The sequence below is a fragment of the Gossypium hirsutum genome, chromosome A10, assembly GCF_007990345.1.
Source record: "Gossypium hirsutum isolate 1008001.06 chromosome A10, Gossypium_hirsutum_v2.1, whole genome shotgun sequence".
Taxonomy (NCBI): Eukaryota; Viridiplantae; Streptophyta; class Magnoliopsida; order Malvales; family Malvaceae; genus Gossypium; species Gossypium hirsutum.
In genome coordinates this window covers 93,432,999-93,577,177 of record NC_053433.1, presented here as the reverse complement: position 1 = coordinate 93,577,177, position 144,179 = coordinate 93,432,999, and the positions used below count along the sequence as shown (strand labels likewise).

The window sequence follows — 144,179 nt, the reverse complement described above, 5'->3', positions numbered from 1 at the left end:
ACAAAGAGGCATGCCATTGTTTCCATGAAAGAAGGTGACAAATGCTTTGGACTGTACACAACAGATGAATGCTTTCCCAAGATACCATGTGCAGCATCCATACCAGCCTGAGAAGAAGAGCACCTTATAAGAAAATTTCTTGAAATAGGACAATGATTCTTAAATTCAAATTACATAAATCATTGGCTTCAAAGTATAATATAAATAAGATTTACATAAGCATTTCATGTGCTATTACTGAACTTGTAATTTCGTTGTAGCCTAAACTAAAGGCATTTATCTTACTGAAATAAAATTGAACCATGGTTTAGAAATAAGCAAGAAATAACTAGATCAGTTACCTTTAATTCATCCTCATGGGAGTCATAGCCTGAAAGAATTGTAAATAGATGCTTAGATTGGAGGCCGTTGACATGATTCATTGTCATCTTATAATGAAAACACTAATAAAAGTCATCTGTCAAGCTAATGAGGGTTTTAGAATACAAGGAATATAAAAGTACAGCACAATGACAGTAGCAAAAATATTTCACTGACAATCTACATGAACTAGAACTAGAACTAGAAGAATACTTGTTGGAGTTTCAACACACTTTAACCGGGTAAAATAAGAATTTCAAACAGAGCACCAGCAGCAACGTATTATACCCGGATAATATATGAAGGAAAAATGCTTGAAGTTCAAGCTTTTAGCTACTGTCAAGAATGGAGAACAGAACTTAGAATTTTTAGAAGGTAAAGGAAGAATGGAGCATATGGAAGAAAATCTGATGATTTCATTCAAAATAAACTTTAGCTCAAAGCCATTACATATACCAGTCATTGGCTGGTCAAAAGATCAACAAATTCATCACCTAAACACTACCTAACTCCACTTATTACATTGGAACTTACAAAACTAAACTTGTACACTTAAGTAAAGTTGGTCATCAGCTCCTACATCATCAAACTACATCAAATGTAGGCTTAAACTAAGTTCAAAACGAACTAGAACACATTTCATAGACTTGGTTACAAAAGAAACAAAATAAACAGATTCAGTTACACGTACTTTACCCGGGTAACTTATGTGTATGAATCCTTGCACATACTTTACCTGGGTAACTTATGTGTAAAAAATTCTTACGTGCATGAACTGCATGAAGGCCAACTTTTCTGGTTCAAGATGCATACTTCACCCTGTAATAGTACAATAATTTGATATCTTTTCTTTTCTTTACAGCTGCATGCATGGCTTGAGCTGCTTCTTGAAACTTTGGCTTCTTCACATGCTGCATGCAGGCCAATTTCCAACACTCCTTCTTGGCTTGCATGCTGCAAACTCTTGTTCTTTAAGCATTCTCTGATGATTTGGTTCACTAAATCATTTTTCTCATCTCCTTTTGCTTCTAAATCTCTTTGAAGGTCCTCAACCATTTGCTTCAACTCTGATTTTTTATTCTCCATTTCATTCAGTTTTTCGGATGACTTTTGTTTCTTTCTCTCAAACTGCAATTCCAGTTTTGCTTTCTGGATATGAAGAGATTCCAACTGCTGCTGCAATGTGTTTGCCTCATCTATTAACCTCTGTACTTGATTTGATGCTTCATCATCTTCAAATGCCAAATTTTCTTTCAACAGAGCCTTCTCAGCTTGCAAAGTCTCCTTCTCTGATAGCAGATTAATTTCCTGAGCAGTCAAGTTCTTCATACCAGACAATGATTCACTGTTATCATCCTCAAGTTTCTTCGTAAGAATAAAAATTTCTTTTTCTGTCTTTTCCAACATTATTTCGAGTTCTGAAATGCGGGATTGGAGTCCTATATTTTGTTCTCCTAGTTTTTCTGCTTTACTTGCTTTGTTCTCTAATTGCTCCGCCATATCTCTGTTAGTTGCTTGCAATGATTTCAACTCAAGTTCCAAGCTAGTTACATGTGCTTCTAATTCTTTTATCTGAGCAGATGTTTGGTTCCCATGCATATCATGCACCTCTTTGAGTGTCAAAAATTTCCTTTCTTTCTCAACTGAATTAGTGAAATTTTCAACCGAATCTTCTTTGGTTAGCTAAGCCATTGACATGTAGTTGGCATGGCTAAGCCTCTTGTGACACAACTTGGATTCATCTGCAGCAGCTGTGTAGGCACTATCTGGACTCTTATTCCAGTCCACAATAAAACTTTTTTCTGTCATAGCTACTGTCATGAGCTTGGATCCACTAGGATCACTAATCAGGCATTCTTTACCTTTGAATACAACTGAATAGCCCTTCTCAAGTATTTGAGCAATGCTAAGCAAATTTCTATCAATTTCAGGCACTAACAAGACATTTTTAACAAGTTTGGTACCTGTAGGAGTGCTTATTAGCACATCTCCTTTGCCTTCAACTTGATGAAGTGTCCATTTCCGACCTTCACATTTGTTTTGAAGCTTCTGTCAATTGACTTAAAAATGCTAGCATCAGGGGTCATGTGGTTTGTGCAACCACTGTCTATCAACCATCCATCTGTAGCTTTTCCTTTAACAGCTGAACAAGAAATTGCAAAAACTTGTTCTTCTTGGTCATTGTCTTCTTCTACTACTTGAGCTTCAGCTCTTGGCTGCTGGGGTTGGTTGTATCTTGGTCTACCTTTGTTTTTGCAAACCCTTTCTACATGACCCATCTTTTTGCAAAATCTGCACTGCACATCAGGCCTGAACCAACATACTTTACTCGGGTGACTTGCCCTTCTGCAGTGTGGACAGGGTGGATATCTTTCTGCACCATCTGCTTTAGGCTTGTTTGACCAGGTATTCTTGCCTTCGTAGGCAGAGGTGCTCGAGGCAGACTTGGCTTCGGCTTGAAAGGCACCTTCTTGGTGCTCCTCCGATCTGCTGGCCCTCCTTTGCTCTTGTGCATACAGAGCATTGATCAGCTCTGTTAAAGAGATGCTGGTCAGGTCCCTTGAATCTTCTAAGGAGGATATTTTTGCTTCATACCTTTCTGGTAAGGTAGAGAGCACTTTCTCCACAATCCTTGCCTCACTAAAATGCTCACCAATGAGCCTTATGCTGTTTACTACAGCCATAATTCTGTCTGAATACTTCTTGACAGTTTCCTCTTCCTTCATCTTTAAGTTCTCGAACTCCCTTCTCAAGTTCAACAACTGCTGCTGTCTTGTCCTCTCAGTACCTTGGAACTCCTCCTTAAGCTTGTCCCAGGCCTGCTTTGGAGACTCACAAGCCATGATCCTGGTGAAAATAACATCAGAAACACAGTTCTGAATGCATGACATAGCCTTGTGCTTTTTACTTTTTTCTTCAGAGTACTGCTTCATTTGAGCCACTGTTGGATTTGCTCTCAATGGTTCTGGTTCAACATCTGAGTTAACTACCTCCCATAGATCAAATGCCTGGAGGTAGGTTCTCATCTTGACTACCCAAATGTGATATCCTTCTCCATTGAAAACTGGAGGTGCAGCTGGTGAGAAGCCTGATGAAGCCATCGTTTTTTTTTTTAAAGTTTGCTAGAACAGGTCCCTTAAGAATGCAGCTCTAGATACCAATTGTTGGAGTTTCAACACACTTTAACCGGTAAAGTAAGAATTTCAAACAGAGCACCAGCAGCAACGTATTATACCCGGGTAATATATGAAGGAAAAATGCTTGAAGTTCAAGCTTTTAGCTACTGTCAAGAATGGAGAACAGAACTTAGAATTTTTAGAAGGTAAAGGAAGAATGGAGCATATGGAAGAAAATCTGATGATTTCATTCAAAATAAACTTTGGCTCAATGCCATTACATATACCAGTCATTGGCTGGTCAAAAGATCAACAAATTCATCACCTAAACACTACCTAACTCCACTTACTACATTGGAACTTACAAAACTAAACTTGTACACTTAAGTAAAGTTGGTCATCAGCTCCTACATCATCAAACTACATCAAATGTAGGCTTAAACTAAGTTCAAAATGAACTAGAACACATTTCATAGACTTGGTTACAAAAGAAACAAAATAAACAGATTCAGTTACACGTACTTTACCCGGGTAACTTATGTGTATGAATCCTTGCACATACTTTACCTGGGTAACTTATGTGTAAAAAATTCTTGCGTGCATGAACTGCATGGAGGCCTTTTCTGGTTCAAGATGCATACTTCACCCTGTAATAGTACAACAATTTGATCTCTTTTCTTTTCTTTACAGCTGCATGCATGGCTTGGGCTGCTTCTTGAAACTTTGGCTTCTTCACATGCTGCATGCAGGCCAATTTCCAACAATACTAAAAAAGCCAATTTCCTCCGCTGATAAATTACTTCTCCCCTAATGGTTGAACCTCATAAAATTATGGCCAAAATGTCAGGCAATAAAAGTAATAAGGTCATCTAATTTCATTAGAAAGATCTCACCACAGAACCAGATTCCTCTCTTCCCCTGAATCTGACCAAGCTCAAGTGAACCTTTTGATGCAGCAACAGAGGGAATTGCACAGCTAGTCGACCACTTAAGCATGGTATCATTTGGGGTATGGTGTGGGTTAACAGTCAGAAAAAATGGCTGACTTGTTTTCCCAACATTCTGAAAGATGTAACAGCAACAAGGTAGCATTATTTCAGTTATAACTTGATAAACAACCGAGTATTTTAGTAATTCTGATGAGATACATGGTATCTTACAAGATTCTTTTGCGCTTCCCTAGATGTTAGGCATAACAAACTATTTTTTTCATTTCTGATTCCGAACTAGTTATGAAAATCGTTAGCTTAATATCTAGTTTTGTCAGAGAAGTTGCCACATACCTGTAGCGCATTGAGCCAGTATGTTAAGCATGCTTTATTTTCTCTACCATTGAGAAAATTCAGTGCACTTCAAGCTGATCTGTTCTTAGGCATTAAATTACTATCACGGTGAAGGTCGATATCACTGACAATGGAAACAACTTTATGTAGTAAGCTTTGGAAGAAAGAAGGTCCTGCCTTCTAATGAACTACGACATTTTAAAGCATATCAAATTCCTTATGCTTTTGTAAGAGAGACTCTTACATCTGATCTTAATGTGTTGTGTCAGTGAAAGTATATGAACCATGCTATAAAGGGAGCAAAATTAGATATAATGGCATCAATGTCATGAGAAGCATCAAGAAAACAATGGAGAGTTCCAAATAAAAGGGACTTTAGGTATTCAAAAAATTCATTTCAATGATGACATTGAAAATTTCACATGTTAAAATGATTATATATGCACACTAACGTTAAGCATATAGATCAAAGAGGTAGTGTAAATTCTAGTACCTAGAAGCATATTGGAATGCACCCAACACTCTCTTTTCTTCAAATGTTGGGTTTTCTAAGAGTCCTAAGGCTTTGGAAGCAGAAACAGCCAATATGCATCCATTGTAAGTTTCACTGAAACCATCTCCACGGACCACAGTGGTACCTGTTAATCCATTTATACAAAAAAATTTCAGAGGTCTGTAAACCTATGATGGGAAAAATGTCTTGCATCTAAATTGGAATTTGCAAGAAAATGGTGCTCAAAGAAAGTACTCACCATTATCAGCAGGCAAAACACTTTGTACTTGACAAGCAAGTTTAAATGGACAACCTCTACTCTCCAGCATATCTCTGACCTGATTTTATTGAATTGGAACATAGTTTTAATTAGTTTCATCAATAGAACCTTAAGTTTTACACTTTTGAACAACCTATTTCACAAAAAAGATGAAAATATAAGGGAGTCAGAGAGTTTGAAATACTAGAAATATGCACCCTTTTAACAAAATATGAGTGCCTTCTGATAGTCAACCACTGCGGCTGTCCAAATAGCTGCAGATGGAAGTGAAAAAGGAAAAAAAAAATCGCATAACGGTTAGTGATCGGGAGTCGGGACAATGATTGTGATAGCCATAGGTAGAGCTTGCATGAATTGTATAATCACTAAGTAGCATCCGTTTTGGAAACTAATCAGACACCTGGTATAAGTGGTGAGTACGCCAAAATGAAAGAACGGAGAAGGCTGAAAAGCTCATAACATCTTCCCTGGAGCTGGACCACATTGCACCACATATGGGAGCCTGTAAAATTTCAATATTGTTATTAATTAATCCCTATACGTTGGTATAAATAAATATATATAAATCCTTCAGCAACTCACCAGATAATTGTTCTGGAAATTTTCCGAGTAACCCCTTGACTTTAAAAACTGTCCCAAGGTTTCATTACGATCAATGTCTGGGTTGTTCTCAAGCAATTCAAGGTAGCTGCAACACAAGTCCAAAAGTAAAGAAAAACATAAGCGGTAACCAAAAGAAGTCCAATGACCGGCAAGAGAAATGGCAAACCTCTCGACATCATTCCCGAACTTGATAATCTCTCTGAGGTTTCGCCAGTTGAAAGGATTCAACAGTTTCTTCTTTTGAGCAAAGTAGTTTGAAAAACCATATTGGCTGCACCATTCATAGCCATTGCCTTTGTCATGGCTGACAGAGAATGAAACATCAGATGTCTCCACATCAACTCCAAGGCTATCAAACATCTCCAACATTGTTGCATAACTTGCCTGTCAAGTTATCCACATGTTTATTCCTTGTTTTGTACCCAACTTGTGAAAAAGCTTCACAAAAGCATAAAAACCGGTTCCATCATCTAAACTTTTTTTTGCTTGATCACCATTTCTTTTTATTATAATACTATAAGAATTGTCCTCTGCTTTGCTCAAACCTAGTAACTTTTAAGAGCTATAACTAATTCACTACCCTTTTACATAGGCGAAAACTTATGCAGGCAGCCTTCTCCATGCAGTCGAATTTTGGTTAAAATGTGCTCTAAATTCCTATGATTTTCATACATTTGGAATTTAGTCCCTCTAGTTTTCAAATTTAAAAATGCAATTTCACTTGTTGATACGGTTAAAATTCTTTCAAGTACATTACAATGTCATTTTTTTTATTTCATGGCTACCAAATTAGTATTTTTATTTTCAAAATATCAAATCAAACATGTGAATTTAATTAAGAATTTTAACTATATTAACAATTAGCTCCGAACTTTGAAATCTTAAATTTCTAAAAATAAAAATAAAAATAAATTAACTAAATTTCAAATGTAAAAAAATAAAGAAAATTTGAATATATTTTAACATTGAATTTTCATAAGATACCTTTCGTTTTGTTAATGGTAGAGGAATTTAGTAGCTCATAATTTAGCCGGTTTAAGTTTAGATACTTTTATCTTTTTATTTTTCTATTTTGATTCCATAAGGTTATCTTGACCGAGCTATTACTTTTGCTATTTAATTTTTTTTTCCAAAATAATAGAGTAATTGTACTCTACATTCTTAAATTATGATTCCCATTTTAAATTGATCTTTGAATTTCAAAATGTTATCGCATAACTTTTAAAATTAAAAATTAGAAATAAAGTAAAACTAAAATGAAAGAGTGCAAATAATTTATATAAAAGTTTTAAAAACCTCAAAACCAAGATTTTACAACATTCATTTGTATGATATTAATTTTTTTAAAATTCATTTTAAATTATGTCACATAAGATTGATCTCTCATTAAACGATTAAATTAATGATTTTAATAACAGAAGATCCTATGTAATGACCCAAAATTTACGAGTATCGGAAAAGTACATTTTTGGGTCTCCGTTTTCGTGAAACGGATTCGTAAATATTTATTAAAAATATTTACGAAGTTAGTTGTGTGGTTAAATAGGTTTTGGCTTGGTGAATTAGCTTAAACTATGGATAATTAGGTATAAGGACTAGATTGAATATAGGGAAAAAGTTAAATTATAGAATGGAGAAGAGTCAAGGGACTAAATAAAAAATTAAACCTAAATTTTTACAAGTGTATGGTATAGGCAATCACATGTGTGGTATTTATGTACATATACTTGTACAAATTATATACATTACTTATTATTTAAGAATTATTATTATGTTAATATATTATATTATATTATATTATATTATATTATATTATATTATATTATATTATATTATATTATATTATATTATATTAAAACATAAAGTAAATAAACAAAAGAATAAAAGAAATAAAAAAGAAAAGAATGAACAGAGAATAAAAGGAAACAGGGGAGAAAGAAAGGAGAAAGAAAAAGAAAAATTAGGGTTTAAGGTTTGAAGTTTAATTGGCAAGTCAATTTAGTCTCTTTTCTTGTAATTTTGATGTTTTTAGAATTCCTCGAACATAATACTACTTGATTTATGTTGAAATTTTAGAAGTTAGTGAATTTTTAGATGTTGTTCATGTTGAATAAATTGAAGAATTAGGGGTTAAATTGATAGAATCTTAAGTTAGAAATGAGAAAATGATTGAGTTGTAAAATAAATCTTAAGTTTTGAGTAATAGGGACTAAATTGAGAGAATTTTGAAATTAGGAATTTATGGTGAAATTAGAGAGTTAAATTTAGTCTTAAGTAGTTGTTGAATGAAAATAAAGAAAAAAATTTTGAAGAAAATAAGGATAAATTTTATTTAGGATTAAATTGGAATTTAGGCAAAAGTTGTGTATAAATTGAAATATTCAATGAGAAATTGTGTGTATTGATGATTTTTAATTGTTTTAATTCTGTAGCTAACGTTGAGTCAGAGACCTCAGCTAAGAAAGGAAAAGACAAGATTAACGAGGAATAACTCGAGAATTACGATTTATATTTCTAAAATCTGAATCTAATAATTAATTGTTATAATTATTATTTAATGTGTATTAAGTGAATTGAGGTAAGTACTTGATATTATGGTATTGAATTGAGTTGAATTAAATTTATGAGTATATGTGATTATTTGATATTGAATTGAATGTATGTGAATTTATGATTGGTGTGGATTTTGATTGAAATTGAATTGAGAAATTGACATTGAAAACCCTATTAACTGTATCAGGCTGAGTCGGATATAGTTGGCATACCATAGGATTAGAAGAGTTTAGGGATACTTCAACCACGAGTCAATGAGACACTAGGTTTCAAATTAATACTTCGAATAAATTCAATGAGGTATTGGGTGCCACCTTACTTCGGCATGGCAGATAAGACACTGGGTGTCAACTTATTACTACGAATTATCCAATGAGGCACTAAGTGTCATACTGGTGTGTTTTGGTTGGATCCGTGTATCTGTCAAAGTCCAAGTCATGTTAATAGGGGTAAATAAATGAATTGGCAAAAAGATTGATATTGAATGGTATTGAATGTGAATTTTGAAATTGAACATTGAATTGAATTGTACAAATGAAATGCATAAACCAAGGGTTCATAAAAGGAGTATTATTATTGCAAAATGATATGTGAATTAAAGTGAGAAAAAGCTATTTGAATTAACCATTGATGTGAAATGAAGGTTAAATGTATAAAATGAATTATTTATTGGCTAATGTTTATATTTGATTAAAAGTATATGTTTTATAATGTTATTTCCTTTGAAGTAATTGGATTATTTCCTTTGAAGTATTCGGATTATAGAAATACCATTGAGTTTATACTCAGCGTACAGTTTGTTTCCATGCGCAGTTTAGGTTAAAGTTCGATCGTTGAATCAGCATTCAAGGTCGATCCCGAACTCATTGTGGTGAAGTACATTTCTTTTTTGGTAAATGGCATCTACCTAGGATGTTGTGTTTGTCATTTCGAGAAATGTTTGTAAATAATGTTGCAATATGATAATGGTTAGTTATATAAATATATATATATGAAATGTTAAAGTTATCAAATGATAAGTTTTAGTAGTAAATTTGTATGAAATTAGAATTGGTTTGAATGAGTTTTAATTAGATTGATTTGGTTAGTATATGTGAAATACCTATAAGAGTACATTGGTTAGGTATTCAGTATGATTAATTAAACATATTTTAAATGTTTGGATTGGTTGAATGTTTGGTTTTAGTGTTGCTTGAGGTTCAAGATTTGCAGGGTTGGTAAACTTGATGTATAAGGCTCATTTTGAGTCCATACAGCTTGGCTTACGGGTGTGTGACCAGATCGTGTGAGACACACAGCTTATACATGAACGTGAGGCTAGGCCGCATGTCTCTTGCAATTTAAAATTTTCAAAACAGAATGCCCAGAAATCTCCGCACGGGTAGAGACAAGGGTGTGTGTCTCAGCCGTGTGAGGTACACAGCCCAGAACATGGGCATGTGTTTCGACTGTGTGAAAACTGCACTTAATTTTTGTTTAAGTCAGAAAGTTACACGGGGTTAGACACGACCTAAAGCACGGGTGTGTCTAGGGTCACACAGGCGTGTCCCTAGACCACACGGGCATGTGAGCCCTGTACTTAGAAATTTTTTTGAAATTTCAGGGAAATTTTCTGAACTTCCGATTAAGTCCCCATTTGTTTGTAACACGTGATTTAGGTCTTGGGGGCTTATTAAAATGACATTATGATTAAAATTTTATGATGTGTATATTATATTATTATATAATTGTTTGTATTTGTTCTGAAATGTTTGGTAATGCTTTGTAATCATATTTCGGCGATGGATAAGGTTAAGGGGTATTACATCTTATTGATATAATACCAGGGGATATAATTAAAAGAATGTTTTAAAATTTGAGGACCAATTTAGAACGAATGTCATAGCTTAAGGATGTTTGGTACAAGTAACACAAAATAATAATATATTATAATAGCCCTGTTTGGTAAAACTTAGAGCACGTTTGGTTCGCTGTATTGGATTAGAGGTGTATTGGATTAGAGGTGTAATAGCAAATCAACTGTTTGGTTGAATGTAATGGAATAGAGGCGTAATAGTAAAACTGTATTTGGTTGAATGTAATAAAGGTGTAATAGCATAATGGAGAAAACTAAAATGACCAGAATACCCTTAGCATAAATTTGTTTTGGTAAATGATTATTGTTATTGTTATTTAAATTTTAATAAGATTATTTATTATCAAAAATAAATAATTTAATCATATTTAAACATAATTATTATTAAATATATTAAATATATTATAATTAAAATATATAATTTAATAAAATTCTTAATAATTAATATTCTTATATGAATTTACTCAAATCATAATATATGATACTATAAAAGATAATTTGAAATGATTAATATTAAATATATTTTAATTAAAATATATGATTTAATAAAATTTAAAATAATTATAACTAATAAATTATCTTATATGAATTTGTATAATTTAAAATAATTATTATTACATATAATTTAATAAGATATAATTTCATAAAATTATTGATAATAAATTTTCTTATATGAATTTATATAATTTAAAATAATTTAAGAAATGACACCTTTTTCCCTTGAACTAAAAGTAGCTGCTAATGCTCAAGCACACAAGAATACACAAGCTATTACTTCAGTGCATGCGCACAGTCACACCCCTTGGGTACATTCACATTTAAGAGGATAATATATACTAATAAACCAATAACAAATAAAAATTTACAATAAATTCATGCCAATTTCCCCTTCAAGAACTTAACAACGGTAAAACACAATAGCTCTAACAAACAAGTTCCAAGCAGAACACAATATTTATCTCATCAAATATACCTCTAAATTGGAGATATACTCTCTAATAATATACCAAAGCTGAGTATTTGTATCCATCAACTGTAAATTACACAGATGAGAAGTAATTTTAGGTGACAGACAACTAGAAAAGAGGCAAAAGGGCCATGAGTTTCATGATGCACACCAAGAATTGGAAACCACTCTCAGTTAATCTTGGAGCTTCTTTATCTCTGTAGAAATAGACATAAATACATCATGACACCAATCGTGAGATATAGAACCCTCAATATCTATTGCATAAAAGAAATGAAGCTAAAGTTCATGGCATGATATAACACCTCTGACGCAAAAGACCACGCTGAAAAATTCTCATCATGGAAGAGCTGAAGCTCGTTGATTTTTCAGCTTGTCCTGAACTTATAAGTTGCAGCAAGAAACACTGCTTAACAAAGCTGAAGTAAGAAGCAGCTCAAACATAAAAACTAAACAGTTGAGCAAATTCAAAACTAATTGCATAATTCCGCATCACATACACTACCATTAAGAACATAAATTATGCCAATGACAGTTCTAACTTTTTCCCTATAAACATACTCATGCATATACAGTATCTCACAAAGGTTCTCTAAAAAATATTTATTGGATGGGCAAAAGCGGATAATAAGTTCTAATCCTTCCGATTAAATTTAGAAAACTTAGCAAAGAAAAAGCCTTTTGACTGATATTTATTTGACCAAGGGCAATCAATACCATTAAACCATTTATGTTTAATATATTGCAATGTAAGAAAATCTATACCCCAGCATGAAAGGCTGCATAAAATTTAAATATTTGATAAGTGAATGGCCAGTAAGACCAAATTTGAGAGGTATGTCCCCAGAACAGAAGGTGAAAAAAGAGAGAAAAAACTGACAAAACATAAGGTAACCTATTAATCGTATTGCAAGGCAACCTGGAAAACCAATGGTATGAGATGAATGAAGAAACAAAACAGAAAATACTATATGGTTTGTACTCACTCTCAAATTTGATTAGAACAGCCATTATCCACCAGTGATATCTTGAACTAAAGTAGCTCAGAAGACTACCAAACGAAGATGACAATGACAATAGAAACAAAGAATATAAAGGTAATAAAAGACATTCATGCTCGACACATTGTAACGCTGGAAAACCAAATACAGCACAAAGAAGCACTAATCAGGAAATGGAATCGCATTCCCCCTTTTTTAGAAAAGAAAAATGAATAAGATTCCTTAAACTCGTTTACAGTACAGAAACAAATTGAAGAAACAGATCTTCAACCCACAAGCATTATATTTTCTTAAAAGCACAAACATAATTTTCCATTCTTCTTTAACAGAATCATTTCTGCAATTCCAAACATTACAACCACAAATTTATATCACATGCACAAAATCATTAAATTGTACCTGGTGCAACATTTTTATACTTGCTGCTCCACATGTATACATTAGAAATGTTCGACAACCTCCACATATGAGTTGAGCCATTTCCATCCCTGCATGCTTATTTACAAACTTGGTGATCAAGCCATAATAATTTGATTCAACTTATTTACATATCGAAACACAAGGAATATTACTGACCACCCCATGTTTAATTTTTCTTTCACTTAAATTTTCTTATTTCTCTAATAAATTCTAGATAACAACACCATAATTAGCATTAACAGATGGTTTCGAACTATCTATCAACAAAGGAAACCGACATGAAAAAGGAAAAAGAAGATTCATCAATTGAATGCCGAAATAAGAGAACTTCCCAACCAAATAAAAAGAAAAGAAAAATACCTGCGTGAGTGATTTGGTGTTAGAAAATTGATGGAGGTGAGAGAAGAAGAGAGTCGTGGTGAGGCTCTCACAATTGCAACAATCCTTCCAGTCGTTGCATAATTACTGTCCAAATCAAATACCCAGAATCAATACTTTATCACTCTATCCTTAACATTAACAAAATATAAACAGATAAAAGAGTACTGAAAAAGAGAGAAAGAGGTGAAAGTAGCCATAGATTTGAGCGAAACAAAACAGTAGCCTTGAGAAGAAAAGATATGCGACGGACAAAGCTAAGGAAAATTGGAAATAAAAGATGAAGAACGGAAGAAGTAGAAGGAGGAAAGTTACCTGGATGAAGAAGGAGAAGAAGATGAAGAACGCAATAAGGAGAATGAGGAAAAAATAAAAATTACCTTAAATATCTAGGTCTCCTCTGCAATCAATGGAAAAAAAGGGAAACGTAGAGATGATTGGAAAGAAAGTTACAGAAGCAGAAGATGAAGCTGAGGGCAAAAATTGAAAAAGAAAATCAAAACAGAGACGTAATAGCTAATCTTTGTTTTTGGAAGGGATTAGAAATCGGCGCTGAAGCAGAGAAAATGCCGAATCCGTCCGCAACGTAATAAGCCTGTATTACGACAATACAGCGAACCAAACGCTGTATTCAGTGGGGCCACCGATTCGGGGTGTAATGGATTAGCCATTACACCCAACCAAACAAACCCTTAACTAATAGCTGAAAGTTGATATGTATAAAATGACAAATAAGAGCGTGGCAAAAAATGAAATACAGAGATAATTAGAGGATTTGACTATCTAATCCTCCATTTATACCCAAATAAATTAAAAAAGACTCAAAATTTTATTTACCAAACATTCCGATATATGTGTATATATGGATTATTACCTAACTTCTACACAATAATCTTTGTATATTTCCCTTAAATTATAAGTTAAAAAATTATTCCATTAATAATTACCGAAGAAGTTACTTTTTCATGTAAATGGAAAGGAAAAAAATTGTTAAAATAATTAATTATTTTGCAAATTATTATAAAAATTCAATCATTTAATATAAATATAAATATAAATATAAATAATATAAATATTTTAATAATTTATTATATATATATATATTCCCGTTTTAGTATAACATTTTAAATATTTTTTCTATTATCATCATGGTTCTAAAATAATAATAATAATAATAAACACATCTTATTTTATCAATTGGTCATTAATGTAGTAACAAATGATTTAACTTGCTTAAATTAAGGGTTTTCAAGAGATCAATTTATTAAGCTTAACAAATTTATTAATTTAAAAGTTAATATAATTTTTAGTCTCTAAATTTATTAGTTAGATATAGTAGCAATATTAAAAAAGAATCATTTTTTTAAAACATCAATGATCGATTAATGATGAAGGTGCCGTTGATGCGTCTAACGATACCGATAAATACAGTAAAAAACAGGTATAAATTTTTGCTCTGAGTAAATTTCATAATTATTTATTTATTTTTAGGTAAGTTTCCAAAAAAAAAGCCACAAAAATCTAAAGGGAAAGAAAGAAAACGATAAAAGCTTACTGGATTTAGAAATAAGAGGCGGTGGTCTAACTCAGTGGCATCAAAGTTGACAGTGATTGCATGGCCACCTAGCTGTTCCTCTTTCTCATAAACCACCACGTCAACGCCGCCTTTGGCCACAACATAGGCCGACACCAGCCCTCTTATCCCTCCTCCGATGACCGCCACCACTCCCATCACTCTCTACAACGTAACGTTATGCCTGCAATATCTTTACTTCCATATATAAAAAGAATGCGAAAAGCATTGTTTGATCGCCACCTGTCCAAGATTTACGCTGCCTGGTCTTCTTCTTCCGCAAGATCTCATACGATTCAGTTTAGGTTCCTTTCGTAAGTATAGATACGATGTCATGTGGGAACCATTCAAAACCTGAAGGCTGAAAGATAAAATATCTATCAGTTACAAAAGAATATATTAAGAAAATCCCATAAGATAATTGTCCAGGGTTTAAAGCGTAATTTACAAAGCAGTAAAATAGATTAATAAAAAGATAATAAAAAAAGACCTGTGGTTAAGTATGAGTCAAATTGTTTAATGTGAAGTCAACAAATGTCTTACATGCCTAATGCCTTTTATTCTTCCATTTACCATTTAATATTTAAATATGAGTTATATTAATATTTTTCAGGATTTTTTAAATTAATTCGGTAAAATATAAGTTTAAAATTTATCTATATTTATAAATATTTAATTTAAATTTTAAAAGTATATTATGTTTTAAAAAATTAGTAACTTTATAAATACATTCTTGTTTTCTTATTAATTTTTTTATGTAAATAAAAGGGATAAGGTCATCCGAAATTAGAAGTTGTGAGTAACATTATATAAATAATTCAATATTTTTTTATATTTATATAATTAATTTCTATATGACATGAATTACCTACCAAATAAAATACAGGATAATGTGATAGTTGGCCCTTAAACTTTTTAACGTGATACATTTACTTTGAAAATTTTAATATAATATTTTTTTATTAAAAATGTTAAATTTTAATTTTATTTATCATATCTTTCAATCATAAATTGCCACGTAACATTATGTTTCAGCAAAAGAATCCAACTAATTAAATAGGACTTAAAAATAATTATATATTGTATTGGGCCAAATCCATCCAGGCCCAACAACCTAAACCCTAGCCCAAACACAAAAAAAAAACCAAAGAAAGAAAATCAAATTTTTCTAAAACCCTAGCCCCCGTACCAGCATGCCTATCCTGCTGCCACCCCTGCAAAACAGACCAAGAAGAGCAGATAAACACAACATGCAAACAATAGCAGAAACATTTTTTATATTTGTAATCGGCTTTAAAAGGCCGAATGATGAATGTAAAAAATGGGGGAAAGAATCGATTGTATTTTAGGGGGGATTTTTCTAACAAAAATTGTATTGAACACGAAAAAGAAATTAAAAAAAAAAGAAAGTCAGTTTCAAAACTTAAATTTTCTGTAGTTTTGAGTTTTCTTGAGTTTTATTTTCCTTTTGGACTTTCGTTTTCGCATTTAAAAGTAGAAAAAGACAAGGAGAACGAAGTTTTACCTTGTAAATATGCCGTGAAACCTCTTCTGCTTCGCCGAGATCGAAGTATAAAGAGGATCTCAAGGCTGAAAGAGAAGAACCCCGAGGCTTAAGCATGTTGGTCGCCGTTCACGGTAGCAGATCGGCACTCAAGAGGGAAGCATAGGGTTCGGCTGAAGGAAATGAAATGAGAAAGTTAGGGTTCTATTTTTGGTTCAGCCAAATAAAGCAAGGGAAAGACTTGAGGATTTTTTTTTTCTTTGATTTGTTCTTAAGTGGCTGAATGTATTTTAGGGTTTTAGGCTTGATTTTGTTCAGCTAATGAAACGACACCGTTTGGTGATAGGGTATAATTCCAAATGGGTCCCTATGATGTGGTGTGTACTTTAATTTGGTCCTTTTACGTTTATTTCTTAGTCTTTTTACCTTTGATTTTATTTTTGTTTTGATTGAGTCCCTATTTCATCCAATTTTAACCCTTTTTTATTTATTTATTCGTTTATTTTATTATTCTATATTAAATTATTTCTTATTTATATTAAGTTATTTTATTATATATTTTTAATATATATATTATCTTTTATGTATTATTTATTTTAAACCCTTTTTAAATAAGATTTAAAATTTGTTGTGCCTTTTATTTTTATTTTATTTTATTTATGCTAAAAAGGGGTCATTTTATTTTCTAAGATTATTATTTATTTAAAAGGTATGATTTATTTTATACTAATATATATATACATATTATCAATCTTAAAATTGGCCATAAATCGTTTTGTTATTTATTTTCATATCATTTTTTATATATATTCTTAGTTTACTTTTACATCCGATTTTTTTCCCTTATATAAGGTTTTATTTGATTTCTTATTTTTATCTTATTTATGTATATATTTTTAATATCACATTATTCATATATTTTTATATTATTCCATGAAAATACTTTCAATACTACATTATGCATATATTTTTGTCTATATTATGTATATACTTTTAATACTCAATACTAATTATTATGAATATGTTCTTGGTATATGTATGTATATATATATTTCTTTATTCATATATTATTATCATTATTTTCCACTTTATATTACACTATTTTTATTTTTGTACATACTTTTAATATCATTATTACATATAAATTTTCAATATATATGTGTATATTTGTGTAATATTTTTTTTCAATATTATTATTTCTAGTATGTATATATTATGTATATATTTTTAATACTACTTATACATTTTTATTTCTATTATTACGTATATATTTTAATACATATATGTATATATTTATATATCGTTATTATTAGTTATTTTTTATTATTACTATTTTCAATAAATATTGTACATATATTTTTAATCTAGTATTATATGTTTTATATATATATATATATATATATATGTTCCCTACTATTTCATATTTACATTATTACTATCATGTTTAATACCATATGTTATTATCGTTTTATACTATTATTATTTATATTATTATTATTATCATTCTCGTTATCATTGCCATTTTTGTTGTTCCATGTTTTATTCATTTTTATTTATTCGTTAATTTACTTATGTATTCGATCATTTCATTTTCCTCATGTATTTGTTTATATTTACATATTACTAGCCTTGCTATTATTTCACCTCTTATAATTGCTCATATTATTGTTATTGACACTATCGCACTTATTATTACGTATTAGCACCATAATTTGCTTTTATGTTTTACTATAAATCACGTTATATTTTTACTCAATACATTAAAATATTCTTTCATAAAAGTAATATTCCGTATTTGGTAATTCGAAACAATCGTGCCCTAACTCACTGGGTTTCGATTTCTTCTCATTTTACCTAAATAACGGAATATTATTTTTAATCAATACGAGTTTTAAAAAAATACTTATTTTCGGAGATACGAGGTGTGGTGCCCTAACTTACCGGGTATGACATTTTGTTACCTCAAAATAAGGTCTTTTGCAAATAAAGGCAATATTCGGTGTTCGAAAATTCGAGGAAACGTGCCCTAACTTACTGGGTTTCGATTTTCCTCGTTCACCCTAGCTAACCGAATATCCTTTTCAAAAAAATTAAAATACATGAATTTTAAATAAAGGCAAGCTCATTCTAAAAGTTCGATATGACGTGTCCTAACATACTGGGCGTGACATTTTATTACTTCGAGATGAGAGAGTCCTTAACATCCGTTTTAATTTATTCGATCATTTTTAAATCAGCATTAATACAAAGAGGGATCGTATTTTAAATTCTTTCAAGTTTTCAAATCTTCGACACTAAGACGCTAATTAATCAACTAGGTACCAATTATGGGCGTATAGAGGGTGCTAATCCTTCCTTGTGCGTAACCGACTCCCGAACCTATTTTCTTGATTTGCGTGAACCAAAACCGTTATTTAAATAAATCAAACCATTTATTAAAAACAACCACTTTTATGAGGTGACCTGATCACACCTCATCAAAAAAGATTGGTGGCGACTCATCTACTTATTTTCATTTTCAAAATTTAAGTCGATTCTAGTTTTTCAAAAAATGGTTACGACAGCTTGGTGACTCCACTGGGGACACCAAATAAGAGAGTCAAGCCACAAGTTGATTAACTTTTGTCTTTTTGTCGAAAATTGAAAATTTGGTTTTGATATACGATCCCTTCATTGCATTTCACTCGTTTTTCGTACGGTTTTCATCATTTTATTCTTATTTTCTTTAATCGCTTCAATTTTTTATGCATATATCCTCTCACATTGCATTGCATGACCGTTGTGGTCACACCCTTTAGGTGGGAGTGAGAAACTATTCCTTCGTGAGGTTTTCACCTCCGCACAGGATAGCGGATCACTTTCGGAATATATCCGTACCTATGTCTTCGTGAGATTTTCATCTCCGTGCAGCCATAGGGAAATGTATTCCCCTGAACTGAACTCGGTCTGTATGAGTCTATAATAGGTGAAGATCGAGGAATCTGCTGGTTCAGGTACCCTTACTCTAGAACCAAACCACATATAAAGAGACCTAGGAGCCCACCCTAGGTAGAGCCACTCCGAACCCCTAGTGGTCACCCAAATTGCTTTATTTGTTATTTATTTATCTTGTACTAACGTGTTTTATTTTTGTTTTGTTTATAATTACATTGCATTACATCATCATAGGAAGGAGGTGTTGATTCATATTTGATTGCTAAATAGAACAGTTTGTCATAAGAAAACGAATTTTTTGATAAAGTGGATTATAACACGGTTGTCTAAATATGGTCCAAGTAAACACAATGAAATAAGGCTGATAGTCCGTGAAGAAATACAAGACTTTGCTTCATTGCCTGAGGATGCAAGCCGACAAAGATTATTCAAGAGTCGTCACGTCTTAAAAAAACTGACGAGTATCGCAGGGACAAGTTATCAATGAGTCGCGGCCTCGATCAAGCAAAAAGGAGTTAATATAGACATCTCTTGGGGAATTTGCAAGACTCGACCATAAGATCCGGATATGAAGAGGAAGTTAGGTGTCTTCACTTGGAATATAGGAGAAAGGCTGTATATGTAGTCCGTTTTATGTAAAAGAATTTGTTTTCTAGAAAAGTTGTTCTAATGAAATTGAATTCAAAATCAATGTCTTCCTTTCTTTTGCATTCATTTCATGCATTTGCATTGCATTGCATTATTTGCATTAGACTTTCCCTAAAAGAACCCTAATTAGGTGAAATTATTTCAGTTAACCTGGGAACCAACAAAAGTCAAGCGAATAGGCATCTTTACGGTATAAGGAAAAGGATAAAAGATATGGATCGAAGATTGGAAAGACTGGAACAACTTCAAAAAGAGATGCAAGAGCAACTGGTGAAGATCCAGCAAGATATAAGGGACCAAATGCTAGAGTCCCAAAGGAATATGATGAATCAGTTGTCCCAATTACTGACTAAGGGGCTAGGAAAAGGAAAAAAACTCCATGATCAATGTTGGGGAGGACAATGAGGAGCCTCTGTACCCTTCGGGTTTCACCCCGATAAAAGATCAAACATGTCCGCAAGATGTACCAATTGCTATCAGATCACAACAACATCAGGCCGGTACCTCGGCACCCATGAACTACCCGACGAGCTCAGGTTCCAATCCAAGGATCAGTCCAACCAATCATGAAGTTCCTGATCTAGACGAAATGGAAGGAATAGAAAAAGCAAAGGTTGAACTGGAAAGACAACTCAAAGATCGATACAAGTGGTTGGAAGAAAAACTTAGAGTTATGGAGAATGCTAATTACCATCGCAGGGTTGACGCTAAAGATCTCAGCTTGGTCCCAGATTTGGTACTCCCACCGAAATTCAAGACTCCAAAATTTGAAAAGTATAATGGGACTAGTTGTCCTGAAGCTCACATCATGATGTTCTGCCGAAAAATGACAGGTTACGTTGATAACAATCAACTGTTAATTCATTGCTTCCAAGATAGTCTGATTGGGTCAGCTGCCAAATGGTACAACCAATTAAGCCGTTCCAAAATTCATTCATGGAAGGACTTGGCACAGGTTTTCATGAAGCAATATGGCCACGTGACAAACATGGCGCCCGACAGAATTACATTACAGAATATGAAAAAGAAGCAAAGTGAAAGCTTTAGGCAATATGACCAAAGATGGAGAGAGGTAGCGACGCAAGTCCAGCCACCTCTTCTAGAGAAAGAAACTACGTTGCTTTTCATTAACACTCTGAAAGCCCCGTTTATTACCCATATGTTAGGAAGCGCTACCCTGAGCTTCTCAGACATAGTAATGTCTGACGATATGATTGAAAACACAATCAAAAGCAAGAAGATAGACGCAAAAGAAAACGCTAAGAGGTCAACCCCAAATAGAAATAAAAATGAAGTGAATCATATGAGCAAAGGGTACCCCAAATTGGTCAACATAAGCCAGCCGAGGCAGGAATCCAACTCGAGGCCAAATACAGAAAGGCTCCAGTTTACACCCATCCCAATGTCATTTAAGAAATTGTATCAGAATCTTTTCGATGTGCATGTAGTGTCTCCGTTCTACTCGGAACCAGTGCAACCTCCGTTCCCAAAATGGTATAATGAGAATGCTCAATGCGAGTACCATGCGGGAATAAAGGGACACTCAATCGAAAACTGCATTACATTTAAAAAGTTGGTCGAAAGGTTTATTGAAATGGGAATTGTAAAGTTCGATGATTCCTCAAAGCCTAATCGCTCTGACAATACAATAAATGCGACATTTGGAAGTGAGGGCAAAAGAGTTGCGATGCCTTGAACAAAGCCTGGAAAGAATATTGGGGAATCTGAATGACTTATCCGAAGAGGGAACTGAAGAATAAAAGTCTCCAAACTTTTGCATGCTTGAGAGTGTTTTGAGCAATAACACTGTGGAAGAGATCCCTTTATTTTTAGAGCTAATCTAGAGTAATATTCAAAACACGCTTGTTGCTTTAAGCCTAAAAGCGATAAAAATCCTTTTGTGAAATAGGCTTGTGTCCTAAGTCTTTATTTCAATAAAATGCATCTTTTTCAGTAAATATTCTTTTATTTCATTTCATACTATATAAATAATTGTTCATAGATTCTTTTTTTATTTGGATTTCTTTCAAGTATTCATTAATTATTCATTCATGATCATACCATACAAATAAACATCCTTAGAATCATTTATTCTTTAGCATTTGCCTTCAATAGGTCCTCAAATATCAATGACGTGAGCAACGTTGCTACTGACCCAGAATCTCCTTTCGAGCGAGATATGAGTCTTGAGGGATCTCAGAACTTGAAAGATGATAGAGATAGTTACATATCTCCTGATGTGTTAAGGATGGTGGAGTAAGATGAAAACAGATCCTACCTTACAAAAGTCGATAGACAGTAAGCTTAAGATAAGAGAAAGAGGCAAAACATTGGAGTCTGCATCACTACAAAGACAAAGTGAGACATCATTGAATCGTTCCAAGAATTCAAAGATGTTTTCACATGATCGCATTAAGATATGCCTGGGCTACTAAGGCCTATGGATGCTAAAAAGGGTCTATACGAGTATCAGAAGGACACATGTTTATGGTCTTGCATTAGCCAGACTAATCATAAGGTTCGGGTACTGCTAATCCACTATGGAAAGGGATTGTATCAGTCAAGCCATGAATGCCAAATGGAGGAAGACAAGACTTTTATGCCTCCTCAATTTCTTCACAAAATTTTCTATATGTAGGGCACAGATATTATGGGGTTGATCTCGTCAAAAGCTTTTAACCGGTACTGATTCATCTTTGGGGTCGTCGATTACTTTGTGAAAAGGGTGAAAGTCATTTCATATGCCAATATTACTAAGTCGACTGTCATAAAAAAAGGTACCAACAAAGAATATCAGAAAAGACCATGTCTAACACAACTGTACAATGTCAAAAGTTCGCAGTTTGTGCAAAGATTAGGCGCTATATTGCAGTGCAACAAAGGGAGCCTTGAAAAAATCATGGAAGATAACCGAGACTTGTAGAGATTGGCATAAGGAAGTGACCTTTTTACCCTTTATCCTTATCGAACGTCGGCCAGGACCTTAGCTGGGGCAACACATTGCTCATTGGTTTATGGGATAGAATCGGTTTTGAAGATGAAATTCCTTTTCTCTGGGTCTTGTCAGAGCTGAAGTTGGATAAGGCAAAATGGATCCAATCCTGATATGATCAGTTGAAATTGAAGAAAAGAGGTTGAAAGCCATCAGTCATGATCCAATGAACGATGCGAGTTTACGATGAAGAGGTTCATCCTAGAGAATTTCACTAGGGGTAATTGATATTAAAGAAGATCCTTCATATACAAAAGGACTTCAAAGAAAAGTGGATGCCAAACTGGGAAGGACTTTATGTAGTAAAAAAGGCCCATTCTGGAGGAGCGTTGATGGCAAAGATTTTCCCAATCCAGTGAATTCAAATCCAGTCAAGGAATATTCTACCTAAAAGGAAAGAGGCCAAGGTGAAAACCCAAAAAGGGTGCCTTGAAAAAAAAAGGGAGAGGCCATGGCGAAAACCCGCAAAGGGCGCCTTGAGACCAAAGTGGATTTAAGTTGAAAACCCGAAAGGGGCGGCTCAAATTTGGATCAAAGTGGGGCATATATTAGTCTTGCTATGCCTGAATTAACAATAAAGAAGTATGCTACGTCTTGGGGCGTCAACAAAATACTCCGGATCCCTTAAACACATATTGAGCTCAGAAAGGTCCTCAAGAAGTTGGTACAGAGAAGCTCAAGCTGTGATATCTGGGGCATCTAGCTTCCATTTTGCCCATTTTGAATTTATTATCTTTGATTTTTTTCAAGATATGTCCGAATAAATTTTCTTCTTATTGCATTGCTATCTTTGATTAACTTATTCATTTTGAGTTAATTTCCTTCTTATTGCGTTTGTAATCTTTGATTAATTTATTCATTTCGAGCTATGCTCCCAATCAATTTCCTTCTTGTCCATCGTTTTGATATTTTTCAAGCATTTTGTATTGAAATAACGATTAATGGACCAATAATACTTTCACAAAAGAAGTTCTGTATATTACTTTGGGAGCTTCTAAATAGTACAGGAGCCTGAAACAGGACCATTATTTAGAACTCACCAAGCCTAAGGGTTGGAAATATTTGAGCCCAAGTTGAAATTATCTTATTGGGTTTTCTATCAAAGATATTGGTTGAGCGAAAAAATTACATTGGTGTTATAATCCCGGCAAAGAACGAGCAATGGGATTATTCTCGGGAAAAGAAAAATGATGCTTTGCATTTATGCAAATATCAGGCATATACATCTAGTCATTACACCCAGGGAATAGTGTAACAAATCAAACTGATTGAAGATGATACAAATCCTATACCTTTGAGTTGCAGTAGGATGGATGGAAGAAACCAAATGTTATTCCTCTGAAATTGCAGTGGGAGACACAAACTTTATGTCCCATAAGGTACAGTGGAAGGGACTCTAAAATTACAGCGGGGCAAGCTTGCTGAACAAAATGTGATTATTTTTCTGACTTTTCTATCAAGAATACCAGTCAAACAAGATGGCAGCGTAATACGTCAGTGATAATGTCCTGATGAACAACGAGCGATGATACCTTAAACCTTTTTAAAAAAAAAGCTCATGGCATTTCTACACATCTAGTTAGGAGCATTTGACTCATTTCGATCATAGCATCCTAATTATTTGACATAAGCATTACATTTAGTTAGGAGCATTTGATCCATTTCAATCATAGCATCCTAATTATTTGGCATAAACATAGATACATGAAACTGATTTTACAAATCATGTTCCTCAGAGGATAGTGCAGTGGAATTGGTGAATTCAAAGCCTTATCTCCCTAAGCAGTAGGGTAACAGGCTAAATTTACAAATCTTAACCCCTTAAGCAGTAGGGAAACAGATCAAAGACGAAGGTCCTTAACCCTCTAAGCAGTAAGGTAACAGGCTAAATTTACAGATCTTGTCTCCCTAAGTAATAGGGAAACAGATCGAAGGTGACAGACCTTAAACCCCTAAGTATTAGGGTAACAGGCTGAATTACAGATCTTGTCTCCCTAAGTAGTAGTGGAGTAGATCGAAGACGAAGGGCCTTAACCCCGTAAGTAGTACGATAACAGGCTAAATTTACAGATCTTGTCTCCCTAAGCAGTAGTGGAGCAAATCGAAAATAAAGGGCCTTAAACTCCTAAGCAGTAGGGTAACAGGCTAAATTTACAGATTTTGTCTCCCTAAGCAGTGGTGGAACAGATCAAAGGTTAAGAGCCTTAAACCCCTACGCAGTAGGGTAACAGGCTAAATTTACAGATCTTAACCCCCTAAATAGTAGGGAAACAGATCGAAGATGATAGATCTTAACCCCCTAAGCAGTAAGGAAACAGATCGAAGGTGATGGATCTTAACCCTTAAGCAGTAGGGAAGCAGATCAAAGGCGATGAGCCTTAAACCCTTAAGCAGTAGGGTAACAGGCTGAATTATAGATCTTAACCCCCTAAGCAGTAGGGAAACAGATCAAAGACAATGGGCCTTAAACCCCTAAGCAGTAGGGTAACAAGCTGAATTTACAGATCTTAAACCCCTAAGTAGTAGGGAAACAGATCGAAGATGATGGGCTTTAACCCCCTAAGCAGTAGGGTAACAGACTGAAAATTACAGATCTTGCCTCCCTGAAGTTACAGTAGAGCAGATCGAATACGGCAAATCTTGCCTTCCTGAAGTTACAGTGAAGCAGATTTTAGCCACCCTCCTATCTCCCTAAGCAGTAGTGGAGTAGGCTGAAGATTGCAGATCTTGCCTCCCTGAAATTGTAGTGGAGCAGATCGAAGACGGTGAATCTTGCCTTCCTGAAGTTACAATGAAGTAAATTTAAGCCATCATCATATCTCCCTAAGCAGTAGTGGAGTAGGCTGAAGATTGCAGATCTTGCCTCCCTGAAGTTGTAGTGGAGCAGATTGAAGAAGGCGAATATTGCCTTCCTGAAGTTGCAGTGAAGCAGATTTAAGCCACCATCCTATCTCTCTAAGTAGTAGCGAAGTAGGCTAAAGATTGTAGATCTTGTCTCCCTGAATTTGCAATAGAAGACGATGAGCCTTAACCCCCTAAGCAGTAGGGTAATAGGCTAGAAATTGTAGATCTTATCTCCCTAAGCAGTAGTGGAGCTGATTGATCTTATTTCTCTAAAGTTGCAGTGGAACATATCAAAGCTACGAGTTACAAGTCCTATACCTCTGAAGTTGCAGTAGGGTCGAATCAAATTCTCTATATTGCGGCAAAGCAGATGAAAGGTACAAATCTATACCTCTGAAGTTGCAGTGGGTTAGAACGAGGCTACTTGAAGAAGAGAAGTACCGAAGAAGTCAAGATCCTGCAAGACCAGATAGATTTGGCCCATTTTAAAGTCTTTGCTCCATTATCATTACACGATAATGAGCAAAGAGGGGCAGCTGTATTGGGCCAAATCCGTCCAGGCCCAACAACCTAAACCCTAGCCCAAACATAAAAAAAAAAGTAAAGAAAGACAATCAGATTTTTCTAAAACCCTAGCCGCCGTACCAGCATGCCCATCTTGCTACCACCACCAACTCTTTGCCATCCCTGCAAAATAGACCAAGAAGAGCAGATAAACACAACACGTAAATAGTAGCAGAAACATTTTTTATATTTGTAATCGACTTTAAAAGGCCGAATGATGAATGTAAAAAATGGGGGAAAGAATCGATTGTATTTTAGGGGGGATTTTTCTAAAAAAAATTGTATTGAACACGAAAAAGAAATAAAAAAGAAAGAAAGTCAGTTTCAAAAAGGTGATTTCCAACTTAAATTTTCTGTAGTTTTGAGTTTTCTTGAGTTTTATTTTCCTTTTGGACTTTCGTTTTCGCATTTAAAAGTAGAAAAGACAATGAGAACCCTCATACTCTCTAATCTCTCACTCTCCCATTGCTTTCTCGCCGAAATACTAGCACTCCGGCCCTCCGTTCGAGCCCAGCGAAGGCCCTCCGATAGTGACTCCGGTAAGCTTTTCCTCCTTTCTCTTATTATTTACGTACAATAGATAAAAAAATCAAAGAAAAGGAAAATAAAATCGAAAGAAAAATGAGGCTTTTAATCACCTTCAACAAATATGGTTGCTATCTCTCTGTGTGTGTTGATATTGTTTCTATCTTCTATTTTTCTAAATAAAAAAAACCACAAACACTTAAAAACGAAGGCTTTTATAACCAAAATACAAGTGGTTTTTGGCTATTTTTGCTCAACTTGCAGGTCATGAAGATGTGGATGCGAACGTGGAGCAGGGCGTGCGTGCGTGACGGGAGTGATCGTGGCTGAAGGCTATGGTGCTACTGAAACTTTTAGGGATTTAGGATTTGAGTTTTCTGATTGTTTAGGTTAGAGCATGAGTATTGGGCTTATGTAAACGGGCCAAAATTATTTGGGTTATTTTATGCAATTGGGCTGGTTAAAAAATTAAGATTGTTGTTTTTTGTTTTATTTTTTGTATATGTATGGGCCGGGGTTAAAAATTGGGTCTACAGTTGCCCCTCTTTACGCGTTGTTGTGTAACGGGAACAGAGCAAAGACCCTAAAAGGACCAATTTTGCCCGGTCTATCTGAATCTTTGACTTCTTTGGTGCTCCTCTTCTTCAAGTAGTCTTATAGCAACTTCAAGAAGATAAAGTTTGTGACTTCAACCTGCTCCACTGCAACTTCAGGAAGACAAAGCCGGTGGCTAAAATCCACTCAATAGCCAATATATGGAGATAAGACTCGCCATCTTCGATCTGTTCCATAGCCGATACATGGAGATAAGATCTGTAACTTTCAATCTGCTTCCTGCAACTTCAGGAAGATAAGACCTATATCTTCAACCTGCTCTCTTGCTACCTCAAAGAGATAAGGCTGGTGGCTAAAATCTACTCCATAGCCGATACATGGAGATAAGACTCGCCATTTCTGATCTGCTCCATAGCCGATACATGGAGATAAGATCTGTAACTTTTAGTCTGCTTCCTGCAACTTCAAGAAGATAAGACCTGTATCTTCAACCTGCTCTCTGCAAACTCAAAGAGATAAGGTTAGTGGCTAAAATTTGCTCCATAGCCGATACATGGAGATAAGACTCGCCATCTTTGATCTGCTCCATAACCGATACATGGAGATAAGATCTGTAACTTTTAGTCTGCTTCCTGTAACTTCAGGAAGATAAGACCTGTATCTTCAACCTGCTCTCTACAAACTCAGAGAGATAAGGTTAGTGGCTAAAATCTGCTCTATAGCCGATACATGGAGATAAGACTCGCCATTTCTGATTTGCTCCATAGCCGATACATGGAGATAAGATCTGTAATTTTCAGTCTGCTTCTTGCAACTTCAGGAAGATAAGACTTGTATCTTCAACGATGTCGCTACATTGTCCTCTGGGGCATATGCCATGTAGACTCGGTTCTATATGCCTATGTTTATGCCAAATGATTAAGATGCCATGATCAAAATGAATCAGATGCCCCTAATCAAATGCGCTATGAATGATATGAAAGTAAAAATGTCATGAGAATGATTCTTTTTTTAAAAGCTTAAAGTATTATCATTCGTTATTCATCAGAGTTTTATTACTGTCGTATTACGCTGCCTTTTTGCTCAACTAGCATTTCCAACGAAAACCCACAGAACCAACCCATTTTGCTCAACTGACTTGCCCCACTGTAGTTTCAAAATCTCTTCCACTGTACCTTTTGGGACATAAAGTTTATACTTCCCACTGCAACTTCAGGGGAGTAATTATTTGATTTTTCCTATCCATCCTGCTGCAACTTAGAGGTATAGGATTTTCATTATCTTCAATCAATTTGACTTGTTACACCACTCCCTGGGTGTAATGAACAGATACATATACCTGATATCTACATGAATACAGAATACCATTTTCTTTTTCTCGAGAATAATTCCATTACTCGTTCTTTGCCAAGATTGTAACACTAATGTAATTTTCTTTTTGCTCAACCAATATCTTTGAGAGAAAACTCAATGAGATAATTTCAATTTGGGCTTAAATATTTCCAATGCCTAAGCTTGGTGAGTTTTAAACAATAGGCCTATTTCAGGTTCTTATACCATTTAGAAACTTCCAGAGTAATATTCAAAACCTCTTTTGCAAAAGTATTATTAGTCCATTAATCGTTATTTCAATACAAGTACATGAACATAAAGATAAAGATGGTCAAAACTGAAGTTTATTAGGAACAAAATTCAAGAAAATGGATTAATTACAGGAAGCAAATATTGCCAGAGTATAAAAATAGGTAAAGGGGAACAAAAATAAACGCCCAAGTTATCGTAGCCTAAGCTACTCCGTATGAACTCCACGCGGACCATTTTGAGCTTATCATGTGCCTAGGAGATCTAACGTATTCTGTCGATGCCCCAAGACATGCATACTTCCTCTTCATTAATTCCAGCATAGCAAGACTACCTCATACCCCATCTTTGGTAAAAATTTGAAATGCCCTTTTCGGGTTTTCAATTCAAAACCCCTTTGGTCTCAAGACGCCTTTTGCGGGTTTTCACATTGGCCTCTCCTTTTCATTTTTTTTTTAGGCGCCCTTTGCAGGTTTTCACCTCTTAAGCGAAGTACTTCTTGACTGAATCTGAATTTACTGGGTTAGGCAAGCTCCTACCATCCATCTCAGTTAATATCAGCGCTCCTCCAGAAAAAGCCTTCTTTACCATATAAGGTCCTTCCCAGTTTGGCATTCATTTCCCTCTGAAATCTTTTTGCATAGGGAGAATTTGTCTCAATACCAAGTCCTCCTCATGGAATACTCTAGGGCGAACTATTTTATTGTAAGCTCGTATCATCCGCCTCTAGTATATTTGACCATGACGGATAACCTTCAGTCTCTTTCCTTAAATCAAGTTCAGCTGATCATATCGGGACTGAATCTATTCTGCTTCATCTAGCTTCAACTCTAATAAAACCTAGAGAGAAGGAATTTCGACTTCAATGGGTAAAACTGTCTCCATCCCATAAACCAATGAGTAAGGTGTTGCCCCGGTAGAAGTTCTGACAGACGTTCGATAGGCATAAAGAGCAAATGGTAACTTTTCATGCCAATCCTTATAGGTCTCAGTTATTTTCCCCACGATCTTTTTGATATTCTTATTGGCTGCCTCAACCGCACCATTCAATTTTGGGCGATAAGGTGACGAGTTGTGGTGCTTAATCTTGAATTGCCTGTAGACCTCTACTATCACGCTGTTATTCAAATTCAATGCATTATCATATATGATCTTTTCTGGCATTCCATATCTACATATGATTTCTTTTTTCAAGAACTTGTCGACCGCTGACTTTGTGATGTTAGCGTATGAAGCAGCCTCTACCCACTTGGTGAAGTAATCGATGACCACAAAGATGAATCGATACCCATTAGAAGCCTTCGGTGAAATCGGCTCTATAACGTCCATGCCCCACATTGAAAAAGGCCATAAAGAAATCATAACATGAAGGGGTGAAGCAGGTACGTGGATCTTGTCACCATAAATTTGGCACTTATGACATTTCCTGGCATAGCTGATGCAATCTCCTTCCATTGTGGACCAGTAGTACCCGAATCTCATAATCTGCCTGGCCATTATGAACCCATTGGCATGTGTCCCGCAGACACCCTCATAGACCTCTTCTAGGATTTTCTTAGCTTCAACAGCATCAACACATTTTAATAGTACCTAATCTTTCCTCCTTTTATACAGGATTTCTTCATCCAAGACATAGTCACTGGCTAACCTTCTCAACGTTCTTTTATTATTTTCCGTTGCCTAGTCAGGGTATTCACGATTCTTCACATATCATAAAATATCATGATACCAAGGATAATCATCTCTTTCCTCTTCGTCGTCTATATTGCAACAATGAGCTGGAGCCTTATAAATACTCATCTAGATCGGCTTCATATTCTTTCGTCCATTTACTCTAATCATAGAAGCTAACGTAGCCAAGGCATCTGCCATCTGGTTTTCGTCTCGCGGGAGATAAAAGAAAGTGATAAAATCAAACACCTTAATTAAATCTCGAACTAGCTCTCGATAGTTGATCAACTTTGGGTCTCTTGTCTCCCACTCACCTTTGAGCTGATAGATCACCAGTGCAGAATCCTCATACACCTCTAATACCCTAATTTTACGTTTGATGGCTGCACGAATTCTCATGATACATGTTTCGTACTCTGCCATATTATTTGTGCAATCAAAATCCAATTTGCAAGTGAACGGATAATAATCTCCAGTTGGGGATATCAAGACTGCCCCAATTCCATTACCAACGGCATTTGATGCTCCATCAAAATTCAGTTTCCACTGATGATCTTTTAAGGTGTCCTCTTCAGTAGTTGCCACATACATTAGATCTTCATTTGGGAAATCAAAGTTCAAAGGCTCATAATCTTCCAAAGCTCTACTGGCTAGAAAATCTGCTATTGCACTCCCTTTCACAGCCTTTTGACTCACATAAACTATGTCGAATTCGGAAAGAAGAGTTTTGCCATCGGGCCATCCTTCCACTCAAAGCAACTGACTCCATTATGTACTTCAAAAGGTCTAATTTTGAGATTAACCAAGTCGTATGGTATAACATGTACTGCTTCAATCTTCGAGTGGTCCAAACCAAGGCACAACATAATTTCTCAATTGATGAGTATCTCATTTCACACTTAGTGAATTTTTTATTGAGGTAATATATCGCTTTTTCTTTCTTTCCCATCTCATCGTGTTGGCCGAGCACACATCCTATTGAATTGTCAAATACTGTCAAATACAATATCAATGGCTTACCAAGGCTAGGTGGCATTAGCACTGGGGATTAGACAAATACTGTTTAACCTTGTCAAAGGTTTTCTGGCACTCAACATCCCACACGCATGGGTTGTGTTTCCAGAGAAGGCGAAATATAGGGTCACATTTCTCAGTCAGCTGTGAAATGAATCAGGCGATATAATTTAATCTTCCTAGGAAACCTCGAACCTCCTTCTGAGTGCGCGGCAGAGGTAATTTTTGTATAGCCTTGACTTTGTTCGGGTCGACCTCAATTCCCTTTTCGCTGACTATGAAACCAAGCAGCTTCCCTGACCTAGCTCCAAAAGTACATTTTATTGGATTGAGCTTTAGCTGAAACTTCCTCAATCTCAGGAACAATTTCCTCAAAACCTGTATGTGCTCCTTTTCTGTTTGGGATTTTTCGATCATATCGTCGACGTAGACCTCAATTTCTTTATGCATCATGTCATGAAACAAAGTTACTATGGCTCTTTGATACGTTGCTCCCGCATTCTTCAACCTGAATGGCATCTCCTTATAGCAAAAAGTCCCCCATAAGGTTATGAATGTGGTCTTTTCCATATCTTTAGGATGCATCTTTATTTGATTGTACCCAAAGAAACCATCCATAAAAGAGAACAGTGAGTAACCTACCGTGTTGTCCACCAAAGTGTCGACGTGAGGCAAGGGGAAGTTGTCCTTTGGGCTGGCCTTGTTTAAGTCCTTGTTATCTACACACATCTTCATCCTTCCATCTTTCTTAAGGATAGAGACAACGTTAGCTACCCATTCTGAATAATTAACAACTTGCAAGAATCCAGCATCAAATTACTTCCGGACCTCTTCTCTTATTTTTATTGCAACATCGGGTCTCATCCTTCGAAGCTTCTGTTGAACAGACTTGCACTCTTCTTTTATAGGGACGCGATACACCGCAATATCAGCGCTTAACCCAAGCATGTCCTGATACAACCACGCGAAGATATCTTTGAACTCTTGCAGTAAATCAAGGAGGTCCCGTCTTGTTTTCTTAGTTATGCAAGTTCCAATGTTCACCTCTTTCCCCTCTTCCAAGGTCACACTCTCGATTGTCTCTTTATGGGGTAGAATCTGTTTCTCCTCCTATTCTACCATCCTTAACAAATCTAAAGATAAGTTACAGTCTTCATCATCTCTAAAATCCTGAGATCCCTCTAGACACACGCCTCGCTCAAAAAGGAATTCCGAGTTTGTAACAACATCACTCATACCATTGATATCTAAAGACCTATTGTAGGCACGAAAGAATATCCAAAAAATAAATGAACCTAAGTATAGCGTTATTTCTATGGTATGATTATAAATGAAATGCAAGAAAAGGAAATCTTCTCAAGATAAAAGAATATTTGCTCAGAATAAGACATGAAAGTGTATTTATATTAAAATAAACGTTTTGAACATGGGCCTATTTCTCAAAAGATTCTTATTGCTTCTAAGCTTTTAAAACAACAAGTGTGTTTTGAACATTACTCTATATTAGCATTAAAAATTACAGGAATTTTCTCCGCAGTCCAGTTGTTCAGAATATTTCCAGGCTCATAAGGGCGAATGCTTGCTAAGTCATGTTTCATCACTTTCTCTTCAGATATGACATTGATATTCAAATTTTCCATTGCGTCTTCAACTGTTCCCTCTCTTGTCATCTTCAATTCAGGATAAATAACTCCACCTGACACAAATGTATAGGATATATGGGGAAAATTCATTGATTCCCACTCGACTTCTGCCCCATTCAGTCACGCTCTTCATCTTTTCTGCCTTCTTTCCATCTCCTTTCTTTTCTGCTTTGCATCTGGCCTATACCCTAAGCCAAAGGGATCTTGGTTGTCAACCAAAATCGGCACCTCAACTCGTCCATGAAGATACTTTCCAAGTCCTCTTCCGGACAATGCTCATTTTCCCACTGTTAATTGCAAGCTCATCCTCGTAGCCTCATATATTCTTGGCATTGGGACCCTGCCCCTTTCAATGATGAAAGTTGCATTTACAAAATCCAATGACCAAAAGGAACACTCAATTGCTTTATTATCATTTTCTATATATGGTGCACTACTAGTAACAGATGCAATAATATCCTCCTCAGCATTTATCGTTATCAAGCGCCCTCCGTCACCAGCTTTAACTTTTGGTGTAACGATGACAGTACTACCCCTGCCGAGTGAATCTAAGGCCTCTCCAACAAGCAATTATAATAAGGCGTAATATCCATCACAAGAAAATCTACCTCATATGTGTTTGGTCCGATCAGCAGAGGTACCTCAATTCTTCCCATCACTTTCCTCTCAGTGCCATCAAATGCCCTTACTATATTCTGGCATGTCTTCACATGAGAGCTGTCAATTGGTAACCTATTTAATGTGGACAAGGGCAAAACATTCAGTGCTGACCCATTATCAATTAATACCCCCGACAGTGTATACCCTTTACAACGAGTGGTGATGTGCAAAGCCTTGGTGGATCCCATGCCCTCTGGTGGTATTTCATCATTACTAAAAGAGATGAAGTTATCGGCACTTATGTTACTGACAAGGCGGTTTAGCTTGTTCACTGAAATATCTTCAGCGACATAGGTCTCGTTCAACACCTTCATCAATACATTTTGGTAAACCTCCGAGTTTTAAAGCAAAGCTAGTATCGATGTGCGTGTCGGATGCTTGTGCAATTGTTCCACAACACTATACTCACTGTGCTTTAGGAACTTCAGAAATTCCTTAGCTTCATCTTTAGTTACTGGTTCATTAACTAGTGGTCTCTCTTTCCCTTGTTCAATCATCATGGACTTCCCTTTTCCAGGATCGACCTTTGTACTTGGCGTGCTGACCAGACTCTCCTCCCCTGGATATGTCATATTACAGTTGTAATTCCAATGCACCCTTTTGTTATCCTTATACGGAAAAGCCGCGGGTCTCTGGATTATAACTCTCGGTGTAAGTTTTACTCCAACTTCATTAATTTTCGGTCGTGAAATGATCACTGCTGGGTGATTGACCTCAGAAACCTTCTCTATCAACCCCTCTTTCGAGGAGCATACATCTTCTTTCTCAGTAAACTCAAAGAACTCCATTTCTTTGTTGCCCATTAGAGCCTGAACCAAAGCCCTAAATTCATTACATGTTTCTATCTCATGGTCCTCCTCTCCATGGAACTCACAATAGTTCACTGCTTCTTGGGATTTGCTCCAAAGTCTTGCATGACTAGACCTCTCTCTACCATCTTTGTCAAAACCTCCCTCATCGGGGTTCTCACTTCTGCCACATCCAACTTAATTCTCTTCTCCATATTTTTGACTATAGCGTTTTCCCCTTTATCAGTATGATTGGGTAACGGACTTCCTACACCAGTTGCATCATCGAATTTCACAATACCCATGTTGATAAGTCTTTCGACTACCCTTTTAAAAGAGATGCAGTTCTCTATCGAATGTCCCGCGATTCCAGCATGATATTCACATTGAGCACTTGCATCATACCACTTGGGGTATGGAGGTTGCAGTGGTTTTAAATAAAAAGGAGATACGACTTGTGCATCAAACAAACTTTTGTACAGGTCCCGATACGTTACTGGAATGGGAGTAAACTGGGGCTACTCCATGTTCTGCTTTGTATTGGGCTCCTGTCTTGGTGAAGCTTGTTGGCCCGTATCTACCACTTTCGGTTGATTTACCATGATTGGTTTTGCATAACCCATATTCACATTGCTGACTTCATTTTCTTTCTTTTTCGGGGCTGACCTCCTGGTACATTCCCCTGCCTTTATCTTTCCGCACCTTATTGCATTCTCAATCATTTCACTAAACATAACTATATCCGTAAAACTCTTAGTTGCGCTTCCCAACATGTGATTAATAAAAGATGTCTTCAAGGTATTAATAAAAAGCATGGTTGTTTCCTTTTCCAACAGTGGGGGTTGGACTTGTGTAGCAATCTCCCTCCATCTCTGAGCGTATTGCCTGAAACTTTCATTCGACTTCTTCTCCATGTTTTGTAATGTGATCCTATCAGGCGCTATGTCAGTCACATGGCCATATTATTTTATGAAGGCCTGCGCTAAGTCTTTCCATGATTTGACTTGGGTACGAATTAATTGATTGTACCACTTAGCCGCAGCCCCAGCCAAACTGTCTTGGAAACAGTGGATCAATAACTGATCATTATTGATATGACCAGTTATTCTCCGACAAAACATCGTGATATGAGCCTCAGGACAACTAGTTCCATTGTATTTTTCAAACTCTGGCATTTTGAACTTCGGAGGGAGTACTAGATCTAGGACCAGGCTCAACTCCTTGGCATCCATTCCGCAATGATAATCAGCGCTTTCCAACACCCTGAATTTTTCCTCCAACCACTTGTATCGGTCTTCTAGCCGCTTTGGAAATTCTGCTCCTGCCTTTCCTACTTCCGCGACCTCATCAAAGTCAAGGATTGTAGGATTTGAACGATTATCTTTGGGGTTAGAACACAAGCCCATTGGAAAATTTACCGGTGCCGAAGTACTAGTCTGATATTGGGGTTTGATACTGACAGACACCTTTTGCGGAGGCATTGGGGTGTTTGTTGGGGTGAAATCCGGAAGGTAAGTAAGAATCCCGCTATCATCTTCAGCATTGACCATGGGACTCTTCCCCTTTTCTAGCTTTCCAACTAGTAGCTGAGTCAATTCGCTCATCATACTTCTCTGAGATTCCAGCATTTGATCATTCATATCTTTCTGGATCTTAGCTAATTGCTCTTGCATTTGCGCTTGTATCTGTTCCTACATTTCTTTCTGCATTTGCTCCAACTTTCCAACCTTTGATCCATAGCTTTAGTCTTTTTCTGTGTGTAGTATTGATGTTCCAGGGTAACTATAATACAATTTTTAATCAGGATTCTTTTGTGAAATTTAATGCACATGATGCGATGAAATGCAAATACATGAAATGAATGCAAAACTAAAGAGACGTCGATTCTGATTCAATTCCATTTAAAAAACTTTATTAAAAAGGCAAAATCCTTTACATAAAATAGATCACATATACAGCTTAGCCCTAATGCTCAAAGTTTTAACTTTCTTAAGAAAGGAAGCTAGCTCACGACCCCAGTCCGACTCTAACTCATACTTCACACTTAGGACATCAGCCTGAACCGCTAAGGTCTGTAAATAATCAGCCACTTCTCGAATCTGAGCCACAGCTTCACCCATGATGTGATCTCTATCTCTGACCTGGTCTTGCGATTGACGGAGCTGTTCCTTCCACTGCTCATTGTTCGACTCAAGTAATTCAATTCGAAGCTCACAGTTTTGTAGTGCAGTCTCGAGCTCTTCTACCTTCCCTTTCAAATCTTCAATTCTATTCAGGCTGGCCTTTAATTCAATATCAGGGTTACGACTACGGTGCTGATGCAGGGCCTTTTCTAGCTCCGCTACCCGAGCTTCCAACTTCTCTTTCTCACCTTGGCCTTCAAGCAAACTCTTCTTTAAAGCGCTTTCACGTGCTCGAGCATCATGGAACCTCTTCTCCCACTGATCAGCTCTAGCCTTTTCCTCTTGAACTTCTTGTCGCCACTGCTCTGACGTCTTTCCCAATCCAATAGTTCTCATCGACATACGCAGCTTCTTGTAATCGGTCTTCAAACTATCCAAGTCTTCCTCAACCCTTCTTTTTCCTTTTCTCAACTTCTCGGCCTCGAGTTTCTGAACGTCAGCATCCAATCTCAAATGCATCTTTTCCTCCTCTAATTGTTCTATCTTTTTCCCCAACTCAGTATTTCTCTCTTTGAAGTCCCGTTTTATGATTTCAAGCTCGGAGGGGATTACTTGCAAATATTCTTCCATCGTACGAACATCCTCCAAACTCGGCTCAGGGATATTATCATTAACTTTTTTACTCAACCAGCCCTTGTATTCAGGAGCCGTCATTGATCCAACAGCCAATCTCTTCATCCGGCGCGTCTGTTTCCTAGCATCAGAAATCTCTTGAACCTTCATCTTATAATTCTTCTCCCTATACGCGAACTCACTTTGGGCTAATCCATGTGTCATCGGTATAAACTGCCTTGACCTGTATTGTCTTAAAATGAGCAAAGAGGCATATCCAATAGCTCCCAAAATTCTAAGTAGAGGTACCCAATCAAAACTCCCACACCGATAGAGGATCTTATCAGGAACAAACCAAGGAGCTCTCCACTCAACATCATCTTCTTGAAGATTTCGGAGGAGTGCGATCCAATTTTCTTCTGATATGTCATCTCTCCTAGACATGGCTGCTATCTCCTTTAACGGGGAGTAACTCTCAGAAAAACCCGATAGAAAACCTTATCTACCTTCCAGAAATGGCTGTGGAACCAAGCCAACAATAACTGCACACACCCTAAAAATCTACCTTCATTTGCCCTCCGACATGCACTCAAGGATCTGAATGTCTCAGCAAGAATTGCCGGCACCGGTGTGACCCCTTTATCAAGTCGATCAAAAAATTCAACAACTGCTTCATCTATATGTCTTAAAGCCTTGGGGAAAATCACTAAACCATAGATACTTAGGGCGAAGACGTCAACTTTCCTCTTTGTATCCGGATGTGCTACGATCAGGTCCCTCAAACTTACCCAAAGAATGTACCTACCATCACCCTTTTGCTGAATTCGAGCTGTAACCCATTGTTCACTCATCCCAGTGATACTCATTAACTTCTTTACAAAAGCTGGGGCACTAGCAGCCTTACAATAAACTTTGTCGACTTGAACCTTTAGACAACGAAGCAAAACCGTATACTCCTCCACAGTAGGCACCAAGTCTACCTTCCCGAAGGTGAAACAGCTATACGCCGGGTTCCAAAATTGAGCCATAGCCCGGAACAATTACTTGTCCACCTTGATATCGAGCAGGTATGGTAAGTCACCATAACTTTGATAAAATAGCTGCTTGGTCTCATCATCCCAACGAGCCCATATATCCCTCAATTCCTGAAACTCGTTTTGGGTCACGCTGATGCAAGTGAAACCCGACAACCCCGATGTATACCCCTCAGCTAGGCTATCCCCTTTCTCAAGTTGCATATTCTCTGACCACATACGGACAGCCGCATTATCCTCTACTTTATCAAGGAATTCACCCTCCATAACAAGCTTTCTAATTTAGCAACCGAGCAGAAATCGACACCTCTTTAATATGAAATGACATGCAAAACATAATCACAACAAAACACAACAAGTTAGAATCGATGAAATAAAAATTTAAGCAAATAGAAAATAATTAAACACCTAACTGGGTAATCACTAGAGTTCAACATAGCTCTACCTAGGGCGGGCTCCTAGAGTTCACTATATGTGGCTCGGTTCTAAGGAAATGGTACCTGAACCAGCAGATTCCTCAACCTTCACCCATTATAGGCTCATGCGGATCGAGTTCAGTTTAGGGGAATACATTTCCCTATGGCCATACGGAGGTGAAAACCTCACGAAGGCGTAGTTTCTCACTCTCACTTAAAAAGGTGCGACCACAACGGTCATGCAAGATGATGCGAAGGAATATAAAAAAAAACTCAAAATGTAAAACACGAATAAAATGACCAAAAACCATAAAACCCATGCAATGCGATCGTATGTTAAAGTCTAAATTTTAAATTTTCGACAAAAGGACAGAAAATAATCAATTTTACGGCTTGACTCTCTTATTTTCCCCAGCGGAGTCGCCAAGCTGTCGAAACCATTATTTTTTTAAAACGGGATCGACTTTTAACATGAAAGTTTGGAGTCGCCACCGATCCTTTTTTTGTTTAGGTGTGATCGGATCACATAATAAATCATTTTATGAAAATATGGATTTTGGCCCAACGAAAATCAAGAGATGGGTTCGGGAGTCGGTTACGTACGAGAAAGGATTAGCACCCTCGTAACACCCAAAATTGGTACCTAACTGATTAATTTATGTCCTAATATTGAAAATTAAAAAAAAAACATTGAAATACGATCCCCTTAAAAGTGTGTGCACAACTCAAACTAGATTTCAAGATTCACTCGTTTCAAAGAAATAAAATACCACATCAAACACGTTAGGACACGATATTTTAAGCCTCCAAAAACTGAGATCACTTTATGATTGCCAAAACACCGCGAAAAGGGTACTCCATTATTTGGTCGAACGAAAAAAACGAAACTCAGCACGTTAGGTACGATTTCTCGAATTTCCAAACATAGAACATTGCCTTTATTTTAAAATTTAGAAAAACATAAATGAAATTTTAAAGGAATATTTGACTATTTTGGGCAAGCGAAAAATTGAAGCCCAATACGTTAGGGCACGATTTTCCAAATTTCTAAAACGCCAAACATTGCCTTTGTTTTAGAAGTTTTTTACAATTGATAGTTACAAAAAACAAATTTAAAGACAACATGACATGCAAGACAACACAAGAACTAAGAATCAATGATATAGACAATTTAAAAACTATTAAATATATACAAAGAAATAACCCAAGCAGAAATTCGAAATAACTTATATGCATATAAAAACTGACAATATATGAATAACTATTAAAATATATATCTTACGTAAGGGAAAAACTAAAAATAAATAAATAATATAAAATATAGACAAGTTAATTTAACTAAACATGTATATATGAAAACGGGAAAAACATAAAAAAGTGCGAATGATATATACCAAGATGCTAAAATATTTTAAATTAATAAAATATACAATGATCTTTTAAAGATAATCGAATTATACATAAAAAAATTTTAAAAAATATATATAAAAATTTAAAAGAGAATATTTACGTAACAGATTTGAAAAAAAATATATATATTAAATAGATTTAAAAGTAACTATAAAAATAAAATAGAATTAACAATGTATATAAAATAGAACTAATTTCATCATAATTATATATGTACAATAATAATAAATAAAATTATTTTAATTAAATATTATACAATAATTTAGAATAATACTACATAAAATAGAATTTTAAAATTATACTTTACAATTGAAACAAATAAATAATAATAAATAAATAATAATAATAATAAAGTAATCCAAAACGTATGTTTAAATAATTTTTTTAAAAGTTAAATGCTAAATAAATTAAAGAAATAATGAATTATACATATAATAATAATAATAAATAATTAAAATAAAAATGAAATAAAAGGGACAATTTATAAACAAAATAAGCGGTTGAAACCAAAATTAGGATCCAAATGTAGCGTGAGTAAATTCGCGAGGACTGAAAAAGCAAATAAACCATGCCCCAAAACACTTCACCCATGCGCGGGCCAAATTTAAACAGTATGCAAACTTCAGGGAAAATTTTAAAAGACAATAAAATGTGAATTGGGTCAATTTAGAAGTGGACTCGAAGGAGAGGGATTAAAAATGCAAATCCCCCATTTAAAAAACAAATGCACGTGGACCAAGTCATCTACTGCCTTTTTCCCTTCCCAATGCTACTGCTTAAAACTTATTACTCAAATTTAAAAAACTATTTTGAAAACCATTTGATTTTTGTTTAAAAAAATAACCCTCATACTCTCCAATCTCTCACTCTCTCCTTGCTTCCTCGCCGAAATACTAGCACCCCGGCCCTCCGTTCGCGCCCAGGGAAGGCCCTCCGACAGTGACTCCGGTAAGCTTTTCCTCCTTTCTCTTATTATTTACGTACAATAGATAAAAAAAAATCAAAGAAAAGGAAAATAAAATCGAAAGAAAAATGAGGCTTTTAATCACCTTCAACAAATATGGTTGCTATCTCTCTGTGTGTGTTGATATCGTTTCTATCTTCTATTTTTCCAAAAAAAAAACCCCACAAACACTTAAAAACGAAGGCTTTTATAACCAAAATAGAAGCGGTTTTTGGCTATTTTTGCTCAACTTGCAGGTCATGAAGATGTGGATACGAACGTGGAGCAGGGCGTGCGTACGTGACGGGAGTGATCGTGGCTGAAGGCTATGGTGCTACTGAAGCTTTTAGGGATTTAGGATTTCAGTTTTCTGATTGTTTAGGTTAGAGCATGAGTATTGGGCTTATGTAAACGGGCCAAAATTATTTGGGTTATTTTATGCAATTGGGCTGGTTAAAAAATTAGGATTGCTGTTTTTTGTTTTATTTTTTGTATATGTATGGGCCCGGGCTAAAAATTGGGTCTACAGGTATATTTTCCTGTAAAGGCGAATTACATATCTTCTGGATATGTTGGGTTAATAACCTTAGCCAAACACACTCTTGGCTTGCCTCATGTATTGCAATTATTTCAGCATGATTTGAAGAGGCAGCAGCTAATGTTTGCTTTGTCGAATGTCATGATATGGCAGTACCTCCACATGTAAATAAATATCCCGTTTGAGATCGACCTTTATATGGATTCGATAAATATCCAGCATCAGCTTAACCAACTAATACGGATTTTGAATCATTTGAATAAAATAACCTCATATCAATGGTCCCTCTAAGATATCTAAATACATGTTTAATTTCATTCCAATGTCTACGTGTTGGAGAAGAACTAAATCTTACTAACAAGTTTATAGCAAAAGCTATATCAGGTCTTGTATTATTGACAAGATATATCAGGACCAAGAAACTCTTCATCATTTTCACAAAGACGAAATTGATCTTTATTCACATCTAACGATCGTACAACCATCGAAGAACTCAATGATTGTGCTTTATCCATATAAAATTTATTTAAGATCTTTTTCGTATAAGTTGACTGATGGACATGAATTCCATCTTTTAAATGCTCGATCCACAGGCTAAGATAAAATTTTATTTTTTCTAGATCTTTCATCTCAAATTCTTTCTTTAAATAATTGACTGCGTTTTGAAGCTCTTCAGGAGTTCTAATAATATTTAGATCATCAACATAAATAGCAATTATCACAAAGTTTGATCAGACCTTTTTATAAAAACGCATGGGCAGATTGGATCGTTTTTATAACCTTCTTTTAACAAATATTCACTAAGACGATTGTACCACATACGTCCAGATTGTTTTGATCCAAATAAACTTTTTTTTAATCTGATTGAGCAATTTTTCCGGAAACTCTATATCCTTCAGGGATTTTAAATCCTTTTGGGATTTTCATATAAATTTTACTATCAAGTGTACCATATAAATAGGATGTAACAACATCCATTAGACGCATGTCAAGATTTTCACATACTGCTAGACTAATAAGGTATCTAAATGTGATTGCATCCACCACAGGAGAATATGTCTCTTCATAATCAATGTCAAGCCTTTGCGAAAATCCTTGTGCTACAAGTCGTGATTTATATGTTACGACTTCATTTTTCTCATTTCGTTTTCGCACAAATATCCATTTATATCCTACCGGCTTTACATATTTAGGTGTTTGGACTATAGATCCAAAAACCTCACTTTAGAAAGTGAATTTAATTCTGCTTGAATTGCTTCTTTCTATTTTGGCCAATCTTTTCTATTTCTACATTCCTCAATAGATTTAGGCTCAGGATCCTCATTTTCTTTTGCTATTTCAATAGCAACACTATAAGCAAAATTGTTGTCGGCAACTATATTTTTTCGGTTTCATCTTTTTCCTGAAGTAACATAACTTATTGAGATTTCTTCGTTATCACGATTTTCAGGTACCTGAACCTCTTCTGGGGTTTTTTGATTAGTTATATCTTTGGCCTCTTCTGGGGCACTTGCCTTCACAATATTACCATCTTGAATAATTGCTCCTTTCCTTTTATGAGGATTTTTATCTTTAGAATCGATTGACCTTCCACACTTCAGGCTTGGATTACTTTCTTTTGCATTAACAATTTGCCTTATTGGGATATCAATTCGTATTGGAGCATTTTCAGCTGGTATGTGAGATTTTGTAATTCTCTTTAGGTCAGTAAATGAATCTGGCAGTTGGTTGGCAATGTTTTGCAAATGTATAATCCTTTGAACTTCTTGTTCACATTGACTTGTACGAGGATCTAATTGAGATAATGATGATCCATTCCATATAATTTCTTTGACCAGTTGTATTTTCTCTCCTCCTAATGTTGGGAATGTTGTTTCATTAAAATGACAATCAATAAATTGTGCAGTAAATAAATCTCCAGTTAATGGTTCAACATATTTAATTATAGAAGGAGATTCATAACCAACATATATTCCCAACCTCCTTTGAGGACTCATCTTTGTGCGTTGTGGTGGAGCAATTGGAACATATACTACACATCCAAAAATTCTAAGATGAGAAATATTTAGCTCCTGACCAAAAGCCAATTGTAATGGGGAGTACTTATTATAACTTGTTGGCCTTATGCGCACAAGTGCTGCTGCATGCAAAATAGCATATCCCCAAGCTGTAACAGGGAGTTTTGTTCTCATGAGTAATGGTCGAGCTATTAGTTAGAGGCGTTTGATAAACGATTCAACTAAACCGTTTTGTGTATGAACATGAGCTACAGGAGGTTCAACTTTTATCCCAATTGACATACAATAATCATTAAAAGCTTGGGATGTAAACTCACCAGCATTATCAAGACGAATAGTTTTGATTGCATAATCTGGAAATTGTGCTCTTATTCGAATTATTTGAGCAAGTAGTCTTGCAAACACTAGGTTGCGAGTCGATAATAAGCACACATGTGACCACCTACTAGATGCATCTATTAATACCATAAAATATCTGAATGGTCCACATGGTGGATGAATGGGCCTACATATATCACCTTGAATACGTTCCAGAAATGCTGGAGATTCAATCCCAACTTTAGCTGGTGATGGTCTAATAATCAATTTTCCTTGAAAACAAGCGACACAAGATAAATCCTTGAATTCAAGAATCTTTTGGTTCTTTAATGGGTGTCCAATTGAATTTTGGGTGATTCTTCGCATCATAATAGATCCGGGATGGCCTAATCGGTCATGCCAAATAATAAAAGTATGTGGTTCTACAAAATTCTGGTTTGTAGTAACATGTGACTTAATTGCACTAATATGTGTACAATATAAACCTGATGAAAAAGCAGGTAGCCTTTCCAAAACATATTTCTTTCCACATTCAACATTTGTAATATATAGATATTCAACATTTTTCTCATTCATAGTCTCAATATGATATCCATTAAGACGAATATCTTTAAAACTCAATAAATTTCTTTGAGACTTAATGGAATATAAAGCATCATCAATGATAAATTTTGTACCTTTAGTTAGTACTATAATAGCTCTTCCAGAGCCTTCAACAAGTTTTGAACTACTTGATATTGTATTAACATGGGCATTACTCATTGTCAAATGAGAAAAAATATTTTTTATCTTTGAGTATCGTATGTGTTGTAGCACTATCTGCAAGACACATGTCTTCATTGATTTTGGGTCCATCGAAATTTTGTTGAATATTCATATTCTTCATAAAAACAAATAAAATATAATATGAGAAACATTGCAAATATTTATTAAATATATAAATTATTCTTTACGCAAGAAAATAAAATATACTTAAAACAACATAAAAATGTCAAAATAACATCAATTTTTCTAATGATTCTCAAAGAAATCTACCACATCTAGGTGAGTTATATTATTAAGGTCATTAAATTTATTACCCTCGTAGGCATGGTCAGTTTTAGTATTATAGTGAATATCTTCATCTTTTGCCTTCATTTCATCATTTTGGGATATAAAATTTGTTTCCATATGCTTTCCCTTCCTTTTAATGGATGCTTGATAAAGTTTCACTAAATGCTCAGACGTACGACAGGTACGTGACCAATGCCCCTTCATACCACATCGGTAGCATGTATTCTCAACAATCTTTGAAGGATTATTTTGACCACTTCTTTCTTGTCTTTCATTGTTATTCTTTTTCTGGTGGTTAGAAGTATCATTGTTATGACCATGATAACGATTACTAATACGTCCTCGACCACGTCTCCCACTACGTCCACGACCACGGCCGCGACTTTTTTATTTTCTATTTTCATAATTATTGTGTACTGCTACATTCACTTCAGGGAATAGTGCAGAACCAGTGGGACAAATTCCATGATTTTTCATCAATAGCTCATTATTTTGTTCAGCCACCAAAAGGCATGAAATCAATTCAGAATACCTTTTAAAACCTTTTTCACGGTATTGCTGTTGCAGGAGCTCATTAGTTTTCTCTAACAAGTTGAAAATGTTGAAAATTAGTAGCGTGAAAGGTTGAAAATGTTTTCTCTAACAAGTCCTCATCAGTTATGTTTTCTCCACATAATTTTAGTTGAGAACTAATTTTAAAAAGTTTTGAATTGCATTCACTTATAGTTTTAAAATCTTGCAACCGTAAGTGCATCCAATCATAACGAGCTTTAGGGAGTATCACAGTTTTCTGATGGTCAAATCGTTTTTTTTAAATTTTTCCACAACTCAAGAGGGTCTTTCACAGTGAAATATTCCACTTTTAATCCTTCATGTAGATGATGACGGATGAGAATCATTGTTGTTGCCTTGTCTTGAATAGACGCTTCTTTATTTGTTAATATAGTATTTCTGAGACCTTTAGCATCTAGGTGAATTTCAGTATCTAACACCTATGACAAATAATTCTTGCCTGAGATGTCTAAAGCCGCAAATTCAAGTTTGGCAAGATTTGACATTATAATCACTTGAATCAAAATAAAAAAAATTAGTAAAATAATAAGTATTCTCAATCGTAAAATAATTCAATTATATATACCAAATTTGCTAAATAATAATATCTATGTCAAATATTGGCATAAAGAGGGATAGTCATAATAATAACTTAACACAAATTAAATTAATTGAAATTTCTTTTAATAAAAAAAACATGTATATATAATTATCATTATTAGATTTTAGTTGTAAAAATAAATGTGCAAATGTTACCCAAAGCAGATATTTCATCTAGAAAATAAAATAAAAAAATTATGAAAATACGTATACCGTATATAGTTTAACGGGAGTTATATGGACAAATTATATAAAGTCGAAATGACGTGAACTTCACTATGAACTCGTAGAAATTCGTGCTGATAACGTGTTATAGAAAAATTAATAAAACAATAAATAAAAGTAGATGAAAATACAAGAGAATTTTTCTCGTCTTCTTTTATTTTACTCAGGTAAGGATTCTATTTATAATTTATAATTAGCATTCAATGCAATAAATGAAGCTTACTTAATTGCTTCATTAACTCATATTAAAGATTGTATAATGAATGAGAGGTTTTACCTCATAAATGAGGGGTTAGAAAATGGACATTCATATCTATTTATAATAGTTTATTTATTTTCAACTCATTCACCCACAATTTTCTTTGTTTGGCTTATTTTATTTGAAATTTGTCAATTAATTTATATCTTAAATATAAGTTATAAAAAACATTTTATTTATTTATTTATTTATTTTTTATTTATAAATAGTTTTCTTTCATTTGAATTTATTATCATAGCAGATTTTTCTTTTGTGCAGCGTATAATTAATTTAGTATGAGTTATTATACTTTTATTTTGAATTTTTATGTATTCTTTTTTTTTAAATACAACTTACGTATTATTGACAATAACATATCACTGTTACACACGTACACACTAGGGCCCATCCTGGAGGCTGTTTTGAGGTGCAATTGTCCATGTAACAGCTTGTTTTTTAGTGGTGTCGGAAATAGTAGTTTCGGGATCAAAACTTCAATGTGTCGATCCATATTTCTAATATTTCTAAGTAATTAGTATTAATTATTTATAAAATTTAATTAGAATATATAAACTATATTTTAAATATTTAAATATAATCATTAAATGGAAGATCTTGAAGAAAATGTAAGAAAATGGAAGGAAAATAAAAAAGGAACCATAGAGAAGAAGAAATGAAGAAGAAATTGTTATCATGAAAAACGATGAGGAAAAAAAAGGTAATTAATTAGCCAAAAGCACTTTTGGCTTAGAAAAAGTTAAAAATTTTAACTTTTTCAACTAAAGAAAAAAGACTTTTTAAACGGATTTTTTAAGTTGAACCGGAGTTTATTCAATAAATAATTTAAGGGAAAAACACTTTTTGAATGAAAAGTACTTTTTAAAAATATAAGTAAATAAGAACCGACAATCATGACAAACAACTATATTTATCAAATTTTAAATCACAAAAACCGCTATGCTTAGACTTGAATGTACAATCTATGTGGCAAAAACATTTTCTGTCTTAAGCCTCGACCGGTGGGTTGCTAAATTCTAGCTTTGGCAAACAATTACATTTACCAATTTTTATATCACAAAAACCGTCATACTTACACTTGAATGCACATTCTATGTCATGGAAACTTTCTCTGTCTTGCGCTAGTGAATTGGATACGCCTGCAAAATTTAAATAGCATTTTTTTCTTTTAACTATTTCTTTTAGCTAATTTATTAAAGTGATTTTTTAATACACAACATTAAAAAATATATATTTCTATAACTAAATCTAAATAAAATAATGATTAAAAATATTTAAAAAGAAAAGAAAAGAAATTCTTACAAAAAGCTAAGAATAGAAGCTACTGTGGAAGAAGACATCTTTCGAGAGATTTAAATTTAATTCTTTGTACTTTTAGTATTTGAGATGAAGATTCACAAAGTAATTTGGGTGGGTATTTTATAGAAAATTATTTTAGGTAACGAAAAAAAAAAAGAAATTGAATAATTTAGTACACTTAATGGTATTCAGATAACAACACATTAAAATTTAAATGATAGTTAAGGGTGTTCATCGCCCCATATGTGACATAAAATCAATTCACGCTAATTACATTTATTATTTAGACTTTACCCTATTATTATAATTTACTGAAAAAATATTTAACTACATTATAATACGTGTGCATGAAAAGTGACATTGATAAATCAAACATTTTAAATATGTATTTTTTTCCCCACAAAGTGCATTAAAGAATAAAGTTAATTTCCCAAATGTATTTCCACTCTTAACTCTATTTACAATCTTCCTTTCAATAATTTTACATTTCTTCCAAAAATTGTACTCTTTCATATTTTATTTTGTTATTCTCTTTAAGTTAAATTAATTTCATAATTCTTTTAAGTATTGTCACTTAAGGCAGAGATCTTGAGTTCTTAAATACTTAGTTTTAAGTCTCAGTATTTGCGATTGTAATGTGTGAGTTTTTAGTCTTATATTGAGCATATGATATGCCGTGCATGGGCTTTGTCCAAATTCTTTTCAGTTTCCAATTCATCATCTATTTTATTTTTTACTTGTTTGATTTTACGTTGCAGTTGTTCAAACATTTATTTATACTTGTATTGTACTTGTGAATAGACGTAGCAATCAAGCAAGCTTGAGCCTTTTCAGGTTTGAGTTTTATTTGGTATAAGTCTTTCTAGGTTAGAGCATTTTTTAGTTTGAGCTTTTTCGAGTGTATTTTTTTCTTTAAAACATCTATTTAGACTAATTAATGATATTATAAAAGTAGAGCAACCAAATTATGTAAAAAGTTAATGTATATGGATTTAATCCAAATTTTAACATTATATAGGAGCCAAAATTGAAATTCAAAATTTTGTCTCATACTATAAAAAAGAAAAGAACAAAGCAAACCCAAAAATACGTGTCGGTCTCTAATGCACTTAAGATGTTCAAATTATATTTAACTATATAACATTTTAATTGAAAATATAGCTATATTAATTATCTGGATTAATTAATCGCATTATGAAAATATAATGACTAAATTATATTAGAAATTAAAGTATAGAGATTAAATCTCAAATTCAAGTATGATAGAAGGGTTAAAATTAAAATTTAACATTTTCTTGTAATGTAAAGAAAAAGAGATAATCATAAATGTGTCAACAAAAGGTAGGTCCTATGTAAATCCAAAAGTCGAGGACCAAATTTAATGAAATTAATATATAAGGATTACATCCCAAATAGGATTATACTAGAGGGGTTAAAACTGAAATTTGACCATTTATTTTTGAAGGACAAAAGAAGAATAATGGAGTGTGCATCTGTCTTCTTTTACATAATTATATAGATTAGTATGTTTCTTACCTCATCGTGTTGATTATTTATTTGTTTCAAATTTTAGAATAAATATTTGAAGGTAAAAAATATGTTTATGTCCTATATATTTTGTACATTTAGAATTTAGTCCTTTATTTTTATTTTGAGGAATATAATTTTTTACTTTTTTTTATTTAAAAACTTAGGTCCAATTGTTATTAATGTTAAAATTCTTGTATTAAATTCTCTAGTGTGACATTTTAAAATTAAAAAAAAGTTACTTTATAATTATGTAGCAAGAAAAATAATGCTGAAAATACTTATTAGATTTATTCTTAGAAACACTCATTGAAACAATTAATCGTTTAATCTTACTAATGACATTATAAAAGTAGATGTACTGAATTATGTAAAAAATTTAAAGTATATGGATTAAATCTCAAGTTTCAGTATAGTCTAGGGGCCAAAATTAAAATTTAACAATTGTCTTAGATATCAAAATGGAAAGCCATGTATCAACCTCTAAGACTCTTAAGATATTCAAATTATATTTAACCACGTAATGTTTTAATCTAAAAGTTAACGCTATTGATTATTCAAACTAACTAATGACATTATAAAAATAAAGAATCAACTTATGTTAGAAATTAAAGAATAAAAATTAGACCTCAAATTTAAGCGTATTAGAAGGATTAAAACTAAAATTTAACTATTTTTTTCTAAAATATAAAAAAAGGCTTAATGATATTGTAAGTCCTCAAACTTTTTTAAAAAAATCAACTAAGTTCTTCCAAATTTTTTACACTCAATTATGTCATTGAACTAACAACACTAGTCAAATAAAGGAAACACTAGCGTGGTCTTCAAAACATCGATTGCTGATGTGATAGTGACATGCTGTCACTGAATTTTAATGTGGTAGTGCCACATCATCATCAAATGTTGACGTGGCAATGCTACGTTAGTAAAAATAAAAAAATATTTTAAATTTATTTTTTAAAAATAAATACACAATAAGGCACCAATTTATCGAGAATCATTCTAAAATCATAAAAAAAAAATTACACCAATAATTATTTAACTTTGACAAAATAATCATTATAGTTTCAATTCAATCTCTCAACTTTCGAAAAATAATAAATTAATCCTCCATACCATTTTTCCTTACAGATTTAAAGAAAGTTGACCTGTCATTTAACTAGCCATGTTGGCATCCTAGCTGTGGTTTGAAGGGCTCCAATTTAAGGACCTTAATTGGGCAGTAGAAGAAGAAGAGGAAAAGAAGAAGAAGAAGAAGAAAAAGAATAGGAGAAGGAGAAGAAGAAGAAGAATAGGAGAAGAAAAAGAAGAAGAAGAAGAAGAGAAAAAAAAATATACAATATGAATAATGTGTTTTATCCATGTCTTTCTTCCTTTGTTGTTTCAAAAGCTGGAAAAAAAAATCTCCCAAGCTTTCTTCACCCTCTGCACATTTTCACTACTACCCGCTTTCGCAGCCGGTCTCCAGCGTTGCCTCCAACTAATACCATCACCAAAATGAAGCTCCCCTCACCCTTTGGACATCTAATGGTTTAGATTTCTCCAAGGAACAACCAAAATTTTCAAAAATTCAAGCACAATTTCGAGACTAGCAACCCTGATTTGCCGCAATCCACCGCCAGATGGACTTTAGTTTCGTACTATATTGATCCTCTCGTCGGCGGCCACCTTCTCAACGTCCGGATTTGTGAAAAGATGCCTAAAACTCGGGTTTGATTTTGTTTTTATCTAGAAAACTTTTTTTAAGATTTACTCCCAATTTACACCCACATTTCATATAGAACCTCATAAAAGTCTATCTTAGTTCGATTTTTCAGTGAAATGGTTAGTTTTGCAAAACAAACTTTAGGAATTTAAGTGTTATCCATTGGAATATCACTGGCATTAGGGTTCCCTAGGCTCTTGGACATACTTCTTTAAGTTTGACCGGCACCAAATGTGAACCCATGTGGAGGAACTTCTAAGGGCGGATGCGGAAAAATAGAAGTAGCACCAAGATTATTAAAGGCAAGGATAGGAACGGGAGCAGGAACTACATCGTTTACCTTTGAGAAACCAAAGTTGAATGGAGCTCCAGTAGGTGGTGGGAATGAAGGCAAAGAAGGATTGATTCTTTCAGATGATTTAGTTGATTCTGATTGAACTAAATTCACTTTAAGATCCTCCTCCTCCTCCTTCTTTTACTGCCCAACTCATCTAAAATTTCAAATCTTCCCTTTCTATTTGCCCGTCCCTTGCCCCCCCCCCCCCCCCAAAAAAAATTTTTTATTTTTCTCATGTTTGTTAAATTATTTTACTAATATAACTTACGATTATAAAAATAATTTATTTTTTAAAAATTTATAATTTTTAATTAATGCAAAAGCGATGACAGTTGACATTAGATACGGGGATTTTTTTTTAATAGATAGTATGGACTAGTATGATTTTTTAACCTACTCTTTGTGCTGAGTTAATTTTTTTTTGTGCTAAATTTTAAATATTACAATACGCTTCAAGTTTCCATATATTCCTTATTGGAATTTTACAAAGAATTTTAGTCCTTATATTTTTATTTTAAAGAATTTAATTCTTTTATTTTTTTTCAAATTTAAAAATTTAACTTCAATTGTTAACATCACTAAATTTTTTTGTTAAATTGATTGATGTGACATTTTATTTTTTTTAAGAAAAATTTAGTAGCATGTGATAAAAAATAACATTATAATGAACTTAAATCTAAAAAAATTAACAGTGAAGTATCAAATTTTGTAAACAAATTAAAGTATAAAGATTAAATTTGAAATTAAAAATGGACAATTTAAAAAATAAAAGAATGAATTGAAGTTTAACCATTACAGCAATAACGTCAAAGAAAAATAAAAGGCCATAGACGCTCTAAAAATTAAAATATAAGGAAGGCCATTATGAAAAAAATGCATTTTATATATAATAATACTAATCCAGGTGTCTAAATGTGCCTCTAGACCTATAAAGTGAGTGTCCCAATTGGTACACTTAGAAGTCTCATTGTAGACAGATATGCTAATTTGACTCTTCATTTTTTCCCTAAAGCATTTGTGTCCAGTACTGGTATTTCACACATACTCAGATATCTCAACAAAAATCCTCATAATACATAAAAATGTTTTTAAAACATTTAAACACAACTGTATTCAACACATTTCGATATCTAACACTTATTAAACTCGAATTCAATCTCCAATGAATATACTAGTTCCTAATACATACACCTTAACCGTTCATATCAAAAGATAAAATTGCGTTCATTTTATTGAATTTCAAAACTTATTATGTGAGACCAATCTATCATACAATGTGTAATGATTTGGTAAATTAAAAACAAATATGCTTTGATCTTGGCTGTAAGAATGACGTCAACATTTCTCCTGATTTTCCAAAACACAGCTTCGCATATGGAATATAACTGTACCTGGCTCCGCCGCTCCGAATATTGAACTCCCTGCAACAATGCAATTTGCTCCTGCTGAAGCAGCCATCTCAATTGTTGATGGCCCTAACCCACCATCCACCTGCAAATTAAACCCACAATTTCTTCAGCAGACAGCTATGGCCGTGTATGTTGCTCCAACACTTCATTTTTCTTGCAATATCTGATATTTGTATCGACACATTCTGGACATGCGTACAAGGGACTTTCAAGTATGAGAAAAAGCTTTTTTTTTTTAAAAAAAACAACATACCCATATTTGATACTCATACTCGAGTCCAAATAACGTGGGACATGGCAGTAATGCATGAAAAATATGATCCCAAGGATACGGTCTCTCATAGAAGGAATCATAGCAAGTTTGAGTAATGAAAAGGGTACAGAATCTCTTCAATTTTGTTTCAAGTACCTTGTACCCAATACATACTAAAACATGGGTACAAAGATATGATCCTTGAAGGAGTTTCCAAATACAAGGAAACCTTTAAAAAAATTGAACATATCATACCCATGTCCAACACTTAATCATAGTCATAGTAACATGTATAGAATTTTGAAAGGTAAGAAGTTTATTTACCTCTATATCAAGTGCTGGGTACTTCTTCCTTAGAACACGAACCTCCAAAAGAAAGTAAGAGAAATGTCATTCACATAAAAGATAGGAACTCTGAAATAAAATTGAAAGTAAGAAATGAAGTGGCACCTTATCCACCATTTCAGGCATGAACTTTTGACCACCAAATCCAGGTTCTACAGTCATTACAAGAACCATTTCCACCAGATTTTCACTGTCAACCTATTAAAAAAATCACCCAAACAAGAGATAAAAAAAAGATCAAATAAAAATTTTAAAAAATGTTATGTGATAGACATGGATGAATTAGCTACAGCCTTATTCAAGTCCAAGAACAAGCAGATTTGAAACCTCAAAAATTAGAGAAGGAAGGAAATCCATACCAGAGGATAAACCTCCTCAATTGGTGTTCCAGGCTTTAATGCCACACCGGGCCTCATGGCTTTTGACTTAATTTTTTGGATAAGTTCTTGCCAGTTTTCTGCAAAAGGTAACACGGTATCTTTACATAAGGAAACAAGGAATAGAAAACTACATTGAGAATCTTTGAGGATCTACTACAATACATATGCAGAAACTTTGGCTATGGCATCTTTTGTGGAACAAAACCATGAGGCTTTCAGACCGAAGCAGACAATACCTTGCAGGTTGGTTGCGTGTCTCCACAATAAGATGGCAGTGAGTAAAACAAAAACGAAAAAGACAATCAAAACCCACCTTTGGATACTTCAACATGAAAAGTAAAACCGGAAGCACCGGCTTTACCCAAAGGTTCAACATAATCAATAGGATTAGTGACCATAAGGTGGCAATCAAGAAATGCCCTGTAAGAGAAGAAGAATACTTGATCTATTTAGAATTGCAAACTTGCAGCTAATATTGAAAAGCCAAAATAGTGCAAGTGCACAAAGAATGTTACTTTGTCTGCTTTCTTAAACTCTCAATGACTGGAGCGCCAATGGTTAAGTTGGGGACAAAATGCCTACATAAAAAATTTAACAATGAACATGTAAGCATATATACAAGTACCCAATAATGTAAACATGAAGGACTAAGTAAATAATACGTAATGCAGGTCAAAAGCTCTAGTGTTAACCAGAACATAAGAAATCATCATTAAAAAACTATAGCAAGATAACAAACAAAGCTTAAGAACCTAAATAAATTGCACTCTGCATAAACCAATCCAATTTCAAAAGTTCATTTAACAGTAAGATTAGTCATTGAAAGCACAGAAGATTGTATTCAATTTAAACAGTTAATTAAGGTCCTTTACATTCCATCAACAAAAACTTCCAAAATCCCAAAGTTTCTAAAAGTAACTTTTCAAGCTATAAACATGCAAGATCATTGAGTCTTTCAATTTCCTAACACATAATCATATCCTCACCCAAAGTAGAAAACTCTTAAAACGTTTTTTTCATACCATAAATCATGATTTCATGGATGACAGAAACATAGGGCTTAAGTATAAGTTAATAATCTTGACTAAAAAGATTAGCAAATATAAAATAGCTGAAAAAAAATCAAACCTATGAAAATGAGAAAAACAGGAAGTAGAGAAGAAATAGAAAGATAAAGAAGCAAAATCCTTGAGAAGAGAAGTCCACGAAAGCAATGAAACATACCCATCCTGCAGAAAGATGCCCAGAAAGCCGAAAAAGTTAGAACTTTGGATGGAGCAATTTTCGGTGTTACACCCATCTTTGGGACTCGGGTGTTCCGGGATTTGCAGTTGTTTCTTTGTTGAAGAGCTGGCGGAAGGTTCAAACCAAAGGGAGATAACAGTTGGATTCAATGGAATTCTGAGTTGAGCTTAGGAATTCTAATAACAATATTTATTTTTTAAGTTCAAAATTCAATTTAAAATAAAAACTAAATTGTTGAAATCATTCGATTAAGATCTTTTAGAAGAATCTCTTGAATTTTATTTCTTTTGGCATCTATTACAAGAGGTGGGTTGGTATTCTATTAACTTAATTATCCTTATAATAAACAACTTTTCTCATTAACTACCAATTTTTTTTTCTAAATTTTGACAGAAAAAGTACAATTCTATCACACTAATTACCCCCGTTACTTTTGTTAATAAAATATTTTAGCCGATTACATGGGACAAGTGATACTTTTTATTTAAAATAAATAAAAGTTAGATTAAATTAAAAATAATAAGTAATGACTGATAATGGAAGATTATAAGCGGGCAGGAAAAAATATACAAAATAATGTATGCCTATATTTATATTAAAATAATACATCAAACACGAAAATACATAAATAATAATAATACAAACACGATTCACAATGCATATTGGAGACGAAGGATGAGGAGTTTGTTCCCCCAAACACAAAGTTGACAGCAGCAGTGCAAAAACTTCCGCAGGACAAGAATTTTATGACGTCGGTTAAACTTTCATTTTCCCTGGAAAGTTGTCAATGATGGTTGCATATAAGAGATCAAAGCCACAGTCAAAGCGGACAAAATCCAATGCCACTGTTCCTCAACCCTGTTTCTTCTTTTTCTTTCCTGTTTTCTTTTTCTTGAGGCTCCTTTTGAACACAGCTAATACCTCAATGCTGCAATAAACATCCCCACAATCACTCGAAAGGAGATCAAAAGGTTTACTTCTTTTATATGTGCGTGTGCGCGTGCGTGTGCATTTGAGGTTGCCGAGGTTTTGAATGTTTGATTCCTCATCACTCAAACTGAGAGCGTATTCGGTAGAGTTAAAAAGAGGGGAAGGATAGAAAGAGGGAGAATTCTACCATGAGTTCCTCTAAGAAAAAGCTTTGGTATTACCAATATTTTTAAGGATTTATCAATATTGGCGGAGTTCATGGTAGAATTTCCCAAGAAAGAGGAAAGTGAAAAAATAAAAAGAATTATGACAAACGACAAATTTATCGTTTATGCTTAATGCATAAAAGGAAATCATTTCAATTTAGAATGATTAGAGTGAAAATGAAGGAGATATAAGTGTGCATATTTACAAGACTATGCATTTAAAAAAAAATCATTTTCTTTCCTATCATTTTTCAAGTCTAACAAAAAGAAAATTATATTTTCCATCTTTCCAGTCCACTTTTCTCCTTCAGGTTTTTTTCTTTCCAATTTTCTTTATAGTTTCCACCCTACCAAACAAAGCCTAGTGTCCAACACTCTACATGCATAAATGTAGGCTTATTTGGCAATGAAACATAAGTTTGAAGGAGCAATACCTCTGAGTGCCTGGAAAGAAATTAAAACCATGGGCTTTTTCCAACTGCCAAGACTTACTATTCAACAAGGACTTGCAATCCTGATATATAATCCAACAATAATTAGTTTGTGAAAACTTAAACAAGTTAAAAACCAGAACATAATTTCCAACTACAAGTACCTCTTTGAAGCTTTCCCATCCACAGCTTATATAAATGAGAGTTTCTGGAAGTGATTGAGGATCTTCTGAAATTGTTTCTCTTCCAACTTGAACTGAAAATTCTTTCACGCGTTCTCTTTCGCGTAAAACCCATGGTCTCTTTTCTTCTTTTATAATTGAAGATGAACTGGTGTTCAGATAAAGGAGTTAATGAAAAAAGAAATGTATTTAAGTGCTGCAAATTCCAAATAACAATTGAGAAGTGTTCAAGATAGAACCGCCATCATATACTCTACAGATGGCTAGAAATATACAGAATCATCCTACCCTTTCAAAGATGGTTTAACTTTATGTGAAGATATGGTCCGTAATGCATCAATCAAAGTTGTATCTAATCCCTTCCGAGGAGGATCAACGACAATCACATCTGATCCCACAAGCCAAGAAAGAGGATCCTGCAAATTCAGTGAATTATTCATACAGATAGTTTGGAATTATTCAACAGTCACATTGCATATCAAACTTCCAAGGAAGCTCAAGGCATATAAACATCATTATCTGGATAACAAATCATTTGTGAATCCTAAATGACATGGAAGACCATAAAGTTGCAAGAGCTTGATACTAACAATGGAAGTGTCAGCATTGTGCCAGCTAATGCTGCCCTCAATAGACTTCGGTAAGCGGTCAACTGTCTTCTCAAATGATGGCTTAGATTCTTTGTTAATCTCAATGCATTTTACAGACCTGGTAACAAAAGAAATAAAATCAGAATAAAAGCTTAGTCTCGTTGAATGCAAGAATCAGAGAGAAATCTGAAGTGCTAGGGACATTCCATTCTTGCCTGCATTTTTTAGTGGCAGCTAATGATACTCCAATGACACCAGCTCCTGCATACAAATCAGCCACAGATGCTCCAAAAGGCACATATTTGTGTAACTTCCGAAGCAAACTATCAAAAGCCTGAAAAAGAAGCAATAAGAAAATATGCACTAAGCACTTCGAACAAACAATACACAATTAAGCTACACATGTCCTGCAGATATTTAAGTTATATTATGCATCATATGCTGATCTAAAGCTCCAGGCAGGGAAAAAAAAATTGGAAAAGGGATCTACACTACACATGTCCTGCATCATGCAGTAACACAAAAAATGGACCAAGATCAATGTTACTCGAACTTGAGTATAAGTGTCAGGTACGGGAATATGCCCGAAACAGGCATAACCAATTTTTTAAAAGTTTTTATTAATTAATTGGAGGGCCATATTTTCATTTCCATGTCCAAATATGTGTTGAACACAGATGTCAGGCACTAGGACTTGAAGAAAACCAAAACGTTGGAGCAATATAGGCCAAGATAACGCACAAACAGCTATGACAAGAAAAATCCACTGAAGGATATAAATAGCATTTAGAAACAGGCACCTCGAAACCCTGACTCTATGTACTCAGTTCCTCAGTAAATAATATTTAGCGAAGTTTGCCTTTACTTTGCTTTGTATTGTTCATTTCTCTCTCATGGAAAATATAAGTGATGGCATGTAAAAACTCCCAGTCCAATGAGACCTGCTAAATTTACAGCTTCACTTACCCGTGTGTTTGCTTGGCCGAAACTGGAGGGATCCAAGGATATATCAATCCCCCCAACATGCTCCCAGAAATCCCTTTCCCCCAAAAGATGTCTCCATCTATTCCCAAAAATTATCTGCAACATCAGTTGAGCATTCTAAGTTTCAAATGTCCAAAGAATTCAAAGAAGGGGAAAAAGAAAAGAAAAAATAAGCTAACTCACATTGTTAGTAGATGTCTGAAAATTAGCCCACACAGAATGGACCAAATGGAGTTTACTCCTTGACCCACCATTTCTCCACAAAAACTGAACATCATTAAACAGAAGTAAGCATCAAAGAACAGAACTTTGACATCAAACAATAGAAGCGTATAAAAGTTAGGAAGTTGAACTCACGTTAGCCAAGGCATTTAATTTGTCCGAATTTGAGGACTTCTCATTTCTTGAATTCCAAACTAAAGCAACCTGTACTCTACCTGGAATCATAATTTATTCAACTGTCACTCTTATTTGCCTTAAATCATTAGGAAAACAGAATTTTCCAGAAGAAAAAAGCCATACAAATTGCTTAATACTACCATTTCTATATCTTTCAACAGCTGGAAGTGCAGTATTGTGTGTTGTAACAGCCATCTGCATCAAAATAAATCCAAAAATACAGATTCCAATAATACTCTATTTCATTTTCTTGTTAATTAATATTTAATATCATCTGAATAAATCACCTGAACGTATCGCAAATCCCCTGTCCCTTGATCCTCATCATATGGTTCAATATTTAATTCTCTAACACCTAACATGGATAAGGGATTTAAGTAAATTTACTCAAATTTAAACCTTTAAAAGAAAGAAAAAGAAATCAACCTTTTCTTAGTAGCTCAACAGCAGCATTAATGTTGGGGTGATGAGCTGAAATTGCAAGATTAACATTAAAGAAATTCAGACTAAGAACTTAAAAAGAAACAGTGATTTAGACACAAAAATGTGTTTAAAAATACTAATTCAATTTTCCGATTTTTAAGACCTTTGCATTGAGGAATATCCACAACGTTATGAGTACCCTCCTGATAGAGTCCAATCAGAGGGTTCTCCGATGATCCACGAACGGCTAACTTTGCTCGACACCTCCATCCCCACTGGAAAGCAAAGCAGAGAATCAAAGCCCATTCCCAAAAATATTAAGAATTTCAAGGGAAAAAGAAAAAAGAGGAAATTTGTAATTGGGAACTAAATAATATGAAATTGCCGGGAAAATACCAATCTACAGCTATCGAAAGTAAAATCTGACACTCCAAGACCCTTGAAGAAATTAGATGCTTCGTCTACGATGACCGGACGGTGTAGATTGAACTCGTGCGTGCATCCAGAGCACCTGAAAATTACATTTTCCTTTCTTAAGAAAATGAAAATTTATTGCAACTAAAAAGTTGAGTAGAAAAGTAAAAGTTTCTTCGTTCTTTTCGAACGCGAGAAGGGTGCATACGATTCAAAGTGAGGACACTGTAAGGCGCAAGTTAGCGAGGGGACAGTAGCTGCGGAAGTAGCTGGCGGGAGTAAGGAGGGAGGAATTGGAGGAGAAGCGACGGTTGGCGCTGTGGCGGGGGATACGCGGCAGGTGATGATTGGATAAGTGGGACGTATTGGGAGGGTGTAGAGTGACATCTCTGTCGCGCGCGGTGGCCGTGTGGAGAATTTTTCGGGGCTCCTTGGCGGGAACGGATAATGTATATCATCATTAAGAAGGATAAATATCTCAATGGTACAACTCGGTCGGACCATCTATCCTAAACCCGAGCTGAAGCCCATATTTCCTTTTTATATTTTGGACCGGCTTAAGCTTTTGAATAAGAAAGCTTAAATTTATGCATTGGCCTAAATTTGTACTGTCTTTGATAGGTTAAATGGAATTACTAATTAAACTCCAACTTTAGGTATTTGTTAGAGTGTTATTGAATACTTAATCAAATAAATTAATTTACGTTTGTAGTGTATGGAGGGAGTTGAATTGAATTATAACTTGAAAGAACTTCAAATTTTTTTTTATTTAAATCTGAAATAAAGTCAGATTTAAATCAGCAATGTTTGCTCATTCTATTATTAAAATAATAAAAAAATTTATCATATTTAATTATTTTTCAAGTTTTTTCATTTATTTGGAAAGTGCATGGGTCATTATCACGATATACCCATATGTAAAGAATTAGAGCAACATAACATGGCAGCATCAAGTGGGTTTGAAGTTCCAACTGTGCCAAAAAGCGAAAAGCAAAGTTCAAGAAAATCACAGCAACACCTTTGATTATCATTATGCCATGCCCCATCAAATTTAACAAGAGGCATAGAACAGTCAGCAGGAATTGTCTTACATCAATTTGCATTTAATCAGTTGGCTGATCAGGCGTATATGTAGTTGAGGATATCACCGTTTCTAGCTACTGGTCCATTTGATACTGGTTATAGTTGCAACTTTCCAACTATAGTTGATCAATCATCGGTACCAAAATATCGATCTCCAAACTCACCCATACCAGGTATGACACGGAACTCCCCGTTTAGTGCAACGTCAATTTCCGAAGTGACAATTTTCAAGGATGGGAACCGTTTGCAAACACAATGGATTCCTTCAGGTGCCTGAATAAAAGAAAATGAGGGATAAGTATATAGGAGGAGAGGAAACAAGAAAAGGTGGAAGTAAGGGTTGCAAGATAGTAGATGCATCAGCAGCCAACAATATGGAAAAAGCTCACAGAGATGAGGTTCAGGAATATAATGTGCGATTCTGGAACTCCTTTCTGTATGAGTAGTTCAATGGCATGGTTGGCAGAGTTCCCTACAAGAAAAGTCATCAAGGCAGGTTCTCATCGGAAGGCACATTAATAATCGAAGAATACAAAATAACATATATTTTCAGGGATCATAACATGAGTTGACAACAGATGTGTTCCTGGATTCTTAAATTTGATAGCCAGAAGAATTTCTAATTGATGATTTCTCTGTAGACTTCCTATGTTGTTCCAACTTTTCATTTTCTTCTAACCCAGCTCAGACACTTTTTCAGTCACAAGTATGGTGATATAACCATCCAGAGACCCTCCAAATTCAAGGAAAAACCCAATAGAAAATTGAACATAACAGTGTTGGATACATACCGGTATCCGATACTTACAACCAAGTCCAAGTAACATAGTGTGCAAATGCTTCAGGATAGCTTTATTTCGCTTAATCTACTTTTGCATTAGTGTAGTGACAGCAAGTACAATAAATGGGGAAGAACTATGTTGCAGAGACTTCATTTTGGAAGATGAACAAGCTTACCTGTAGCAAGAACAGGATCCAGAAGGAGGACATGCCGTTCTGAAATATCCTTAGGAAGCTTTTCATATATAAGCTAAAATATCCGAGAAAAACAATTAACAGTTAAGATTATAAGTAATACCTAACAGCATAAAGATGTCAAAAATGTTACTAACATGTTTTCCATTATCTCCATCACGGTGAATCAGAATTTTTCCAATTTTTATTCCTTTGCAACATGCACGCAAGGCATTTTCCATGCTTTCACCACTGTAATAAATAAATAAGAGAAAAACTGGTTAGTCAAACAAAAGAGAATAGCATAGAAAATCGCAACCAACCTAATTAAAACGAAATTCTAGAATCAATGCAGTATTTATGATGTACCAAATATCCAGAACAAGACAATAGAAGGAAATTCATCTTAACTTTCATCATATAGAGCAAAAGATCACTCAACACCCCATATTTTGATTAAACAAGGTCTGCTGTCAAATAACAAAAAAGGTGACCAAATCAACACCTGATCAAAAGCTAACCTTCGAACAATGGAAACACCACACAACTTTTTGCAAAAGTCAACCCCAGTGTATACGGATGCTGAAAAGAAATAGCAGCAAATTACAAATGTAAGCAGAATATTAATTGCTTTCATGATAAGACATCTTAAGAACAGCCCAAAGAAGAAAAAACCGACATAATTGTTTAACCAAACATACCTGTAGGTGTTATTACTTGCTTCTCAGTGAATGGCAAATGCCCAAGACCATGCTCCACCACCTAAATCAAATGCAAAAAAAATCCAGTTACATTTTCAGAACATTTAACAGAAACAAAGCATGTTTTATACACAATATACAAAACAGAAGGTACCAGACGAATAAGCCGATCTGAATAAAAGACAAAGTCATGCTTAGAAATCTCCTGGTCTCTAATCAGAGTATGCATTCCTCTAATCTGAACCATAAATATTACTTATGATTTCATTAAAAAATTTAAAATAAATAATAATAATAATAATAATTAAAGACCATATAAAGACCAGAGACATAAACGCAACAAATAATTACAGATTAACAGAAAATAGTTGGAAATAACTTAAAGCATACAAGTGGCATTATAAGTCTAATGGGAAAAAAGTATATGTACTTCAACAAGTTGTAATTGAAATAAGTTAAGAGATAAAACACCAGATAACCTGAAATGTTGACTGAATTACATATGCATTGGGATATATTTTGCAGAGATCATGCTGACCAAGCTTAGTGCGGAGATGTTGCACAATCAAATCAATGGCAACATGATTTTCACCTCCTCGGGGGATGATGACATCAGCATACTTCTTTGATGGCAGAACAAAACCATCAAATGCAGGCTTGACAAACTTTGCATACTGCAAAAATAACACATCACAATGTAATTATCAAAATGTTTGAAGAATTAATGCAAGGACTAAGGAGGCACATTAACCAAAAGTTCACATAAATATTTTAATGGAATAGAACGTTAAGAGAACAAGTACATATTCTGTTTCAAATCTACAAACAACACTGTTTATGTTTCCAGATTTTTATTTCAGGGCTTCAATACAACTGACATGCCATTCCAAACAAGAAAAATTAAAAGATGCAGAATGTATTCCAGGTTTTCAAGTATGAAATTACAAAGAGAATTTTGGTATGAACCAGCTTACTTGTTCAAGAACAGAGCTTACATCCCTACCCCTCTCAACTGTGTCTCGTCTTATTCTGCGAGCAAGCCTCACATCAGCATCTACAAGTAATAAATTTCCAAATAAAATAGAGAACCATTAGAAACCATAAGAGTAAGAAAGAGATACATGGTCAGAGGAAAAACAACAGATGCACCATTGTAAATATAAGTTCAAGCCACAAAACAAATGCATGCAAATTCATTCAACTAAGTGAAGCAATGGAATTCTAAGGGTAATTTATCAATGAAAACCCGTGCGGATCTAAGAACCCAAATTTAAGATTCTTTGAATATTGTATTGGCTTCTGGAAATAACCACTGATAAAATTTAATCTGCTACTAGTAGGAGCGCCTCAAGCTATTACAGCTCAGAACAGTCAGTAGTTAGCAATTAAATTCAAATGTTAATTGTAGCTTTGTTTTATACATGAGTTTCTAGATCAGCTAGGACTTCAATCACCTTTCTCTTGGTAGACATTAGATTTCTATTTTGTTTGTACCGATCTTATGTTTCCTGTTATTAAAACCTATTTTGGTTTGAGTGGTTGGCAACAGCTATAAGTTGTTTAACCTTTATAGCTATGCATGATGTTAAGTAAAGAAAGGATCTAGCAACTTAAATAAATTATAAGTATAAACATCTCTAAAACAATCATCAGAGGATACAAAGATGGTAAGGAACTAGATAAAAGAGGTCAAACCTGTGTCAACAAAGATCTTCATATTCATAAGGTTCCTAACACACTGGTCATGGAAAACAAGAATTCCTTCCAAAATTATGACATCAGAAGCATTCACCTGGCAATGGTTAAACAAAGAACAAACCCATATAAGCTTGCCAACTTATTGCATTATCATCAATGGATTTAGATATTTTACAAAGCCATAGAGAACTCAATAATTAAAAGGACAAAGAAAAGGAAAATTCAAGTGTAAGCATTAGTGCATTACTTAAAAATTGAAACAGACATGGCCAAAACAACTATTACAAGTTCTCAACTGAATACACGTAAATTTTTGAATCATCATCATGCAAATTTCAACAACAAACTAACTAACTACCTGTCGAAAACTATTTGAAGATCGTTGATGACGTTTAAAATCATAGATTGGGACCTGAACAGATTGACCATCTTTGAGCTTCTCAATACAATCCAGAAGCTGCTCGGTATCAAAAGCATCTATAAAAACCAAAAAAACCAATGCATGATAAAAAACAATAGCATCCAATATAAAAAGGAGACAACAAAATTCAGCGAACAATATTAATATACCAGGATGATCAAAATTATACTCGTGCACGCGTTTTAACTCTTCAGTAGTTAAACCACGGTAAAATGAATCCTTCATCCATAAAGAATAGAAATATGAGCAAACAGTTTGGTAAATTTCAGTTATAAGATGAACAAATTAACTTGAATTTGAACCTGATTGACAAGAACAACACGGTGATCGTGAAGCTGTTGGATAATCATATCGCAGACTGTCGTCTTACCAGAAGCAGTACCTCCTGATACCCCTGCACAATTACAATATAAAAAATAAAAAGCTTCCTGTAATTTAATTTTAACTAATCATATTTTCAGAGCAAAAACAGCGAAAACAGCTAATTACAGCAAAAAGAAAAAACAGTTCAAAGAGAAATGTTCTATTTTCTTTGTTTGTGTAGAAGAGAAGTGAGGAATACCGATGACGAAGGGCTGACGAGGAGCATTGGCATCAGAAAATGCGGTGGAGGTGGCGGTGGCGGTTGGGCTACGGAGGCCAGAGAAATGAGGCCCCGATGCCTTCTCCATAACGTAATCTATGGAGGTCTTCTCTTTTGGCATCGTTAAAATGGGGGGAAATTTCGAACCTGAAAATATCGAAAAATAATAAAGAAATAACTAGAAATTCCAACTCAACAGTTGAATCAGATATACGAAGTAAAGAGAGAATGTGCCAATGCTGTCTTCTCTATCTATCTCTCTCACTCAAAAAGTTTAAAACCCAAACTAAACTATTAGTTAGTTCAAGTTTGGTGATTCAGCTTTATATGATCAACAAACTTCCGATTCGGGAGAGGTTTAAATAAAAATTTTAGATTAGTTTTGTGATTATTATCTAGTGTTTTAAAGTTAACTGAGTAAAATATAAAGTTATTAATAATTTAATATCTTAAATGTAATTTATCCTAATTATTAAAAGCTAAAAGAAAAAGAACAAAAAAAATTTGGTTAAAAGTAGGAAAAGGAATATTAAACAATAAGAAAATAAAAATAAAAATTTGGTTAAAATAGTTTGCGGTAACGTACAACTAATGTTATTAAATTGGTCATTTTAACTTCAAAAAATTATAAAATAATTATTAAGTTATTTGAAAATTTTTATTTAAATTACTAAATTATTCGAAAGTTTTAATTTAAACTATTGGGCTGTTAAATTTTTTTTTAAGTTCAACTAGCGAGCTTCAGCAACAATTCAATGATTAATATGGTGGATCAATATCTATTGGCGAATATAATAACATATCTTAGATTCAAGTCGATCTGATGATTAATGTTCGAGATCAGAGAAGAAAGCTTTCAATTGCTACAAGTAATGCAAACAGAGAAGACTATACAAAACAATTTTAAAAGCCTAGTGACACAACTATATATTATATTTCAAATAATTTATACATATAGTAGATTCGTATATGACACAGGTAAGAAAACTATGTAATAACATAGTAATCTTCGCGCGGATATTTTAAAAATATTTACCTCGTACAATATAAGTTTGAATTTAAGTAAAAACATCTCCTTGGAATGTTCCTACAAAATAATTTAAAAAATTTTCTTTTGACAAAATATTGTTATTGTTTACAACAATAGTCATTTATATTTTAATTTTATGTATAATATTATATGTATATATTTTTTAGGACTATTTTTATATTTTAATTTTAAGTCATTTATAACTTGTAAGTTTAATAAATTTTTTATAAGTATTTTATTAAAGATAATTTATAACTTGTAAAATCTTCCTTGTATGATAGTGAGTAATAATATTATCAGTGTCTTTCACATATAAAACTTTAAAATTAAAAGTACATAATTCATTGTAACATCTAATTCTCCTAGGTACCGATTCTAAACTTTTATTAGTAAGAAATTGTTTAACTGCCTAATTATCAGTTTTTATGATAAAATTTTCAGGGCTAAATATATAAGAAAAGTCTTTATTCCTTCTTTAATAGCTAATAATTCTTTTTCATATATAGCATAATTAATTTCATTTGGTTTAAATTTACCTGAACTATATCCACATATTAATTTTTTATTATTAGCTGTCTTAGCTTTTAAAATACATCCCCAATAATTTGTGATGCATTTTTTTTAGAATTAATTTATCACCTTTTTTAGATAAATAAACTTTTGGAATATAATTTATTTCTGATTTTAAATTTTTTATAATTTCTGAATCTTTTTTAGACCAGATAAAAGATTTATCATTTTTTAATTTTTCATATAACTTACCTATTTTTTCAGATAAGTTAATAAAAAAATTTCTTCCATAATTAACTATTCCTAATAATATGTCATTACACAACCCAAATGGCATTACTCTCTATTGATAATAACCATTAGGTGCACTAAAAGCTGTTAAAGATTTAGATTCATCGATTAGCATGATTTGCCAAAATTCTGATTTACAATCAAATTTACTAAAACATTTTGCTTGTTTAGTCTGATTAATTAAAACATCCTTTATTGGAATAAAATATCCATAAAAAATAATATTTTGATTTAATTTTTTATAATTAATTATCATCTTAACTTTTCCTCTTTTTATTTCAACATGGTTCCTTACCATAAAAGCAGAACTAGAATGTGGACTATTAGTTGTTTCTATTAATCCTTTGTCTAATAATTCTTTGATTTGTATATCAAATTCATCTATATCCTGTTTAGTATAGATCATAGGTTTTACTCTAATAATTTTATTGAAATTTTCCAATTTAATTTCACAATATCTAGGGCTATTTTGCCATAATTTCAGTGGTTCTTCACTGAAATTATTTTCTAATATTTTAAACAACCAATGAACTGTTTCTAGTTGTTTAATCTGTTCTTTTCTTGGTGGTATAAAATTTTTATCACACACAAATTTATGATTATCTACTAAAGATATTTCTACAGAAGTCTTTTCTGCAGATAATATTATTAAATTTTTATCTATAGAAAATGGTAAATGTTGATATATAAAATTATTTCCTAATAATATGTCTCCATGCATTTCAGGAAAACATAATATTTTAGGAATAATAAATCTGACATTATTTGTGTAAATTGAATAAAATATTAATATGTTATTTATTTATAGATATTTTTTATAAAATTATTATAATTTATCAAAATTATTTATTAATAAAATTATATAATCTATTTTATAATATTTAATTAATAGTGTTAAGATATTTTCTGTAGAATAAAATTATAATGATATATTTTAATAAAATTATTTATCTAATTAATTAGATAGGAACTCCTAAAATCTTAAGGACTAACTTTTACTCTAAAAATAGAATTTTGTGGCTATTTTGATAAAAAAAAAGAGACCAAGATAGTGTATCTAGTTATATATTGTCAAAAATTAAATTATGTGATATTAGATATTTAGAAGAATTTTCTAAAAAATTTCCTCATGAATATCAAAAATAAAAAAATGAAAATATAAGATTTTGAAAAAACCAATATTTTTATAAATTATCACCACCATGGGATGAAATTTGCATACAAAAATATACAAATTATCTAGAAAAACATAGTAAAAAAGCTGGAGTAGAACCAAAAAAATATAAACTCTATAGGTAATAGAATAAATTTTACAAAAGAAAGAATAATTTTACATTGCTTATAAACTTAAGCTTCTAAACAGGTTAAAAACAAATTAAGTGCTAGACATTGTACTAAAATTTTAGAAAATGAGTGGGAATTTGGATGTAAACCAATTCGTCATAATACTTATAAAAAACATAGAAAAAATAAATAGAAGATATAAGTTAGTTAGATGGAAATTAGGAAATAAAAAATATACTAGTTATAATAAAAAGGAAAAAATTGTTAGAAGAAAAACTTCTAAAAAATTTAAAAAACAAATATGTAAATGTTTTATATGTGATGAAGAAGGTCATATAGCACCAAATTGTCTTAACAAAAGAAAAAATGTAAAAAAAAAAAAAGATTAGAACTCTTGAAGAACAAGATTTAGAAATATGCTTAGAAAAGAAATAAATCTTAAAGAAATATTATATGAATTAATATCAGAAACAGACTCTGATTTAGATAATGAAGAATATATATTTATGTTTAATGTAGGAAGTAGTTCTAAAAACCAGTTAGAATAAATTCCTAAATCTGAACAATAGGATATAAAATTAGAAATTTTAATTGGAGAAAAAAAAAGACTTTTCTGATGAAATGATAGAAAAAATAAATAAAAATCATATTTCTAAAGAAGAAAAATATAAAATATCTAAATTCAAAATATGGAGTCAAAGACACATAGAAAAAATTAGTGGCAATACAGTCGCTAAAAATACTAGAGGAGGAGGATTAACAGAAATTCCATTATTTACTAAAGATAAAATAAAAAGATTTAGAAAGAAATATCCTCAAGTTAGATATATACATTTAGGTATAATTATGATAACAATTAGAGCTTTATTTAGAAAAGGTCATGATATACCTATAATAGCAGTTTTATTAGATAAAAGATTTAAAAATCTAATAAAAGCACTTATTGGAGGTATTCAATCTAGTTTACATACGAGAGTAATAGGATTTAAAGTTAAACCAAATTACTTTATATCTATTACAGACCCTCTAATAGAAGAGTGTTTATTTTTAAAAATTCAAACAAAAATTTTTGAAATAAATGACTTAGCAGAAGATCTAGCAATAAGTTGGACTTCTATTAATGAATATACTAATACGGCAGAAGTAAAAATTAAAGAAATTAATAATAAAATTATTGGACTTTTTGAGCCTAATAAATTTACTACAGAAATACAACAAAAATTATTACATTTAAGATGTTGTAGGCCAATTTTGGGCCTGTTTACATTACAAAAGCCCACTTATAACCTTTAACCCAAAACAAAATAAAACCTAAAATACCAGCCCAAAATAAACAAACCCTAACCCACTAACATCAGCCCAAAAACATTAACAAAAAAAGAGAACCCTAGCCTCCTAACACCTAGGTGCGTCGCACCTAGGTCTGCCACCACCATGTCAGCCACCTGCTCCACCGTTCACCGGCCTGCAAAGATCAAAAAGGAGAAGGGACAGATAATAATAAAAAATGGCATGTAACTTGGCTTTAAAAAGCCAAAACCGAAACTAAAAAGGGGACTTTTTTGTTTTTCATCAATACTAGCAGATTAAAACCAAAAACAGTGGTCTCAATAAGATCAAAGTAAGCAGATAGCATTGAATACAAACCCAAAATCTCAGAAATCGAAACTGAAAGCTAAAGGTAACTTTTTTCTCTTTTTCTTTTTTAGCCGAATCCTCCATCTATATTCGTATACACATAAATATATAATATAAATAAAAAAAGGAACACTTCTTAAAGCATATAAAAAAAGGGAAAAAATATATACCTCTTCGGATTTCTGGCCACCGCGCGCAGTGGCCAGCAACGGTGACATATGGCGGTTTGTTCGCCGGACTTTGAGTCCAATCAAAGGGCGAGAGAGAGGGATTGAGAGAGCAACTGAGTTTTTTTTTAGAAGGATAGCATGAATGAAATTTTATCAAAAATTTTTGGCTTTTATAGCCTTTTAAAACGGCAGCGTTTTGGGTACCCTCCCCAGACGCAAAATGACGTCGTTTTGGAGCTAACCCGCATGTTGATCCAACTCACTTCAAGGATCCGCGTGTTTTTCATTGGAGGGGCTAATTGCACTTTTAGCCCTTCCGCTTTTTCATGCTTCTACAATCAATTTTTTTTACTTTTAATTCGGCCCCAAAATTTATCGCGCCTTTCAATTTGACCCTAGATGATGCTGTACGTTTTAAAAAGGGGGGTTATTGCACTTTAGGCCCTCCGTTGTTCCACGCGCGTTCAAATAAGTCCATTCTTTCTATTTTTATTTCGAATTTGCCTCAAAAATTTCAATTTTAATTCAATTTCGTCCTTTTTTTTCACTTTTTCTCATTATTTTATTCTAATTTTAATATTATTTATACTATTATATTTTATTACTATTATTATTATTATTATTATATTTTTATTTATTAGCATTTCATTACTATTATTTTTACTTAATACTTATGTATATATATTGTATATAGTATTATTAATAGTTTTTTTTTAACATTATTGTTTTTTGTTAATATATTAGTATGTCATATATATTCTTTTAATATATATATTATACTCTATATTATGCATATATATTAATATTATATTATGTATTTTTTATATTATATTTTTTATATTATGTATATTTTTTAAAATATCATATTATTCATATATTTTATTATATTATGTATATATTTTTAATAACTATATTATGTATTTATTTTTAACACTATATTACGTACATACTTTTATTATTATTATTATTATTATTTTATATTTAATTATATTTTTAAATATCTCGTTTTTTTACTATTATATGTATATATATATTTATTATCATTATTATTATATTCATTATCACTATTATTAGTACTAGTATCGATATTCACTCAATATTTATATATGTATATACATGTACATATTTTTGTAGTGTGTTAATAGTTTTTTTATATTATTATCATTTCTAATATATATATATATGTTTTTATATATATTACGTATATATTTTTAATATCTTCCCGTGTAAATACTTTCAATATTATATTATGCATATATTTTTGTCTATATATATACTTTTAATACTCAATACTATTATTATGAAAATATTTCTGGTATATGTATATATATATTTTTCTTTTATTATATTATCATTATTTTTTCCTCTTTATATTATATTATTTTTACGTACATATTTTTAATCAAGTATTATATATATATATATGTTCACTACCATTTCATGGTTACATTATTACTATCACTACGTCAAAAATGCCGTAATACGACAGTTATGGAGCAACACTTTCCTAAGTGTTGGGATAGACTGGCCAAAATACGCTTTAGGCAACTCTTTCATAAGTGTTGGGATATGCAAGCCTAAAGCAACGCTTTTATAGGAGTTGGCAAAAGTCTAGTCCTAAGACGACACTTTTGGGGCAAGTGTTGGTATAGATTGGACTTTAGCAACTCTTTGTATAAGGGTTGGTATATGCATGCCTAAAGCAACGCTTAAATAAGAGTTGGCTTTGTCTAGTCCTAAGACGACACTTTTGGGGCAACACTTTCCTAAGGGTTGGGATATGTATGCCTAAAGCAACGCTTGAATAAGAGTTGGTTTTTATCTAGTCCTAAGACGACACTTTTGTGGCAACATTTCCTAAGTGTTGGGATAGACTATGTTTTGGCCAACTCTTTGTATAAGGGTTGGTATATGTATGCCTAAGGCAACGCTTGAATAAAAGTTGGCTTTTGTATAGTCCTAAGACGACACTTTTGTGGCGACATTTTACTAAGTGTTGGGATAGACTATGCTTTGGCCAACTCTTTGTATAAAGGTTGGGATATGTATGTCTAAGGCAACGCTTGAATAAAAGTTAGCTTTTGTATAGTCCTAAGACGACACTTTTTTGGTGACACTTTCCTAAGTGTTGGGATAGACTATGCTTTGGCCAACTCTTTGTATAAGGGTTGGGATATGTATGCCTAAGGCAACGCTTGAATAAGAGTTGGCTTTTGTCTCGTTCTAAGACGACAGTTTTGTGCGACACTTTCTGAAGTGTTGGGATAGACTGGCCAACATATGCTTTAGCCAACTCTTTGTATAAGGGTTGGGATATGCATGCCAAAGGCAACGCTTAAATAAGAGTTGGCTTTGTCCAGTCCTAAGACGATATATATTTTCCTAAGTGTTGGGATAGACTTGCCGACATACGCTTAGGTTAACTTTTTATATAAGGGTTGTGATATGCATGCTTAATGCAACGCTTAAATAAGAGTCAGCTTTGTCCAACACTATGCCTACACTTTTGGGCCGACACTTTCTTAAATGTTGGGATAGACTAGCCAACATACACTTTGGCCAAATCTTTGTATAAAGGTTGGTATATGCATGCCTAATGGGTTTAGGGTGTTTAGGGTTTAAGGTTTAGGGTTTATGATTTAGGGTTTAGGGTTTAGGGTTTAAGATTTAAGAGTTGGCCTAAATCCCCCAAATCATTCATCTTCTATTTATTAAAAATTAATAAATTTTATACTGATATAAGCGATTAATCTCAGATTTTTTTAATATGAACTGTATTGAGATATAAGTTTAACTTAAAGGTTTCGTTGTTAGCTTCTATATTTAGGTTTTAGGGTTTAGGGTTTAAGGTTTAGGGTTTAGGATTTATGGTTTAGGAGTTTAGGGTTTAAGGTTTGTGGTTTAAGGCTTAGGATTTTGATAAAAACGTCACAGAAAATCATTTTATTTTAAATTAAACGGCGTCGTTTTGCTCTCGGTATTCTCACCCATCATCCAATTGTCTATCATGTATTCTTTTCGGCACGTAGACAAAATTTGAAAGTAAAAATATAAAAAAATATATGTTAAAAATAAAAAATATTAAAATACTATTATTTAAAATAATTTTAAATTTTTTTAGCATATGATTGATTGTTTTTTAATTTATATATTAAATAATTTCTTATATAATTGTAAAAGAGATAATATTAATTTTAATATATTAAAATTATGATTATAGTTTAAATTATTTAAGAGATAATAGATAAACTTTATATATATTAAAATTAAAAAAATTGCTAACCCATGTATCTCTAGAGAAACAAAATTAATTAGTAAATTGAAAATTTTAGTGAATTTGTTTGATGTGATGCATATCTAATTTATTTCTTTAATTTTTTAGTGTTGTAAATATTACGGGTTTATCTTTCTTTTTTTGGGGGATTATTTAATTAATAAACATAATATTTATAGTGTTTTATATTCCAATATTAATGACTTAAAATAAATGGATAAAATGAAATGATATGTGAAATACACCAAAGAGGTATGAGTTTGAGAAAAAAAAAAGAGATACAGATAATGTGATAGTGTTATTTGAGTAACAATTAAGTTTTTTTTCAATAACATTACTTTTCTGAAATTTGCCACTCACTATTTCTAAAATAGGTTGGCTAAATGAAAATTATAAAAAAAAATTGAAACAAGTAAATTTAAAATACAACTTTGAAAGTATTGAGTGTAATAGTAAAATATATTATATTTTATAAAGTGAATAAATTCAAATTTTAAAAATAAAATTTTTGAAGTCTTGAGTTTCGAAACATACATAAAGATTATTTTAGTTACGTAAATTCAATGTTATTTTAGTTACGGTACAAGTAAATATAATGAGAATAATAATTAGGATCAAGAATGTAATTAAAACTAAAGTAATAATAAAGTAAAGTTTAATTTATAAGCAAAATCAAAATTAAAGACATGGTTGTGTTTGTGGAGACTTGATTTGTCTGGAAATACAAAGAAAACACTTCAAACAAAATAGTGTTTCAGAGTCAAACATTCCAAAGCACTCTCAAACAACTAAGTTAAGCTTCTATCTCTCTCACACAGTTTACTCCGCTCCTCTTCTCCTTTTCATGGTCTTCGCCTTTCCTAACAGGTATTTCTTCCTTCCTTTTGGTTTTTCTTTTTCCTTTTCTTTATATTTAAGACAAAACCCCAGATCTATTTGTTTTTATTATTTTCCGTTTCTCATGTTGATTCATTCGTCTTTATTTTTTTTAAAATTTTGCATAACAAAGTCAAAGATTGTGAGAAATGAAATGGGTATCCCTAAAAAGCTTGATTTCTGTGTTATTTTTGTTTCACATAGGACATTGTTGTTATGCATGAATAAGGATGGAGTAGAATGTTATGGGTATTTGCTGGTTGTGGTGGTCTTTTGAGATGGGATTTGTTATTTGATTTTCAATAGACAAATGCAAATTAAAAATTATAAACATCTTTTAGTTCTATTGTGGCGTGTTTGTGTTGATGATTGATTGAAAATTATAAACAGTAATAATCTGATTGAAATTACCTTTGTTCTGTCTGATTTCAGCATGATATATAGTTTTCATACATTTGCATCCCCTTATATATAGTTTCCAAATACTAAACAAACTGAACTAAACTTCAGGCTAGTGTAAAGGAACTAGATATTGTGATTACTGAATTTTAATTATGACCATATTTAAGAATGCAAATCAAAACTATATATATTGTGTATATGGCCCAAATGGAGCCACTGATGTTCAACTTCAGGAGGCATCATCGACAGTAAGCATTAATATTTTTCCGAAAAGAGTACAGACACCATTAACCGAACAAATACCATTGCCTAAACTGTAGAGTCCAAACAAAAACCTTAAAATGCCCCACATTTTAAATTTGTTTTGCAACACCTTGGTGAATGTTTGCAAGACTTTATTGGGACCTTCCAAAATAGTTGATTGCTTTATAATTTCAGGGAGGGAAATAGTCTCATTGATGTACTGGCTAGAAAGGGCAGCACTCTTAGTTTGCTTTGTAAGAGACTTTTCTAAAGACTATGTTTATCTATGTCGAGCTTTATGCTCCAGTTTGTTAAAGCTGATATGGGTGGTAGTGTTATGTTTAGAGCTGCTTTTTAATTTATTAATGAAGTACCAAAAAAAGTGAAATCATTGATTAATTCATTAATTTGCATGTTTTAAATTAAAATTTTATCAACTTATAATTAAATTTCAACTTATATAAATAATAATATTTTATAATCAATTAATAGCATAAACATAAAAGTAGTAATAAATCATTTATAATACAAGATAAAAATATTATGCATAAAATAATAAATGATAAAACATATTTGCCCTTCTTAATTGAGCTTGCCTCATATGAAGGTTTTTTGAGCTACGTTGTTGATGGTATTATTTTTTTGAATTTTTCAGGCTAAATTAAAGATCCCGAAGCATGAATAATGGCATATACTTTTTACAATAATTGAGATATAGTTTGATATAACCAAAAGGTTAGTTAACCTTTTCTTTTCTTTTCTTTTTCTTTCTGTTTTTTAGATTTAGGTTTAAAATTTTTCTATCTTTGTAGTTTGGACTATTTTATTTAGGAATTTAGATATTATTTGTCATAAATTTTAATATTATTTAATTATCATAAAGATAAATTTTATTTATTTTAATATTTAAATTTGTTATTTTATTTCTGGATTAGGTAGTTCTAGTTTAGGTTAGTTTACCAGAAAGCCCATCTCTTTTCACACATGAACCTTATAGTTAGGCATTCATAGATACTCTATTTTAATATTAATTACTTTAACAGATGGTGGATAAAAGTTGGATAGATGCTCCAAGATTTAGCACCAATCACCTAGCTGGAATAGAAAGATTTCTATCATTTACAATTGGAAAATCACTTTCTAACAGAAAAATATATTGTCCGTGCCATCGTTGCAATAATAGGATATTGCACGAACCACATATTGTGGGTCAGCATCTTCGTCTTTATGGTATAATAAAAGAATACAAGCATTGGATTTTTCATGGAAAATCCATTGAAAGAACATCGGTGCAAATCGACCAAACCATGAGAACTTCTCCGTCAATTTGTACGTTGTCACAAGATAACGAAGCCGATTTAAGAGATCTCATAACGGATGCTCTAGGTATCAACATCCCAACTCTTAATGAGAGTTTTGACGGAGTTTCAAGCGAGTTTTAGAATAATGGTCGGGAGTATGATGTTAATAAGTCCCAAAGGACTGCGGAAAGAGCAAATACTCTTCTAGATGATTGTGATATTCCACTGTATCCCGGTTGTGTCAAGTTCTCATGCGTCTCATTCCTACTTCGGCTTTACCACTTCAAATCACTTTTTGGATGGTCAGAAAAATCTTTGACATGTTTATTAGAGTTTTTAAATGAGGCATTTCCAGATGGAAACACAACCCCGACTACATACTATGAAGCAAAGAATAAGAATTCTGCACCAAATCTTATGTACGTGAAGATTGATGCATGCCCAAATGATTGTATGTTATATTGGGGCGATGCTAGTAAAAAGATCAGTTGTGATGTTTGTAAAAGCTCAATGTGGCAATCTTCTAATAAGTTGGATGCAGATGAACAAGTTGATGGTAGTTGTCGCCGTCCTAAGCCTGCCAAGGTATTACGGTACTTTCCTTTGATTCCTAGACTTAAAAGATTATTTCAATCTTCCAAGACATCACAATCCATGAGATGGCATAAAGAAGGACAAACCAAAGATGGTATATTGAGACATCCAGCAGACGATTCTGCTTGGGATGCGTTTGATAAGAGGTTTCCTGATTTTGCATCTAATCCTCGCAATGTTAGGCTAGGTTTGGCTAGTGACGAATTCAATCCATTTCGAACAATGAGTACAAGTCACAGTACATGGCCCGTACTTCTTATTCCTTATAATTTGGAACCTTGGGCATGCATGAAACAATCATCACTGATACTCTCAATGGTTATCCCTGGTGAAAAAGGACCTGGCAACGACATTGATGTCTACATGCAGCCTCTAATTAAAGAGTTGAAGCAACTGTGGACAGGAGTTGATGCTTTTGATTCATCAGCTTCCAAATCTTTCACTTTACGGGCTTGTCTTCTTTGGACAATCAATGATTTCCCAGCTTACGCCAATCTTGCAGGGTGGAGTACAAAAGGTCAGGTTGCTTGCCCAATATGTGCTGAAAAAACTGAATCTCGATGGCTACAGTATGGTCGGAAGTTCTGTTATATGGGTCATCATTGATGGTTATCAGCTGAACACCCATTTCGAAAACAGAGTCGTGAATTTGATGGAACTATAGAGTTTGGGGTAGCTCTTATACCACAATCTGGGGAAGATATCTTAAGGGAAGTTGAATGTGTAAATTTTATTTACGGAAAAGCTCGAAAGAGGGATAAAGAAGAACTAGATGAAGGGTTGATAGAACTTGATGTAGACGAGGGGTGTAATTTGGTTAACAACTTTGAAGAATTGGTAGAGGGAGGTGAAACAAATCTTATAAATCAAGACAGGACTTTATGGAAGAAAATGAGTATATTTTTTGACTTGCCTTATTAGCGTTACAATCTACTTCGGCATAACTTGGATGTCATGCACATCGAGAAGAACGTATGTGACAATATCGTTGGCACCCTTCTTAATCTATCACGCGGTGGTAAAGATAATATATCAAGGCACGCAAGGACCTACAAGATATGGGCATCAGAAGTTATCTTCATCCAAAAACGAGAAACGGGAAATAGTATCTTCCGCAAGCATGTTACACTCTTGCATCAAAGGAAAGAGATATTTTTCTTTCCATTTTGAAGAACTTGAAGGTACTAGATGGTTATGCATCAAACATATCTCGATGCGTGAATTTGAAAGAGCACAAGTTGAGCAACCTTAAAAGTCATGACGGTCACATTCTTATGCAAGATTTGCTTCCTATATGCTTAAGAGGAGTTGTAGAAAAGAAGGTGCTAAGTGTTATTACAAATCTATCAGATTTCTTTAAGAGATTATGTGCAAAAAGTCTTGATCCACAAGAAGTTGATCAACTTCAAGTACAAGTCGTATTAACACTTTGTGAAACGGAGAAAATATTTCCTCCAAGTTTTTTCACAATTATGACTCATTTAATTATTCATTTGCCGATGGAGGCTAAGCTTGGTGGACCTGTTCAATACAGGTGAATGTACCTGATTGAAAGGTATATGAAATATATCAATAAAATTTCACAATACTTTATTTTTATTATTTTAATATAGAATATAATAAGTATGTAAAAATAAATGTATGTGATGTAGGTATCTTATGGGATTGAAAGCTTTGGTGCAAAATAGAGCTTATCCCAAAGGTTCTATTGCTGAAGGGTACATAGTTTCAGAATGTCTTACATTTTACTCCCGTTATTTTTCTGATGTTGAAACTATATTTTCCCGTCCTCCAAGGAATGATGGATATATTCAAAAATGGTACATTTTCTCTTCTAGAAGACGTCCAATTGACACCATGAACACAAAGATATTGGACATGCGATCTCTTGCACAAGCAAACCGCTATGTTTTATTGTATAGCGATAAGTTATCACCATATCGTCAGTGAGTTTCCTGAAGAAAATCTTGTCATTCGATTCTTTTTTTTAACCAATAGACAAATAAAGTTATCACAAAATTTGTATACATTTTGACAACATTTTTTCGCAAATTACTGAATATATTATAGGGAACTTTTGGAGTCTGAGCGAGCTATTTATGGTGGCATTCAAATTAGTAAACGCACAGAGGACAAATGGTTGGTTGAAAAGTTCCCAATATGGCTTGCGAAATAAGTAAACTGTCACTATTAAAATAATTTAGTCAAATATCTATATAATGAGAAAACATTGTAGAAATTTGATCATAGAATAATAGTTAATTGATTTCCTACTATATGGTTAGATTCCAAAGATGGAAGTTGAACAAGTTGATGCTGATGTAATTGCTCTTGCTTGAGGACCACATAAGGTGGTTTCCACATATGATGGACTTATAATTAATGGTTTTAAGGTCCATACTAAAAAAATTGAGCAACATCGTAAGACTCAAAACAGTGGCATGATGGTTTTTGCTGACGGGAGAAACTATTATGGCAATTGCATTGAAATTATCGAGCTAAACTATTATGAAAGGTTTTGGGTTATTATGCTTAGATGTGATTGGGTGAATATTAAATCTCCTAGAAGTATGAAGAAGGATGCTAATGGTTTTATTATGGTGAAATTTTCTAAGCTTATCCATACAGGGAATCGTGATTCGGACGATCCGTACATACTGGCTTCTCAAGCGAAACAAGTATTTTATGTTGAGGATGGCAAGAGTGAAGGATGGCTCCATGTTATCAGAGTAACGCCAAGAGATTTGTTCAATCTAGGCGTTGAAACCCCTGTAGAAGATGATGAATATCCGCAGTGTAATAATCATATTGTAACTTAATAATTTTAGTTTTAATTTGAACAAGAATGATGTTTTGAAGTGCAAAGATTTAGTATAATTGACATTTTTAATGCAGTATAGCAGAATGAATTTCCCCTGTTTCTCCTTTTTCTATTTTTCTTTATTTATAAATTTTTAGAGTTCAATTTGCTGTTTTATTCAACCTGTTAATTCTCAAAAATAGTTGACTTTTAAAGTTTCATTCTTCTTTCATCTTGGTTCTGGTTAATCTGCTTTGCTCCATCTTACTCATAGGGGTAATGTCTATAATGATTTAGCAAGTCTGCATAATTTTTTTGATTGTTCTTGACGCAATTGAATCAATCGATTCCTCATTGTATGCATGGTGGATTGGTATATATATTAACTGAGTTAGATTTTTTACAAATTCACAAGCATGTTTTTCCTCCTTGTGTTACATTTTAATGGTTAATACTTGAACTGTGCCATAAGAAATATCAGGTGGTAGAAGGGAGGCACTTGAATCTGGAAGAACTCATGTGGTTAGGCCCAAAGGTAGGCACCAAGCAACCGTAATTTGGTTACATGGCCTTCGTGATAATGCTTCAAAGTATTGCTTTTTAAAATTCCTACTTTTAGTTTTTGGGAAATAAATTTAACTTTACTTTCTTAACATCAGTAATTTAACTTAGTTTCTCTTAGGAAAATAAAACAATTTAATTTTCAAATTTCGCATTTCTCCTAAAGTGTCAAATACAAAAGGAAGAAATATTATATATGTATATTCTATTTGGTAGGTGTATGCATGTCTAGCTCTTCCCTTCCCTGAGCAGATTTAGCTTGCCTTTGATTCTTTTTAAAACTCAAGTATAGATTTTGATAAGACTCCATTATTCCGGCCATAACCCACCTAAAAGTTTCTAACGATTAAAGCTTCAATGAGATAGAGAATGACAGTATGTATTATATAATATTATAAACTGAATTAGCAATGGATTTTGATGTGTTATTTATCTAATTTATTTATTTAATTTTGGTTCACATCCCATTGATGTGCATCAAATGTTGTTGATGTAAAAAAACGGAGAAATCAAATATCTTAAAGCCATCTTCTTCCCTGTAAGAAAGAAACATTAAAGAAATCAAATACTTCACAACTAGGGTACATAGTAAATTTTGTTATGGTATTTCATTTTTTAAGTATAAATTTAATTTATTTATGTGAGGTACATATTACTAATCATATTATAATTTGTTTAAGTTTGATGTGTTATTTGTTAATTTTAATTTATTTATAAAAAATAATTTTTTGGTTATTATTTTGAAAATTGAATAGAATATAAATTTATGTAAATATTCAAATATTTGCTTCTCTTTTGTTGTTTTGTTGGATATTTCCTTGGGCTGTTTTATTTTTGGGTTGTTTTTATTCAAATATGCAAATTTATTTACCCTTTTTGCTTTTTTTTGTTTTGTTTTAATAGAATGCAGTACAGATTCTCCATCTTTTGACAAACCCTAAAATCTAAAATAAAAAGTAAGTCTTGCTCAGTTTACAGTAGGTTTCAAGTTTCCTGGGAGTAGAAAGTTTAAAATTCATATTTTCCCGGTTTTTCCTCCTCCTCAAAACTTATGATTTTCTTTTCAATGCTGTGCTGGGTGCTTCGTCGTTAATCATCAACTGTTTGTTTTCTAGGAAAATGATTGGCAAAAGGCGAACATTAAAAGGTGTACGATTCTCTTCGAGGGGCTCTTCGACAGGTTCGAACGCCTTGGGAAGTGTTGCTACCGATAGTCAAAGCACGGGAGATGAAACTCCAACTCAATCAGTAGAGGGAGTACCTGCAACTCTGGATGGTACATCCATTGGCTTCTGTTTGTTTTCTAGTTTTCATTTTGTTCACAATATACAGAGAAACAGGTAAATTTCGGCTTTAACTTTGTGTTTGGTTTTTTGCCCCACTGATCTTTCTATTTGTTTTTTGTTTTCTAGTTTACTTGCAATTACTGTTTTATTCAAATATCTAATGAAATTTGAGCTTTACTAATTTTATTTGATTATGATATATATTTTCCCTAGGTATAACAAAAGTGCAAAACTGTTATAAATTTTGAAAATTTCAATCTTTAAACTAAAAGTGTTTTTTTGTTTTTCTTCATTTATCTTCCTAGAAATTGCAAAATTTTAAAACATAATAATTTAAGTCGGTAATTTTACTTATTAAAGTGTTTTTAAAGCATTTGCTATTTAGAATAAGATAGTATTACAAATATTTGATACTTTGATGTCTATGCATTAGTTAATATTTGATGTATGAATTATATATAAAGCAGAGTGAGTTCAATTTTTGCATGTTCTAATCCGTTCAATACTTTATCCTTGTCTTTTGAACCGATTCACTCTCAAGTTTTATTGCTTTAAAGTAATCTGTTGAAATGGATTTATTTTATACACAAAGAAAGGATAGAAGTAAATAAAATGTAGTTGATCTTGCAAACATACATATGCGTATATAATTTTCCAGTTTGCAATTAAAACTATATGTTTGATCTTACAATTGAATGTTTTGCTCTGTGCTTCACGTTCGACCAGTTAGTGTTGCATTTTTAACTTCCAAAAACTCCGTTTCATCTTTTCTCTAATTGAAATGTAATTGATAATACTGTAAAAGTAATTCCATTGCATTAAAATAAAAAATGTGACTTATAGTGTCGAAGAATTTTACATTCTCGAATATAGAGTTAGAAACCTTATAGTCTAATGCTAACATTTTTATTTGTTAGTTTGGCCTCATCGTAATATCAGCTACGTGAGTAATTTTGTATCTTAAAATACTACATTGGTGGTGGAATTAATGAAATTTCTTTGAACTAAAATAATAGAGGAATGGTGAATGGTGAGAGCATAAGTATAAGATATAATTTACAAGCAGTGGTAAAATAAGAAAAGAAAAGGTATAGCTGTTTCAATGTAGATAAAGAGAATAATAAATAAAGAAAAGGTATAGCTGTTTAAATGGTGAGAGCATAATTATAACATGAACGTATTATGTGTTTTTTATGATAAATAAAATCTTTTATTATGCTTTTATATAATTAAGAGTGGTTTTTTTTCTTTTTTACATATACACAATTTGCTTCTGTATTGTATTTATTTTTTCACATTGATACATAATTTTTTTCAATTTTCATATCTAAAATATAATTGTTACTTTTGACAGAGACTACTAAGGGTACTAAGAGAAAGTGAGGGCCTACAAACATGAAAGACATATGGAATCTTCAACCTGGAACTCGTATAGTAGTAGATGCCAACCAATATGGCCAGCCTATTGGGAAGGAAGCGTCCAAATTGGCTGAATTTCTCGGTACAATTGCAAGGGCTGGTTCTATATGTCCTTTAAATACAAAACATTGGAAACATCTTCCTAAATATGTGTTGGAAAACATATTGGCAATCGTTCATGTATGTAGTACATAACCATTTTCTAATTTAATGTATTGCAATAATTTTGCATTATTTGAAATTGTATGTAATGAGTACTTGTTACATTATTTTGTTATACGTGTAGGAAAAGTTTGATCTCTAAGGTAAGGTGGAGGACTCAGACATCCTCTCACATGTTGGAAAACTTTAGAAGGAGTTTAAATCGACTTTGAAAACTAGATACTAAAAAAAGATGGTCCAAGAAGGTCGACCGATTCAAGAAATATACGAAAACAATCCTCCTGGTGTGCATGATGATCAATGGAACTGGCTAGTGGAGCGATGGGGAACACCACAAGCTGCGGTATGCACTTTTATTAGATTAAATGTCCCATTTTTCCTACTTCCACTTACGATATGATCAAAGTAGTGCATAAATGCATGATTTGTTGAATGAGGCATAATAAACTTAGTTTTCCTATTACTCTCATATTTTTTCTTATTAATTTAAACAATAGGCACAATCAGAAAAGATGAAAGAATCCCGAACAAAGGTGCGTTATGCACATACTGCTGGTCGTACGGGATATGCAACCGTCAATGCACAGTTTGTAAGTATTACATATTAATAAATATGTAACTTATATTAATTATTCTGTGCTCGTTGGTGAATAATGTTAACAACTATTGTTTTGTTGTATAATAGGCTAAGAATGAAGGCCGTGAACCCTCGCATTTAGAGCAGTTTAGATTTCAACATTTGCGCAAAGATGGGAGTGACAAATTGAGTAGTGAGGCAGCACAACAAGTTTATGTAAGAAATAAATGGGTATTATTTATTTATTTATATTTATTTTTTTTTCAAAATAGATTTTTTTAATTAAAGATAACTGTAGGATGAAGCATGCAAGATGGTTAAAGACTCTATGCCAACACCTGAGAGTTCTTTCACACCTCAAGATAATACTGAATTAGAAAACGAGGTCTATACACAAGTGTTTGGCCCTGAAAATGATGGAAAAATGTTGGGATATGGATGTGGGATGACCAAATCCAGGTTGTTTGGCTATGGGTCAGTTACCCGAGGAAGCCAATCTACATCGTCCATCAGTACAATGATTGAAGAGATGAGAGCTAAACATGTCCAGCAAATACAAATAATTCAAGTCGAACAAGCAGTTCGAGAGAAAACTCTACTCGAGGAAGCAGAATCTCAATTTCGTATGGAGGCTGCAGAGCGAGAAGCTCATTTGATAGCTGAGGCAGAAGAAAGATTTATGAAATTAACTGAAATTCGAGAGGCAAAGTTCATGGAAATGTTGGATGCTCATGATAAAAAGTATAAGGCTCTCATCGATGAGTGCATGGCAAAGGGAATGTCAAGTAAGTACAAGGTTTTTCATAATAAGCATAGTAATTAAGGTGACTATTTTATAACTAGATTGCCAATAAGTTTGTTAATGGTTTAATAGACATTGATTGTTGTAATTGAATGCTATGTTCTTATTTGATGTCTTCATTGCTTGCTCAACTAATAGTTAGTGGATGTACTGATGAAAACTCTTTATTTAGCTTCAATTTATGGTTCTTTGGTTAATATTAAAATATTATTCTCATGTATTTATCTAACTTGTATAAATAGAAAATGTACATTGCTATTTTTTCAATTGAATTTCAAAGTAGCGGAGTTGATGATAAAGCCTTCAGTTCGGATGATGATGAATGAGGCTTATTGCATATTATGTATTATATATATATGTTATAGTGGTTGATGAATCCAATTGTCTCATAATTTTTTGGTGTCATCGGAATCAAGTTGACAACATGTTGCAGCCTATTGACTGCTTTTATTAGGATTTTGTATAATTTTTTATGTATGTTCGCAACATGTTGACAACTTCTATTAGAATTTGTATATAAATTACTAACTGCATTATTCAATGATAATTTGTATTTATATGATCATTTTATATTAATTAATTGTTCAATTAATATTGACTCAAACTTTTCCACACCCAATACATACAAATTTGCTCATATTTCACCAAAATAGGCTCTTAAAAATCGGGGAAAACGTCGTAAAAAATAATCATACATGAGGCAAAGATCTATTCCAACATTTTCAAGTTGCATTGGAAAAGGTCTATCCTAACTTTTTTAGGGTTGCTGTAAACAGGTCTATTTCAACATTTTTAACGTTATCTTAGACAGGTCAATCTCAACCTTTGCTAAAAGTCGCCTTAGATAAGATATATACTAATGTTTTTAAGGTTACCTTAGAAGAATCTATCGCAACCTTTTTAACGTTGCTTTAAACAAGTCTATCCCAACCTTATTTTAAGGTTGCCTTAGACAATGTCTATTCTAACATTTTTAAAAGGTTGCCTTAAACATGCCTATCCCAACCTTTCCTAAAGGTTGCCTTAGACAAGATCTATCTCAACTTTTTTAAAAAGTTGCTTTAGATAAGGTTTATACCAATTTTTTTTAAGGGTTGCTTTAGACAAGGCATATCCCAACCTTTTTACGGTTGCCTTAAATGAGTCAATCCCAACCTTTTAAAGGTTGCCATAGACGGATCTATCCCAACTATTCTTAAAAGTTGCCTTAGACAAGAACTATACAAACCTTTTTATAGTTGCCTTATACAGGTTTATAACAACATTTTTCAAAGGTTGGTCTTAACTAGGTCTATACCAACCCATTTTAAAGGTCGGCATTGACTAAGACTTTCGCAACTTTTCAATAAGCGTCGGCTTATGTTGACTTATACCGACGTTTTTTCAAAAGTGTTGCGAAGCCTGTACCAACTGCACTATATACAACCTTTTTGGAAGCGTCGGGAGAAGCGTCGCGAAGCCTATGCCAACCTTTTTTACGTCGTCTTAGGTCAAAAAAAGTGTCGCATTAGGGCATTTTTTACATAGTGTATTGTTATCATGTTTAAATACCATATGCATTATTATTGCTTTATACTATATTATTGCATGAATATTGTTAATGTTTTATATATTATCTGTTTCGTATATTCTTAACTTTTCATTATTTGTCTGTCCCGAATTTAGCATAGTATTTCATACCATAGTGCAACATCAATTTTAGTTTTCTTTTACTTTTATTTGTTCTATCTAGAAATATTTTTGTTCATGTCTTTAAATTAATTTCAATAAATAAGGCAACGTGCCGACTTAACATTAAGTCGTTGATTTCATCGCTATGTTGGGTGGATTTCGTCGGCTCATGTTAAAAAATGAACGCCCTTCTCAAAAGAAATTGAAATTTTAAAAATTCTCGTGTGTTGATCGGATCACGATTAAAATTTAAACTGAACTCGTATTTTAGAAAATTAAGACAATACATGTTTAATAAAGATACCAATTTTGGGCGTCGCGAGGGTGCTAATACCTTCCTCGTGCGTAACCGACTCCTGAACCCTATTTTCTCTAGATTTTCGCGTAGACCCAAATTCGGCCTTCATTTTTGTTCAAGAATAAGTGTTCTTCACTAAAAAAAATGATTTATTAGGTGTCCGATCACACCTAGAAAAAAGATCGGTGGCGACTCCTTTTCTCTTTAAAACCGAAATTCCATTTTCAAAATTTCAAATAATCACCTCAATTAGTGACCCAAAGCAAAAATTGTTACGTCGCTACATAAGAGATTCATCGATACCAAGAGACTGAATGATAGATAGAATAAGTAGTGCTAGTACTTCAAAACGTCTAAGTACTATAGAATATATGTCATCAGAAGATAGATTATATTTTAAAAATAATGCTATAACAAATACAAATGATAATTTAGTTTTACCCTCAAATACTCAAATAGAGGAAGATGAAGATAATATTAGTATAAGTTCAACACCAATAGGACTGAAAACAGTTCATATACCTGTCTTTCCAACTGAACCTAATAGTAATTCTAGAAACACTAGAATGGAAGAAATTCAAACTTCAACAATTATTCAACAAATGAAAATTGGAAATAGAGATGTTATTATATTTTCAAATTTCCAACCCAGAAAATATTATACATATATTGATTATATAATTATAATAAATTTTTTTTAGAATACTACTTTATATTAATGTTGTAGCAATATTTTTTAAATTTTATTTGTCGATTAGACTAAAGGAAACAAAAATTCTTCACTATATTTTATTGAAATTTTCAACTAAAATTATTTGCATGCATTTAATTTTTTGTTTTAATTATTATTTTATACTTTAAATTTAAGTATATTTTTTAAGTTGTTTATATCTCTTAAACATTATATATTAATATTTTTAATTAATACATTCTTATTTAAATAATAATAGTTTTATAAAATACAATATTAACCCGCGCATCACACGGGTAGAAAACTAGTTAAATAATTAGAAAAAGAACTAAAACTAGTTAACATTTATCTAAAATAGTTATCAATATAATTAGGATAAACTATTAAAATAGTCAATTTTGTTTGTTATTTTTGTTTGTTTCTAGTTACAATTTAGTCACTTATGTTTGAAATGTTACGTTTTAGTCACTTACGTTATTGTGTTGTAATATTCTAGTTATTTAGCCGTTAATTACCGTTAATGATGTAATAGTAAGTTGACCTGATATGTTATATCGTCATTTCAAACGAAAATTTTAGGTTAAATTCTAAAATTTGTCCCTATATTTTTTTTTGAGCAATTTAATTTTTTTCTTTTATATTCTTTTAACTTTTTTTTCATTTTCTTCTGCTTCTCCCAATTCAAAAAAAAAAGTATAAGGACTAGTTTTAACAAATGACAAACATAAAAAAATTATGTTAAAAGAAACGGGGGAGGGAAGAAAACAGAGGGAGAAATAGAAGATAATGAAAAATAAAAAAAATAAAAAAATTAAATTGTTTAAAATAAAAAAATATGGGGACCAATTGTATGAATTAACCTAAAATTCTTATTTAAAATAATGATTTAACGTGCAATGTCAACTTACAATTACACCGTTAACGGTAATTAACGACTCAGTGACTAAAATGTTACAACGCGATAACGTAAGTAACTAAAACGTAATATTTCAAACATAAGTGACTAAAATGTAATCTGAAATAAACAAAAGTGACTATTTTAATAATTTACTCATATAACTATTTGGATTATTTAATAATATTATAAAATTATAGAAATTAAATAATATGAAATTAAAATAGAAGAATTAAATAAAAAAAATTAAAATCATAATTTAATTTTTGATTTTAATTTTTGACCGATGCCTGTTTACTACAGTGACAAGCAGTTAAATACGTTTGAATAAAGTTTCGAGTTTGAGTATTGTTAAATGTAGCCAATGTCCAGGTTTGTCCATAATGGGGTCCAATATGACAACCAATTCACGGAATGGCTAGAAAAGAGAGGGAGAAAAACGTGAAATAGTGTAGACAGACTGATACATAGAAACTGCTTGGTTTTATTACCAAACAGATAATTGAAGCAGCTGGTTCAGAAAATCCGATCAGATTAGATTGTGCAAAACGTATCATTGTTGATTTTTGAAGAACCGAAGGACTTGATTGTATACAATATCCTTGGCGTTGGTTCCCATGATGAAATCGGCATGGGCGTAATCTTTGATGAACTGAACCATGAGCTTGTCCTCATCATGGAACTTGAGGCTGTCCAGCAATAGTAGAACATCTTTAACATCTGAAAGAGCGTCTTGGCCGCCGTAGCTGATGAAGATGGGAAGGTTTCGTGGGATTGCAGAGATGTTGTAAACTGGTGGCTTGGCTTCTCCGTAGTGCATCCGGTTATAGTCCGGTCTGCCGTAGTTGTATTTCGCTATAACTCCGTCTCGGACAGCTGTAATTTTCATCACCTACTCTTTAGTCATTTACAAGTCTCGTTTATGACAATTCTGAAAGGCTAGAACACATATCTAACATCATCATATAGATGATGGAAAAACCGGGTTCCAGGACATTACGTATCGGGATTTGATCGTTACCCTAGCGTACGCTTATTAAGCTCTTTAGTAAGAGTCTGAAACTATACGTACATGAGGACGACAGCAAATCCCGAAGAAATGTTATTACGTTCTAGAACCCGATTTTTACGTGTGCAAACAACATGGAGGAAATGCTACAAGGAGATTTGGGTTTCATAGACTTACTCTGTGCCAAGTGAACCATGTTTTTGGTTGCTGTGGATTGAGGCTCATTCTTTATGAAAAGATCAACGGTTGAAAAATTGAGACAGCAATTTTTTCCTCGAATTTACAATAACAAAATGAATTCAGCATTTTTTCTCACAACTAATTCTATTCCAATGCATTGATTTGATTGTATTCAAATAATGAATCTCATAATCTACAAATATATTAGTTACATCCGAGTTCGAGTAACATAGGAAAGCTGTGTATGGTGTATTGCAAGCATTAAGATTGAAGAAGTTGAGCATGGATTTAGTACCAGTAATAGCAGTTAATAGGTCATAGCAGTCAACTCCAGGGTAATTGCATAAACGCTTGAGAAAAGCTGATGCCTTCTGTCTGTCAAGAGCAGAGAAAAACAGGATCTAAGCTCTTGATTCACATGAAATCGTTTTCGGTTGGCTTGTGTTTGTGAACATATCTGATGCTATTGCAGCCGTAATCTTATGTTCCCACCGTTATTTTAAATGGTTAAACATAGTTAAAATTAGGAGTAAGTATTCGATCGAGTCGAGTAAAATTTTTTGACTTACTCGAGTTAACGAATTCTATTTTAACAATCAAATTCAATTTGAATTTTTTTTGAATCGAGTTAAATCAAGTAAAAGAATTTCAAATTGAGTCGAGTTAATAAATCCTATTATTTATACTCAATGTTGTGTTTATATGGACTGATTATTTAACTAGTAGATGAAGTATAAGCTTTTAGGTTAATTTTGAGTAAAGGAAAGAAAAAAGGAAAGTAGGAGGATTCGGAAAAGAAAGTAAGACTAATGGATAAACATTTATGAAAACGACGGTAATTTTGATTTTTAACTTAATAATTTTGACTTTTAATTTTAGAAAACATTTATTAAAATGATGTAGTTTTTCTTTTCTTATTCAAATTTCCAGATAACTCGAATTAAGAGTGAGTTTTCGAGTTAAATTAAAAATATTAAACATGTTAAATTAAAATCTTGTTACAATGTAACTATTTCTATGTTAGAACATATAAATTTGAAGCTAAATATATTTGAAAACTTTTTTAAAACAAAATAATAAAAAAATAAAATATTTTAGTATGATAGAGTTGAATCATTAATTAACTTATTTATATTCCAAAATTATTATTTTATAAAATTTTTAAAATTTAACTTTTTTATATAAACTTTAGATTTTTTAAAAAATTTACAATTTTTTTATAAAGTCCAAATTTTTAGAATTTTTATAAATATTTTGAACTTTAAAAATTATTTTCAATTTTTGAAAATTATTTTTATTTTTTTAATTTTTGTTAAGAGAGACTAATTTGTTAATTTTTAAAATTGACAGGGACAAAAAGTATATTTACACTAATCTGTTATTTGAATTATTCAAGCTATTCGAATGCTAAAATTCAGATTGAAATTCAAAATTTATTATTGAGTTGACTCGAATAATTTGAATAACTTAATTCGATTAACTCGAAATTCAAATTTTTTTATTTTTTCAAATCGAATTGAGTTTTGGTTAGCTAGGGTTTATTCTATTCTATAAGAAAAACAACAGGTTTTGAGCTATTGATTCTCACCCTTTTGGATTGAATTCGGCTACTCCGAACCAAGTAGTGATCTGCTTGCCAAAACCAATGAAATGTTTAAAACATTAGTATAGTGTTGTTAAAAGTTGAATGAAGAGAGTATTCCTTACTTACGGACCTCACCAACAAAGGCTTTAGCAGCAACCATGCCAAGTGCAGTATTCATGTGGCTCAAGTATGCAATCGGGCTTAGAAACGCTGCGGATTTCAGCGTGTCTGCCTGATGCCCCTCTGAGAATGATGCCAGACCTATAAGAGTTCCCTGTCAATCACAATGTCCCCATTATATTCGTATTGTTGCTCATGTTGAATGATGTATTTTGAAGACAAATAACAAAGAGTGGGACATCTCACCAGGGAATGACCAATGTAATGAATCTTCTGCTGCGTCTGGTTGAAGACAAAATCAAAAACAGCTGGTAGATCGAAACTCACCAGTTCATCCCACGACCAATTCCAGAACTCCTGCCACTTTCAACAATCAGTTTTAAGTTTTTTCTGACATTTTTATTACAGATGAAAAAAACAGGAAAGGAAAGAAGAAAACCGCCTGGGCGGAATCAAGGGAAACATGTTTCCTGCAGAATCTGGTGCCTCTGGTGTTGGCAATCCAGACATCGAATCCATTATCGGCCAAAATCATTGGTAGATTTTGTTGTGGTGAATTCAGGAGCCATGTCATTCCATCCTGACAAACCAACCCAAATAACACAATAATCATGCATCTAAACGTGGCCTGTTTCATGCCATAATCAGTTTCGGTGCGTAAATCAAGCCTAATCTTTTCTTTAAATTTTAAAAAAGTTATCCTTGAATGGGGTGAATTAAAGTGTCGTCTTGGGTCGACAAATTGAGTGCACGGCACATGTTCTTCTTTATTTGAGCCTTTTAACTTTTTAATTTACTCATCCATTTTTCCCTTCCCACCCAAAGACTACCTTTGTTTTAAGATTAAACTCAATTCAAGGTACTCGAATATTGGGTGGAGGACTCACCACAAGGACACCATGTTGTATGAGTATAGGCTGCTTCTTGATTCCAGCATTACTGTTCCCTTCAAAACGTCGCTCTGGAATTCTTTGCATGCTAAGGATATATCCATCTTTTGTTTTCACCTGCAAAAACAGTTAATTAATTAATCTAAAAGTAACACCAACCGAAAACTTTGTATCAATGTTGTTCATACTTCATGTTCTTGGCATTTGTAACCATGGATAGTCACCGAGGTGGCGCATATCCCATTGACTGCTGCTGAACCATCATTGCTGAGGAACGAACCACGGGTCGAGCCATATGCTTCATGAGGCTGGACCACCAAGGCCAGTAATAAGCTCAAGGAGGCCAAACTTAAGAGCTCACTAGGAGCCATAACTTGCTAGTTTTTTTTTTGTTTTTTTTTGGGTATTTCTTTGAGGCTAAAATCAATGGCTATACAATTATATATAAAGACAAAGGAAGAAGATAAAGAAGCAGAAGGAGTGGGAAAAAGGTTACTGGTTTTCTTTTATGTATATAATTCCTTGCACTTAGAACTGTCAACTAAGATTTCCAGGCTTAAAATATGGGGGCTTTTTACAATATTTCCTGTGAGAAGGGAAGCGAAAGTGGGACCAGAGATGAAGCTTTTCTTTTAAAAAGAAAATTTATCATTTAGATTTATAAGTGAATTATTCATTTTGTGAAACTGAGCTGAATCGGTGAATTATTACATTCGGTTTATCATTTAGATTTATAAGTGAATTATTCATTTTGTGAAACTGACCTGAATCGGTGAATTATTATATTCGGTAGCCGTTCCATGCATCTATCAAAGAAATCATCTCCCTCTCCCCTCTCTTTCGCTCTTTCTTACACACCCATTAGGGATTTTTTCAACTTATAAACTTGAATGAATGCATGTGCAACGTGACTGGTTAGGATAATTTTTTGTCAACCCTAATCCAAATTTTCAATAAATTTCCAAACTTACCTCATCCCAAACCTTATTTAATATATTACCACTAACTCCCATTCAAATCCCGAAATCATTTTCTCAATCCTGCCTCGTTGGTGTGAAACCCAAATTTTACAAAAAGAAAAAGTTTTATGTTATGTTAAATTTTATAAAATTAAGATGTAATAAAAAATAAAAATATTTATAAAATTATATGTGTTGTAAAATCTTATAAAATTAAAAGATTATAATTTTGAAATTCGTGTGTTGGCCCCTACTTAGAAGTCTACTAGAGATCAGAAATTGTTGAATAAAGAATAAGATATTTCTTTTTTCCCTTTCAAGTGATCGAAAAATAAAGAAATAGTTAATATATTCAAGAAAATTACTTATTTACAAAATACCATCTCAACGTATCCTATTTCATTAGATTCGGGATGTGAGATGGTTCCGAATTGGATGAATTGGGCCGTTCCAATAAGATTTCATTCTTGAACAAAAATCCATTTTTTGATTCATTTCATCTATTCCATGACCAGAACAGGAGGGAATACATGTTGTACCACGATTTTGAATCAATGCCAGATTTAATCACTCTATTAATAACCGAGTCAGATCTAGTGTATTATAAAGGATTTGCCTTTTCTATTGATTCTTATGGATTGGATAAAAAACATTGACCTGATAGTCAAAGTGTTCATTGTTTCAAGTGTGGGCCTTTTTATTAAAATAACCCCTTAATTTTAATTAAGTACCAAAATGACCCACTTTTTTAATTAAACACCAAAATGACCTGAAATCTACAGTAAAAGTTGGTGGAGCCAAATTATATGGCGCCACCAACTTGCCACGTCAGCAGGGAGCATAAAAAATTAATTTTTGGTTGGAGCCATGTAGAATGGTGCCACATGTATAAATACCAGAAAAATACTGAAATTTTTGAAAACATGGGAGGATTTCAAAAAAATTAACCATTTTTTTGGTGGAGCTGGCGCCACCTGATTCTGCCATGTCAGTCCTTGTTTTTTTTTTTACTTTTTGACTTTTACTTTTTTTATCTTTTATTTATTTATTTATTTTATTATTATTATTTTTAAAAATTTTAAAATATATATTTGAAATATTTTATTAATATATATTTTTTACATTTTAAATATATATTTTTAAATTAATTTTTTAAATTTTAAATATTATTTTTTAAATATTTAAATATTTTAAACTTTCAAATTTGTTATTAGTTTTTATAATAATTTAAATATTATTTAATTTGTTTTATAATATTTTAAATTATGATTTTTAAATTATTTTTAAAGATATTCAAACCATTTTTAAATTCTATTTAAAAGTTAAAAATAATATTTTATTTAAAAAGTGAAATTTAAATTAATAAAAAAATTAAAAAATATTTTTCAATTTCTAAAAATACTGCAAGTTTTGGAAAAATAGGAGACTTAAAAATATTTTTTTAACTCTCCTGCTGAAAAATATTTTTTAATTTTTTTATTAATTCAAATTTCACTTTTTAAAATAAAATATTATTTTTAACTTTTAAATAGAATTTAAAAAATGGTTTGAATATCTTTAAAAATAATTTAAAAATTATAATTTAAAATATTATAAAATAAATTAAATAATATTTAAATTATTATAAAACTAATAACAACTTTGAAAGTTTAAAATATTTAAATATTTTAAAAATAATATTTAAATTTTAAAAAATTAATTTCAAAATATATATGTAAAATTTAAAAAATATATATTAATAAAATATTTCAAATATATATTTCAAAATTTTTAAAGTTAATAATAATAAATAAAGACAAAAAGACAAAAGAAAAGTCAAAAAGTCAAAAAGTAAAAAGTAAAAAGTAAAAAAAATAAGGACTTACATGGTCTGGCGGCGCCATTTAAGTTGGCTCCATCAGAAAAATGGTTAATTTTTTTGAAGTCCTCTCATGTTTTCAAAAATTTCAGTATTTCTTTGGTATTTATACAGGTGGAGCCATTCTATATGGCTCCACCCAAAAATTAATTTTTTATACTCCCTGCTGATGTGGCAAGTTGGTGGCACCATATAATTTGGTTCCACCAACTTTTACTGTAGATTTCAAGTCATTTTAGTGTTTAATTAAAAAAGTGAATTATTTTTATACTTAATTAAAATTGAGGAGTTATTTTAATAAAAAGACCTTCAAGTATGACTTGGATTTGAATCGTGTTAGTCGCATTGTTGTTTTTCCTCTAAAAAAAAGTTATAATTTTAAAATATTAGAAGAGGAGCATTTTAGTAATATATAATAATAGATTGGAGAATTTTTCTTAAATTCGACCCTAACTAAATGTCAAAAATTTGATTAAAGAATATAGTATTATATATTAGTATAGTTTAGTGTTTAAATTTGAGCTTTGTATTTTTCAAGTATAATAATTTTATTTAAATCCTTTTTAAGTTTTGAAAAGAATATTCGAGCTTATACAAATACCCGATAATTTAAGAAGTTTACTATTAAAAGGTAACTAACCCGATCCATAATAATGAAGAAGCCCGGTCCTTTTGCGTCGGATACGGGTCGGTCGGGGCTTTGTTGCTGGTAAATGGCATAGAGAGAGAGAGAAGAGTAGCAAACGAGGCAGCGATAGCGAAGTCTGTTTTTCGTTTTCTCTCTCTATAGCTCAAAGTCTTGGTTTGCTGGAAGAGAAGCCAAAACCGCAAAAGCTTATACCTTCCAAATCTCTTCAATCTTTCGTAAGACTATTGCAGAAGGTTTTTTTTTTCCCTTTTTATTTGTTACGTTGTTCGTTCCCTCTTAATTCCTCTCTTTTACTTTCACCTTTCTCCCCTTTATCTAATTTTGTCAAATTGGAGTTCTTTGTTTCTTGCACTTTTTATCTTTATTTTCCCTTCATTTCCTCAATTTTTTTGGTAAAATTTGGTTTGAATTCTATGTCTTTGTGGCTTTTGCAAAAATTAGGGCCCTTTTGGGGGTGTAGGTACCCTTTAGGGTTCAACTTCTAAAGGTTCGATTTTGAAGGAAAATTTTGCTTATTTTGGTGCTTTTTATTTTTGGGAATTTGCTGAGGTAGCTCGGGATTTACTTTGTTCTGAATGCTTTAGGCTTGATAGGTGTTTGATATTTCGCCTAAGTGAACTAGATTTGTGATGTCCATGAACAACAATAATCCCCCCAAGAGCCTTGGGGCGTCTTCGTCTCCCTTCAGTAGTGCGGGGATGCCTGCAAACCCTGTATTCTCGCAAGTACAAGTACAAGCACAAGCACAAGCACAAGTACAAGCACAACTTAGTGCTGGTTTTCAAGCTCAGTTTCAGCTATCCCAAGCTCAGGCCCTTGCATTGGCTCAGTCAAAAGCTCAGGCCCTTGCTCGAGCTCAAGGGCAGGCAGCTCATGCCCAGTTCCAAGCACAACTTCAAGCTCAAAGTTTGTCTCTTAACCAAGCTCAAAATGCTGGTATTGGTAATTTAGGTTCGACTTCGCCATCCTTTTCTACTCCTGGCAGTGCAAGTGTGAAGAGGATCTTTCAAAGGCCCCCTATGCGTCCTCCTGGTGTTCCGATGACAAACACAATGTCCCCTTTGAGAATGATGGAACTTACACCTGCCGCACGAAGAAAGAAGCAGAAGCTTCCTGACAAACAGTTACAAGAAAGAGTGGCTGCAATTCTTCCCGAATCTGCTTTGTATACCCAGCTTCTTGACCTTGAGACACGTGTTGACGCTGCGGTTGCTCGGAAAAAAGTTGACATCCAAGAAGCACTTAAAAACCCTCCTAGTGTTCAGAAAACTCTTCGAATATATGTTTTCAATACATTTGCTAATCAGGTTCAGACAATTCCAAAGAAGCCTAACGCAGAGCCCCCTATGTGGACCCTTAAAATTATTGGGAGGATCTTGGAAGAGGGGATAGATCCAGATCAGCCTGGGTTTGTTAATAAAACAAACCCCTTGTACCCGAAATTTTCTTCTTTCTTCAAAAGAGTGACTATCTCTTTGGACCAGAGATTATATCCAGATAATCATATCATTATATGGGAACATGCTCGATCTCCCACACCACAAGAAGGTTTTGAGGTGAAGAGAAAAGGGGAAAAGGAATTCACTGTGAATATAAGGTTGGAAATGAATTATGTACCTGAAAAGTTTAAGCTTTCTTCAGCTTTAATGGAAGTCCTTGGCATTGAGGTTGATACGCGCCCCAGAATTTTAGCTGCAATTTGGCATTATGTGAAGGCTAGAAAACTTCAGAACCCATATGATCCGTCCTTTTTTAATTGTGATGCACAGCTTCAGAAAGTTTTTGGGGAAGACAGAGTGAAATTTACCATGGTTTCACAGAAGATATCGCAGCATTTGTCTCCACCACCACCCATACATTTGGAGCATAAAATCAAGCTTTCCGGGAACAGTCCTGCTGGAAATGCATGCTACGATGTGTTAGTTGACGTGCCCTTTCCTATACAGAGGGAATTGTCTGCTCTGTTGGCAAATGGAGAGAAGAGCAAAGAGATTGATGCTTGTGATGAAGCAATATGTGCTACCATAAGGAAAATTCATGACCACTGTAGAAGACGTGCATTTTTCCTAGGATTCAGTCAATCTCCAGTAGAATTTATAAATGCTTTAGTTCAGTCTCAGAGCCAGGATCTGAAAATGGTAGCTGGAGAACCTAGTCGAAGTGCTGAAAAAGAGCGGCGATCAGATTTCTTTAACCAATCTTGGTAAGCTCATTGTTTTTTTCTGTTTTGTTACTGACTTGCAGGTACTGTTGTTATGTATCATTTAGCTCTAGTTAGGAACTGTAGCGGCCTAGCCTATCACTTCAGACATGCAGCCATTCCTACTGATACTATCTTGATTCTTGAATTCTAATTGATTTGGTAGAAACCTGAGTCTTTGATTGACCCTTCTATCATATTTGCTTGTGCCTTGTCTAAACTGTTTACCAATTCTTCCCTCTCATCACCAAGTGGTGAGTACTGTTATTTCTTGAGACTTTTTGTTCTTTGCAAAAGAGCTCATATCTGAACACTAGACAAGCGGGTGGCAGATCATCAAGTTTTACTTCATTCACGCCTGCATCTTGTTTAAGCTTCGAGACTTAATCTTAAAATCTTTTGATTGACACGTGACAACTCTTGCAGTATTTGAGAAAGATAAATCTGTTTGCAGTCTAAGAACCTAATGATAACAATAAAGGTGATAATAGAATTTCCGAAAAACTATGAAAGACATAATTAAGTTCTTTTTTGGTGGTTCTAACAGGGTTGAAGATGCTGTGATCCGTTACCTGAATCGCAAGCCACCTGCTGGAAGTGATGCTCCAGGAAGCATATGAATCATGCAAAGCCACCTAGTGGAAAGTGATGCCCTGGAGAAGCCAGCTACTGGAAGTAAGGCTCCAGGAAGAACATGAATCACGGTTCCGAAGGTATCGATGGCTTGCTAGGTTTTTCATTGATTTGAATCATGTATCAACTGAACTGTAGACCAGTCCTTTAGTGGAAGTAGAATTACAATGTTGTTGGATGAGGATTTAGAGAGGGATGTAGAACAGGAAGTAGCTTGTTTAGGCATGGTTATCATCAAACTTTTTTAAACGAAAAAAAAAAAGAAATTAGCATATGATAGTTTTATTTAGTTCAATTTGTAATTTATATATGGTACACTCCAGGATAATCATACCTTCATTTAGGATACGAGTGTCAGATATTGTCATGTGTCTCAAATGTGGGTGTGTCCAAATTTCTAAAAGCTCTTTCATGTATTTTAAGGGTCCTTAAGTCAGAGATCCTTACATCAGTGTCCGAAAAAAATGTTGGGTACTAGCAAATCAAGAAAAATCCTCATGAAGAGTTTGGACCAGCATGCCTTGGTCTCCCTTTCATCAGTGCATGATAATTTTGGATATGATATATATAAATAATAATAATAAAAAACACAATTGAGTACGACAGGTAAACTTTTTTAGGTTAAATTGTGCTGTTAGTTTAGTTTTATTTTTTGAATTAGTTAATTTTAGTTTTGTACTTTTTCTGATAGCAGTTATAATATGTGCAAAGTTATAGATTTAGTATGTGTTTTTAATTGGATCATTTTTAGTTTCTATGTATTTTTGAATTTTGATTATTTCAATTTTAACATAAATGATAGTAGTTGAATTTATTAATTGTTTTTTTAGTAATATATGGAAATAACAAGTGATTCAACATTACTCATATAATAATATGTTTGTGGTGTTAGATTTTGGAAATAGCAAAATTAAATGAACTTAAAGAGGTTGCCATTTAGAAAGGGTTACAATTTTAAATCTTAAAAGTTGGATGGTCTAAAGCTTATTACTTCAATCTGACTATTTTAAAGCTCTTACAAAGAATAAATCATTGAAGGATTCATCAGAAAAAAATTTTACTTGTAGCTAATCTTGTCAAATTGGTGCGTGATAACTTTATGAAGACCTTGTTTTGAAAGAATTAACTTAATTTTGTTCTATGTATTTATTTTCACAAAGAAGAAATTTAACGTTTTAATATTGTCAAAAGGACAAAGCTTTTGTCACTGGTTTAATCGAGCGTATTGTTTTTGGTATTATAGATTTTTGACATGTTTAATAAATATGATTACATATATAATTTGAATGTGAATACGTACGCGAGTGGTGTATCCTTTTATGACTGCTTTGGTAATATTGTTAGGGTTTAGAAAGTGTTTTTGAAAATTATTTTATAAAATTGGGTTTGGTAAACTTTAACATTTAATATGGTTGTTAAAATTTTAGATGATATTTAAAATATAATGATGAATATTATTTAAATAATTTGATATAATGATATATGAAATATAAATCAATTTAAAATCTTAAATACCTTTTAAATAATTAAATTCTATAAAGACATTATTATCTTTCTCATCATATTATCTCCAAAATTTGAATCTAAGTTTTTTTTTTTATTAAGAGTGTTATGTGTTTTACTGTTACACCCAATATTTGTTGGTAGTCAAATAACGTTTTTAATTATTATTTATAATTCAATGTATTTTATGTAATATTTATATTGATATACAATTTTTTTATTGAAATTTATTTCAATATAAAACCTTGTCTATTTGAATTTGTAATAGTTATATTTTAATATTTTAAAATATAATTTTTATATTCAAATAGAATTTTACAAATAATTAATTTCTTAAAAATATTTAAAATTTATATTTCATATATCAAAATATTATAATGATTTACAATAATTTCTTTTATTATTTATTGAAATGTTATAATATTAACGAAACTTAAGTATCATTTAAATTCATAATTTTTATTTTGCAACTTTATGTCTAAAGTGAATGTTTTATTTTTTAAAAACACTATTAAAAATAGTAATAAACATTTAAATTTTAAACAAAAATTTTTAAAAACACTTTTTTTTTTAAATTTTAAAAACAATACCGAACTAATTCGAAAATATCTGAATACGGAACGTTCCTTTTTCGTGGAAAAACACTTTTAATTTCAAAATCCAACTGTTTACCCTTTCTTTTTTGGTTGAAAATACTTTTGGCCCAAAAGCATTAAGCTTAATTAAAAAATTACCCCATAAATTATATATGAATTTTCAAAATGGTACTTTGTTCAAAAAAATAATAATTTCAAAATGGTACTTAAATAAATTTTTTTTGTGAATACTTAAATTTTATTATTGAATTCCAAACATTAGCTCCGTTAGGGAAAATATTTTGACCAATTAGGAGCTTTCACATCAATATTATTTTATTTTACCCATTTTCTTTTTGGAATTTGAAAGAAAAAAAATTTAATTTTAATTTTAAAAAAAAATTATTTCCTTCCCTGTCCTCCTCTCGGCTCCTTCTCACTCTCCCTACACTGTCCCTCCCCCCTCCCCCCCACCACCCCTTTCATGTAAGTCCCCTATATGCTTGCATAAAAATAATCAAATTTGCAAAAATAAGTGTATAATTGAGAAAAAAACAGTTCACATAGCAAACAAGAAGATGTAGTGGACTGTCTTCCAACACCATTAGTTGCCTGAATGGATTTAACAAGTCTACAAGACATAAGCATCACATGGATCGTTAAATTAAGCAAATAAATCTCCAACATATGTCCAAAATAAATCTACAGGCGAGAGAAAATGTGAAAAGATAACAAGCTGCATTGTAAAATTACAGAAAGCTTGGGAAGGAAGAGGGATGGTGGGTGGAGGAAGCCGATAGGTCTTCTTTGAAGGGTGGATATCACGATACTCAAAGTGGATATCATGAAACCACTGAGGGTGGTCTCCAATCTTCCATATTGTTGGGGGTATTGCAATTCCAACGTGTGGATATTGTGATACCCTTTCTTTTGGTGTTGTTCTCGCTCGTTTTCAACCTCCAACACGTCCCTACATCACTCAATCACATGTTAGACCCCTCAATGCCACTATTGGCCAAATCAAGTCACAAAATAAGCAAAAACGAGACATTTTCACTTATTAACTTAAAATCTAAAAATTATGAAAATCTATGCAAAAGACACTACTTTGCTCAGGAAGAAGCTCCTTAAGTATATTGAGAAAGCCTAATTTATCATATCAAATTATGGCAAATCAAACTCCCTCACACTTAACTCTTTTCTTGTCCTCAAGTAAACACATCAAACATGTCAAAAAAAAAAGACAACCCTTGGACCAAATCAGACAATTGAGTCACATAACAGTAAAACATAAAACTCGTACAAGAACTACCTCACATGCAAGTTAAGAGTGATACCTAGCTAATTGTTTATTCCTAATGTAAACATAATTAGTTCACTAAGTTAAAATGTCAATAAATGTAAAGACAATGGCAATGAACATATGCATAAGTGTTATCTATTAAAATAAATTATGTGGATCGCTCATAAATATTTTAAAAAAATTGATCATGTTCGTTCAAACAAATGCAAGTTATTTACAAATTATTGTGTTGGTGACTTATTCGGGTCCTAAAGGTCTTTTAGGCTTGTAGTGTTTTGAGGTTTAAGATATTCAAACAATAGATATTCAAAATGGGTTCAAGCAGTGGCCTCAGCTGCAAAGGCATAAGGTATGTGCTTACAGACCACCATGTGCGATCCTAGAATTGTACCATGACTATTTCTAATAAAAATACCCGCACAGGACGTGCTGGAAAGGGATGGAAGGCTGCATCAAAGTTAATTTCTACACAGCGATCCCAGAATTGTACCATGACTATTTCTGATAACAATAACCGTTCAGCACCAATCCAGCGGTCGGGAAGCTTCACCTGTGCTACATCTAGTTCTAGAAAGTAAGAATCAACCTTCTAAATTAGAACATGCATCTGTATGATTATACTGTCATGGACACGACGATTCTGAACATTCCATATAAATCATAAGCCACACACAACCCTCCTGCAATTTGCAATTGTGTAAACATGAAAAATATAATACTGCCAATCTTGTAAGCATGTTTCTGAAAGCTCACTAGGCCAGGAAACGTGTAGGTCCATCCAAATGCTAGCAACAGAGGGGCAGTATCGAAAGATGTGCTCCAAGGTCTCAGCACCCGCCAAGCACCAATGGCAACAAGCATTAGAATGCAATCATTTGTTATACAGATTAGAGAAGCTAGGAATGAAATTACGAAATATACGTCAAGTTGTAATTTTAATCTTTGATGGCAGTTATAAATTTCATAATTTTGTAAATAAAGGCTTGTAAATGTCATAAGCATTAGATGAGCGAGAACGATGTAGTAGGCGATAAGCATTGCGAACTGAGTACTCCACCGAAGCTTTCTCTCCCCAAACCAAAGTATCATTGTGAGCCTCTTGAGCGAGAGGGATACAGAGGACCTTAACTACCGTAGCGCTATCAAACACGATTACAAGTGATGTCTCATTCCATTGTTAATTTTCATGGTCAATAAACTCTGCAACTAGAAGATCAGGTGAATGAACACCATGATTTTGTAATCTACGTCCAAGTAGCCTGGGGATCCATGTATCGTCCCAAACTCAGATATAAGAGCCCGTACCCACACGCCAACTCAACCTCGAATTCAACAAACCTTTTGCAACCTAAATGCTTTTTCAAAAGTAAAAAGGGTAAGTTCCAAACTCAAAATTCAAAAAATCACAACACAGATAATATTTTTGTTTAAGAACACACCCAACTAAATTATTCGGATTACTAAATAAATGCCAACATTGCTTGGCCAAAAGAACAATATTAAACTGTGTTAACTATCGAAAACCCATTCTGCCTAAATCCATAGAATTACACAGAAAGGACTAATCACACCAATGGATGCCCCTACGCCTACAATGATTCTTCCACCAAAACCGGCCAATAATTCTCTCCAAGCCCGAACAAAAAGAAACTGGAAGTAAGAAACACGACATAGCAAAAGTGGGAATAGCATGCAAAACACTCTTAATAAAGACATTTTTCCAACCATGAGAGAAAGGTCGTATACACTAATTCTCAATCATAGTCCGCAATCGATCTTTCAAATGCTGAAATGCTCATTTTTTATTTCTTCCAATGATATTTGGCAAACCCAGATACCGCTCTGGCTTTGTAGAAACACGGACCCCTAAAGAGGTCGCGATCTGAACCTTGAGTGATTCCTTAACGTTCGAACTGGAATTGATACTTACTTATCAAATTTCACACATTGATCAGAGGAACGCTCATAGTCGTATAAAATCTGTTTCATTACCAATGCCCCCTCCTTGGTCACTCACCCAAATAGGATGCAGTCATCTGCAAACAATAGATGGGATATTTGAGGACCCCTAACTAATAGTTGGCCCCTCAACCAAACCATCCCAAAGTGCAGATCGCATGAGGGAAGACAAACCCTCGCAACAGAGAAAGAACAAGTACGGGCTAAAAGGGTCTCCCTATCAGAGTCCTTTGGCCGGAACAAAAGAAGGACCCATATCACCATTCAGAAGAACTGAATAGGAGACAGAATTAACGCAGTGCATAATGAGATTGATCCAAGGTGTTGCAAATCCCATACGCAACATCATTGCTTCTAAAAAATCACATTGAACACAGTCTTATGCCTTGTTCATATCCAATTTCAGGACAAAATTTCAATTCAAACCCCTTTTTTTACATTCAAACTTATCAAGGATCTCGTAAGCCAAAATAATATTATTCGTAATCAGACGACTCGAAACAAAAGTGATCTGTGCTTTATCCACACACAAGTGCAATACAGACTGGAACTTGGAAATGATCTTATAAAGGATGGAACAAAGGCTAATAGGGTGGAACTAAGTTATCCGTATGGGATTCGTAATTTTAAGAATCAGCATAATGTTGGTGTTATTTATATCAGCCAGAGACGTCCCACCATGTAAAACATTAAGACAGTAAATATTAATGTCCTGACCAATAATATGCCAATACTTTTGATAGAACAGCACCGGAAGCCCATCAGGGCTTGAGGTTTTGGTTGAAGCCATTGCCTGTAATGCCTCATGGATGTCATCATACGTAAAAGGCACCACTAACAAGGCATTCATAGCCGTAGTAACACACGAATCAACCCCCTTTAGAATGCGTCATGGATCCCTAATCCTTGAAAAGTAAACAGATGCTGAAAGTAGTCGGTTGCCATACCACATAACCTCTCCTCTGCACGGACCAAGGTACCATCATCCGAAATCAAACAATGCACTCTGTTAATCCTCCAACGCTGCATTGCAAACCGATGGAAAAAACATGTGTTTCGATCCCCTAGTTTTAGTCAATTAGCCCGAGCTCTCTGTTCCCAAAACAATTATGTCTCATCAATCTTCAAATTCATCTCTAAACGAGGTTGTAGTAGCTCCATCAAATTATTATCCATTCGATCTACCGTATTAAAAGTCTAGAGTCTGTCACGTAAAGTCCGAATCCAACCACCCTGACCACCCTGCAACCTAGCAGCCCAGCCCTTCAGCCCCTAACAAAGCAGTGCCAAACGATGAGGAACACAACCCTCAGTACTATCCCAGAGCTGACGAATCTCAAATTCACAAGAATCCTCCAGAACCCACCATGCGCGAAATGGAAAGAACGCATCCAATATCGAAAAGGTCAATCAGTGTCAATCAAAATGGGTCGATGATCTGAAAACGAATAAGGCAAATACTTCAAAGAAAAGGACAGAAACTGGTCCTACCAAGCTGAAGTAGCAACCCCCCGGTCAAGCCGTTCATGAATATTATTGCCAACGATATTACCCCATTCCCAAGTGAACCACGGACCATCATAACCTAGATCCTCTAAAAAGCAGTTTGACAGAACATTTTGCAATTTTTCCATACGGAGTTCCTCTCTAACCATCTCGCTTCTCTTCTCATAAGATAAAAGATTTCATTAAAATCCCCACAGACAAACCAAGGAAGTCTTTGATCCTGCCCCAAAGTTCTCAAGAAGTTCCAAGCATCCGATCGAAGCCGCGCATCCGGAGACCCATAGAAACCTATGAAGTGCCAGCAATCAGTATCAGCAGATTCTTGAACAGTAACATCGATATGAAAGTGTGAAAAACTGCACAACTCAAGGGTCACATCCGAATGCCAACCTAAACTGAGTCCCCCCCGTATGCCATCTGCCCCAACCTCAATACCATACAGAAAACCACATCGTCTACGAGCATTTTCCATACGAACTGAATCCAATTTTATCTCCATCAAAAAGACAATTAACAATGGAGTACATGAAATAAAAGGCCTAGAAGTGGAAAACTAAAAGAGGGAGGGCCTACAAGTTATTTTATTTTATTTTATTTTCATTTTAATGATTTCCATTAATCAAAAAATTTTATTTTGATGTATTTATGATATTTATTCTTTTATCTATTTTATGTATTTATGTCTATAATTTTTTATGTGTTTATATATATATTAAATTGATATATTTATAATTGTTATATATTTTTCAAAATTTTGTAATTTATTTAAAAAGAATTTTGAATTTTTTTTATCATTTTTATATAGAATTAATATCAATTTGATAGAAAGTATAAAAGTTAAGGATTAAATTTATTATTACACAAATTAAAAATTATCATGTCACCTCTGTTAGGTGTTAAGTCATTAACAACCGAGTGCCAAAATAAAATAATTTTCAAGTATTAATAATCAAATTGTAACTTTTAATATTTAGTGAAAAAATAAAAATTTGTATGAATTAGTAATTATTGATTAATTTACCTTAAAAATATTTACCAAATTAGGGTTTTAAATATTTAATTCATTATAACATTTGGGCTTTTTATCTTTTTAAAGTGTAGGAAGTGTTTTGGGCTATACCCAACAAAATTAAATGGATTAGCCTTTAATATTATTGGTAAAAATCTTATTTATTTTAATTTCATACAAATTATTAATGTGAACACTAAAACATTGCTTTTATTGACCACTTTTTATTTTTATCTTTTCTCCCTAGCTACATGTCAATTTATTACATCTAAAGTAATTAAACCATTAAATTCTTATTAGTGTAATTTTTTATTTTTTTCAATTGGTGCAAGTAGTGCAAATCGAGAAGACCGTATGTAACACCTTAACAGTTTAAATGAAAACTTTAGAATAATTCAGGAACAATTTTGTAACTTTTTGAACTTAAGTAACAAAAATATAAACTTACTAATAGTTTAGTGATGTTAAGGTAATTTACCCTTAATTTATATATATAAAAAATTAGAGTAAACTACCCTAGTAGTCCCTTAACTATTAGTAAATTTTTTTTAGTCATCCAACTATAAAAAGTTACAAAATAGTCACTCAACTATTTAAATTTTTTTTTTGATCGCCCATAAATTATTGACGGAAAGATAACTTGACAACTTTTAAAATTGGCATAAAAGCATATTTAATCCTTAACATTTATATATTGTGTCAATTTAATATTGATTTCAAAAAGAAAAATTAGCCCTCAACATTTACATATTGCGTAATTTAGTCTTTTATTATAATTTTATTTTTATTTGAGACATTGAGGGTTTTTAAAATATTGAGAGAAGATGAAAGTTATTATCTTAGGTTTTTTTGTATTCTCATTTTTTTTATATAATTTTGATCAAATTTAATTGATATATTTAGTGAAAGAATCACAAGAGAAAAGCAAAATTAGAAAAAAGGGTAATCAAATTACATAAAGTGTAAAATTTTTAAAATCGGATTAAAAGATAATCTTATAGTAATTTTAAAAGGTATGACGTTATTTTTGGTTAACCAAAGAAAACTATTTTATAGTGACTAAAAAGAAGAATTAGATGTACCCAATATTAAATTATAATTGAATTAAGTAAAAAAAGGGATTATATTCGTATTTCAATCTATCAATTCCATATTGGTTCTGAACTTTTTTCTCCATGGTTATAAAAATACAACTAAATATAGAAATTATCACAAAAATCCTCTACGGTTATTTACTTGCTTCTTCAAGAAAGCTTCACGACCAGGAAATCGATTGAAAATCTCCACCGTCTGATCTTTACCAGACCCTTGATTCCTCTCCAACCTGAAAGTGCATTTCTTGTAGAGTCAAACCATTAAACCCCATTAAAAAAACCCAATGACCCTGCAAAAAAAAAAAAAAATGGGGTTCTTTTTAATCTAAAACCCCAGAAAGAGCATTTAATTTAATTAAGAAAAAAATGATAAAACATATAATTAACAAAATGTAATAAAAATGAACATGACATTAATATCTTATTGGAAACCCAAAATCCTGGATAATATTGTATTACGTTGTTCAAGGAAATTTGAAATAAGACGCGAGAAAATAATTGATACAAAATAATCACCATACCAACTTGTTAATTCCTACACATGAAAATACACTTTCATGATATGAATTTAACAACGTAAAATAAATAAATAGCTTGAAAAGATGACAAACATTAATTTAAATTATGTTATAGAAAAATTAATAAAACAATAATAATAAGTAAAAAGTGGATGAAAAAATTTTTATTGTTTAATTTTCACATTCAATTAGTAAATTTATTATATTCAATGAATTAAGTTTTCTTAATTACTCCATTTAATGATCTCCTGATTATAAATGAAGTAAAGAGTTTTATCTCATTACTTTAAGGGTAATCTACAAAAATAGTCGCTTTTGTTTGAAATGTTACGTTTTAGTCACTTATGTTACTATTTTGTTACGAAGTGATCACTCTACCGTTAAGTTCTGTTATCTCTCTAACGGTAATCCTACGTGGCAATCCAACTAGATTTTAGATGCCAACTTGGATTTCTAAATGGGGTGAAAATAGATTTTTAATTAAAGAATTTAATTAATTAAAATTTTTAAACTTAAACCTTAACTAAAAAAACTATTCATCTCTTCTTTTTAATTTTTCTTCAGTCTCTTCTTTTTTTCAATGGTTTTTTTTATCATTTGACTGGAAAAACTATTATTAATATCAAAATAGTTGAAATCAAATTGATTGCTTCATAAAGATGGATTCAATGGAGGGTTCAGGTATGTCTTCTTTGCATTCTTCCATCTTTTTTATTCAATACTGAAAAACAAAAGATTGGATTTTTTATTGTTTAATGAAAACCCTAAATTAAAATTCTTGATATGAATATTAATAACTAAAAGAATTTCAGATTAGAAAAAAAGGGATACCCACAAAGGGATTGTGAACAAACAAGTTGATTCAGATCAGAAAAAATCGGATTGAGAAACTAATTATTCAAGAACGTGAAAAATTGGAAAATACAATGATTAGGAACAATAATGATTACCATCTTCTTATTTGTCGACAACCACTCCATTTCAAGTTTTAGAACATAAATTTGTCGGTGAAGAAGACATATCTAAACCCTCCATTGAATCCTCTTTTTTTTTTGTAGGTGAATAAAAAATTTTGATGATAATAGATTTTTTTAGTTAATTGAAAAAGAAAACTAAAAAAAAAGGGGAGATGAATGGTTTTTTAACTAAGATTTAGGGTTTAAAATTTTTAATTAATTAAATTTATTTAATAAAAAATCTATTCTCATCCTATTAGGAAATCCAAGTTGGCACTTAAAATCTAGTTGGGCTGCCACGTAGGATTACCGTTAGAGACATAACGGAACTTAACGAAAGAGTGATCATTTCGTAACAAAATTATAAAATAAGTGACTAAAACATAACATTTCAAACATAAGTGACTAAAATGTAACCTGAGACAAACAAAAGTGACTATTTTTGTAGTTTACCCTTACTTTAATATGTTTAAAGGGGTTATAGACATCCATTTAATGTATTTACAACACTTCCCCTTGTATGTCTTTTAAATAAAAATGTGACTTATTAAAACCTTTATTAGGAAAAACACTGTGGGGTAAAAACCTAATGAAGAAAAAAGAGTATACAATCTCCTATTACAAGTTACCTTGTTAAAACCCTTTACCAGGAAAACCCAGTTGGACAAAACATTGGTTAAAGGAAAAGAGTACAACTTGTTTTAGACTCCCCCTAATGGCAACATCACATTATATCTTTAAGTCGACGCATTCCAATCTTGTTTCATAATCTTTCAAATGTTGAAATTAGAAATGCCTTGGTAAAAAGATCTGTTAAATTATCACTAGAATGAATTTGTTGAGCTTTTATGTCATATTTCTTCTCAAAATCATGAGTGAAAAATGATTTTGGTAAAATATGTTTCGTTCTGTCACCTTTGATCACCTTTTAATTAAGCTATACATGCTGCATTATCTTCGTATAAGATAATTGTCATATTTTCCTATAAAGGCAAATTACATAGCCTTAGCCAAACACACTCTCGGCTTGCCTCATGCATTGCAATTATTTCAGCATGATTTGAAGAGGCAATAGCTAATGTCTACTTTTTTGAACGCCATGATATGGCAGTACCTCCACATGTAAATAAATATCCTGTTTAAGATCGACCTTTATGTAGATCCGATAAATATCCAGCATCAGCATAGCCAACTAATAGGGATTCTGAATCATTTGAATAAAATAACTCCATATCAATGGTCTCTCTAAGATATCTAAATACATGTTTAATTCCATTTCAATATCTACGTGTTGGAGAAGAATTAAATCTTGTTAACAAGTTTATAGAAAAGCTATATCAGGCAATGTGTTGTTTTCAAGATACATCAATGATCCTATGGCACTTAAATATGATACTTCTGGACCAAGAAACTCTTCATCATTCTCGCAAGGACGGTATTGATCTTTATTCACATCTAACAATCGTATAACCATCAGGGTATTCCATGAATATGTTTTATCCATATAAAATTTCTTTAAGATCTTTTTCGTATAAGTTGACTGATGGACATGAATTCCATCTTTTAAATGCTCGACCTGTAGGCCAAGTCAAAACTTTGTTTTTCCAAGATCTTTCATCTCAAATTCTTTCTTTAAATAATTTACTGCATTTTGAAGCTTTTCAAGAGTTCTAATAATATTTAAATCATCAACATAAATAGCAATTATCACAAAGTTTGATTTAGATTTTTATAAAAAAAACATGAGAAGATTGAATCATTTTTATAACCTTATTTTAACAAATATTCACTAAGATGATTGTACCACATACGTCCAGATTGTTTTAATCCAAATAAACTTTTCTTCAATCTGATTGAGTATTTTCCCAAGAAACTCCATATCCTTCAGGGATTTTAAATCCTTCTAGGATTTTCATATATATTTCACTATCAAGTGTACCATACAAATAGGCAGTAACAACATTCATTAGATGCATGTCAAGTGTTTCACATACTGCCAAACTAATAAGGTATCTAAACGTGGTTGCATTGACCATAGGAAAATATGTCTCTTCATAATTAATGACGGGCCTTTGTGAAAATTATTGTGCTACAAGTCGCACTATATATGTTACGACTTCATTTTTCTCATTTTGTTTTCACACAAATATCCATTTACATCCTACCGGCTTTACATATTTAAATGTTTGGACTTAAGTCCAAAAACCTCACGTTTAGAAATTGAATTTAATTCTGCTTGAATTGCATCTTTCCATTTTGGCCAATCTTTTCTATTTTTACATTCCTCAATAGATTTCGGCTCAGGATCCTCATTTTCTTTTTCTATTTCAATAGCAACATTATAAGAAAAATTATTGTCGACAACTATATTTTTCCGGTTTCATCTTTTTCTAAAGTAACATAACTTATTGAGGTTTCTTCGTTATCACTATTTTCAGGTACTTGAACCTTTCTGGGGGTTTTTTGTTAGTTATATCTTTGGCCTCTTCTTTGGCACTTTCCTCCACAGTATTATAATCTTGAATAATTGCTCCTTTCCTTTTACGAGAATTTTTATCTTTGGAACCGGTTTATAACACCCCTAACCCGTATCGTCGTCGAAACAAGATTACAAAACATTACCTGAATAAACTGATCAAACACAAACATTTCAAATTATTTAAACATTCATGTTAAATATTATTTATAAAGTCTCTTATATGAGCCCTCGATGCCCAAAACATACATTAAAAACAAGTCGGGACTAAACCGGGTACTTAGAGAATTTTTCACAAAATCTCACAAATTTTTCATATTGCAGGGTACACATGCCTGTGTGGTCGGCCGTGTGGCTCACACAGTCAAGAGACACACCCGTGTCTCAGGCCGTGTGGATAATCGAAATAGGACACATGACCATGTTCCAGCCTGTGTCCAAATTAGGGTGGTTATTGACTTGGGTTACACAGCCAAGCCACACGTCTGTGTGCTAGGCCGTATGAACATTTTAATTTACATTAATAAGGTGCAGGGGCCAAACGGCCAAGTCACACGCCCGTGTGCCAGGCACACAGTTGAGATACATGCCCGTGTTTCTGCCCGTGTAAAAATACCAGAGCATTCTATTCTGAAATTTTAAAGATGCAGGGGACACACGGCCGAACCATACACTGTGCACATGGCCGTGTGTCACACACGGCTGAGACATATGCCCATGTCTCTACCCGTGTGGACAAAATAAGGTCATTTTCAAGCCCTATTTCTCACCCAAACTTGTCTTTCACCTACATTAACATTTAAATACATTCTCAATCCAATATAAATCATTCAAATATAGCCAAAATAATTTTTATGTAAGACATATTAACACATATGTTCAAGTATCTATACTTACCAAAATACCATATGTACATATAGGCATGTTCTATAAATTTTACCATCATAATAAATATGCCTATATGATTTTCATTAATCATCCATTTCAATGCATATTAAGGCCATACATATATACACATCAAAACATACCAATTACAAGCCATATCAAACGGCTAATTTCAACCAAACACACACATACCATCTATGACCACTTTTAGCCTATACATGCCATTATAATCAAAATGTAATTACTATATATACCGAAATAAGCTAATGGATAGTGTGATGATATCTTCGCCAAGCTTCCAACCCAACGAGCTTCCGAACTACTATAAAACAAAGGTAATATAATAGAGTAAGCATTTATGTAACGCCCCCACGCCCGAAACCGTCGCCAGAGTCGAGCTTGAGGGGTTACCGAACATAATTTATCAAATTAAGAACTTCAAATTATTTGTTTCTACATTCACAGCTTTCTAGCTACCCGCGTCACAGTTACAAGAAAAATCATATCTCGAGTTACAAAACTCAAAATCAAGATCCGTAAATTTTCCATAAATATGGACTCATATATATATTTACTAATTTTTTTCTAGAATTTTTGGTTGGGCCAATTAGTACAGTTTATTAGTTAAAGTCTCCCCTGTTTCAGGGTTCGACTGCTCTGACCTCTGTGTATTACAAATCAGATATCTCTCTATATAGAATTTCAATGACTACAAGGTTTGTTTCTCTTAAAACTAGACTTAACAAGAAATCTTTACATATAAATAATGACTTCTAATTATTTTTTTACAATTTATTATGAATTTTTAAAGTCAGAACAGAGGATCCAGAAATCACTCTGGCCCTATTTCACAAGGTTTCAAATATCTCATAAAGTATAATTTATATGCCTGTTTTTTTTAATCCATATGAAAATAGACTCATTAAGCTTCAATTTCATAACTTTCTCATCATTTAATTCCATTTATAATATTTTTAGTGATTTTTCAAATTCATGTCATTGCTGCAGCAATATTCTGTTTTAAGGCCAATTTCATCTTTTCATGAGTTGTTATGAACTAGATAACCTATTAAACTTCCATGATATCAAACATGATCTAAACTTAACCATCACCATGACTTATCAATATCAAACATTTCCTCAACCAATCATGGCCATATCATAAAATTATTTACACAAAATAAGTATATTGCTATACATGCCATACTTAAGTTTTACAAGCCATTTACCCAGATGAAAGTCCTTTGGATAGTGTGATCGAACCTTCGACCCGTCCCGATTCCACGAGCTGGCTTGTTCAAAATTACAGTAAATAAAGAGGAGGGAGTAAGCATAAATGCTTAGTAAGTTCATATGTAAATAACAAGTAACATAACAATACAAATATACCAAACAACTTTAGCATGGTATCACCAAAATATATATCACATTTCTAAACATCATTCATCATCTTACCACCTTATCGTTGTTGTATCTATTTTCAACCCGAGGGTTAAGAACATACCTGTCGAAAGTGTCCATTTCACAACACTTACCAAAACGTCGCTTGCATCTTAAGTGTTCTTCCATTTCACTAGAAATTTCACCCGTTGAACACATCGGAATACAACTCGGATACACGGATAATTTGCACATAAGTGCCTCATATGTAATCAAGAAATCATGTAACCCGCCCCTAAGTGAACTTGGACTCAACTCAACGACCTCGGGCGTTCGCATCCATAAGTGAACTCGGACTCAACTCAACGAGTTCGGATGCCTAGTTACATTTCACGAACTCGGACTCAACTCAACGAGTTCGGACATTTGCATCCATAAGTGAACTCGGACTCAACTCAACGAGTTCGGATGCTCAACCATCCTAGTGACATGTCACTTGTATCCTAATCTATTCCTAAGGTTCAAATGGGCTTTTTCCCTCGATCTCACATTTGCCGTCTTCCATGGAATATCGGAACCGATACTCGGTAGCAATTCATATTTATCAAGTAGTAAACATAATTTGCATATTACTCAATATTAACCATAAAGCATAATATTTCACGATTAAAAATCAACATATCATATAATTAACATTAATAACTTAAAAATAACATTTATGCTACATTATTTACACATGAACTTACCTTGGTACCAAAATATAAAGATTTTGCAATTTAGTCCACAATCTTTTCTTTTCCTCGATCGCGACTCGAATCTCATTTCTCTTGATCTATAATGCCAAATTAATCTTATTCAATACATACATTCATCAAAACAGCATTTAGTACGAACTTTGGAAAAATTACACTTTTGCCCCTAAACTTTTGCATAATTACACTTTTGCCCCTAGGCTCGGGAATTAAACTTTATTCCTTATTCTTATGTTTTATAACATGCTGATCATTTTTCCCTTCTATGGCAACATCAAATTCTTACTCTAACATATACTTGTGACTATTAGGTATTTTTGCCGATTAAGCCCTTTTACTCGTTTTCACTCAAAACCGAGTAGCACAAGTTGTCTAACATAATTTAAAACCCCATATTTTATCATAAAACATCAAAATACACAAATTTCACCTATGGGTATTTTTCCAAATATAAACCCTAGGTTGAATTATTGCTAACATAAGCTTAGTCGAGCTACCGGGATTCCAAAAACGTAAAGAACATTAAAAACGGGGCTTGGAATCACTTACTATGGAGCTTGGAAGCTTGAAACAAACCCTAGCTATGGAGAACCCTTGAAATTTCGGCCTAATGAAGAAGATGGACAAAAATTGGCTTTTAATTTTGTTTTTAATTCATTTTAATAACTAAATGACCAAAATACCCTTACTACTAAACTTTCTAAAAATTCCTTCCATGTCCTAATTTTGTCCATGAACTTAAAATTGGTCAAATTGCTATTTAAGACCTCCTCATTAATATTCCAAAACAATTTCATACTAAAAACTTCTAGAATGCAAGTTTTGCAACTTATTCGATTTAGTCCCTACTTTCAATTTAAGCACTTTAGGCATAGAATTTCATCACGAAATTTTCACACAATCATGCAATCATACCATAATCATCAAAATAATTATAAAATTATTATTTCTATCTCGGATTTGTGGTCACGAAACCACTATTCCGATTAAGCTCTAATTCAGGATATTACAATTTAATACTTAGTAATTTCGTATAACGGAAATTAAGTTACCATTTAATAGCATTTAAGGTAAATATACATAATGTATTCAAATCAAGTTGGCCAATAGTCTATACACATATCCTCATAAAAATGTTAGTCATTTTTTTCACTTGAATATTAATAAACAAGTATGAACTTATCATTAATCAAAATTTCCTTATTCATGTACTTTCCATATCATATATTCAAACTTCATATACAACTCATGTTCATGTAAGTAAATATATGTCCATAATCTTTTGATTCTTTAATGGATGTCCAATTGAATTCTCGATTATTTTTTGCATCATAATAGATCCATGATAGCCTAATCGATCATGCCAAATGGTAAAAGTATGTGGTTCTACAAACTTCTAGTTTGTAGTAACATATGACTCAGTTGTATTAATATATGTATAATTACCCTGATGAAAAAGCAGGTAGCCTTTCCTAAACATATTTCTTTCCACATTCAGCATTTGTAATATATAGATATTCAATATTTTTCTCATTCATAGTCTCAATATGATATTCATTAAGAAGAATATCTTTAAAACTTAATAAATTTCTTTAAAACTTAGTGGAATATAAAGCATCACTAATGACAATTTTTGTACCTTTAGGTAATAATATAATAGTTCTTCTAGAACTTTAAATAAGTTTTGAACTACCTGATATTGTATTAACATGGGCATTCTTGGGTTTTTTACCCCAATATTATAAAAAAAATTATACACGAAAATGGGTTGTCAGCCAGATTAATTAGGAAAATGGTATACTTTTTGGGGTCGTGCCTACCTGACAGGCACAACCCATTATTTTATTATTAATTTTTTTTGTTTTAAAAAATTATTATTATATTATTTTTAATATTTATATTAATATATGGATAAAAATACGGGTTTTACACGGATAAAAAATACCCGAAATGGGTTGAGCCTGTCAGGTAGGCACGACTAGTCGCGCCTGACAGGCAGGCACAACACCCTGCACATTTCCCTTTTCTTTCTTTGCATTTTACAAAAAAATTGGTCTTATATCACTTTTGGTCCCTCTACTAGGCCTAAAATTAAAATTCAATCTTTATACTTGAATTTCTACAATAATATTTGGTCCTATTTTTATAATTTTTTTCAAATAATTAATATTGTTAATTACTCTTATAAAATTTTTGATGTGTTTTTTTAAACAAAATATTAGTTTAACAAAACAATGATATGTTAAGTTAGAATAAGTTTTAAATAATAAAATTTCTAACAAAATTGTATTAAAATTCTTGTTAATTACTCTGATAAAATTTTTGATTAGTTTAACAAAACAATGATATGTTAAGTTGGAATAAGTTTTAAATAATAAAATTTCTAACAAAATTGTATTAAAATTTTTGTTAATTACTCTGATAAAATTTTTGACGTGTTTTTTTTAACAAAATATTAGGTAAGTTGGAATACAATTTTGTTAGAAATTTTATTATTTAAAACTTATTCTAACTTAACATATCATTGTTTTGTTAAACTAATATTTTGTTTAAAAAAACACGTCAAAAATTTTATCAGAGTAATTAACAATATTAATTATTTGAAAAAAATTATAAAAAATAGGACCAAATATTATTGTAAAAATTCAAGTATAAAGATTGAATTTTTAATTTTAGACCTAGTAGAGGAACCAAAAGTGATATAAGATCAATTTTTTGTAAAATGCAAAGAAAGAAAAGGAAAATGTGCAGGGTGTTGTGCCTGCCTGTCAGGTGCGACTAGTTGTGCCTGTCTGACAGGCTCGACCCGTTTCAGGTATTTTTTATCCGTGTAAAATCTGTATTTTTATCCATATATTAATATAAATATTAAAAATAATATAATAATAATTTTTTAAAACAAAAAAAATTAATAATAAAATAATAAGTTGTGCCTGTCAGATAGGCACAACTCCAAAAAGTATACCATTTTCTTAATTAATCTGACTGATAACCCATTTTCGTGTATAATTTTTTTTTATAATATTGGGGTAAAAAACCCGCATTGCTCATTTAACTCATTGTTAAATGAGAAAAATATTTTTTATCTTTGAGTATTGTATGTGTTGTAGCTGTGCAAGACACATCTTTATTGATTTTGGGTCCATCGAAATTTTGTTGAATATTCATATTCTTCATAAAAACAAACAAAATATAATATGAGAAACATTGCAAATATTTATTAAATATATAAATTATTTTTTATGTAAGAAAATAAAACATACTTAAAACAATATAAAAATGTCAAAATAACATAAATTTTTCTAATGATTCTCAAAGAAATCTGCCACATCTAGGTGAGTTATATTATTAAGATCATTAAATTTATCACATTCGTTAGGTGAGTTATATTATTAAAATCATTAAATTAATCACATTCGTAAGCATGATCAGTTTTATTATTATAGTGAATATCTTCATATTTTACCTCCATTTTATTATTTTGAGATATAAAATTTATCTCCATATGTTTTCCCTTATTTTTAATGGATGCTTGATAAAATTTCACTAAATGTTAGATGTACGACAAGTACGTGACCAATGTCCATTCATACCATATCAATAGCATATATTCTCAACAATCTTTGAAGGATTATTTTGACCACTTCTTTCTTGTCTTTAATTGTTATTCTTTTTCTGGCAATTAAAAGTATCATTGTTATAACTACTATGATAACGATTACTAATACGTCCTCAACCACGTCCCCCACTACGTACATGACTACGACCACGACCTCTATATTTTCTATTTTTATAATTATTGTATACTATACATTCACTTCAAAGAATAGTGCAAAACTAGTGGGGCGAAATCAATAGTTTTTCATCAACAGCTTATTATTTCGTTCAGCCACCAACAAGCATAAAATCAATTCAAAATACATTTTAAAACCTTTTCCACGATATTGCTACTGTAGAAACACATTAGTAACATGAAAGGTTAAAAATGTTTTCTCTAACAAATCTTCATCAATTATGTTTTCTCCTCATAATTTTAGTTGAGAACTAATTTTAAAAAGTTCTAAATTATATTCACTTACAGTTTTAAAATATTGCAACCATAAATATATTCAATCATAACGAGCTTTAAGGAATATCACCGTTTTTTAATAGTTAAATCGTTCTTTTAAATTTTTCCACAACTCAAAAGGATCGTTTACAATGAGATCTTTCACTTTTAATCCTTAATGTAGATGATGACAGATAAAAATCATTGCTTTTACCTTATCGTGATTAAATGCTTCTTTATCTACTAATATAGTATTTCCTACACCTTTAGCATCTAGGTTAATTTTAACATCTAACACCTATGACAAATAATTCTTATTTGAGATGTCTAAAGCCGCAAATTCAAGATTGGTAAGTTTTAACATTATAATCATGTATATAGTTTAACAGAAGTTATACGAACAAATTATGTGAAGTCAAAATGACGTAAACTTCACTATGAACTCATAGAAGCTCGTTCTAATAACATGTTACAGAAAAATTAATAAAACAATAATAAGTAAAAAGTGAATGAAAAATATGAGAGAATTTTCATTGTTTAATTTTCACTTACAATGTACTATTTATAAACTCCTTTACATTCAATTAGTAAATGTATTACATTCAATAAATTAAGTTTTTTTAATTACTTCATTTAATGATTTCCTGATTATAAATGAAGTAAAAAAATTTATCTCATTACTTTAATATGTTTAAAGGGATTATAGACATCCATTTAATGTATTTACAACAAATTATATAAAGTAAAACGTTTAAATTGTAGTTACATTTTGTTTTCTTGCTAGAGAAAATCTTAGAAAAAGTGAACAATTCCAAAAATCTTCCAATGCAGTTAAAAACAAAATCTTGAAAAGGATAATTTATCATATCCAATGCTAGTATAGGTTTTTTTAGCTCTACAAATGGAATAAAAAAACTGTCATTATCTCTTTTCTTATTTTTATTTCATTTTTTCAAATATAATATAACATGCCGGATTTTTAACTCCGCTTGTGAAGTTAAAAAACTATACTGACAGTAGATACTAATCCATACATACACACATATATATGATGGGTATCACTCACCTAAGCATCGCTGCTGCGACTCGCTTGAGTGATTCACATGCCTTAAGCAGGTCGAACTCTGAATGGGCGGATGAAATGAACAGTCTAATCCCGACAGGAAGGGGGCATTTATCGAGAGTTGATCTTTTTGAAGCCATTACAAAAATGGATTCTTGTTTCAAGGCCTGTGAAATGTAAATGTTTTCAATCAGGTATCTATATCCACTTTTCTATGTTACCTGGACTCGAGAATGTCGGTCACATTTCAATATGTCTGAATTATATGTTGTCTGAACTTTATTTTCCGTGAAATATCTATAACTGAGACATTTGAATAGGAATATGAAAATATGACCCTCCATAGATCTTCCAAACGTATGAAAAAATTTGAATATATTGACGTTGGAAACATACCCATATCCGCACCCACAATCAAGTAGAGTAGCATAGACTTGTATTACTTGAATTCAGATGTCTTAGTTACAAGTATGTTCCCGATACAGGAATATTGAATTTTTCCTATGTGCTTAGGTCTTTGGAAAGTCAAGTCATCTACATATCTAGAAATATGTCGGACACAGGTATTTCAAGAAAATGAAAGAGTTAAAGCAACAATGATTTTTAAGTTGTATATAGATTTAGAAAATCATATATGCATACTCATGTACGAATATAAAATATTTCAAGAAAAATAAAGATTCAGAATAATATAACCTCGCCGCTACTAATAAGAAGGAAACATGAGAATGGTGTACTTACACGATCAGCAATGTCTTCAAGTAGCTGGAGGTCACTTTTCATTGAACCAGTTGATTTTTCAAGCACAAGGAAAACAATCGGTGATTCTGGATTGCTTGCTATTGAAAGCCCCCGGATATCAGAGAGTCCTGTGTTTTCACAACAAGTTCAAAACCGAAGTGATTAGATAAATTACACAATAACCACCGAACAAAGGATCGCACTACAAAATACAACAACGTGCTTTGTGATCCGATGTTAGCATATTGCAGAGATTAATCAGAAAAAATATCAATTCCTATCACAAGTTCAGAACCGGAAATGGTTTGGTCAATTATACAACAATCATAAAAAAATTGTCTGCATTTTTATCTACTATGAAACAAGGGCTTGCACTAAAAGAGACACTGATGTGCTTTGTGACAAGATGTTTGCATGTTACAGAGGTTAATGACATTTCAGCTTCTATTTAGAACCAAAAAAGGTTTTGTCAACCATAAACATTGTATGTACTTTTATCTACTATGGACTACTGACCAATGTAACAGACAAGTTGAAACCAGAGGACAAGAGCATCATCACAGAAACAAAGGAAATCCTTAAAACCATACAAGAAAGAAAATGTTAAGCTCAAAACCAACCTTTCCATAAAATGGCAATGTTTTCCTTCAGCTTTGATGTCAGATCAGGATTTTGCTCTAAGATGTCAATAGCAGTAATTGCAGCACTAGCCAAATATGGGGGTAAAGATGCAGAGAAGACGTAGCCAGAACTGCTCAACCGCTGCCACCAATCATAGAATTACCATTAACATTTTACAAGTGTATTAGGAGTCTATCCAGGGTGGTTGGTACCATACAAACATATACAAATAAATAAATAAATATATATATGAGCAACATTTGAAAAATACTGATATAAAAGATGGTATACGTAAACACACCGATATACACGTTACGATACTAGAACAAAAAAGGTAAATTCACTAGTATAGTCTTGACTATTTTGAGTCTATCTACTAAAAATAATGTTTATGATGAGTAAAACTAGGTAGAGCTTCCAATATTCAACAATACTAAAAGGTCATAGACTACATACTTGATGATCAATGACACGAGCACTTCCAGTGCAGAATCCTCCTTCTGTTGCCAATGCATGTCCCATGGCAGCAGTAACAATGTCTATCTTCTCTATCTGCAGTACGTTCAACAGTTAGTGACCAACAAAACCAAGCAACCATAAAATAGTAACTTAAAAAAAATATAAACACACCGGAACCCCGCAGTATTCAGTGAGACCCCTTCCAGTACGACCAAGTACACCGAATGAGTTGGTCTCATCCAATAAGACACGGAAGCGATACTTCTCTTTCAACTTGATGATCTTGTCCAAAGGAGCTATTTGACCCGAATTCTACATATTTAACCAACAAAATGTTAGATATGGTGAGACTACAATTAGGAAAATCAGTAAGAACCAGCCAATACAAGGTATCATCAACTTTGAACCATTGGACCTCACAGTTTTTTGCTCAAAAGGGCCCTCCTACATTTTTTCCAAGTCTCCTCATATGTACCACTATTTTACAAACATGCAGTAGGGTAAAACAAATAGTAAACAATTAACAAATTTCCGTTAAGAATTATTCCCTAAGAAGCCAAAGAATGATAGTTGCTTTTTGGCAAGTATGTAATCCTAAGCAATTTCGTTAAGAAAAAATATATATTCTCTCTGCAGCATCACTATTGCTTTATTATAGCACTCACCCATCATATTTTGTTCTGACTTTGATGTATTAACAAAAGATGGGCATGGTTTAAATGAGAATGTTGTAATAGATCATAATTATGCAAGGAAGTAGACGTCTGGAATGAATGTACAAAGTCCATTGCATTGACATGCAATGCCACAAGCATGTTGATTTTACAAACGTGCACCAAACAAGTTCTTGTCATACAACTGTATTTATTAGCCAAATCCTACAAACACGGCTATTTATGTAAACATGGGCACGCTAAGGATACAATCGTTGAAACTTGTGAGAACTTGACATAACATACCTGATACACAGATTCAACCACAATGTAGCGCCGTAATTTCTTAGCCCGCTTATTCTGTGCTGTAATTTTCTCAAGAGTTTTTTCCAGAGAATCCATATCATTGTGCTTGAAATAAACAATGGTGCTTCTAGAAAGGTAGAGGCCATTTTGTATTCCCCAATGGACTCCCTCATCCCTGGATAACCAAAAACAAAACAAAAAATGTAACTAATAAATAGGATACAAATCTATGCCTTAAATTCTGTAAAATTGTAATATTAAAAGAAAAAGTACACTTTTATGCTAAGAAAGGTGCAATAAAATAAGACAACTCAAAAAACAATTTGGGCCCCTAAACACCTTTCAAAATTCAGCAGCTGACAAAATGCACACAAAGGACAATAAACCCAATCTTCATATGCTTTCCTCCAAGCATACAAAAATGCATTCTACCTAAAGTAAATAATTTTATGATTTTGCTTAACAATTCTAAACCATGTATCACATTAATTAGTTTAGTTTTTAAAATATTGTAAAGGTGGGGTCTCACGTATCAGGAAGCCCATTGCAGAATATATTACAATCTGGCCTGTGAATAACATCTACTAGTAAGATGATCTAACTGTCAATTCGGTAAAAGAAAAAGCCCCACAGAATACAAAAAGCAGGAGGGAATCTAATTTCCATTCTTGGGAATTCCAAGTGCATCATGCGATTAAAAAAATATGAACAAAAGACAAGAGTAACAACCAAAAATTTCACAAGTTATTCATACCACAGTTTACAATGTCAAACCTAGGATAATAGCCATATATGTATCCATTTAAGGTAATGACATTTTTCACTTACACAACAATTATGTCGCCCTTTTTACAAAAACATGGGATTGCACTGAACAAGGTGGAAAGCCCATAAGAATAGAGGATAGAATCATGTGTTCCCAAAAAATTTGCAATTCTGGCCTCACAATCAAGGTGGACATCTGAATAAGAGAATCATCACAATCTGAATCTTGTTATTATAGAAGATTTAGAAAGAGTCTCCAAAAACACACCATTCAAAACTGTATAAGTATTGATGATTACCAATTGTGCCATAGAATCCACGGGGACCACAAGATCCAACACCATATTTCTCCAACGCAGAAGTACATGATTCCTGGTAAACACATTTTATTTCATGGCCAAAGAAACAAAACCTTGAGAATTAGTCATTATAACTTTCCCAATTTTTTTAAAACATATGTTTCTCCTTTGCGAAACTATCTTTTAATATTACTTAACAGCCTACATAAACACCTCTTTGATAAGGTAAATGGAAGAAAAGTGTATGTTTCAAGGAAAACTTAGAAAGGATTATAATCATGCTATCTTGGTATATGGTTTATTTATTTATTTATTCTCTCTTCCTGTCGACCAAATGGTAGAATAAATTAATAATAACAATGCAATTCTTACAAGTAACTTATCATGCCCTACAAATCCGAGATAATTTGCAGAAGCAAAATTCACAACTTCTTTCCCATTGATTATAGTATGGGGCCCTGCAGCACTGCATAGAGATGAACTAATAAGCTATGCCACTTCGGAAAAAAAATCTGCCTTAAGTATTTAAACTACTATAACAAATCATGAGAATTTATCAAAATTTTATAAAATCTATTGTAAAAGTATACATCAGTAAATATAACCTAAGGAATAACTAATAATTATGATTCCACATGAAAAGAAAAATGGAGAAGAAAACATAAAGGGCAGAAAAAAGGAAATGTGACACATTTTTTTGGAAGAAAAAATAAAATAAATATATTTGGTTGAAATGTGTATCTCCCAAATCTTCAAAGCAAGACTAAGCATATTAACTCGAACCATATATTTTTTTAAAGAATCCAATAAAATTAACGTAAAACTGACAGTTATACTCGCCTTTCCAACACTGGAGGTTCACTCAGCATCTCTTGCGTGATAGGAGGAATAAGGGATTCTGGGACCCATTCATCACAAAGCTCATCTATTTCCTACAAAAATGAAGAGATCTTTCAGAATGTTAGGCTGATGCAACATCATCTAAATAAAATGAATAATAAGTAAAAAGTAGAACAATACAAGGATGAAGAAAGCATATCAATAGTAGAACGGCACAAAGTTAACATCTGACACAAATGCACCATATTTAACTTAATATAAAAGGAAAAAAACATATCAATTGTCAAAACTTAAAACACAAAAAGGACTTGATCCAACATAAGTCATCAAACACTTAAGAAGAAAGTTTCAAGCTCAAACATAAAGCTCAAAGTGTATATGGCTACCCTTGTGACAATCCTTGATGACGTGTGTATTCAAACTTGAAACTATTTATTTAATAAAATATGATTTGTGGAAGACTGAAAAGACAATTTGAAGTAAAAAGAATTAAACATTGCAATGTATCTACATACATTTTAGGTTAGGGGTTTTATTGAGCCAAGCACAACTCGAAATTCAAGGATGGGATTTTGGTTTAAAATTGATTCAGTTTTACTTCTAAAGCTCAAGCTTGTTTCAAGATAAAAATCAAATTGCTCAAACTCACTTAAGTAGGCTTGATTAAGCTTGTTCATCTAGTAAAAAAAAAAGTGTGAGTCCCATGATGAGCTTCAAACTCAATTATATATGCTAAAGCTCAAGATAAAATAGAGATTTGTCAGTGCCAATTAAAATAGAAATATTTGATTAGGCTCTTCAGTCATTCAAGTCAAGCATTAGGATACTCAAATTCAATTAGCTTGATAACTCGAGCTTGAGCTTTACTCAACAATGTCCAAGTCAAATTTGAGTAGTTTACAAATCATACCAAGCAGCTTGCAAGTACAAGTGTCTCATTTAGATCCCTATGTTTAAAGGAGTAAAGAATAGTTTGTTATTGTTGAACCTTCGAGTTATAGCCATTAATCAAATGTGGTCAAGAAAGGATTTTGGTTAGAAAAGGCGCCGGTGCCTAACAGTTTTCACGGACATATTGGCCCAAATCCTAGGTACAAAATACTTAATAGAAATATAGCAGTCATGAATTCCAAGAATTATTACCCAAGCCTACATAAACTTGAAACAATATCTATCCATGGAAACATTAATTAGAAGTAGAATTGCAACAAAACCTTCTTTGTCAATGGCCGTTTAGGAGGCTTGTAACTTTTCTGGGAAAGCAGAAAAAAAATTACCACCAAAAGAAGAACTTCCACAAATAAATGCCCTGTAATAGAAAAAAAAAGAAAAGAAATAAAAGACAATGTATTGTAGGAATATTCTGTAAATATTTTAGGAATATTTTGTAGATATTTTTTTTATTAAAATCCCTTATTTTAAGGGATCATATCTCCTATTTAGTATCTTTCCTAACTTAGAGTTTCCTAAAGTAGTGTCATAGGTTGTATATAAAAACTCTGATTTATGTTCTATTTAGTATAAAATACTCTGATTTCTACATGGTATCAGCTTAGGTTACGATTTCTTTTTCAACCTAGACCATGCCCGAAACTCCTTCTCCTACTTCGGAGATTACTTCAAATCCAGAAAATTTTTTTGGTTCCGATGCTCCATCAGATTCGTCTGGTCTGACTATCACCTGCCATCGATTGAATGGCAACAATTTTCTTGAATGGTCCCAGTCAGTTAAGATTTTTCTCTTGGGCAGAGAAAGATTGGACTACGTTACTGGTGAAATCAAGAAGCCTGCTGTGACTGATGCTGGTTTTGCTAAGTGGATGCGTGACAATGGTCAGGTTATGACTTGGCTCCTTAATTCCATGACCCCGAGTATAAGCAAAAACTTTCCTCTTTACACCACAGCCGCTGAAATTTGGAGTGCAGTCCGCGAAACCTACTCTAGCACGGATAACATTGTTGAATTATATCATGTTGAAGATCAAGCAGCCACCCTTAAACAAGGAACCATGCCTGTTACTCTCTACTACAATACCCTTACTGCTCTTTGGCAACAATTAGATTTGTATGCACATTATGATTGGGTAGATCCAACAGATGCTGCTCTTTATCAGCAAATTGTTACTCAACAAAGACTTTTTCAATTTCTCCAAGGCTTAAATAAGGACCTGGACAAGGTTCGCGGCAGGGTCCTGGCTATTTCTCCTCTTCCCTCCCTTCGAGAGGCTTTCTCTATGGTCAAGAAGGAAGAAAGCCGAAGGTGTGTGATGCTGTCTGATGAACCATATTCCACTTCTGAGAGATCTGCCTTACTGACCCATCAATCATCTCCCTCTTCCAAACGGGGGAGACCTTGGTGTCATTGCAAAAAGCCCGGCCACTCTAAGGAGAAGTGTTGGAAGCTTCATGGTAAGCCTCAGGACTGGAAGTCCAAGCACTCTCGAGATAATAAATCAAGCCTTGTCGTTGCCACCTCTGTCACTAGTTTCACTAAAGAACAGATTGCTGAACTTCAAAAACTATTTGGAAAGTTTCAAGGGTCTTGTGAAGGTAATCTGGTCATAAAAGATCCAGAAGGTAACCTTTCTTCTATTGCATTTTTCTCCTCCTAGTTGACTCCTAATTGGATCCTCGATTCTGGTGCTACGGATCATATGACTGGTAACAAGGCATTGTTTCACAATTTTTTCCATACCTTTGGTAAAGCTGTCAAAACGGCTGATGGTACCTTGTGCAAAATAGAGGGACATGGCATTGTTATTCTCAATGAACAGATTGCACTTAAAAATGTTCTCTTTGTACCAAATCTGGCGTGCAATCTCATCTCTGTTAGTAAATTGTCCACAGATTTGCACTGCTCTGTAATTTTTAATGATCGCGATTGTACTTTGCAGGCACTGAACTCGAAGAAGATGATTGGTAAGGCCAGCTTGCATAATGGTCTCTACATCCTCCCTGCCTCTCCTAAAATCGAGATCTCCAAGTCATTTACCGCTTTAGGAAAAGTTGATACTGTTATGTTATGGCACTTTCGTTTAGGCCATCCTAGTTTCCAATACCTTGCAAAATTGTTTCCTGCTCTATTCATTAATAAAAGGCCTAATTCTTTTTCTTGCAAAGTTTGCTCTCTTGCCAAACATACTAAATCATCTTATTTTCCTTCTACATACAAGCCTTCTTACCCTTTTTCTTTGATCCATAGTGATATTTGGGGCCCTTCTCGGGTGAAGAATGCTGATAATTGTAAGTGGTTTATCACTTTTATTGATGATCATAGTAGGATAACTTGGACTTATTTGCTGAAAGATAAATCTGAAACTGCTAGTGTTTTTGTGCAATTTTATAACATGGTTCTCACTCAATTTGGGTCTAAAATCCAGCTCTTTAAATCTGATAATGACAGTGAATTTTTTGCTAGGTCTTTAGGTGATTTTTTTAAGGAAAAGGGCATAGTTCAGATTAGTTCTTGTGTTGGAACCCCACAGCAAAACGGCGTTGCCGAAAGGAAAAATAGGCACCTTCTTGAAGTTACTCGTTCTCTTCTATTTACCACTAATGTTCCTAAATATTTGTGGGGGGAAGCCTTATTAACTGCCACATATTTAATCAACCGGATGCCTAGTAAGGTTTTAAAATTTCAAACGCCTCAATCTATATTTTTGCAGCACTTTCCTCATTTTAAGCCTATCTCCTCCATTCTGCCACTTAAAATTTTTGGCTGCACTGTTTTTATCCAAAATATTGCTCCTAATAAGTCCAAGTTAGATCCTAAGTCTTTAAAATGTGTATTGGTTGGGTATTCTTCACTTAAGAAGGGTTATAAATGCTATCATCCTCCTTCTAAACGATTTTTCACCACTATGATATAACATTTTATGAGCAGGATTCCTATTTCACTCAGGCTGAAATTCAGGGGGAAACATGGAGTGATTTTCAGCCACAACAGGTATCTCCTTCTAATCTTCATTCTCAACCTTCAGAATTGCCATCTTGTTCGCCATTACCTGCAGATCTGTCACCTGTGAATGCTCCCATTGATTCTCCTGTAGTACCTATGACTAATTCACCTACACCCACTTTAAACACTCTTCCTGAAAATACACCTATTCCAATTGACAGTCTTCAAAAAACACCATCACCCAAACAGCTTCGTGTCTACACAAGAAAAAGAAGACATATCCCTGAGACTGTTTTGCAATCTGATTCTTACCGAGAATTGGATTTGGGTCCAGCTGCCGAAATGGAAGAAGAAATCAGTAAGTCCACTACTCTAGATGACTTTCCTATTGCTATTAGAAAAGGGGTTAGACAGTGTACCAAGCATCCTATTGAAAAATTTACTGGTTATAATTCATTGATGCCGTCTTTTCAAGCATTTACAGCAACTTTGGATAAAGAACAGGTTCCCACAAGCATAGCTGAAGCTCTAAAGGATCCAAAATGGAGAAGGGCTGTTGAAGAGGAAATTTGTGCACTAGAGAAAAATGCTACTTGGACCATTACAGACCTTCCTCAAGGAAAAAAGGCTGTCGGCTGTAAATGGATCTTTGCTGTAAAGTATAACTCCAATGGCAGTATCCAACAATACAAAGCTAGACTAGTGGCCAGAGATTTCACGCAAACATATGGGATAGACTTCACAGAAACTTTTGCACCTGTGGCAAAGCTTAACACTATTCGAGTACTCCTAAGTTTGGCTGTAAATTGCGATTGGAAATTACACCAACTTGATGTAAAAAACGCATTTCTTAATGGCAAGCTTGAGGAAGAAGTCTATATGCAATTGCCACCTGGCTCAAAGTCTATTGAAGGTAGCAACAAGGTTTGCAAGCTCAACAAGTCTCTATACGGGTTAAAACAATCACCCAAAGCTTGGTTCGAGAGGTTCACTAAAGTCATTCTTCAAAATGGCTACAAGCAGTCCCTTGCCGATCATACGCTTTTCATCAAGGTAACTTCTACAAATAAGAAAGCTATCCTAATTGTGTATGTGGATGACATCATTCTTACTGGTGATGATGAGGAAGAGATTAGCAATTTGAAGAAGTTGTTAAACAGGGAATTCGAAACCAAGGACTTGGGAAAGCTAAGGTATTTCCTAGGAATGGAGGTGGCAAGATCAAAAGAAAGACTTGTGATCAACCAGAGAAAGTATGTACTTGATTTACTCAAAGAAACTGGTTTTCTTGGCTGTAAGCCGGCTGATACACCAATGGAGGCAAACTTGAGATTCAATAAAGAAGATGAGTCCTTAGTAGACAGAGAGAAATTTCAAAGGTTAGTTGGGAAACTAATCTACTTATCCTTGACAAGGCCAGATATAGCTTTTCCCGTAAATGTGATAAGTCAACACATGACTAATCCTACTGAAGAGCATATGGCAGCAGCAAATAAAATTCTCAAGTACTTGAAGAAAACTCCAGGACACGGCTTAATGTTTAAGAAGACACAAGACAGAACTGTTAAGATTTTTACAGACTCTAGTTGGGCTGGAGATCTCACTGAAAGAAGATCCACTAGTGGGTACTGCACTTTTGTTTGGGGTAACCTTACAACTTGGAGAAGTAAGAAACAATCTGTTGTTTCAAGAAGTAGTGCTGAAGCTGAATTTAGAGCACTAGCTTTGGGGATATGCGAAGGAATTTGGCTACTTAAATTACTAAAAGAACTTGGCACAAATCAGGAGGATCACTTTGAAGTTTTGTGTGATAATCAATCTGCCATTCAGATTGCCAAGAACCCAATTCAACATGACCGAACAAAGCATGTTGAAATTGATAGGCATTTTATTGCTGATCAAGTCAACAAAAAGACAGCCACTCTTTCTTACATTCCTTCAGAAGGACAGATTGCAGACATTCTTACCAAGGCTTTGCCAAAACCTGTGTTCAATAAATTCTTATTCAAGCTAGGATTATACAATGTATATTCTCCAGCTTGAGGGGGAGTGTAGAAATATTCTGTAAATATTTTAGGAATATTTTGTAGATATTTTTTTTATTAAAATCCCTTATTTTAAGGGATCATATCTCCGATTTAGTATCTTTCCTAACTTAGAGTTTCCTAAAGTAGTGTCATATGTTGTATATAAAAACTCTGATTTATGTTCTATTTAGTATAAAATACTCTGATTTCTACATGTATACATGTCAAGTATGAATGAGAGAAAAGATCTATCTTGCTCCTGACTTTTTTTATTTTTTGAAGTATCCATGTCCAACATGTATCTCGACATGGGTATTGGGAAATGAGTCTCAAGGATCCTCCAAATACATAGAACTCTAGGAACAACTAACATTCTTGTGTCAGACACTCATCTGTTCTAATACTCACACTGGAATTCGACATAAAAAAATCTAGCATGATGTAAACAGGAGTTAAGAGTGTACCGCCTATGTGAACTCCAAACACCACAGCTCGTGCAGAAGGGGCATCCAAAGCAAAAGTGATCCAATTTAAAGTGGCATTAACTAAGTTTAATGCAGCTAATTCCATTGTTGTCAATAAGTCCACTGCACAAATAGAAAGTATTAGATGATGAACTTTGTTTTTTTTCTAAAGCAATGAGAAATCCACCATTAATTCATTTATTTGAAATGAATAAATGACTAAAATACAACAATTACTTCCAACATAATTTGAAAGAATTACCTAAACTAATCAGAATGAACAAAAAACAAAAATAGTTTACTAATATAAATCAACAACAATATTACACAGAAACAAAAAATGATGCAAAATATTGAAGGAGTAATCAACAATACAGCAAACTTCTATATTAAATGTTGAGATAGAGAAGAAAAAATTGAGTAATTTTAAAGTTTCAAAGGATTGATCTGCTAATCAGCTTAAAAGTCGAAAAAAAAAATAAAAGAACCTTAGGAGATCACTAAGATTTGATTGAGCAACTCAATATTAGAGAATTGGGCATGTAGAAATTCAACTCAAAATCATTAAAAAATAAAGAATCCGACAGAAGTGAAAAGTTAAGTACCTGATGCGAGCTCCGACAATCCTCTTGATTCAGTTTATAATATTTTATAGGTATTTATATTGGTTTGAGAGTTTGGCTGGCTTTTAATTTGACGACGAAGAAGAAGAAACCGACGACTACGGCCACGAGGAGGAGATTTAGAATTTTATGACGCACATGACAATAGAACAATATTGAAAGAAAGAAAGCTAGGATAGTTCTCTTTATAAGTGAAACCGGACCAACCAGTTGGACTGAAAATTCTTATTGTTATGTATTTATTATTTTATTATTTTATCTATTTTATGTATTTACGTGTGTAAATGTTTTTTTATGTTTTATATATATATTTAAATTTATATATTTATAATTGTTATATATTTATCAGAATTTTCTAATTTATTTAAAAGGAATTTTGAAGTTTTTTAATATTTTATATAGAATTAGAGTCAATTTGATAGAAAGTATAAAATTTAGGGACTAAATTTATTATCGTACCAGTTAAAAATTATCATGTCACCTTCATTAGGAGTTAAGTCAATTAACAGCCGAGTGCCTAAATAAAACAATTTTGAAGCATTAATAACTAAATTGTAATTTTTTAAAATTTAGTGATCAAAACAAAAAGTTATGTTTGAATCAGTGATTATTATGCTTAAAAATATAAAATTTCCTTCATCAATCAAAATTTTCATAAGCAACTTGGCAAGTTCGCATAGAGTGTGCAACTCAGTATCTACACTTAAGGACAAAATATTAATAAACCAAGCAAAGCTACAAACAGGAGAACAGTGTAATTAATATGTTCATCTACTTAAGCAATTCTGCACATTAAGCACTAATGACATGACTAAAGAACAGATGAGTGAGCTAGAAGATATTCAGATGAAGGCTTGCATCGAAGAGCTTTTAATACAATTGAAATAAAGGACAGAAGGAAACAGTTTATGATTCATCAAACAATTAAAGAAATCTAATATCATGAGCAGGAAACAGGGTAAACTGCAAGGTTGAAAGCTCAGAGATTAAATAGGACAACTAACAGCACGACTTGTTCAAAGAATGGAATTAGGTACCAATGAGAAATATTTTATAAGGAAATAGATTAAAGGAGAGAGCCATATTTCCATTTGGTTCAAAGAACGGGAATAAAGTAGTAAACTAGTAATACTATGATTATCGTATCTGTTTGAAAGGAATAAGATCAAGGAATATAAAAATAATTGAAGCTTTCAATTAAGATAATGCCTACTTTAACTATATTGCATCAAGTAGGTTGAAAAAATGACCATATGAGGAATCCAATGTGCTAATCAGAATTAACAGCAGCAGTGAAATCTAAGAGTTTGCATCTGATTACTGGGCATACATACCCACAGCCAGATCTAGTAGCTTTGGGGGCGGGGGGTAGCAGAGTTGGACATGGAAATCACCAATGAAGCCTTTAAAATTATCCTAACATGATGTAAAAGAAAAGGTCGGGAAAAATTATACAAATAGCAGTGTTACTATTATCTTGCTGCTTCTGCAGAATAGCCATTTTATGAACCAAACAAATAATCACTCTTCAACTTATCAGATCGCAACAGCTACATACAACAAGACAATGTAGACAAACCTGCAGAACTCCAACCAAGTACTTTACAAGGCTTTTATAGACACCTGTTGCAGAACCAAGTTGCACTAATATCTCGGACTCCCACAGCGACTAAAGTGCTTATTCCAGTCCTCTCGAAGTCCTATCTGTTGAAGGAGTGAAAAATCGTAAAACACTCCTTCTTTCGCGAACCAACACATAGAAGAATCAAAGAAAAAAAAAACAACCATCCTTGGATCTTTCTATTATCAATTAGACAAACAAAAACCGTAGAATGAGATAAAATATGCATCATAAATGAGTCCTACGCAAGGTTCCATAAAACCGAGATAATTTTGAGACTATGAAGCATGACAGCAACAGCATGTCGATCAAAGAATACATCTAATGCAACGATTGAAAGATATCTTCGTCAAGGAATCCATAAGCAACATACTTACAAGACGGAAAACACATTCAATTGAATACACAGATGATGTTGGACTAATATGCAATTTCTGTACCAAAATTTACTCCCCAAAATGAAAATATTTGCCACATATCCAAAGTTCCATTAAGAATAAACTATCATCTAGAATACCCGAATTCATTAAAATATATTTATGTATATAAATATGAAAAGAATGTAAGATTAATGATTTAATCAATAGTTAAGGTAGAAAATTGAGAAAAAAAGACTTACCCAGAAGTACTTCTGAATTAGATAGCAATATTTTCCAGATATGAAGAAGAAAAAGAGCATGGAAGCAGCTAAACCCTGGGTTTTATTAAACTTCCATTGTTAACCAAATAGAGTTTTGAATATTTGATTATAGTGCTATTAAACTACACTGTGGTCCGTGGGTCACTGAATTATATGTGAAATTCCATTCTGATCTTTAAACTATGAAAAATTACAATTTAGCCATTCAACTATTTGAGATTATATATTTTGTTCACCCAATGACATGGCTTTTATAATTGGTATATATATCACGTCAATTTGCTTTTAGTTCTAAAATATTTAACCCTCAACATTTATAAACTATAACAATTTAGTCTTAATTTTAAAATTTTTAAAAATTATAAAAAAAAGTTTAAAAAATTTATAATTAAATTAAACTATTACATAAACTATTTCATTTTATATTAATTGTATAAAATTAATTAAATAATATTATAACTGGTATATATATCATGTCAATTTGCTTTTAATTCTAAAATATTTAACCCTCAACATTTATACACTATGAGAACATTGAAAAAAGACAATCAAACAGCATTTGTATAAGGTAATAATTATCAAACAATTTGTCAAAGACAATTTTTAAATTCTGTAAGCTAACCCAAAACAAAAATTCAAAAGAAAAAAATAATTATTCAGAACCAGAATGCATTGAGAAATCAACTAAGACAATAAATGAACAAGAAATTGGTTTTTAGAGAATATATCCAACACATCTTTTTTCAGTCATAAAAACCATCAACCAATAAGCAAATCAAAATTATGTTAATCTAAGGGTTGCGACTAGAACCTATTCACTTAATAGATTACAACTCAATTCCCCTTCATGTAAGGCTAGGTAACACAGATGAATATAATTCTATTTTAACCAAAATCCAAGTATTTTCACCACATGGATATATCAATAATCACACAAAACTTCCCATTCAGCTGATATACAGAGATACCATGGGTCTATCTAAAACTTCCAATCAAAATCCATTTGCAAATCATACCCAACAGAACACAAACAATCCCAACTAAGTTCATCGATGACCTCCATTCAAAACTATTTTAAAGAAAATATACCCAATCCTTACTGATGAATGCAAGCACCTTGAAGTATTAAAAAGAAAACATATATGCATACACGAATCATGACAATCTCCACCGTATATGATCATGAAACCCAAATCGAGAAAAACCTTTGCAATTAGCAAATCAGTTGAAATTCTTCAATTCGTCAATTACTATCAATATTAACAAGCATCCCAATTAGATTTTTTTTAAAACTAGAGTACAGATTTTTTAAGAAAACTACCAAATGAACTCTACATGCGTCACAACTCCCACCGGGTTTCTAGAAGGCTAGAACTAAAATCAAGCCAACACGGATGCAGTAAACAATTTACATACGGATGCTTTTTGTTTAGGCAATCGGTATTCTGCTAAGCAAAGATTTAAAAGAAATAGACAATAAAACAAAAGCTATAACAGAGGGAAACAAACAATCCAAAAATAAAGAACAACATATAGTAGACGATAAACAAACAAAAAAGAAGAACAATACCGAGATCTATAGATTTGAAAGACGGGACGAAACAGTGATTTCTAAAGCTGAAAACCAAAAACCCTAAGAAAAACCCACTGAAATACAAGTAAAGAAGCATGGATCTGAAACTAAAACAGAGATTGATACCTGAAATGAGTCTCCGATGAAGCAGCGGATTTCAAAAATCACAAAAACCAGAAACGGCAGAAAAACTTAGGGTTTCTCTCTCACGAAAACTCTCTTCCTATTATAGCGTGTGTGTTTTTTGGCCTGTGGTTACCCAAAGCTAAAAAAGAATGACAGGAAAATTTTGAAAAGAGACCGAGAGTGAGAGTGAGAGAGAATCGGCGAAGAAATGGGGAACTATGGATTGAATAGATATATGACGTAAGACGCTGGAAGGTGTGGAGGCAGAGGCAGAGGCAGCGGCAGCGGCAGCGACAGCGGCTTGTTAGAAAGAACAATAAAGGAGGAAGAGAGAAAAAGAAAACAAAGAGAAAGAAGAAAAATAGTAGAATTATTGGGTTTAGTACCAACCAATTTCCGAAATTATTTATAGAAATGGGCCATTTTAAAAATAACAATAGGTATTGATCGAAAATTTAAAAACGAAGTAGATGCGATTTCAAGGGTTAATTTTATAAAACGTTTCTATTTCAATGTTTTTTTAAGTAAAAACACATTGATGTGGACACGCTTTAATAAAAAATCGCTGATAAAAATGCACTTGGAAAATAAAAAGTATAAAACAGCCCAACCTATTTTTCACACCAACACCAATTTTTATTATTCTTTTAAATTTCTCTCTAAATTTATTAAAAAAACTCTCAAAGTTCTCTAAATTTTTTATTTTTATTTGAATTAATATTATTTTTTTATAATTTCTAAGAAATTTAATTGTGTTAGCAATGACTATATATTCTACTTAAAGCATTTAAAAATAAATAAATTTTATCTCGATAAAATAATTTTTTCCGAACACATCACATCAAATTTATTTTTTCAGAATTAATCTGGTCAAAATTATTTTTTCCAGAACAATACTCAGCAATTAAAAAATCAAACCCTAAAATCCTAAACAATTAAAAACCTAATAGCCTAATTTAAAATTTCCTAACCCTAATCAAATCCAAAAACCCTAAACCTAAATCCTAATTTGCAAATAACTCACTAGAGATTACACGGCCAAAAGTGCATCCACATCAACGCACTTTTGCCTAACACAAGGAAAAAAAACCCTGACGTAAAAATATTTTTCTAGATTATTCTCTGAAAACACGTCCACGTCAATGCGTTTTTGGGTTTTCAGTCCATACCTATTATTATTTTTAAAAACGGCTCATTTACGTAATTAATTTCAGAAATAAGCCTTTATTGATACTAAACCCGAAAAAGAAAAAGGAGAAAAGAGGAAAGAATAAAGGGAGAACCGAACATGAGCAAGATGCATGAAGAAAGAGTTTTTATATTAATAAAAGGACCCATCTGACTAACTAAATCAAGGCTCAAAACCTAAGAATCCAAAACCCCATCAGACTATCCCATTAGGATAGTAAGTTGAAAAAAAAAACAATTATTCCACATCATTAAGCTGAAGTTCTATGGTAAGATTAAGAAACAAGAGAAGAAAAAAAAAGTAGTAGCTAAATAGTGTTTTAAAGATACAGTAGGAGCATCATTAGTGCCATCTCCAGTTACAACAACATTCCCCTCTTTCTTATTGTTTGCACAAGCAAAAGTTTATCAATGGGCAATAATCAGCATATTGTCCATGCATAATAACATAATTAATTTAAATATTCTGTTATTGTTTTTAAGCTGCAAAAAAGTTCAAAAAATGAATGGAGAAGCAAAGCATACAAATATTTGCTCAACAACTTTTTTCTCTTTGCGAATCAGATAACAAACTCAAAACTTTCCCTTTAAATAGATTAGGCTCCGAAGTGTTCACATCTGGCGGTAGTATCCCACTCTCTAAAGCACTTGCCTTCATTGTTTTAGGATTGTCACCAATGACCAAGCGTACCACCTAGGGCACACGGATGGAAAACAAAAGTCTCCAATTGATCATATTAAGATAAATAATCAACCTCCAACAACGTAGACCACAAAAAGACCAATTGTTCCAATGTGAGCAAAATGAAAAGAAAGCAAACAAAGCAGTATACCACAAGCAAAAATCATCTTCAAGCATCATTAAAAACAGAAGTCACTAACTATGATCAGGTTTAAGTTCTAATATAATCAGAATTTATGTAGACACAAAAATTAGCACAACATGAACATTTCAAATGTGACCAAACTACCTTCCTACTACAACACTCTTTCAGTAAGGTTCTTGCAATGCTAAAATACAAAAGTAATGACTCAATTAAGTTTTCTGAACCCTCAAAAATAGTCCAGTTTAGAAATCAGATCAGGGCTTAGGCAAGTTGGATTTTAATTGCTAAATAAACAATGAGCCCCAAAATATAAAGATGCGAAATGCTTTATCTTACAAGAGAACTCACAATATATTTAGCCCACAATGTAAGAGAATGGTAAACATGAACACAGCTGAGAAATGTCCCAGCATTTCTATTTAATGAGCTTACATCCCTCTCTTATAACAAATGAAACTAAACCGTACTAAAATGCCCCTATAGAAAAATGAGCCTAAGTCAAAATTAAAGGGCAAAAGTGAGACGCAAAAAATGAAGATAATAAAAAGAAAACGGATTGCACTTGCAACATCAAAATACACACAAACACAAAGGTCATATGCATCGGAGCCTCTGGTAGTGTAAATAAAATCATAAATTCATAAAAGTTCAGGAGGCCTATTGCAAAATATATTACAATCTGGCCTATGAATAACATCTACTAGTAAAATGATCTAACTGTTAATTCAGTAAAAGAAAAAGCCCCACAAAATACAAAAAACAGGGGGGAATCTAGTTTTCATTCTTGGGAATTCCAAGTGCATCATGCGATTAAAAAAAAAAGAACGAAAGACACAGTAAAAACAACCAAAATTTTCACAAGTTATCTATACCACAGCTTACAATGCCAAACCTAGGATAATAGCCATAAATGTATCCATTTAAGGTAATGACATTTTTCACTTACACAACAATTATGTCGCCCTTTTTACAAAAACATGGGATTGCACTGAACAAGGCGGAAAGCCCTATAAGAATAGAGGATAGAATCATGTGTTCCCAAAAACTTTGCTATTCTGGCCTCACAATCAAGGTGGACATCTGAATAAGAGAATTGTCACAATCTGAATCTTATTATTATAGAAGATTTAGAAAGAGTATCCAAAAATACACCATTCAAAACTGTATAGGTATTGATGATTACCAATTGTGCCATAGAATCCACGGGGACCACAAGATCCAACACCATATTTCTCTAACGCAGACGTACATGATTCCTGGTAAACATATTTTATTTCATGGCCAAAAGAAACAAAACCTTGAGAATTAGTCATTATAATTTTCCCTATTTTTTTAAAACATATGTTTCTCCTTTGCGAAACTATCTTTTAATATTACTTAACAGCCTACATAAACACCTCTTTGATAAGGTAAATGGAAGAAAAGTGTATGTTTCAAGGAAAACTTAGAAAGGATTATAATCATGCTATCTAGATATATGGTTTATTTATTTATTTATTCTCTCTTCCTGTCGACCAAATGGTAGAATAAATTAGTAATAGCGATGAAATTCTTACTATCATGCCCTACAAATCAGAGATAATTTGCAAAAGCAAAGTTCACAACTTCTTTCCCATTGATTATAGTATGGGGCCCTGTAGCATTGCATAGAGATGAACTAATAAGCTATGCCACTTTGGAAAAGAATATGCCTCTTAAGTATTTAAACTACTATAACAAGTCATGAGTATTTACCAAAATTCTATAAAATTTATTGTAAAAGCATACATCAGTAAAAATAACCTAAGGAATAACTAATAATTACGATTCCAAATGAAAAGGAAATTGGAGAAGAAAGTATAAAGGGTTGAAAAAAGGAAATGTCACATATTTTGTTTGGAAGAAAAAATAAAATAAATATATTTGGTTGAAATGTGTATCTCCCAAATCTTCGAAGCAAATATTAACTCGAACCATGTATTTTTTCAAGAATCCAATAAAATTAATGTAAAACTGACAGTTATACTCATCTTTCCAACACTAGAGGTTCACTCAGCATCTCTTGTGTGATAGGAGGAATAAGGTATTTTGAGACCCATTCATCACAGAGCTCATCCATTTCCTACAAACAATGAGGAGACCTTTCTAAATGTTAGACTGATACAACATCATCTAAATAAAATGAATAATAAGTAAAAAGTAAAACACTACAAGGATGAAGAAAGCATATCAATAGTAGAACGACACAAAGTTAACATCTGACACTAATGCACCATATTTAACTTAACATAAAAGGAAAAAAACATATCAATTGTCAAAACTTAAAACACAAAAAGGACTTGATCCAACATAAGTCATCAAACACTTAAGAAGAAAGTTTCAAGCTCAAACATAAAGCTCAAAGTGTATATGGCTACCCTTGTGACAATCCTTGATGACGTGTGTATTCAAACTTGAAACTATTTATTTAATAAAATATAATTTGTGGCAGACTGAAAAGACAATTTGAACAAGTAAAAAAGAATTAAACATTGCAATGTATCTACATACATGTTAAGTTAGGGGTTTTATTGAGCCAAGCACAACTCAAAATTCAAGGATGGGATTTTTGTTTAAAATTGATTCAGTTTTACTTCTAAAGCTCAAGCTTGTTTCAAGATAAAAATCAAACTGCTCAAACTCACTTAAGTAGGCTTGATTAAGCTTGTTCATCTAGTTAAAAAAAATAAGTTTGACTCCCTTGATCAGCTTCAAACTCAATTATATATGCTCAAGCTCGAGATAAAATAGAGATTTGTCAGTGTCAATTAAAATAGAAATATTTGATTAGGCTCTTCAGTCATTCAAGTCAAGCATTAGGATACTTGAATTCAATTAGCTTGATAACTCGAGCTTGAGCTTTACTCGACAATTTCCAAGTCAAATTTGAGTAGTTTACAAACTATACCGAGCAGCTTGCAATTACAAGTGTCTAATTTAGATCTCTATGTTAAAGAAGTAAAGAATAGTTTGTTATTGTTGAACATTCGAGATATAGTCATTAATCAAATGTGGTCGAGAAAAGATTTTGGTTAGAAAAGGCGCTGATGCCTAACAGTTCTCATGGATAGGTTGGTCCAAGTCCTAGGTACAAAATACTTAATAGAAATATAGCAGTCATAAATTCCAAGAATTATGACCCAAGCCTAAGGTATTCTCTAATGATCTATGTACCGTTCTGCCCTCGGCAATATCCTCTCCTTGGCTTATTTTCTTCCTCGATTTAAGATTATGATTTTCTATCACAAAGATAGTAATTGCTTTAATAGGTGGTCAAACTGTTAAAACATAAACCCTAAAAGCAAAAACAAACATGGACACAATATAGTACTAAAACCACCAATCCAACAACTATGAGGAGAAATATGTTACATCATTCATAATTCACCAGCCATTGGTTTTTGAAAGTAATACCTTGCTTTCTAGAAGAATATTTCTCTGAAAATTTGGTGTCGTTTGATCTTTGTGGTTTCTATGAAGAAAAAAATTAATGCCATGGAACTTTTCTCCTCAACTGAAGCTTGAAAACCCAATGATCAAACTATTTCAGGTCTTGACTTCACATAATAGATGATTGAACAAATTACGTAGTGTTCCACTTATAAGAATCCACAATGCCAACTAGCATTGAAACAGAAAAATTGTTTATGAAATCATACATTTGCCTAAAAAGTTCGTTCTCTATACTCCTAAAGTGAAACTTTTAAACTCTACAATTGAAATATGCCATGTGTATTATTTTTAATAAGCCTTAAAAAGCTCTAACTGCCCTGGTAGAATAAAAAAACTCTAGCAAATGTGCATGATACAATATTCCTTCTCACAAATCAATGTTTGATGTAAAATCACATATCATAATAGAAAGCTAACAAATCACATATCATAATAGAAAGCTAAAAAATGTTATCATATTAATTTGCTCAATATTAATGAATGATTAACTAACTAACTAACTATTATATCTACTTTAACATAAGCAAAATGATCCCAGTCCTATTGAAGACATTAAGGAAACAAGATAGACATGCACAAAAGATACCTGCAAATGCCTTGTAGGAACATGTGTAAATGGCAAATACATGAAGACAAAAAAATAGATAGTTGCAAGTTGAATATTAAACTTGGTTACCTAACTATCTCATTGACAACATGGTATTAGAATAAGTTTTCAATTTGATTCCATTAACTATCACCCCATTTCCATTAATGTCTTCACCTAGTAATGGGATTTATGTACAATGCTTCTGCAGCCCATTAAACATCAATGGAAGATAACAATTAATAACCAGTCAAATGACTGAAATCTAGCCCTTTCAGCTTTGACTTAAGGATGAAGCGTTGCGGGAAAATAAGCACAACCTGCAAATAGAGCATTGTAACATAAGAAAGCGAGAAACTTACAAAAGCACCTTTTTTCAAATAAAAAGCATCATAAGCCTTATGCATTGCTTGAAAACCAAAATAACTAGCATTGAACACTCCATTAGATCTTGCAAAACCGGAAAGAGCATGTAATGCCCCAAGTTTTAATTTATGTTTTGATTAAATATGAGACACAAATATATGTCTGCCTCAGTGGGTAAGTGTTCTGGGAAGTGTTTGAGAGGTCTCAAGTTTAAGCCTTAATTTGGGCAAATTTTGTATTTTTTTTATGACTAAAGCCCTATCCCTAGTCAATAGGCTTATATTTATTGGTTGCAAAAATTCATCAAAATAGGTCTGCTGGTTTGATGGTTAAGATGTATGAAGGGGTGATGGAGGTCCTGTGTTCGCATCTCAGTGGAATTGAAGAGTGTAATATCTTTTTGCTTCTAGATGTACTAGGCGTGTAGATTGGGGGTTAAACTCATTTTTTGACGTTTAGTTTTCTCCCAACTTGGCCGAATTTTTCCCTTTGATTTCCCCTCTCTTTTGCCGAAATTTGCCTTTCTCTTTCTTTCCTATTTTCAATTTCGTTTTCAACTCATATTGGTTGCACATCGTAGTTCACACGTTCGATAAGTTTTGGCTTTCGTTTAGCCTTATATTGTTTCTTTTTCTGAATATTGATTAAGAGTGATTTCAGTTGGTTTTTAGGTGGTGGTCGAGGGGCTGGAGATCAGCCATTATTGTTTTAAGGGTGCGAAGTCTTCGTCTCAATCGAAGGTGAGCTTGTGATAGAGTATCAATGGTCAGTATTGCTATGTTTTTTATTGAAAGACGATTTAAGTGACTGAAATTGGGCTTTGGATTGTCGATTTTAGATTCTGGAGTGCTCGGGAGTGTTTAGGCATCAATATAGACACAGGTGTGTACTCAGAAACACAGAAAACGAGAATCGACAAAAGCTAAAAAATGAAACTGTCGACGCCACACGGGCGACCACACGCCCGTGTGGTAGGTTGTGTGGCAGCCACTGGTGTGTGGCAGCCACGGGCGTGTGATCGACGAACTAGGCCATGCGTGCGTGACATAGACGCATGACACGACAGTGTGATAGTCAATGAGGTCGTGTACGAGATACGAGCTCAACCAATTGGGTCGTGTGGGCTCACACAGGCGTGTGGAATTCTGGGTCAGGCCGTGTGATCCACACAACTAATGCCAATTTGGGCTGTGTGGGTCCACACGGACAGGCCACATGGTTGTATGAGCCTAATTTTTTGAGATACTCTAAAAGGTTACTCGGGTTGCTCTAGTTGACTGGGACCTATGGTAAGGTCGGTAAGAGTTACTCGACCCCTAATTACGTGATCTGACTATGTGATATATGTGTACTAGTATGTTACTCTTAGCATGTATGATCTGTTAACTGCATATTTGCACGTCATGTATTGTATGTTGCATTGCACTAGGGTTGGGTTATTGTATATGGAAGAAGTATTCTGAAAGGCTCTTAAGCTTGATTTCTGGCAACACAGCAGCAAATATCTGATTATGTGTCGTATTTCGGTACAACATGGTGTGTAGGGATGGGGCGGTCGATTTTATCCCCATATAGTGTGTAAGGTTGGACGGAGTTAGTGTATAGAGGCTGATGGGTAGGACTTTATTATTCTGCTGTATTATGCATGATATATTTGAGAAGGGCTAAGGCCCGTTCATATCTAATTCTGTATCTGAGTGGACTAGGGTTCACACCGGTTCTATAAAAGGCTCAGGCTTGAGTTATCTGATATTTGGATGTTTGCATGATTTCTGCTATTGTGTATATTTTCTGAAGGGATTCCACACTGAGTTTGCAAAAACTCACCCTCTTCTGTTTAATTTGTGTAAGTAATCCCCAGAATTGACGATTTGGTGCAACAGAGGACTCGACGCTGGCCACACATATTTAGACTGTTTTAAATTCAGTTCCGGTATTTATTTCTTTTAAATTATGTTCTGGGTTGATTGATGTAATTTGAAACTTTATGGACTTTATTTGGTCTTTTTTTTAACTATTTATGGGATTTTGGAATAAACTCGGTTTTCCTAAAAGCTAATGTTTTCGTACACGATATAGTTCCTGAAAATTTATTGGGTTTTCAAAAGCTTCCGCGCAAATGAAATGTTTTAAATCAAATTAATTAAAACACGTTTTCCCAAACTAAGTAAGATTTATAATTGAGACGATTTTAAGGCTAATGCGTTTTCAAAAACACTTTCATGTGACATTGCCGGATTCGACCATAACGTTCAGGCCGGGTTTGGGGTGTTACAAAGCAAGCCAAAGCACCACAATACTATTTACACGAGATACTAAATAGTAGCATCCACCAACTGAAAACAAGGCATACAAGCTCTCAGAATATCTGCAATCACAAGAAAACACAAAAAGGATAATCCACAATCAACTTCACCTTCTGAAAATCAATATAAGAAGAAAAAAAATGAGAACATTACATTGATGAGTAGAATATGGACGTTGGATTAAAGCAAAACAAAATGGAAGCCTACAATGCAACATTGGGGTCCTTCAAAATAATAACTGAAAGCCTGTTAGAGCAAAAGCATGGGGAGAATAGTCCCAAGTTAAATAAGATATCATGATTCTCCATAAATCTAGAATGCAAAGCAACATCACAGGAACTTTAAAAAAAAGTAACAGCAAGACAATTATATCTTATTCCATAATATAGGGCTTAATGCGACAATGGGAATTGTACCAACTTCAAGATAAAACAAATAATAAAAAAGTTAGCATTTAAACATCAAAAAATTAAATCATAACGACAGAAGATA

The 144,179-nt window shown here is 32.8% G+C and overlaps 8 protein-coding genes, 2 long non-coding RNA genes and 1 pseudogene across 16 annotated transcripts in view; 3 read left to right on the top strand and 8 right to left on the bottom strand.

Annotated features, from left to right (window-relative positions):
* Positions 1-16,726, bottom strand: part of LOC107895535 (uncharacterized) — a 20,522-nt pseudogene extending 3,796 nt beyond the window's left edge.
* On the bottom strand, positions 11,416-13,618 carry LOC107896725 (uncharacterized). Its single transcript, XR_005903467.1, has 4 exons — positions 13,292-13,618; positions 12,911-12,999; positions 11,816-11,916; positions 11,416-11,707 (listed from the first exon to the last, which is right to left on the bottom strand). It is a non-coding gene; the product is annotated as an uncharacterized lncRNA (long non-coding RNA).
* A 24,236-nt stretch (positions 16,727-40,962) lies between the features above and the next one.
* Positions 40,963-41,940, top strand: LOC107896721 (uncharacterized). Its single transcript, XR_001683860.2, has 2 exons — positions 40,963-41,348; positions 41,601-41,940. It is a non-coding gene; the product is annotated as an uncharacterized lncRNA (long non-coding RNA).
* Positions 41,941-52,976: 11,036 nt separating this feature from the next.
* Positions 52,977-56,064, bottom strand: LOC107895534 (ribulose-phosphate 3-epimerase, cytoplasmic isoform). Its single transcript, XM_041078567.1, has 8 exons — positions 56,049-56,064; positions 55,383-55,569; positions 54,674-54,736; positions 54,472-54,578; positions 54,138-54,235; positions 53,884-53,976; positions 53,758-53,799; positions 52,977-53,262 (listed from the first exon to the last, which is right to left on the bottom strand). Exons 1-8 carry the CDS (start codon positions 56,062-56,064, stop codon positions 53,107-53,109), a joined length of 762 nt encoding a protein of 253 aa, XP_040934501.1. The 3' UTR covers positions 52,977-53,106.
* Positions 55,914-60,516, bottom strand: LOC107896720 (uncharacterized RNA methyltransferase pc1998). Its single transcript, XM_016821983.2, has 15 exons — positions 60,171-60,516; positions 59,945-60,059; positions 59,712-59,823; positions 59,552-59,596; positions 59,413-59,480; positions 59,266-59,320; positions 59,084-59,163; positions 58,910-58,993; positions 58,709-58,822; positions 57,958-58,076; positions 57,743-57,860; positions 57,441-57,568; positions 57,135-57,300; positions 56,974-57,053; positions 55,914-56,331 (listed from the first exon to the last, which is right to left on the bottom strand). The coding sequence occupies exons 1-15, from the start codon at positions 60,464-60,466 to the stop codon at positions 56,256-56,258; spliced, it is 1,656 nt and encodes a 551-aa protein (XP_016677472.2). The 5' UTR covers positions 60,467-60,516; the 3' UTR covers positions 55,914-56,255.
* A 442-nt stretch (positions 60,517-60,958) lies between these two features.
* On the bottom strand, positions 60,959-65,729 carry LOC107896719 (uridine kinase-like protein 1, chloroplastic). Of its 3 annotated transcripts, XM_016821981.2 has the most exons (14): positions 65,382-65,729; positions 65,122-65,213; positions 64,969-65,038; positions 64,757-64,875; positions 64,396-64,492; positions 63,675-63,754; positions 63,180-63,374; positions 62,855-62,938; positions 62,701-62,761; positions 62,521-62,581; positions 62,158-62,251; positions 62,003-62,075; positions 61,435-61,517; positions 60,959-61,318 (listed from the first exon to the last, which is right to left on the bottom strand). In XM_016821981.2, the coding sequence occupies exons 1-14, from the start codon at positions 65,521-65,523 to the stop codon at positions 61,172-61,174; spliced, it is 1,398 nt and encodes a 465-aa protein (XP_016677470.1). In that variant the 5' UTR covers positions 65,524-65,729; the 3' UTR covers positions 60,959-61,171. The 3 variants fall into 3 exon arrangements, with proteins under 3 accessions (XP_016677470.1, XP_040934970.1, XP_016677471.1); XM_041079036.1 differs by having other exon boundaries at positions 64,757-65,038; positions 65,382-65,724; XM_016821982.2 differs by lacking the exon at positions 62,855-62,938 and having other exon boundaries at positions 65,382-65,723.
* A 10,698-nt stretch (positions 65,730-76,427) lies between these two features.
* LOC107895533 (uncharacterized) lies at positions 76,428-78,965 on the top strand. The gene is made up of 6 exons (XM_016820797.1): positions 76,428-76,506; positions 76,753-77,537; positions 77,655-77,852; positions 77,937-78,086; positions 78,188-78,549; positions 78,668-78,965. The coding sequence occupies exons 1-6, from the start codon at positions 76,428-76,430 to the stop codon at positions 78,963-78,965; spliced, it is 1,872 nt and encodes a 623-aa protein (XP_016676286.1).
* A 9,449-nt stretch (positions 78,966-88,414) lies between these two features.
* LOC107915315 (triacylglycerol lipase 2) lies at positions 88,415-92,581 on the bottom strand. Its single transcript, XM_016844483.2, has 9 exons — positions 92,150-92,581; positions 91,959-92,078; positions 91,511-91,651; positions 91,318-91,428; positions 91,082-91,225; positions 90,955-90,995; positions 89,662-89,741; positions 89,364-89,459; positions 88,415-89,053 (listed from the first exon to the last, which is right to left on the bottom strand). The coding sequence occupies exons 1-9, from the start codon at positions 92,330-92,332 to the stop codon at positions 88,731-88,733; spliced, it is 1,239 nt and encodes a 412-aa protein (XP_016699972.2). The 5' UTR covers positions 92,333-92,581; the 3' UTR covers positions 88,415-88,730.
* A 2,820-nt stretch (positions 92,582-95,401) lies between these two features.
* On the top strand, positions 95,402-98,774 carry LOC121208437 (SWI/SNF complex component SNF12 homolog). 3 transcript variants are annotated; one of them, XM_041079034.1, is made up of 3 exons: positions 95,475-95,660; positions 96,012-97,630; positions 98,175-98,774. In XM_041079034.1, exons 2-3 carry the CDS (start codon positions 96,057-96,059, stop codon positions 98,245-98,247), a joined length of 1,647 nt encoding a protein of 548 aa, XP_040934968.1. In that variant the 5' UTR covers positions 95,475-95,660; positions 96,012-96,056; the 3' UTR covers positions 98,248-98,774. The 3 variants fall into 3 exon arrangements, with proteins under 3 accessions (XP_040934969.1, XP_040934968.1, XP_040934967.1); XM_041079033.1 differs by having other exon boundaries at positions 95,479-95,642; XM_041079035.1 differs by having other exon boundaries at positions 95,402-97,630.
* Positions 98,775-119,069: 20,295 nt separating this feature from the next.
* Positions 119,070-135,336, bottom strand: LOC107896900 (long chain base biosynthesis protein 1). 3 transcript variants are annotated; one of them, XM_041079031.1, is made up of 15 exons: positions 134,944-135,336; positions 132,563-132,687; positions 132,318-132,399; positions 130,361-130,483; positions 125,186-125,280; positions 123,972-124,063; positions 123,504-123,597; positions 123,132-123,204; positions 122,896-123,028; positions 122,068-122,242; positions 121,280-121,420; positions 121,106-121,201; positions 120,649-120,790; positions 120,029-120,156; positions 119,070-119,454 (listed from the first exon to the last, which is right to left on the bottom strand). In XM_041079031.1, exons 4-15 carry the CDS (start codon positions 130,464-130,466, stop codon positions 119,287-119,289), a joined length of 1,443 nt encoding a protein of 480 aa, XP_040934965.1. In that variant the 5' UTR covers positions 130,467-130,483; positions 132,318-132,399; positions 132,563-132,687; positions 134,944-135,336; the 3' UTR covers positions 119,070-119,286. The 3 variants fall into 3 exon arrangements, with proteins under 3 accessions (XP_040934965.1, XP_016677686.1, XP_040934966.1); XM_016822197.2 differs by lacking the exon at positions 132,318-132,399; XM_041079032.1 differs by lacking the exons at positions 132,318-132,399; positions 132,563-132,687 and having other exon boundaries at positions 134,944-135,323.
* Positions 135,337-143,534: 8,198 nt separating this feature from the next.
* Positions 143,535-144,179, bottom strand: part of LOC107895587 (GPI mannosyltransferase 2) — a 2,189-nt gene continuing 1,544 nt past the window's right edge. Inside the window, exons 3-4 of the mRNA XM_016820845.1 lie at positions 143,841-143,911; positions 143,535-143,749 (exon numbers count right to left, since the gene is read on the bottom strand). Coding sequence (XP_016676334.1) covers positions 143,697-143,749; positions 143,841-143,911 — 124 coding nt within the window. The 3' untranslated portion in view covers positions 143,535-143,696. The remainder of the gene's footprint in view (positions 143,750-143,840; positions 143,912-144,179) is intronic.

Excerpts from the sequence above, each read along its gene's own strand:
- LOC107895534 (XM_041078567.1), bottom strand. Across the intron at positions 54,236-54,471 it reads TCATGTTGAAGTATCCAAAG|AAAACTGGCAAGAACTTATC; the intron begins GTGGGTTTTGAT and ends TACCTTTTGCAG. Across the intron at positions 53,977-54,137 it reads TTGAGGAGGTTTATCCTCTG|GTTGACAGTGAAAATCTGGT; the intron begins GTATGGATTTCC and ends TTTTTTTAATAG.
- LOC107896720 (XM_016821983.2), bottom strand. The coding sequence starts at position 60,466 with ATGGTCCGACCGAGTTGTACCATTGAGATATTTATCCTTCTTAATGAT. Across the intron at positions 59,597-59,711 it reads GGATATTCCTCAATGCAAAG|CTCATCACCCCAACATTAAT; the intron begins GTCTTAAAAATC and ends TTGCAATTTCAG. Across the intron at positions 57,301-57,440 it reads GTTAAACCATCTTTGAAAGG|TTCATCTTCAATTATAAAAG; the intron begins GTAGGATGATTC and ends TCTGAACACCAG.
- LOC107896719 (XM_041079036.1), bottom strand. The coding sequence starts at position 65,523 with ATGCCAAAAGAGAAGACCTCCATAGATTACGTTATGGAGAAGGCATCG. Across the intron at positions 65,214-65,381 it reads TCGTCAGCCCTTCGTCATCG|GGGTATCAGGAGGTACTGCT; the intron begins GTATTCCTCACT and ends GTAATTGTGCAG. Across the intron at positions 63,375-63,674 it reads TAAGCTCTGTTCTTGAACAA|TATGCAAAGTTTGTCAAGCC; the intron begins GTAAGCTGGTTC and ends TTATTTTTGCAG.
- LOC107895533 (XM_016820797.1), top strand. The coding sequence starts at position 76,428 with ATGAGAACTTCTCCGTCAATTTGTACGTTGTCACAAGATAACGAAGCC. Across the intron at positions 76,507-76,752 it reads TCTCATAACGGATGCTCTAG|AGTTTTTAAATGAGGCATTT; the intron begins GTATCAACATCC and ends CATGTTTATTAG. Across the intron at positions 77,853-77,936 it reads TTAACAACTTTGAAGAATTG|CGTTACAATCTACTTCGGCA; the intron begins GTAGAGGGAGGT and ends TTGCCTTATTAG.
- LOC107915315 (XM_016844483.2), bottom strand. The coding sequence starts at position 92,332 with ATGGCTCCTAGTGAGCTCTTAAGTTTGGCCTCCTTGAGCTTATTACTG. Across the intron at positions 89,460-89,661 it reads CCTATTAACTGCTATTACTG|GAAAAAATTGCTGTCTCAAT; the intron begins GTACTAAATCCA and ends TGTAAATTCGAG. Across the intron at positions 89,054-89,363 it reads CATGGTTCACTTGGCACAGA|CTGTCCGAGACGGAGTTATA; the intron begins GTAAGTCTATGA and ends TGAAAATTACAG.
- LOC121208437 (XM_041079035.1), top strand. The coding sequence starts at position 96,057 with ATGTCCATGAACAACAATAATCCCCCCAAGAGCCTTGGGGCGTCTTCG. Across the intron at positions 97,631-98,174 it reads GATTTCTTTAACCAATCTTG|GGTTGAAGATGCTGTGATCC; the intron begins GTAAGCTCATTG and ends TGGTTCTAACAG.
- LOC107896900 (XM_041079031.1), bottom strand. The coding sequence starts at position 130,466 with ATGGAATTAGCTGCATTAAACTTAGTTAATGCCACTTTAAATTGGATC. Across the intron at positions 125,281-130,360 it reads GTTTGGAGTTCACATAGGCG|GGCATTTATTTGTGGAAGTT; the intron begins GTACACTCTTAA and ends TTTCTATTACAG. Across the intron at positions 123,205-123,503 it reads TAGGGCATGATAAGTTACTT|GAATCATGTACTTCTGCGTT; the intron begins GTAAGAATTGCA and ends TGTGTTTACCAG.